Raw genomic sequence first — 144,179 nt, forward strand, 5'->3', positions numbered from 1 at the left:
ATCTACAGTTTTTATATTCGCATTCACTTGCGAATTGTTTGATTGTATCTGCTTCCTCCTGAATTTCTGCTTCGGCGAATGATGCGCCAGGCGCCTGGCCTGGAGAGGTAATCCATTGACTCTATGCACGTCGCAATCAGTTAAATCCATCATCGGGAGAAATTCCAGTTTGTTATCTTTAAGGTAACCTTTTCGATATCCTTTGCGCGACTCTTTATTCTTAGAAACTTGACGGATCATAACAAAGCGAGCCACTTTTCCGAGCATAAACCGACGCATCCACGGCGGCACTGGCGGACTGTCGGGACCTCTAAAATGAAGGTTGAGAACAGCCACTGACATTGCTAATGATAGTGACACGAGAACCATCACAGCTGCATAGTACTGACCTAATAATATAAGCAGAATATATAGAACTATAATACAATTATAAAATTATAAATGATAGAATAGAAAATAAATATATATATATGCGTGGTATTACCCCAAATATAAAGTAGTAACAAAAAAGAATTGTACAACGTGACTTAGATTGATTCTGGTAAGACATACCAATTAGAATATGCAAGTTAACTTACTAATTTGTTTTCTAACATAGAATATTTTGTTTCTAGTTCAAACGTATAACCACAGGTATGCCAATAACATTTGTATTTTCCATTTGATGTAACTGTTTACCTTTGAAATCAATATTCCGCTTATAGGGTATAACATACTTTTGTTGATTTACTTATGATATTATTCATTGTATTCCAGGTCTTATTCATATTCCATGCATTTACATTAAATATGTTTGTGTAAAAGCTGTGTTGTGCTTTTCTTTTAACACACTTTTGAGGATGTTGCGGTACCGTTTGTATCATAGCTCTTCACCATTGAATTGATTTTCGAATTGCCGAGGTTATCTAAGGGTTATCTTTTTTACACTTATTGTTGACGTGTTTTTGTTTAAAGGGACGCGATTTTCTTCAAAAATGTTGCAACAAAATTCGCGGTTGCTATATTGACATCAGAGCAATGCAGCGCGCGATCCCAAGAATTGGTTTATAGATCCTGTCTAATTACGAAAGTACATTTAATTGGTGAATTAAATCTTTTTACTCAGGGCAGATTGATGTGAGTATATATTATCTAAATAATATTTTTTAGTCTACGTGGTATAGCTGTGGAATATTCCCCTTTTAGACGCATGAAGTACAATGTGTGACAAACTAAAAACATTGCAGTATTCAATGACTTACTCAACCGTTACCCTTTACGAAAGCCTCTTAGTTCTCAAAACACAATGCCTAGGGCTCATGTTGGTATAGTAACATTTTTGCCCATGTTCATGTCACCTTCAACATATCTTGACAAAGTGTTTGCGGCGAGTGTAATGACGTACATTAACTATATGACAATATTCAACTAGACTCTCGAGGTATGATACATTGATGCAAACACACAAACTTCCACGTTAGTCCAACCTTAAAGCGCGGTGATCGTCGCGCAGCGCGTGTTCGAATTTCATGTAAATAAACAATGTATTTTACACGCGTTGTATACGTTGCTATGAGTCCCATATCGAACAGGACGCGGCACGGCGACTGTCGCCCTTTAAATACCTGGAACAGCGAAGTGTTTCCATCAACCAATAGACGATACATACTGTCATCAGCTGTATTATACTACCGCATATTTATACAGTCACCAGTGTTAGAATATAATTTAAATAAATGTTTTAAAGCTTCGAAGCAACTGTATTTATGACCGCTGAAAAGTTTTAATCTGTAGTCCTACATCAGAGTTTTTAGGAGTTTTTAATTTATTCCAGATGACGAGCGACCACATCAGCAACAGACGTCACATAAATGTTCCGTCACTAGAGAGCGCCCTTACATGAAGGGTGAATTGTGTACAATAAGTGAAGTTTCTAGCGATAAGCTATTATTCCATCATGTGAGGTTAATCGTATTTGAAAATTGGTAACCATTATCAATCTTCGAATTTCAAGAATGTATTAGATAAAGAGCGGAAATGTGAGTTTTCATAAATTTGAAGCTATTACAAATAATACGTAATGAAACAACATAATAAACCAAGCCACAATTTCTCGCAATTTTTGAAAATATTGTGTTGCCATTGCAAAACGTAGAATGTGATTCTCTGTGAATAAATTTGCATAACTGAAAATTACCACAGATATTATTTTCAGTCACCATGACTGCTTACGAAATATATATATATTAATAATATTTCACATATTTGACGTTCCACACGATATGTCAAAACAAAAAAAGGTTATACACACCTAATATTGGCACATTGTTTTTCATAGGCGGCAGGGTCTCTGACAGCAGTAACAAGTACACAGTGAGTGACAGCAACACTGTGATACCTAGTCCAATCTTCTCGCCGGATTCGACAGGTAAGAAGAAACCCAGCAGAGTTATCGCCGCGATGAGCGTGCATGGCATGATAAGATAAAATACATAGTACGTAGGCAGTCTCTTCAGATAGACGACGTAGTCAACTTTAGAGAAGTATTCAAACGGATAATCGGGATAGTATTGTATGGAGTATTTATAGTTATGAGTTGTTAAATCCCATAACTGCCATTCCGTGTCCCCTTCAAAGAAACTGGAACTACCTAAATAATAAGAATGCACATAGAACGATTTAAAACTGCCCAAGCCTTTGATATCCCATGGTACGATTACCATAGTTATCAAATGTTCGTGGTAAACTTTTAATCGTTTGAATAATGCCTACGCGCATTAGTAATTGCGGCCGCCGATGTTTTTTGAGTTTATAGTCTTTTAAGGAATACGTTAGTGAGGATTAAAAATACACTATTACACGGTTGTCTCATTCTATAACTAAATTATTGCGTGCATATCGAACCATATCAGCAGGGGTGTTTTACTATGAATGACATGCACATGGTTATGTGAAAGTATAGGGCGTTCTGTGGAATTGTTAATATCAATACGCAAAGAAAGGTGGGTCAGTTTATGCGAAGTATTGCGTGATTAGGGAGCTAGTCATAAGCCTTGTCTATCATATGTCGATTTTATTTTACGGAGCTATATTCTGTTGACAGGATAAATGCTTAAGAGTATAACCAAACTTGTTAAAGCTGAAATTGTGATTTTAGATCACTAGGATCATTCACGGCCAGACAACATTCTGAAAATGTCACTTGACTGTCGACGCCATCAAAGAATATTTCACAGTGTGGATGCGTTTCTGGTACTGTGAGTGTGCAGCGGTGGTGTTTAATAAGCATATATGGGCAATATAGACTAATGTAGTGTTGCCATGGTTATTATTATTACTATGTAACTCTTAATGTTTAAATGTCACAATATGGATAATTACGGACTATTTGAGCATGCCGAGTACAATCTAAATAATTATTAACCTAAATTAAAACACTCAAAAAATCGCACGTCATTTTTATACGCACCTGTACCATTAACAGATAACTCGGAGGAATTATGAAGCCAGGGGCCAAAAGTTACATTGCACGTTTGTCGATCAAACGGAAAGTTCCAAACATCCATTTTGCAATGCGATTTTATTATCACCGGAGCCGCCCATAATACTTCTCCGTAATGTTGGACAAGGCACTGTGAGTTGATAGTAAAGTCTTCATATTTATTGTCAGCGCTGTGAAGAGAGAAGATAATGTTAAATAACAAAAGATTTAGTTGTTAGCCACTGACATTGAAATCATAGTCAGCTGCTGGCGTACGAGTGATAATTTGCGATATATATATATATATATATATATATGGAGCCGCCATCTTGAATACGGCACAAAACTAAATAAGAGGCCATATAGTAAATATCGCATTTCATTTATTATCACTTTTACGCCAGCTCACTGTGATTGAAATAAACAAGAAGTGAAATCTGACATATTGCAAAACACCTGTCACCCACTCAGTTGTAATATCCTTTGTTTGTTGCATTCCTGTGACACACATGCTTGTTTTCGCGCGTCTTTCGTTCTATTTATTGTCAGATTATTAATGTCCACTTACTTTTGGTACAACCAGATGTCTGGCATCCACACTTTATCTTTGCTAATTTTGAAATTCGAAATACCATTAAAGTCGGCTGGATCCCACAATAGGAACTCGTCCTTCCATCGCTACAAGACAAGGCACCGAGGGGTTAAAAGTGGAATTGATTGACATCATCAGAAAGAACATAATCAATGCACGCTGTGATATCTCTCATTCGTGCGACACGGCTCCTCATATTCAAAGTCAATAAAATTATTAATATAGTGTAAGAGGTACTATAAGGTCGACAAATTGGTTGTTATCTTAGTTATTGTCTTACCATACATTATTTGTATTGTACTTACTATTGTAAGCCAAACATTCATTTTTAAGGTCTGTAGTCGTTCATCCTGCAAGCAAAAGTATTCAGTTTTAATATGATAATCATATCAGGTATGGATATTGATGACATGGTCCTTGGACAGGTATATGGAATCTCAAGTGTCAATGTCCAAAAGATAATCCAAAATGAATGTCATAAGACATCTGAACTTACCACATTTAACACTTGGGAAAGAAAAAACTGCAGCTCCAGTTCAGTTATGGTTTTGCTGTCATAGATTGGTCGCACTGTTGGATCATACGACCGATTGTTGAAAAGATAATTTCTTAATTTAATGTGATCCACTGAAGCAAGCAGATCTGTGAAAAACAAAGATTGAAATACCGCCAACCTAGTTAATTATGTACTTTAAATTAATGGTTCATGTAATTACTTCATGCGTGGAATATAGATGAAGGTAACTGCCAGTAATTAAATTGGATATATAGCACCTGGGCAAGAAAGCAATTAAGGTATACCTGACTGCTAAAGAACGTTCGAATCAGCTCAGCTGTTTTCTGTTTTAACATTGCCCAAATGATAATATGTTGAAATGTTCATTGAATGGCATCATGCGGATTAGGGAGCAGAACTTGAACAATTCATAGAAAACTGTTGTTTGGCTAGGGCAATGGTTGCCGAGGGGGGCTCATGATGAATATAAATATAAATACACATGATTATATTACTTAGAACCTTAGTATTCAATGTTCCCAAGCTATAGCAAAAGTACTTCCTCTCTGCCAATGTGTAATAATAAGCTTTGAATAGGTATGTACCCTCCATATTCATGTATATTTTAGTGACATTGTCATGTAAAGACTATTAGGCTCAGTTGCATACATATCTTTTTGCATTTGTACAAGAATACTAAGGTTTGGGACACTCGCAGCACTAATACAATGCTTGTTTTTGTTTTATCAAGACAGACCTGGCTTCACACTGCCAGACAACGAGTAGTAGCTAGTAAAAAGCGCTCAAATTACCGTGAAACAGCGAAAGTGGAATACTACTTTGTTTTCTGTGAAACTTTAACACTATATTGATGTCCGTTTTGTTGATAAGTTCTACTAATTTTGTAGCAAGATCGTTTACATGTAAAATAAATAAGCGTAATCATAGGGTTCCGAGCGCTCACAGACATCTTAAACGAAGTATGTTAAGATAATTGGTTCAAACGTAACTTAATCAATTCATTGCCAACTATTGATTTTACATGAAAACATTGTTGTTATATTTATTATTTGTGTGCATTAATTTACAAAGTAGCCAAAATTTTGAATTTCGAATGAAAATATATTGACGCTTCGTCTGCTTCATAATTAGATGTGCGCATTGAGTTTGACTGTAATAAAATAGATAATTTAATTTTACCAACATCAATTTTCCACGCCTTGGTTAATAATGTCAATGTCTCTTGTCGATTTGTTTTCTAACGTAAGGTATTTGATTATGACTCAAGTGATGAGCACAGCAATGCCCTCAATATTTTTTTAAGCAGCAACACTCTGGATTCGAAACAAACATGATCAGTCTACTAAATGAGCTAAGCATGTGATTTGTGTTTGAAACCAACATGTAGTTTACTATGATATGTACATAAATTCAGGTGCGAATTCTACAGGTTATTGTCCCATTGCTCATCTACTATATAAAATGAGTTACACAACCCGCGATGGTTGCATGTTGCATGTTCTGAAATATATGTGACATTATAAGTTTCACTGATAAGGTAATATTCGGGTCACGTATGTTGATTACGTGTTGGCATAGTAACCACTTTGATGAATTTTACCCACACCAAAGGTCAAGACAGCATTGAAGTGTCGTTGAATATTAAGTGAACACACACTGCAAGATTAATTGACTTTTACATGACCAATGACACTCATTATGTTAAATGAATGATAACAACTTTAAAATAATTAGTTTTCATGCCCACACAGTTAAGAATATTATTATTTAGGTGAATATAAATTTATTTGCTTTTTACTACTACAGTGTATTTCTGGTTTGTTGTTTGCAGCCATTGTGAGCCGTTACCATGATTCCTGTAACGTAAATATCATTTTATACACAGTCGTCATTTTATTTCCTAGACATCGAATTAAACCCAGTCAAAACTGTTGGCGATTAAGTCAAGTGTAAATATTGTCCATTGCCACGAGGAACATTCCACTGTTTCAGAAATCATATAATACAAGCGCCCCCAACGATAAGAATAGAGGGGGGTTTGCCCCGCCTATTTACTCACTAGACTTCTAAATGATGGCATGATACACATACGTTATATATTTTACACCAATAGCATAGAAACGTCTAATACCTGAATTGTACAATAATTTGAGATTGGGAGTGACTGCTTAAAAATGTGAGAAACAATGACAATTCCGTGACATTACATCGAGTGCGAACAAGTTTGTTATTCTATGTGTAAAACATAGTGTCACAGAGCATTTTGTTGCTTACTCTGCGAACTAAGCGCGTTTACTGAAGCGTTTTGCAATCGATGCATTGACATAGGCACTCGATCGATCAAAAGTTCGTAGTACACGATATAATTAATGGTGGGGGGGAGGGGATTTCTACCTCTGCGAACTGTCACGTTTTTATTTTGATTATGTTCAATCGATATAAAATGACGAAAGCGAAATATATACAGTTGTCAATATAAGGCTAAATATAGTTACGTGAACAAGTAAGCAAGTACATACAATGCCATAACGGGCATAAAGATTGTATCATCACTGATCATGTAAGAAGCGTAATTGTGAATAAATTATAAATTGAGTATTTATACTATGTGGATGTTAAGATATGTTCCGAAACATGAGATAACCTCATATGAAACTTCTATCACCTTCCATCGCATTGAAATAGAATTCAATTTAACAACTGTTCTTGTCATAATGATCTATGTCAATTCTGACAAATTGAAGTTGTGTTTATAAATTGAGATTGTTAATAAACACTAACTATTCCTAGAAGTATGTTACCCCGTAGAAGAAACATGTCAACTGTCTGGAATCGTTCAATGTCAGCAATGACTCATAGTTAATGGTTACATTATTGAAAGGTACGCGTACAAATCATATTTCCTTGTTGTAAAATACACCACAAGTATATGCAGCTTATAATTTAGTCGGTTGGACTTTAAATACAAGATTCTCATCAAGATGAATTCTATCGACAGCGGGCAGTAATATGATAGTTCTGTTTACTAGTCATCAGAAAACAAATACAGTAAAACATATCAGTAGTCTTGAAACGTGAAGATGAAGATGATGATGATGATGATGATGATGATGATGATGATGATGATGATGATGATGATGATGATGATGATGATGATGATGATGATGATAATGATAATAATGATGATGATGATGATGATGATGATGATGATGATGATGATGATGATGATGATGATGATGATGATGATGACATGGAAAGAATAAAAATAAACCAGCAAACCTTCTCTGTCAGTCGGATGGTGATCATGTTTCCTAAAGTTGTCGCGATGGCTCGAACCCTCGACGCCGTCTGGACCTTAGAAAAAACAACCATGCAACAATACTAACTACTTGTGAACAATACAGTTCTTTATATTTACCTATCAAAGACATGCACTAACTTACGAACCCTGACCCAGCTATGTTGCACATGTTTTAAAAATAGTATTTCCCATGCAAATTAAATACGTTAGTTGCAATAAGTGTGTCACATACAGGTTACTGTAGCAGCAGTATTACAATGCGAGTATGCACGAGTAACGAGCTTCTGTAAATTATAATTACTCCAGAGAATTGTTTACTACGTATATTTGATTTTAGTTTTTGTCATTGGGAAATTATTTTAGACGAAGAAGGCGATACGATAGTGTGTATGTATGCCTAGCCATTATTATAGAACACTCTGGAGATTTGACGGCAGATATCACATTTCTCACACACGTACATACATAACAGCCGTATTTGCCGTGTTGCGGGTTGATTTTCAACATTAGTTGAAAGGAGTTAATTATCTACGTGGCAGGCAGTGACGGGGGACCTGGAAATGTGGACGGAATTGAAATAGACCACACGCGATATTTCTCACTCACTGTCAATTAATGTCACGTTGTCGCCTGTGTGTTGTTGATTTCAAAGTTGTACAGACTATAAGTAATATCATGTTGTGCGTTGTCGTGTATTAAGTTACACAAGTTAAGAAATATTGTCCCTTGGGTAAAATACTAATTCAGAATGGTTGCTCTACACCATGCCATACTGTGATGGAATAGTATGTATAAAATATGTATTTTTCGTTCTTCACGAAGGCCCAATGACAAACTCATATAAAGTTCTGTAAGATGTCGATATGGTGGCAATGTGTTTTTGTCTAATAACTGTTCACTATTCATATTTCGTATAAGACCGTTATCTTCAGAATAATTACAATATTTACGGTACCATAATATAGACGCGTGTACATTACAAATAATGTTGTTAGTATTAAATAACATGGATTCAGTAACTGAGTAATCTCGTTGTTTTAATGGATTTATTTTCGTATTTAGGTTTGACTGTGAACATATTATATTGATTTCAGTAATGTTATAGTCGTGTAACCTTGAAAATAAAATCGGATTAAGAGGTTTGGCTTCAATATATCAATATACTATACAACTATTTGACAAAACTGGAATAGTTTCGAGAATACATAACATTGCACACATTTCCGTCATTGTCATTTACACAGAGTTAAAAGTTATTTTTATGAAGATTATTCACATCAACAATCATCTACTGATCAGTCACGATTACTAATTATTTGGCAATATTTCAGTAATGCACATTTGAAGTATGGATTTGTACAATATTTGTTATCACCGGATGTTACTTAAAATTCATATTTTAGATATTAATTCTTCTTTAACGATAGCAATTCGCGACCAATATAGTGTTTAAAATTATTTCAAATGATCGATGTCGATGCTATAAACTTTTCTTTTCAATATTTTGCGATAACGTATTTTACAAAACATAACACAACGTAAAACATGACTTAATATAGTATTGTCAAAATGTCTCTAATTCAAGTGGCGGAATTAGCGCCGAGACTCACGGTAGATAAATAATTGTAGAACTGTATTCAGACTCTCATTCCGGTCGACGGCAAGGGGCCACAAGCTCAAAGAAACAACAAAGTGCCTTTTCAAGCCATGTAAGGGATTATGTCTAGCTTGATCTGATTTGACAATATTTATAATTCGCTGTGTGGATCGTGACCAATAAATTGAATAAAACAATAATAATAAATTTTAATTCAATCGTCATGAATGGCTAGACCATATGTGACGCGGTGTCAGGTGTCAACGGGTGTCCAGTTTCGTAACATAAGCTTGGCAAACAATACAACTAAACGTGTTCCAAGTTCAGTTTTTTTTTCAATTTCCTTTTCTGACAGAATATATGAAAGAGACAGCAAATCCCACAACTTTCAATCACCTAATATATTGTACAAATCGTAAAGACTGCGTGCCAGGAGTGACCTTAATTTGTCGCCACCGATCTTATGATGGGTTATAATTGAGCCGGACATACCGGCACCAGGGATAATAACTGCATCAATTTAAGGGGATGAAACACTGTAATCTTTAATCATGATAAAAAAAAACACTTGCACTGACTGATTAGCGTTCTGTTAATTATCAGATTGTCTCTCCGATGACGTTTTACAAATCCCAAGGAAGATATTGGACTTGATCTGCTCAAGATAAGCCTGTCAAAGACTAATCTGCTTGATGTGTGTTAGGAACACCGAGTTCCATGTCATAATGTCACAAGGACACTGTGAGACGTCGGTGAATAATGTGCAATTTGTATATGTTTTGTGACAACAGTTTTTACCCCAGATTCACATTCTGATTAATTTTCGGTGATGTGTTTATTTGTTGTAAATTCTCTGCACATTTATTTTTTTAAATTAAAGTACGGAATATAGTTTATTATATATATTGTACGCAAAATGTTTAAATGACTACAAATTATTTCTCTAAACCCAGGTTAGAAGCGTGCCTTGACTGCGAGCGAAATACGGGTGCGGATTACATACACGTAAATTAGGCAAATCGTTAATGCATAAAAAATGTTTTCTTTCGATGGAATAATGTACTAAGCAATGCGCATGGGCTTCGATTTGTCTATACGTATCATTTAATTCAAACCGCGTGCGCGTATTACATAGTTTCGTAGGCCGAATACTCATTTAATATGCTTCAGAACAACGTCATAGAAATGTTATATTGAAAAACACAATAACAAAATAAGATAAATACTAATGAAACCAAATTTAATTTTAAATTGTTATTAGTTGAGTGTCCGAAGAAATGACCAACACAATAACTATTTCCCATTCGATAGAATGATTTACCATTCCGTTCTCGACCCTGCAATATACAATGCTATGTGGGTATATAATCAATTAATACCCTAGATCGATCAAATAGAAATCGTTTTTTATTACAGCGTCATTTCTTTAAAGGTTTAGCCGTCGTTTTATTTACAGTCTACATTATTAGTTTAATCCCTGTACCACGTTATCTACGTGAAATGCATCAGTTTCCAAGTGACAGTAAGAATTACCCGCCTGAGTGGTTGAAAAATCAAAATGCATTTGCTAGATTAGTTCGTACCTCTTAACTGAAAAAAGTTCGATTCACTTACTAATATCTGACTACTGATTGAGCGCTACAATGTATTTAATTAATTATATTTCTAGTGAACGCTAAATCTGTTATGCCTGTTTTTGATTTCAATGATAATTATATGTAATATTTAAAATATATTGTACAGAATTGTCACAAAATAATTAGGTAATGAAATATTCATGATATATTAATGCATTATAAGATTTACAGAATACGGGTTGACTGATGTAATTCCACAAATGTACGCTGTCGCAGCAACCAGTAGTAAGCAAACAATAATTAACAATGTCTTCAAATGCAACCATGGCAGTATGGTATGCTACATGCTGTGTTTATATCTGTGACGTCGAGACTAAATGTGAACATCACTTCAGTGTTAGCGTGGTCTAGTTTCGTGTGACTACTTTAGTTAACGTGTCAGTTTCGTCTACTCAGTTACCATCTATACATTATCCTCACGGCAAAATATCTGGTTAGGAAAACCAACACATGAATTGTCCTAGAGGGTATCGATGTACAAATACAATAGAGATGTATATTGCCTAATATGGCTATATGCATAATGATCAATTAGGTCAATGTCAGACGACTACGATACTACTGTGTTGATCACTGCGATGTCATTACCTTGATCTAATAACCTCTTTGCATATAAACCTATGACACAATATATACTACGATATTATTCAAATATTACCCATATCTCTCGACGGTTTACTTGATTTGGGATTTAAATCAGCGTGTTCCCGATGAACGCAATTTGGAACTACGATATGGATATCAATATATAAGTGAACTTGATCGGACCATTGTACCATCTGACATTGGGTATGTTACATTTTCCAGTACATTAATCTCCTAATGTAAGAACACTTATGATTTGAAGCGTAAGTGTAGGGATTATTATATTGAGAGAAATGCAGTTTGTTCCTTTCGAAGGAACGGAATAGAATAGAATAACGTAACATTATCCGACACATAGAACAATGGAAACAATCTCCCTTAGAGAAGACACAGGACAATGATTTCGTTTTTGGTTAATTGACTATTCAATAATAAAAAAATAACTATTCACTAATAAAAAAAAACTACATGACATGCCCTATAAAATTCTATAAGATCACTGTATAGTGAATACAGCACCATGACCCATACAGTACAGCTGGATACAATTGTTAGGAATGTTTGTAATGTTATAGTGTATGTCTGTTACGTCATTGCTATCCGATCGACTGTGGAGTGACATGTTGTTAATAGGCTCATTGACCCACGCCTTCTTTGAATACCATGTTTAAAACACTTTTATAAAGTACATTAGTCTTTGACTAGAAGTTCATTTTGAAATAACTCGAATTGTTTGATTCACAAATTGTCAAGGTGAATCAACTGTATCTAATAAAATTAACATTATCTTTCGCGTACACAAGGAGAACATTTCCGAACTTTGAATCATTTTTGAAAGATGCATAACCTGTTAATATGCTCTGTTTTGGCAGTGACAGTAATTGTATGTAAGCAATCAAAAGATAATTGTGATTACAAAATCTGACGAAATAAATAACTTATTCCCTTTAAAGTGAGTTTGGGACACCGAATTAATTCAGGTTTCAATAACTGTAGTGATCATTGGCAGGGTGTGTTTTTATTGCATTAGTACTTTTAAGACAAAAATTGCTATTTATTATAAATATTAAAAACAATTTTAAATCCATCAGTGTGACAAAATTGGTCACTTTAGAGGGTATAACTATTTTTTTAATACAATTCAGTTTAATTCAAGTGCAATAGCTGTGGGAGAATCGACTATGTCTGCTGATACTACCAAAGCCAGTCCATTCACAGCACTGCGTGGTGTCAGTAGCTCTGATATAACACGCAGCAAATACATCCGTTGATTGTCCATACGAGGTACGCAAGTCATTGGTAAAAGTGTTAATTAAGATTGTAAATGAGTAAATTAAATTAAAATAATCAGGTAGTCAATCATGAAGTATTCCTGTAGCGGATTCAAGTATGATTAAGTTTCTGAAAATAAACACGGTCATTAGACGTCAATAGATTTGCAGCAGTGACATACACAACGGCGACACTTGGTGGATGAAACAGTTTCGCAATACACAATGGCGTCACTGGAATGGGTGAAATAGTTTCATAATAAACCAATAGCTAATGACACTGACTGGATAACAGACTTTGACAATATACAATGACGTCACTGCGTGGATAACACACACTTTGGCAATACACAGTGGCGACACTGAGTGGATAAAACAGTTGCACAATACACACTTGTGACACTGCGTGGATAACACAGTTTGGCAATACAAAATGGCGACACTGAGTGGATAAACAGTTCCACAATACACACTTATGACACTGCGTTGATAACACAGTTTGACAATACAAAATGGCGACACTGAGTGGATAAAACAGTTCCACAATACACACTTGTGGCACTGTGTGGATAACACAGTTACACAATATAACCTTGTGACACTGTGTGGATAATACAGTTTGACAATACAAAATGGCGACACTGAGTGAATAAAACAGTTCCACAAGACACACTTATGACACTGCGTGGATAACAGAGTTTGACAATACAAAATGGCGACACTGAGTGGATAAAGCAGTTGCACAATACACACTTGTGACACTGCGTTGATAACACAGTTTGGCAATACAAAATTGCGACACTGAGTGGATAAAGCAGTTCCACAATACACACTTGTGACACTGCGTGGATAACACAGTTTGACAATACAAAATGGAGACACTGAGTGGATAAAGCAGTTCCACAATACACACTTGTGACACTGCATGGATAACACAGTTTGACAATACAAAATGGCGACACTGAGTGGATAAAGCAGTTGCACAATACACACTTGTGACACTGCGTGGATAACACAGTTTGGCAATACAAAATGGCGACACTGAGTGGATAAAGCAGTTCCACAATACACACTTGTGACACTGCGTGGATAACACAGTTTGACAATACAAAATGGCGACACTGAGTGGATAAAGCAGTTGCACAATACACACTTGTGACACTGCGTGGATAACACAGTTTGGCAATACAAAATGGCGACACTGAGTGGATAAAGCAGTTCCACAATACACACTTGTGACACTGCGTGGATAACACAGTTTGACAATACAAAATGACGACACTGAGTGGTTAAAACAGTTCCACAATACACACTTGTGACACTGCGTGGATAACACAGTTTGACAATACAAAATGGCGACACTGAGTGGATAAAGCAGTTGCACAATACACACTTGTGACACTGCGTGGATACCACAGTTTGGCAATACAAAACGGCGATATTGAGTGGATAAAGCAGTTCCATATTACACACTTGTGACACTGTGTGGATAACACAGTTTGGCAATACAAAATGCCGTTACCGTGTGGATAAAAGTTTTGCAATACATTATTACATCACTGTATGCATAAAACAGTTCCACAATGCACAAAGGCGTTGCCGAGTGGATAACAGTTTCGCAGTACACAAAGGCGTCACTCGGTGGCTAAAACACTTTGGCGATACAAAATGGCCCTGCTGAAAGGATAAAGCATTTTATATTACATATATTGTATATTTAATACATTGTTGGTGGTTTTAGATAAACGATATTGTTACCATACATTACAAAGTCCCAACAAAACTTCGGAATAGATTAGGAAACGTACAGTGCTCTGTACGATGGTATTACTAACCCTTGCCTTCGCAAGACCGTTGTCATATTAGCTTTGCCGCCATATTACTAATGAACAAGGCATAGTTCGTATTGAGATTTCACAACAGTTTCATTGCATGTTCGGGGGTTAAATGACAGCTAGGGCTTACAGCAAATTAGTTCATTCGATTAAAATTACGATGGAAAAAAAGAACAAAATTGTAAACAACATAAACAATAGTGTATCACGATTTTCTTGTTCAATTCTTTGTTTAAGTTGAATTTACAGACTACGTCATTTAAACGTAATGTGACGGAACACGTACGTGTAGTTTTTCTTTGTTCACTTGGGGATTTCTAGCGAATGTGTAAAAGCCACGGATTACATAGAAAGTCAGTTAACAGGTTAGCAACGAGTCTCTGAAGATTGAAACATTATTAGCTAAATGAGTACTTGGTGAGATTTTTTAAGTACACGTTATCTTTTATGGTAAATGACATGGAATGCACTGTTACAAAGAACGGTTAACCTTTACATAAATCTGTATGCAAATGACTTGGAATGTACTATTACTTATAAAGATAAGCTTTATGCAAATGATGAAATGGAATGTGCTATTACAAAAAACGGGCAACCTTTATCAAATGAGATGGAATGTGATATTTCAATAAACTTTTAACCTTTATGCCAGTGAAATAGAACGCCCTACCATAAAGAACGGTTAACCGTTATACAAATCACAGGGAACGGTCAACCCATATGCAAATGAACTGTTACAAGGAGTGGTTAACTTTCATGCAAATGACATGAAATGCACTATTACAAGTATGGTTAACCTTTATGCAAATGACATTGAATGCACTATTACATGGAATGGTTAACCTTTATGCAAATGACATGGAATGCACTATTACATAGAATGGTTAACCTTTATGCAAATGACATGGAATGCACTATTACATGGAATGGATAACCTTTATGCAAATGACATGGAATGCACTATTACAAGTATGGTTAACCATTATGCAAATGACATTGAATGCTCTATTACAGGGAGCGGTTAATCTTTATGCAAAATGACAGATACCATTACAATCACGTGCTTTGCTGGGTTCAGGCTTTGTGGAATACAAATATCGACAAGCAGATTACATGGCGAGGTCATTCACTTTTGTAGCTGAGCAAATTAAAAAGACAAGAAATGCTCCAAATACCACCCTCTATCTATTGCATATGTATAGACACCAGCGGAGCATTTTGATTGATTGAAAAGCTCTATGTAGATGTTAATTCTTTATTTTTTGATATACTGTCTAGGGTGTCGCTATAGATAATAACGATGATAATGTGAACGGGATATACATGGTGTTGTGTCAATGCATGCAACAATTAGTTTGTATACAACGGATCTCTATCAATAATGTATAAACAAACGTAGGTAACCAAAATATTGTCCGCTCTAATTGTCTTGTTTGGAAAACTGGTGCCTCAGATATTAATGGCTATTCTCATATAAAGTAATATGTTGCTATGGTAATGTGATAAAAATTGCAATCTGCGCTAGGTAAAACAGAATAAAAACCTCATAGAACCTGTTCAACAGTACTAAAGTCGCCATCTTACCATGTTGCAGCTGACCTGTCCACTTTTGAACTATAAATCATTTGTGAACGCATTCTTAAATTATGCATGAACATTTATATGCGTGAAAATGTGTGTCCCTCGCCCTACCCTAAGATAAGTTGTTATATGTAATGAAACATTATCTTTCGACCATACGTCCCTCGACACACTCCCTGGGGTATCATGTTTTATTAACAGCAATTTATTGGTTAAGAAATCATGCTACTGTGCAGCATATTATTAATTAACAATAAATAACACTATAAACTGAAAATGCTCACGCTGTTTTATTATATTGACTGAGCTTTAAGTTTTATTTTTGACTCCCACGAAGAGAACAATGGGAGTCATTGCTGTTGATATTTATGTACGTATGTACGCCTTTCTGGATTTCAATGATACTTGATAACTGATATACTGATAAACTGAGACAATCCACAGACCTCGTTCGTTCATAATTAAAATCCATCGATATGGTATACCCAATCTGCATAATAAGCCAATTTTTAGCTTTTCAATTGTTATCTCATAAACCAATAAACATATACCAATGAAAATTTGCTTCATAAATGATTTCAGATACACAGATAGGCTTGTAGCTAGCTTTCAGTCCTATAGAAATAAGTCTTCAATAGAAGTGTTCTATGTCCACAACACACGGGAGTTATGTCTACGCTTTTTTTATTAAATATAAGGCACAATATAAATGATAGTACTAATATACATGTGCAGCATCGAATTCAAATGGACCCTGCTATAATATATATATCTACAAAAGTACATCAAGTTAAAAATGGCTAATAATAGTACAGCATACTACGATAATTTGAGAAAATCAATATAAAATAAAATAGCTTATAAAAATGTATTTCAAGAAGCATTATTTTCTCCAGTACATAATTTATAAATTATTATTATTCTTTCTATTTTCTTCGATGTACATTCAATCATCTAGTATGTTATAACAAAAGCATACACCATGAAATATTATGACGTAATCAGTAGTTTCGGCATAACACAAAACACAATACAGTTAGACAATTGTTTCCATAATGTTAACAATATACTGGTAGAATAATTCTACTCTGGTTCGACCACACTCGAGAGATTATTCCTTGAAATGTGTTGACAAATGCCGCAAGCACGTGTTCGGTATGAATTTCCATCCCAAAATAAACAGAGTGTAACAAATAGAGTAAGCGTAAGCTCTCTGGTGATAGCTATCATACTGAATAAATAAACACTTAGTGGTCGATGTACATAAATATGTACAAATATGTATTCCATGTGATAACTCTCACTAACTCTCTAACACTCCTTCACCCCCATTATACACTGTCAATTTATCCAGAGCAGAAAACAGTTGTAGTGGGACGAATTTTAAGTATGGTTCTTCGAACGAGTCTAATTTAAAGACTCTCTAATGATGACATGTGGGACCAGCTCGACTCAAGGACATATGAAATATCGCATATATTAGTGTCACTTGAGGCACCTTTGTGTTTAACAACATTGCCATTATTCATTTCTAGATGAAAGAAACACGTGATAAAAAATGATCCATTATATCTATATAAGTGATATGAGTGTATGTTAACCAAAAGAGTAAAAATGTGGGTCCATAGCCGCTCTTAGTTGTCGATGTACGTATATATGTTAAGTTCTTCCATATGCTAAACAATACTTCACCATATTCACTGAAAACTCATTCAGATAGAAAACAGTTGTTCTGGGATTAATTTCAACTATGGTACATCGAACATTCTAATGATGACACGTGGGACGACCAGTTTGTCCCATTGACATATCACACGTCGTATATACAAAGGCTACATAACTGTACCATTATTTAGAGTTTCATTTCTATATAAAAGAAACCCGTGTTGAAATGACCCATTACATGGCGGGGGCATAATAAGTATTTTGAGTGTAAGTAACCAAATTAAAAAAGTATAAACATGTAGCGAGTATCTAACAGCGGATGATTTCTTCAAGTAGAGTTCGAAGGCTTTGACGATATTTGATTTGTTTGTATTTACAGATTTGGAGATTAATTGATATACACAGTCAGCCGAGTAGCTGGCTAAATAAAATATTATTAATTTGATATGAGTGAAACGTCGCACATACAATACGCTGCCAATCTAAGAACGGCAACCCCACTGAGCATATATATCTTAAATTATAAGTGTGTTAAATAGTTATCGATGATAACTTTAGTTTTATCAATTGTATCAAATGACCATCACACACAAAAACAAACAGATACGTGTTCATTCGTGCGTAAAGACCAGTATTGACTACTTTTATTCAGCAATCCTACAGACAAATCTTTTAGCAAAAATAGTTTCATCAATAAAATGGGTTGAAACACATTTTAAAAATTGGTAATGTTATACAATACACAGAAAAATTATACGAATCAAGATTGTTATTTGTATTCTATGATGTCATTGATGTTTGTTTTCAATAAGATTGTAATCTCATATCGCTAATTTAGAACCCTAATGCAAGTGTGGGTTGTTTAGTTACATCTGCATATGCTTTGCATAATATATGCAGCAATTAGTGTCACCATTCGTAGTGTTATCCATCACTGTCACTGTTATAAATTACATGCACATTAGGAACATAGAGGCAAACAACACGTGATTCAATCTGACGACCATGACAAAGCACCCTACCGAAAACGATGGCTCCAAATAACGTGTATAATATATTCACAGAACAAAGATTCACCAACGTCTTCTGTATATAATACAGATAATTGAAGCACGACAATTTGTATATATTATTCCTTATTTTAACTAATTCTTTGTTGACGATGTCGGGCTTTTCTGATTGTGCAAGAGATTGATTAGTAGCACCAGCATGCAACTACGTGTCAGTGTTATATTGTTAAGTAATAAACAAACATAACAAATATGTCAACTATTATACTGTCAATCGATAATTCCCTTGCACTTAAGTAAACAGGCTACAATAAATAACCTGACCTTCTAGAAGGTTGACACATATTTAAACTCAGACGTTCGATTAAAAACGATTTTAATGAACACCTTAAATAGCTTTATGTTTCTGAACATAGGGTCATCGCTTCGGTAATATATTGAATGAAATATACACCATCTTATGGAACAACTGGCATATGAGTTATGTAAAAAGTTCAAAAGAACGCACAAACATATCAGACAAATATTACTATTTAATTACCAGAAAATCAGGTCAAAGGCTTTCAGTCGTGTGTCCATAGATCGTACATTCTAACACAGTGTTTCAGTCCCAAGAGTTCATATAATGACTACACTGTTGTTAATCGGATATTGACATCAGCAACGTTTAGTATTCATTTGAAATGACTGCGTAAGTGAAGTCATTCAATTGAATCGCTTGAGCAAAACATTGATAACCATCTCGAGCATTTCATTACTATTTGACCTTTCGTATATTAATGTCGTCATTCCACAAACTGCCATCTTATTATAACGGAGTGTATGTTAAGTCTGTTATGTTCACTCTGGAGAAACGAGCCTTAATCTGAAACATGTTCTTCGCACCATTGGATGACTCCACGTGAGTTCGAATGGAGTTAGGTATTAAAGTGCGTTTTGTTTTGTTTTGGTATTTAGTTATCTCAAATTCACCTGCACACGGGTAAACCACGTGACATCATAACCTGGCAATTGTGTAAACGTAAAAAATGATATCAATCATATTATAGTTGTTCAGCATAATTTGTTTTCAATCAATCCAAATTATGGAAAACATGCTTTTATAAAACTAGGCGTGTAACACAATCATGTAATAACAGTAAAGATGATATGGGTTTTTCGTAGCAGTTAATCTGTCCAATGCGAAAGTATGGGAGTCGAATTTCCCAGTGCAAACTGTATATACGCAAGATTTCTGTTAACATGATACCGACAGTGAGGCGTATTCCGCATCACTGCACGTAACAGAGTAATGATTACACTTCCGAAATGCCATAATATTGACAGATTTAACTTTACAAATCCAATAGATATTCAAATTAACCCATTGAAAACGTGTCTTGAGATACACTACGTGAACTTTGTGATTATGCAGCCATTAGTGAACATGATATCTCACGATGTAGTCATTTTCACCATGAGCACAGTCACGAATCGGTCGTTCCATGAATTGACTACTGCACAAAAAGGTTGGTGGCAATACCTACAGTGGGTGGTCATGTTCCTGGTAATGTCGTATGGTGTGTAATGATATACACTTGTTTAAATGTCGTTGCGTAAGGTAGCGATTAAAATCCCCACTTGAGCACCCCCACGGTGATAAGTTGGAAATTTGAGTGGGTAAGCATGCGTTAGGGAAAACGAAATTCTTCCCAAATCACGCAACGTGCTTTAGATATGCAAGGTTCAGAAAACAAGCTCTGAAAGGATCTTTAAACTATTGGAATCTCTTAAAAACTTCCCCCAGAGCAAGACGTGTGGTGATTAATCTGGTCAAACTAGATGTGTCTCATTAGACTTGTAATAAGTGAGCTGAAATGAGAAATGTGAAAATAAATTGCAAAGCAAGTCATTGTTATCCAAAAAGTGCGCAATGCCATTTTTATTCACATTTAAAGTCATTGATATACACAAAACAATGACATAAATGTATGTCTACTGCCAACGAAATCAAAATTAACATTTTCTGTCATCGGAGAACATTTATCTCGGAAATAACTTTCTAAAAGTAGCTACAGATGACGTTGGCAGTCATTTGTTCCTTGTGTATATTAGTAAGAGAGCACCATCTTTTGAAACCGTCCAATGAAAAATATCCAAATTTACAGTTTGAAAGAAAAGATTGAATATGCAAAAATATGAAACGCGTGTATAATTTCCGCCAAAATGAAAAAGGATGTGTATCACTCTTGTTAGAGATCAAGGCTTTGTGACTTTGTAATCAGCTTATCATTGTTATCAAATCTGAGCTTGATTAACTTAGCTTAACAACTTGTGGTACGTTTGAAATGTTGAATCATTCTGTTTATCCAGTAGCACGTGGAATGATTTCCTTAATTTATGCTTTGTTGAGATTTCGAAGTTATACCTCGTTTCAATGCTAACTAGTGAAAAAACGGATGGTTTTTTTTATCTGTTTTAACACCATGAACATATTCAGAAAGGACTTTTCAATGCTTAAATATATACCTTATCTTCTAAGTTATATCTTTAGAACAAGTAAAAAAAACATGTCGTGAGGATGACACAATGAGCGATTGGTTCAAATCTTCAGACAAATTATGAATATGGCTTTATGAAATATAAGTTTGAAAAAACGATCTCAATCTGGGTCTCATTGTTAATATTGCAAGGTGTTATCCATACTTAGTAGTATGGTCAAAATGCAAGATTGTAGGCAGTCAACCATCTTTGATCCGATTGTGAAACTAATTTTAATGGACATGTATAATTTGAAGAGATAAAAACATGTCAACGATACATTTTGAAAAAACAAGATAGCTGCCAGTTAGTCATTTTGGATTCGAGCACGAAGTGAATCATTATGGACATGTATCTCAACATGTAAAATGTTTGTATCAAATTGTAACGAAAACCGACAAATGCTGTCGGATCCAAGGTGGATGCTAGTCGGCCATCTTTGATCTGATTATGAAACAAACTGACATGGCCATGTAATCTAAAATGTACAATGTATATGATAATTTTGAATGAAAATGACAAACCATGTCCATGATACAACATTTCCAAAAAAACAAGATGCCAGCCAGTCGGCCATCTTTGATCCGATCGCTAGGAACATGCAAAGAATGGAAATAAAGTACTAGGAACATGCGAAAAATAAAATATGACTCCGGACGGACGTACAGGCGGACGGGCGGTGACCGAATTATAATTCCCCGTTTCCAACTTCGTTAACAGAGGTTAACAATTTATGTCATGAAAGGGTGTGAAAATATGATTAGGTATAACGTATTTAGCCCCCTTTTTTGACGTTAACAAACTCCATGTGAATTTGCAATACTCATATAAACACTTCAAAAGTGTGATGTTTACGATCTCCATGCGAATATAACAATACAACAAAGAGGCGAATTTAAAGGACTAAGTGAATGACATTACACCGAGTTATAACAAAACTAGTGATATTGTAAAACATATTGTGTCAGATATATAGAGCATGAACATATTGATTTTATGTGTAGCTAATGTACTAATTGAAGTGATGGACATCGTGACCTGTGCAAAGTACCAATCAAGAATGATTTGATTGATTGACTGCATTTATTAATGGTTCTCATTAATTTACTACACGCTGATTAGATGCATTAGTTTAGTTTAGTTCAAAATGATGTATGTAATTTACGAACACGCCAGTAGAATTGTGTATATTATGTACAATACCAATATATCAACATTTTTATAATGTCGTGATTGATCGAATGGCAAAACGTCCTTATTCAGGCACTAACATTTCAATAACAAACATTTTATCTACAAACACAATACATTTGAGAATCGAGTTAAATGTCGTTAACTTCTACGAAAATTAAATATAATAATGGATACTATACTATTTCGACAGTACTAGGCGAAACGGAAATTCACATTTCAGAGCAATGGGGTTTGTTTGTGCGTTACAACGTCAATAACCTCGCGGTGCCTGGACAAAGAGATGGAGTGAGATCAGTGCCAAAAAATATATATATATAAACTTAAAACTTCGGCAATTGAACAAGAGTTTGCCATTGTATCGAAACGCTTTGTTTTTGTTTGGTTTGCATAGTTTTAGTACCGTTTTGATTTTATAATGTCATGGAACTATTTTGCAACTAACAATCAAACCTGCTTAAGAAATGCATTATATCTGCTGTTATCGTATGGGGCAATAATTACCTTATGAGTGTCTTGAGTTCCTGTGTTTTTCATATTTTGAATCAGGATATTAACAATGTGAAGCTGAGATTCTGTATTTTCGAATAATTAAAGTGGTAAAATTACATTCTGTCTTCCCAAATGCTCACAAACGTGCATTTATACCTTCCAATTGTGCATATGATGGCGCGTGGAGAGACATTTATCTGACTCAAAAACAAACATCATTCCATCATCGCCACTTTGTAATGGCTTGCCTGAATCAAGTTAAGATCTTTGCCATTACTTAATTGAAGTCGTGATTTTATAAACTCTAATCTGGATACTATAATTGCATTTTGTTTTTCAACCGGAGTATTTCTACAAACTGCATGATCGGTGTCATTAGTTGATATACAACGCGGAGTATTAAGTAGGAAATACTATTAGTAACCTTACACACAGACTCGGTTCAACGGTTGGAGTCTGCTTCAGGCATAAGTTGTAGGTTGTATTTAATTGTAGTGAATTTCACCACCAACTGTGGACAAAAATAATATATAGTATTTTCTGTAAAAAAAAAAACAGTTATTCAACCCTAAAATAGAGATGGTAGTTGTAGAGGGTTGCTTCATCAAGATTAAATTCAAACTATTCTTATTTTTTCATAAACTGACTATTGATCAATAAAGTATGATAAAACAATTGTAGCACTATAATATGAAACTTTTCTGCTTAAAATACAGAAAATATACATAAATTGGCGCCCAATGCATAAATCAATATATAAATATAAAAAAATTATAGCAAAAAACTAATAAGAGCAAATAAACTAAACAAAGAAATTTGTTCAGATGACTGATATTAATTTAGACTATGAATATTATTGTTTGTGCTTTATTTTCATTTAGGTAGATTTAATGTGTGCATGTTTCTTTATACATGTTGGAGATTAGTTGTGCTCTGTAAATATAACTTGCAATTATGGCGCTCATTTTTAGTATAAATTGGTTAAACTGGTGATTAGAGAGAGTTCGATCATTCTGAATACAAAAAAAACGTATACTAGTATATAGAATTTATCTAGTCGATTGATCTATGGTATAGAGAAATTTGTTACTATATATTCTTCAGGTACTTCTTTAATATGGATTGTAGTAGATTTTAAAAATTAAAGGTTCGAATTTAAGTTTTTCGATCTTTAACTGAAATTGGCCATGCCATATATAATGCGAAAGACTGTCAGCAAATTTGTTTGGACATGCACTTTTTTATATCACTGCATTATTTGAATCTTTTAACAAATAAAAGATTGAAAACAATATTTTAAGACAACTCGTCTTCCAGTGATATGGTCATTATTTATTAGCGTTGTTCATTATATGAATCAGTTGTCTTTGAAACAACCCACGTATATATTTATTGTATTGCATTGGTTCACTAATGCATTAAGAAAGTAAATTCTTTCTTAATGAGAAAAAATAATTCATTATAAACTTTCATAATAAAGAGAAATAATGTATTATTTTTGAAAACTGAAAAATAAACTATCATATTAACATTTTATGTTTTGTCTCTATCTAAGACTGCATCCACTGCGATGGTTGAGTATATACACACGCGCATGAAATAAACGTTTGCATAACTGTCGCGTAAAACGAAAACTTAGGGCAATGTGTCTCCTGAAAGTAGTTGACATTCTCGATTAGGTCAATCACATAATAAAGTGCGGATAATAAAGTGCAATGCAGTGAGTATTTTAAAGTTCCCATAAATTGTCACATGCCATGGATTAGAATGCCAGTCTTGAGTTATCGTGTCTATATGTTCGCCCACTAATAACAAAGTATATATATCCACAACAGGTGCAGGGCTAGCATTTCAATCTGGTCAAATGAAAAAAAAACACATTTAGGATTAAAACGTGCGAAAAATTATAATAGATTTGACCCAGCTATGTTTGGTTCAGCAATTGCTAGCTTGTGATATCATTTTCAATGGGGGAAGTTTCGGGTTGACAATAGGCTCGACAATGTGATCTCGCAAGCAAGTAGCGCGACACTTCCGGTTATCGGTACTATGCAGGTATAGGTAGATAATTCACTCTACTAATGTAACATGTTGATTATGTATAGTAGATTACCTTTGAAAGTTGGCGAATTTTTTTGAAAAATGCGGAAGACAAATTTGTCATTAACAAACACATAAAGAATTTTTAATGTTCGTACATTGTTAGATATTTCTGAAGAACGACAACACGGATGTGTATTCAGCTTGTGAAAAGAAACAGCCTCACAAACATCAAGTAATACAATCGATCTCCTTGTTGTCAAGAGGCTTTATTAGTAACGTAGGAAGGTGGTTCACACGTTAAGGTGAAATGTGCACTTCGGCGTAATCTTCTGATTATAACAATTTCAATTTCTAATTACCGCACATGTTGATTTTTGTGACATCACTGCAGAACCGGTCGTAACACCCCCCCCCTCCCACACTTCTAACTCGCTCCACCCTCAATGCGTAATCGACATTAGCCTAGCAGTCAACGAACTTATTTCCGATTTGACATGATATTATTCAACTCAAACGTTATTGATAAGAATGTTACACAGTCCTACGTGTTCGCGAATTTCAATTACGCACTCAGCACATTTACATTTTCAAGGAACAAAAACGAAATAGACAACACTCTCTGTCCGGTGTTTTCTGTTAACGAGTTCTGATAAAATGAACAAAGGTGAACATATAATAGTGTTTAACAGAAACGCTGTGATGATGAAGGTAATTATGAAGCAAGGGTTACTATAGAAATTGTCACGCGTTGTCATGATTACCGTCTGAAGTAATATACAAAGAAACTAAATGATTTCACGAAGTCGTATCACGCAGGTTTTGATATTTCATGTTTCCTCGTGTTTTGTTTGTTTGATTTCCAGCCTAGTTGCTAATAGAAACAATAACAAGCAAACTCGGAGATCAGTGAAACGACTGGCAATGCAACGAAACGAAGTGACGTGTAAGTCATTAACTGAAGAAACCAACCAGCTAAAATAGAGGTTATGGAAACCTTATACACTGGGGAGACATGTAACACGATATCATATCTAATTCACAAGCTCAGTAATTGAATGCGTATGCTAATTTGGTCATGTGACCTCAATATCATAAATTTTGATTATGACACTCTTGTCATCGTTCACAATTATCAATTAATATATATAATTGGATATTCGCACTCGTCATCGCCGTTAATTTTTAGTGAGCCTTTCTTAATCCTCCAAATTCTTCGTTTTAAGGCCGCTGGAAGTTCTGTTCTGAAGACACTATGTATGCACTGTGTTTCAGTTAACATTAATTTTCAAATACTCAACTACGTACGCGATTTATGAATCTCAATATAACGATGTGATATACATAATAAAGTCGATGACGTCATAATATACTGTATGCATGACCCTCAGTGTTCACTAATTTCTGAATGTCAAGAATTCGGAGAAAACATTGAAATAAAATGACTCGGGAAATAAATGTATGTCGGTGTTGATATGGGTGTCATGACATATTAATGGTACATTGTTAAATGTTTACTACTACAACTGATGTTGCCGCTGATAATGTTGTGTTCAATCTAGCGTGTATAATTACTTAATTATTTAACAATGAAGTACTGATTACATCCCGTGACAGCTATCGCTTTGTGTCAGATGGTTTGAAGTTTAGGGCATGGAAATGGGTATGCTGCATTGCCCAGTGGGAACACAAATTACGTTTGGTATAGTTGGGTTTCTATATATTAAAGTTTTAAATGAAAAATAAATAAAAGTATAGTACAACAATGCAGTACGGACTCGAACATTATTAGTTATGTATTTTGTAACATGGTATTCACTGCCAAGTCAGCCACGGAGCTCCATGCTACACACACCCCCAAAAGAACTTACTGAACCAAACAACACCGTTCTGTGCACATGCAGTAGTGGCGGATTATGTTCACAGATATTCTTACATTAAAAAATATTCGCATTATAGCGTTCATAAGAGAGAAAATGACAAAATTTAAAATGAAGCAGGACATCATGGGTTAGTTAACTGTGCACAAACTCCAAAATGACTAAAAAATGACTCCAAAACTCCAAAGTGACTAAAGCCAATTTACAATCACCTTCAATCTTCCATTCAGCATAAACTTCTACAATTTATAACACACAAAATGAAAAGTACATACCTTCATTAAAAATTCTGAATATGCATTTCAATACAAAATGTTATAGTTCGGGTGTATTTGAAGACTGAATTTTAGTTTACTGTCACTATTAAACTGAGAAGTCTGTTTATGTTTGAGCTTAACACCATAACCGATGACGGGCAAAGGAAAAAATAATTTCACATTCGCTCTGTTTTAGAAGTGACTTTAATTTTTGTGTAAGACTTTTTCGCCTGCTACATGACCATGGACATTTCACCTTACCCGTACGTGTATAAAATTGAGTGTTTTGGGGGGGGGTTTGGTGGAGAGTCAGTTGATTTTAGTGGTTTGGGCATGATCGAAGGTTTAGTAGTGAGTGACTTGTTTTGTTTCTTCTACCCATGCATTATAATGCTGGACATTGCCTTCACACGCCGAAGCAGGCATTGAAAGCAGGCAACTACAGCAATGTGTGTTAGAAAACTGAATATTCGTGTATGTATCACGGGGCGTAGGAGAGTACTTAGCTAATGGGTTGCAGTTGCCATTTTGAAGACTACCTTGACTGATCCTCGGACAACACAGCGCCGAGTCGATACAGGGAACGCAAAAAATACTCCAGATCATGATAAAGCCAGCTTGTCACTTTTTTGAAATTATTTTAATGTAGATTGTGAACAGATTTATATTTGTTAATTTTATGGATACTTTGATATTATGTATTGGAATCGATTTCCATCAGTCCTTGTGGTTATGTTAGAATGTTCAGAATTCAACGGAAATTAAAATTCTTTTTATTGTAAACATGTATGCAACTTATCGCAATGCAGTGTGGTACATCTGCAAATAAGACAACGGTAAAAAGCGAGTTAATGATTTGGATTTAGATAATTCAAATTAAGTTCTTGGCAGTTGGCGTCTTTGACTAGATCACGTGTCTATTAATGATGTCAAGCTAATTTCTTGCCACTTCAATCTGTGTCGGGTTTTTTTATTCATCGATGAACTGAACGGCGTCAATCATTAAGGAGACTATAATTCTTATTGCTGATTGAAGTTCATTTTATTGATGCAACAGAGCTTGATAAGGACGAGATTTGACACAGGGTGTGCACATGGAATACAAATTAACGCGCATATTAGTGAATATGGCGGATTGTACAGAACTAGCGTATATAAGCGTGGGTATATGTGCGTGTTGCGCGTACACGCAAGGACGTCAGTGTGCAGCGCACTCCCGGCATATTTGAATTGCTTTGTCAATTTAAATATATTAAAGACGTGTTAGCTTTCTGACTATGCAAACTGACAGCTGTCAGGTTCAGTTACTATTAACAGTCTGTATATTAGAATAAATGTGAAAACGTAGATTGACGCTTTCCAACTAAGTAGAAACAGCACGTTATGAATTTACACGGCATGACGTTGATGTCAAGTGCATTGCCGGTCACAAGTTACTAATAATCCGTCTCCATGTGACGACAAGTGGTGACAGGGGCGTTTACACAGCTGTATTTGTCACCGATGTGTGTTTATCTACACGGTACTAACGCTGCGTCGGGAATCGTCTGAATTTAAGAAAACATATTAATGTCTCTATCTCGGATTTAGTCATTTGATTTTGAAAAACTGTATTAGCTATGTATGGTTCGTATAACATAATTAATATAAGTTTAACAAGTCAACTGCAGTCAAGTTGGTTACCATAGCAGCAATCTGCGCTTGCGGAAGATGTTTCGCCGCACTGATCAATGTATTATAAATGTTAGTTGTTTTATGTTCTCGGCGGAATCGGCGACATCAATCTTTTTATTTGCTTGACTGTTTAAGGTACCGCTTAGAACGACGGGTGCTCATCCAGAATAATAATTATAATCAAATAAATTGATCATTTGATGCGATAAAACGACCGCGGCAAATGAGTAAGATACTATCGCCATTCGGTTGACATATCTGTTTACTATTCCATGCGTTCTCTCTATTAAATCAAACTGAAAAGTTCTTTTTTTTGTATTGACGTATTTTTTGTTGTTGATAAATTTACCAAGTTACAAGAACAATTTTCGAATGAATTTAAAATAAACTTGTTTCTGGCGGATTGGTTTTAGGACGCCATAATTGGCAACTGTCTGAGCTGGACAGAGAATCCATTTGGTCGTAATTGATATGGTGTGATACCCAACAACTGTTGGTGAACGTTAAGGCAATAGTTTAATGGAGAACAAACATAGTCAGTGCTATGAGTAAATAAACTGGTCATGGTAGACACGACGAATGGCGGTAACTGTGGTGCGTAAAAATGGTTGTTAAAATTCGAGATGTAAATGTTTATTTGAGTGTGAAATTACATTTTTTTAAATGACATATAATTATTCATTTTCCAACCCCTCCCTCCTTACTGATCGCAGTATGTGGTGCAATTATGAATATCAGTCAGCCTCGTTTTCGGACGTATATGTAGGTTCTAGTTTTACAAAATTATGTACATTTTCATTAGCCATCGAGTGTTGCAATTGATGAGAAATTGCGACACGTTTTGTTTGCATGCGGTTAATCAACTTGGGGTGAATTTCTTTAATTAAATCGATTGGAATGGACAGAAAATACGATCGACAGATAGGGGAATGTATTAACGTCAACAGTTGATATCTGTTGAAGAGATTGGGTATCTGCAATTAATGAATGGATCGATCCAGCGTTCAAACATATGAGTAAAAAGTGTTTCTTTCATATGTACCCCCACGCTCGGCGTTTATCAATGTATGTAATTCTGATTGTTTAGCGTAGTTGTAATTCCGTTAATTTTAACATGAATAGGTGATAATTAAGTTATTTCGGTCGTGAAAATGTTTTTCAACTGAAAATATGTTACATCCATTGTTTTGTGCGCAAATGAGATTTACTCGGCTTTGGTGACTGGGCAAATGTGGTGTATGTCACGCTGTAAACTGAATGTAAACTGGGAGGCATTTACACTAAATCAACTAATACTCGTGAACGCATGGAGGATTTAGTCCTTGCCAAATCTATACGTTGAAATGGAAATTCGATTACCCCCCCCCCCCCTTCCGACGATTACCTGAAGTTTATCACTTGCAGTATACCCCGCGACAAACCATGGCAAGTACGCACGAAATAGTTTGGTTTTTGAAACTTTGGTAACATCTTTTTCTCATTCAAATGTACCATTTGAATAGACATAAGCCCAATAAGACTGGGTCAACAATAATTCATAGATGATGTGGAACTTACAACAAGGACGGTAATGTTACTCGTAAGGTTGTTGTCTTTAGACCGGCACAATAAATCTGCAATATATCACTGGGTCTGATATCATGGAAGGGGTTTGGAAACTAATACAATGTAGGTAGCCGTGTTTCTGTATTTGAATTAGGAAATGGAATTCACGTCCGATGTTTTTTTCAGCTGTGAGTTACGCATGATGTTGTTAAGAGCAAGCAAAACTCGACAATCTCAAGCGCCTATGTGTCTTGCATGCCTGTCTAATAACATAGTCAAACCACGCACGCTAACTGATGTACAAAGCAAAGCATCACGAAAGTGTGAGTATCGGGTTAGAGTCTATATCACTACTGCGGAACACCGAGCAGTTTTAAAAGAAGAGAAAAAAAGCATGTTTACAAGCACCCACCTTGTGTTGCGATTAGCAGTACCGCTAACAATGTCCACGTAACGGTTCCCCATGTAAAGGACGCCATGCTTGTGTCAGAGAGTCCGTATAATCATTGCACATACAAAGTCCAGCTGGCTTCTCGCTAGAGGAGAGCTTGTAGGATCAGTTGAGCCATCTTTTAAGTGTCCGTCCTCGCGAATGAGATTATAACAATTACCAATCCGTGGTATGTAAATTTTCAGCGCAGCATCTGTAAGCCAAGTGGCGTGATAGTCACTCTTTGACCGGGGCTCCCATGTCACCGTAGTTATGCCGGCTATCTCAGTTATTGTGAATAGATGATGAGGTGGACCTTGGGCTTTTATACAGCATCCTTAAAATGATCTGACACAGTGGCGCGGAGTACAGTGGAACTCTTCCGGTGATGCCTGCCTTGAGACGATTATGGGAATTATTTTACACCAGTCAATCACGTGAAATTACAGTGCTACGGCTCGACTTGCAATTATTAAATTAGTCTAGTTTACGATTGTTTAACGCACTGTAGCGAAGGACACAGTGGTGATGTTTATTTTTCGCTACGGACACGATTCGAATGTTTCTATTACGGTGTCAACGTAACCGTCACATGACACCCTCTCCTAGCACTGTAAAAACCTATGTGACAAAGTCGTGGCCACTATAGCGTGTCATGCGAGATTTCTAAGCGGCATACCAATCACACATCACTGTTCTCGGCAACATCGACCACATATATACCATACACCAACGGATGAATTTCGGAAACGACATCCACACGAAGAATCTTACGCGAACTCCAGTGATATTATCCACACACGCCGTACAACACAGACAGTGGATATATTGATCGCTGTGGGCGACATATACGTCGGTAATGTGCTGACACGTGACACCCACGGCTTTTTAGCATTACATCAACAATGTCACGGACAGACGTGCAGTCAAATATGGAGTACTGTTGGGTGGCAATCATTGAATTATATTGCATGATTGTGCATGTTGTCTATTTAGTGTTTTGTGTAAATTTATTCATTACAGTGACATTATTTACAGTGATATGATGGCAAACTGTTTCCCTGAACCAATTTGCTGCACCTGATACCAAACCTTTTCAGGGTGATGGGAGGGGGTAAAACCCTCAACGACTTGATTGTCACATGGTCATTGTAATATGATAAGCAATTCTCCTGTCCCCGCTCTTCGCGTACGGCTAGATTATCGACAATGGGACATTCCACCAGCTCGCACGTTCTGTAAGCTCGCACGACGATGTGTCAACGATGAAACATTTTGTAAGCTCACAAACAGTGTCAATAATGGAACATTCCGCTAGCACGCACAACAATGTCCACGCTGTAACATTCTACCAGCATGACACCCTCTGCTAGCACATCAACAATATCAGTAAAAGAACATTCTACCAACTCGCACAACAATGTCAACAATTGGACATTCCGTTAGCTCGAGCAACAGTGACACACTGCTAGCTTGCATAATTAACTAATACGATTAAAATTATTCTACGTCATTCTAATATGAAAATCGTTTTCGCACTAATTTGTAATCTGATATTTAGTTTAATTTGGTGAGCTGATTTGTTTTTATAAAATTCCGCATTATCATATTAATTACATGTTCGTATTAATGTGTAGCTGGGTGGTGCTATTCGTTATGGCACCTTGTCGACAAATTCAGCATTGTGTGGGTGTTAGTTTCTCCGGTGAACACGAAATACACAGCTTTATTTCTAATCGTATTCCACAGATGAGTAGTACGATGTCAGTCACTTCTCCTTAATTTCCCTTGTGTGTTCACAAAGTGATTTATCGGTATTCCGGGGATATGAAAGTACTATTACTTGACATGATACTGACGCGATTTTAATTTCGTGGATCTTTTTTAGAACTTTACATGATCCATTACGTAATACATGTCCCACATGTCACAAAGTCATTAAATGACCATGATATTTCCTATATTAATTATGCAGCAAATATAATTTTAGAATTTAAATTTCAATTAATGGAAAACAAATGTCGAATGAAGAGAGTACAGTCATAAACTATCGAATCCCGCATCCTCAAGAGCCTGATATGAGAGTGTGAAATCTACTCGCATTCCGAAATGCAGTATGCTGTTTAATAAAAGAGTGCTGACTCTAGCCTATAAAATGTATGCCTAGTTGGTTGGTGGCGTACAACTGGTTCAGATCGTCAGTAAGAGTGTCAACATTGTTTGGAAGATGTCTCGTGAAAAATAAAGTTGCAACCAACGAAACTTCGTGTTTGTTAGTTTTTAATTTTCTATCTAAGCTACTTATTTCTCGCTCGTTGGCTAATTCAGTCACATGACCCCTTGTCTTACCGTCTTAACTTTTTGTTGGATACCAACGAAGTTATCGATATCTGGACTTCTCGTCCATGGTCGGCAACGTGATGAAATCCGTGACGAGTTTTACTGCTGAAACATTGCCTTATGCTCCGGACGAGACATCCATCAAAACAAACCGACGATGTGTTCCGATAGTTGCGTAGTCGCGAATAATGATAAAGATGCTGCCGTTTTTCGTGAGCCTGTCACCGGCTGCATTCACCATTTTCCGAAATGTTTTTACGCATACGGTTGTCATAACAGTGCTGTCGTCTGCTAGCAGGACCTCCTCACTTCCGGCTTATTCATTACGCATAACACAATTGAATAATATTTTACGGACGAAAGCTGATTATATTATGTTCGTAATACGACAGTACTTACATTATTCAATCAGAGGGCGCTTTATAAAACCCGTTACCATTACGCGCTTGTATGAATAGAATATGAGATCGATTTGACCCCATAGCCTGAGTCAGGCTGGTGATATCACACTCCCAGCGGCAAGGGAATACATTATGACAAGGTTGCAAGACATTACATCATACTGTACATTCACAGAAAGAACTTGAGTTGCGACGTGACATTATGTCAAACGAAAAATGTATAGTCATAGACTATATGAATTACACTACGATTTTGGTAGAATACACTACGTCAAATAAAGAGTGTATAGTTATAGACAATAGAGATTACATTATGCCGGGGTCCATGGCATTGACATTTAAACGGTAATTTAAATAAGAGCAAGTGACAATATTTTTAAGTATATATATTCCTTATTTTCTACATTGGTTGCCATCACAGATTGTTACGCTCGGGCGCCTTCGGAAATTATACCAGTTGACCCCTGACCTCTTGATGTTAATGTTTTCTAATCATCTGAAAGAACACGGTCTACTGGGTTAATACGTTCCTGCCCATACCCAAATTGACTAAAACGAACATATGATATCAACTTAAAGGTCAGGGTTAAAATGACAAGTTAACAAGCCGTGATGTTAGTTATTGCCATCTCAGGCATCATCTCTCATTAATCTCGCCTGATTATAGATAAATGCATATAATTAATATAGTTCACTGAGGTACTTATGACTAATGATCTTTGTGTTGATTGCCATAGTATGTGGAGTTACAGGTTAGCCACTCTTATGATTAGATTACAATCAATGCACTTGTTACAGGATGGCAATGTTTCAGTTGTGTCGCTTACAATACGTGAAACTAGCTAGTTAATATCAATGGGCGGGTTACAATACGTGAAACTAGCTTGTTAATATCAATGGGCGGCTTACAATACGTGAAACTAGCTAGTTAATATCAATGGGCGGGTTACAATACGTGAAACTAGCTAGTTAATATCAATGGGCGGCTTACAATACGTGAAACTAGCTAGTTAATATCAATGGTCGGCTTACAATACGTGAAACTAGCTAGTTAATATCAATGGTCGGCTTACAATACGTGAAACTAGCTAGTTAATATCAATGGGCGGCTTACAATACGTGAAACTAGCTAGTTAATATCAATGGTCGGCTTACAATACGTGAAACTAGCTAGTTAATATCAATGGGCGGCTTACAATACGTGAAACTAGCTAGTTAATATCAACGGGCGGCTTACAATACGTGAAACTAGCTAGTTAATATCAATGGGTGGCTTACAATACGTGAAACTAGCTAGTTAATATCAATGGGCGGGTTACAATACGTGAAACTAGCTAGTTAATATCAATGGGCGGGTTACAATACGTGAAACTAGCTAGTTAATATCAATGGGCGGGTTACAATACGTGAAACTAGCTAGTTAATATCAATGGGCGGGTTACAATACGTGAAACTAGCTAGTTAATATCAATGGGCGGGTTACAATACGTGAAACTAGCTAGTTAATATCAATGGGCGGCTTACAATACGTGAAACTAGCTAGTTAATATCAATGGGCGGGTTACAATACGTGAAACTAGCTAGTTAATATCAATGGGTGGCTTACAATACGTGAAACTAGCTAGTTAATATCAATGGTCGGCTTACAATACGTGAAACTAGCTAGTTAATATCAATGGGCGGCTTACAATACGTGAAACTAGCTAGTTAATATCAATGGGCGGCTTACAATACGTGAAACTAGCTAGTTAATATCAATGGGTGGCTTACAATACGTGAAACTAGCTAGTTAATATCAATGGGCGGGTTACAATACGTGAAACTAGCTAGTTAATATCAATGGGTGGCTTACAATACGTGAAACTAGCTAGTTAATATTAATGGGCGGCTTACAATACGTGAAACTAGCTAGTTAATATCAATGGGCGGGTTACAATACGTGAAACTAGCTAGTTAATATCAATGGGCGGCTTACAATACGTGAAACTAGCTAGTTAATATCAATGGGCGGGTTACAATACGTGAAACTAGCTAGTTAATATCAATGGGTGGCTTACAATACGTGAAACTAGCTAGTTAATATCAATGGGCGGCTTACAATACGTGAAACTAGCTAGTTAATATCAATGGGCGGCTTACAATACGTGAAACTAGCTAGTTAATATCAATGGGCGCCTTACAATACGTGAAACTAGCTAGTTAATATCAATGGGTGGCTTACAATACGTGAAACTAGCTAGTTAATATCAATGGGCGGCTTACAATACGTGAAACTAGCTAGTTAATATCAATGGGTGGCTTACAATACGTGAAACTAGCTAGTTAATATCAATGGGCGGCTTACAATACGTGAAACTAGCTAGTTAATATCAATGGGCGACTTACAATACGTGAAACTAGCTAGTTAATATCAATGGGCGGGTTACAATACGTGAAACTAGCTAGTTAATATCAATGGGCGGCTTACAATACGTGAAACTAGCTAGTTAATATCAATGGGCGGGTTACAATACGTGAAACTAGCTAGTTAATATCAATGGGCGGCTTACAATACGTGAAACTAGCTAGTTAATATCAATGGGCGGGTTACAATACGTGAAACTAGCTAGTTAATATCAATGGGCGGCTTACAATACGTGAAACTAGCTAGTTAATATCAATGGGCGGCTTACAATACGTGAAACTAGCTAGTTAATACCAATGGGCGGGTTACAATACGTGAAACTAGCTAGTTAATATCAATGGGCGGCTTACAATACGTGAAACTAGCTAGTTAATATCAACGGGCGGCTTACAATACGTGAAACTAGTTAATATTAATGTTGGGTTACGAATTGTAGATTAGTTACAATCTGTGGGGTGGGTATAAGAATTTCTTAAGATCCTTACACACAATTAACCTTAGTGAAGCATGGTTTCAACGCTATGCGTGCTTTAAATGTGATTTGCGTATGATTTGCATTTTGTATCAGTACGGCATGAACGCATGCCACTGTGTTTATCTCCGTACATCCTCGCTAGACGTGATGTGATCACTGAACATTTTCCAGATGCATGCAGATTTTGACGAATTCGTCCACAAAATAATCATTCTTCACAAAATCGTGAACTTCTGGTGAGGATTTCAGACACAATATTCACGACCAAAATGGCCGCCGAGATCTCGTTGAGAATGAGAGAGCCATGGGATTTGATTGCCGCCCCCTCACCTCAAATAATGCTCCATTTTAATCCGCAATCGGGTTACCATGAGAGTGAGGGTAAACAATATTCGAGGGCTCTCTTGGTTGTCATTTGCATCTATAATTTCATATAATTTTAGAGGCCTAAAAAGGAGATTTCCGTGAGTGAACGTTAGACATTTAAACGCCATACCCCCGCCTCCAATAGACACAAAGCGTCAATATTGTTTAAAACATTGGAACACGTTGTGTAGGATCATTATGTGACAGGTGACTTTGATGTTCGAAATATTGCGCAACGATTCCACGCCAATCTTTATTTTCCATCGGTTTTGTTATATTTCGGTTGAAACAATCTTCGGTGATATTTCAATTCAAGCATACTATACGTTTGTTTGATTGATTGGTAGAAACAAAAGGTGCGTATAATGTTGTGTGTGCGTCGATCAGTTCTTAGTGATTTGCATAATACTTCGTCATTGTGAAAAGTGCAATCTGTAATCTTGCATGAACGACAGATTAAGACTCCTGGCACAAAGATGTTAGGCAGGTGTTAGCTTAAAACAATTTATCAATTGCCTAACACCAGGTGATGTGGTTTTAACGGATTTACTGCAGTCAGCGTAACATATCTATGGATTAAATCACCTATGACGTCACATCATGTCTGCAAGAGATGTCGGCGTAAATTTCTAATTGATAGTCATGGAGATGAAAAGAACTTATGTTGTGTCCAGCGTAGAATTACGAGACATACGTGTATGACAGTTGGTATTGATTGGAATGCTCTGAAATCAGGAATGAATGAACAACGACACTAGGCATATGTAGACTGTCTATTCCACGCAGTAAGTGGTATGTATTATTCCACGCATTTACAGAATCGATCGATATATCGGGTAAAATACCATGTTTATCTGTGTGCCGTCTCTGTTTGTTTTAAACTGAAACCTGAAAATTATTGATATTTTTTTTTTTTTTTTTTGCATTTCATTTGTTTTGAATTATGACTGAAAGCAGCTGAATGAAATTACAAAACACGTAGCATGTTCAACAACTCGTGTATTAACTTTAATAAGTAGATTTCAATACTGCATTTTAGACAGTATTACTGTCTAAAACACAGTAACGAAAAAGTATTGTATGCGTAGTGGTATTAATATAGTGATACTGTATGATATAATATCCGTAGTGGTAATGTTGTCTGATATGCTACTTGTAGATGTAATACTGTTCGATTTCATATCCTTAATAATAATACTGTCTGACATCGTATCCATAGTAGTAATACTGCCTAATATCGTATCTATAGTAGTAATACTGTCTAATATCGTATATATAGTAGTAATACTGTCTAATATCGTATATATAGTAGTAATATTGTCTAATGTCGTATATATAGTAGTAATATTGACTAATATCGTATCTATAGTGGTAATACTATCTAATATCGTATCTATTGTAGTAATACTGTCTAATATCGTAACTATTGTAGTAATACTGTCGAATATTGTATATATAGTAGTAATACTGTCTAATATCGTATATATAGTAGTAATATTGTCTAATGTCGTATATATAGTAGTAATATTGTCTAATATCGTATCTATGGCAGTAATACTGTCTAATATCGTATCTATTGTAGTAATACTGTCTAATATCGTATATATAGCAGTAATACTGTCTAATATCGTACCTATTGTAGTAATACTGTCTAATATCGTATACATAGTAGTAATACTGTCTAATATCGTATATATTGTAGTAATACTGTCTAATATCGTACCTATTGTAGTAATACTGTCTAATATCGTATATATAGTAGTAATACTGTCTAATATCGTATATATAGTAGTAATACTGTCTAATATCGTATATATATTAGTAATACTGTCTAATATCGTATATATTAGTAACACTGTCTAATATCGTATCTATTGTAGTAATACTGTCTAATATCGTACCTATTGTAGTAATACTGTATAATATCGTATCTATTGTAGTAATACTGTCTAATATCGTATCTATTGTAGTAATACTGTCTAATATCGTATATATTGCAGTAATACTGTCTAATATCGTATATATAGTAGTAATACTGTCGAATATAGTATATATAGTAGTAATACTGTCTAATATCGTATATATAGTAGTAATACTGTCTAATATCGTACCTATTGTAGTAATACTGTCTAATATCGTATCTATTGTAGTAATATTGTCTAATATCGTATATATAGTAGTCATATTGTCTAATGTCGTATATATAGTAGTAATATTATCTAATATCGTATATATAGTAGTAATACTGTCTGATATCGTATCTATTGTAGTAATACTGTCTAATATCGTATCTATAGTGGTAATACTGTCTAATATCGTATCTATTGTAGTAATACTGTCTAATATCGTATCTATTGTAGTAATACTGTCTAATATCGTATATATAGTAGTAATACTGTCTAATATCGTACCTATTGTAGTAATACTGTCTAATATCGTATCTATTGTAGTAATATTGTCTAATATCGTATATATAGTAGTCATATTGTCTAATGTCGTATATATAGTAGTAATATTATCTAATATCGTATATATAGTAGTAATACTGTCTGATATCGTATCTATAGTAGTAATACTGTCTAATATCGTATATATAGTAGTAATACTGTCTAATATCGTACCTATTGTAGTAATACTGTCTAATATCGTATCTATTGTAGTAATATTGTCTAATATCGTATATATAGTAGTCATATTGTCTAATGTCGTATATATAGTAGTAATATTATCTAATATCGTATATATAGTAGTAATACTGTCTGATATCGTATCTATTGTAGTAATACTGTCTAATATCGTATCTATAGTGGTAATACTGTCTAATATCGTATCTATAGTAGTAATACTGTCTAATATCGTATATATAAAAGTAATACTGTCTTAATATCGGATATATATTAGTAATACTGTCTAATATCGTATATATAGTAGTAATACTGTCTAATATCGTATATATTGTAGTAATACTGTCTAATATCGTAAATATAATAGTAATACTGTATAATATCGTATATAAATTAGTAATACTGTCTAATATCGTATATATAGTAGTAATACTGTCTAATATCGTATCTATTGTAGTAATACTGTCTAATATCGTATATATATTAGTAATACTGTCTAATATCGTATATATAGTAGTAATACTGTCTAATATAGTATCTATTGTAGTAATACTGTCTAATATCGTATATATAGTAGTAATACTGTCTAATATCGTATATATAGTAGTAATACTGTCTAATATCGTATATATAGTAGTAATACTGTCTAATATCGTATCTATTGTAGTAATACTGTCTAATATCGTATATATATTGGTAATACTGTCTAATATCGTATATATAGTAGTAATACTGTCTAATATAGTATCTATTGTAGTAATACTGTCTAATATCGTATATATATTAGTAATACTGTCTAATATCGTATATATAGTAGTAATACTGTCTAATATCGTATCTATATTAGTAATACTGTCTAATATCGTATATATAGTATTAATACTGTCTAATATAGTATCTATTGTAGTAATACTGTCTAATATCGTATATATATTAGTAATACTGTCTAATATCGTATATATATTAGTAATACTGTCTAATATCATATATATATTAGTAATGCTGTCTAATATCGTATATATATTACTAATACTGTCTAATATAGTATCTATTGTAGTAATACTGTCTAATATCGTATATATAGTAGTAATACTGTCTAATATCGTATATATAGTAGTAATATTATCTAATATCGTATATATAGTAGTAATACTGTCTGATATCGTATCTATTGTAGTAATACTGTCTAATATCGTATATGTAGTAGTAATACTGTCTAATATCGTACCTATTGTAGTAATACTGCCTAATATCGTATCTATTGTAGTAATATTGTCTAATATCGTATATATAGTAGTCATATTGTCTAATGTCGTATATATAGTAGTAATATTATCTAATATCGTATATATAGTAGTAATACTGTCTGATATCGTATCTATTGTAGTTAATACTGTCTAATATCGTATCTATAGTGGTAATACTGTCTAATATCGTATCTATAGTAGTAATACTGTCTAATATCGTATATATAGAAGTAATACTGTCTAATATCGGATATATATTAGTAATACTGTCTAATATCGTATATATAGTAGTAATACTGTCTAATATCGTATATATTGTAGTAATACTGTCTAATATCGTATATATAATAGTAATACTGTATAATATCGTATATAAATTAGTAATACTGTCTAATATCGTATATATAGTAGTAATACTGTCTAATATCGTATCTATTGTAGTAATACTGTCTAATATCGTATATATATTAGTAATACTGTCTAATATCGTATATATAGTAGTAATACTGTCTAATATAGTATCTATTGTAGTAATACTGTCTAATATCGTATATATAGTAGTAATACTGTCTAATATCGTATATATAGTAGTAATACTGTTAATAATCGTATATATAGTAGTAATACTGTCTAATATCGTATATATATTGGTAATACTGTCTAATATCGTATATATATTGGTAATACTGTCTAATATCGTATATATAGTAGTAATACTGTCTAATATAGTATCTATTGTAGTAATACTGTCTAATATCGTATATATATTAGTAATACTGTCTAATATCGTATATATAGTAGTAATACTGTCTAATATCGTATCTATTGTAGTAATACTGTCTAATATCGTATATATAGTATTAATACTGTCTAATATAGTATCTATTGTAGTAATACTGTCTAATATCGTATATATAGTAGTAATACTGTCTAATATCGTATATATAGTAGTAATACTGTCTAATATCGTATATATATTAGTAATGCTGTCTAATATCGTATATATATTACTAATACTGTCTAATATAGTATCTATTGTAGTAATACTGTCTAATATCGTATATATAGTAGTAATACTGTCTAATATCGTATATATAGTAGTAATACTGTCTAATATCGTATCTATTGTAGTAATACTGTCTAATATCGTATCTATTGTAGAATACAGTCTAATATCGTATATATAGTAGTAATACTGCCTGATATCGTATATATAGTAGTAATATAGTCTAAAAACATTCTAAAATTACTATTATAATATTTGGTATCAGTCTATTACAAGTGAATCATATATATAGTATCTCATATAATGTATTTGATGGAGGTCACTAAATTCATTTCATCTTACTTCACATTTGAGTAATTGAAAACTAAATCATGAGATAGTAAACGGAAATGCACACTAGACGAAGGCAATTACGACAATACAATTTTTATTATCCAGTACTACCAGCCATTATCAAATTAACGTTGGATCAACTTCTGACCTTTACATCCAGTAACGTTATCAGTATTGCTATATTAGGTAATGCTCTGAAACGAAACTCTTCGAGTACCTTATCTATTTCATAGTTAATTGGTATGTAATTGCATAAGAACGTTATCTAGGACATATCTGATGTGAGCGCTTATCTTTTTAATCGATTTGATCCTTTTATACAGCGTATTTGATGAAATAGCATGCCGATAAAAACGTCATCGGTATACATTCGTGGAGATCCAGAGACATCCCCGTCGCTGTAATTACGAAGGGATGTCGATGTATGATTGAAAATTCTAATATCTCAATACAGTAGAATAATTCTCGTGGGATTTATCTATTAAATTACAGGATGATTGACAAACAGATCCAAGAGAATCACTATCTTTTAAATTACCAAGCTCGTATGTCTGCTTGACAGCTCATTTGCATTTAGGAAGCTTGTAAAGCTACTAATCATTATTCAAATCGTCAGGTGAGTTTAAACATTTCACTCTGTTGGGGATAGAACTAATGGGTCACTTGAAGGTGCACGGATTTATTTGCTCCGAGTGGCTCTTAACTCAAGCATTAAAACTTGTTTCGTGTACACATCGACTTGTCGAATTCACAATTCTATCACTATAATTTTCGTGTTTTTTTTTTTTTTTGGTATGATTATGACACGTTCACAGCAATCAGGTGGATTACATTACAAAAAACGTGAACAAACGTGTTTACGATAATTCCAACATTTGTGTACATAGCGCCACCAACGGTGTATTCAGATATCATAAGTCGATCTATGTTTTCACGAAGAAACCGCGTGATATTTTGATACTCGCATGTTCCATGGTTAGATAGATCAGTGAGAAAGTAGACGTGGTGACGCGAGAGAATGGCGCACTATCTTTGGGCCAAAAACAAGTCTCGGGGTGGCTCTCTCGCCCACAACGAGATTTCGTCGGTCATTTGTAAACCAATATAAACAAACAAATCACATGACAGTTTGTGGGCGTAGAACACGGACCAGAGCAGTTAAAACTACAGCAGTTATTTTTTATAAAATGGCGTGAGGGCAGCATGAACTGTCACAGTTTAATGGCTACAACTGAAAGTTATTAGGAATGTTGAAGTCGGTCTTTTCTAAATCAGAAATTGCACGGCTAGCGGTGTGACTTTGGCCATCTTCACTGAGAAGTTTCATTACGGTAACTATTTCTCGTTTAATTCAGTAAGGTGTAAAACACGAACACGTCGTTGTTCATACTTTGCTATAAAGAAATAAAAGGCCATCACCTGATTACGGATTATGTTCATTTAGTGTGGAAGGATACATTGATTACTTCCTGTGTGTGGTTTAGTCAAAATCATTGCGGTGGCATATTCGTGGTGTCAGTCAGTAAACAGGCGGATTCTGAGGCTTATCATTCATGAATCAGATTATGCAACGCTACGGCTCGTTTATTTACTTTATACACCGTCTATAATAACAACTGTACAAGGATGAAACACGATAGTATAAATGCGGGAGTACATATATTTGTAACAACTATACAGTTAACTTCATACATATTACAACTTGAAATAAACATGGTTAGAGACGTGTATGTTACTTATTTACATCATGAATTTTACTTAATATAAAACAAAACATGCATCACCCACAAACCAGATGCAATTTGGCAAAAGTATGTAAATAAATAAAAACAGAAGCATCGGATATATGTCATGATTTGAAGCAGGGGAGTCGTCACCTGCGCATGCGTCAGATGGGCATAGCGTGTCATCATAGTTTACAAACGAGCGTCTACCCATGAGCTTTTGCGTTTTTAGCGTTTGTTGTTATCATCGCTTGGACTGGGACTCAATTCCCGCGCGTGCGCAGGTGACGACCCTCTCGCTTTAATATATCTGGCACATCCGGTCTGGATTCGAATTTGTACCTGCGCGTGATCGGATTTTTTATTTCAAATGAATTATCCCCCAACGACAGATTTTCAATTCACGTTTGTTGAGGGCGCAATTCAAAAACCCAATACAGGCTCAAGCTTTCAACAATGTGAAATCCTGCTTGGAGACTATCCATTTGCTTTTACATGTTTGGAAATACATTGAAAATGTAACAGTTCGCTCGAGCACCGCTGGAAACCGTCAGAATATATAATGATTGTATTCAGTCGCGATACAAGAAATGTAAGCTATCAAATGCGATATAATTATATAATATTTAAACTGGGTCATTATCTTGACTTTAAAAATAACTAAAAATAAATACTTTTTATAGTATTTTATACTATACATGGTAGAATATTATTTTTTGTTGAACATAATATGAATAACACTACACCTAAATAACACAAATAAGCACCATTGAAACAACATTCCGCGCAGTGTGATTTATATCAAAAGATTAAGCCCATCAGCACCTGGGGGCGCTATAACTAACGTCGACACAAGGAGGGTTTGGTGAAACAAAGAAGGTCAACCTTAATTTAAGGAAGAAGTATAAAATAGACTACTTAGAAAAATATCTGTAACCCTCTGTCTATGAAAGCGTAAATACATGTAGAAACGCATTATGCAGAACCCATGCGAGGTGAACTCCTTAAATAAAAGTACATTCTGTATCGACGTCTGGCTTAGGAGACGAAGTTACAGAATGTGTACAATATCCAAATATTCTCAAAATACTGATATCAAATAACGACTTATACTAATTAGAACAGGATGGTTTATGGAATAGCATAGCATTCCATAGTTTACAACAAATTAGACAAAAATAACTAAAATATGTTGCATATATATATGAAACATATTTTAGTATTATATAATATAATATATATATATATATTGGAATAATATTTCACATTTAGATTAGCCTATTTTATTCGGTAAATCGAAATACAATATATGTATATAATACGGTATTTCGTATAATTAACTTGTTTGAAAAAAAAAATTAAATTCATGATATTTATTCAGTTTTTGTTACTTCCGTGGTTGTTGCTGTGCTCTCGTCAGGTTTAGGTTCTTCTGTGTTTTCGGTTGGCCTCGGTTCATCACTGGTATCTGTTGATACTGCCTCTTCAACCTTTTCTTTGATTTGTTCGGTTTTTTCCTCGACAGCTACGGCAATTTTTTCCTGCATGTTTTCTAGCTTCTTCTCGAGTACCTCAGCGGAAGCCACTTCTCCCACAACATTTTCCGCCGACTGTGCTGGTTCTTGCGTTGGTTCCTGCGCTGCCTCCTGTGTTGGTTCCTGCGTTGGTTTCTGCGCTGGTTTCTGCGTTGGTTGTTGCGCTGGTTCCTGTGTTGTTTCCGTAGCGTCCAACTGAGTTCCGGTAGCATTGGTAGTTGGTGCGGCTACCACGGCGTCAGCGTCATTTTGATCTTTCGCATTGGCGTCTTCGTTTGAGCTCTTGCTACTACGACCACTGCTACTCTTACTATTGCTAGTGCTAGTGCTTGTTGATTCATCATCTGTTGGATTGAAAACTGTTGGATCTGTTTTTGGTATTGCTGGGTAATCATCGATTGTTTTATTGCCCATGATGCATTTCTTCCAATCAGGCCAATATCTTTCCTTTATACGTTCACAGAAGGCCAACAGATTTTTGCACTCACCTATGTGTGAAGATATAAATGTTTTATTGTAATCAGTGATAAATACCCGGGACTTGTTGATAAGAGGACACGAACAATGGTTGGAAATGTTACTTCTACTTCTAACCAAGAACTCGTTTTTGTACAACGCAAGCAGTTTGGGTATTCGAGCACACGTAAAATCACAGATGCGTTTGCACAGTGGAAAGGAAAAGGAGCTGGCCTCGATGACAAAGGGTGGGGGGGGCTTAACATCCAATCTATAATCTTCTGTTTTTTATGTTACCCATGAAATGTGTTGACTACTCCATTGTATGCTAGTAAACGAAACCAACGTTTAACTAAATATATTACTCTAAGCTGGTTTAACCTAAACCAAACCCAAATTCTCAACTGCTTAAATGAAATTATTGTTCCAATGTCTTCTTTATTTGTCAGTGAATTCTCTGTTTTCTGTTTCAAATAGTTACCGCTTTTATAATATCTTACTACATTAGGGGACATTTTTGTACGGCAATATATATAGTATTGTCTGTCCTGGTTAAGGAGGGCGTATACTTCTTAATATTGTTTGCTCCACGTTAGTGTCATATTTATGCCTCAGTCTAGATCCCTAACAGGAACTATGCATCAGTCTAGATCGTTTACAGGGACTATGCCTCAATCTAGATCGCTAACAGGGAATATGCCTCAGTCTAGATCGCTAACAGGAACTACTAGTATGCCTCAGTCTACATCACTAACAGGGACTATGCCTCAGTCTGGATCGCTAACAGGGACTATGCCTCAGTCTAGATCGCTAACAGGGACTATGCCCCAGTCTAGATCGCTAACAGGAACTATGTATCAGTCTAGATCGCTAACAAGGACTATGTCTCAGTCTAGATCGCTAACAGGGACTATGCCTCAGTCTGGATCGCTAACAGGGAATATGCCTCAGTCTAGATCGCTAACAGGAATTATGCCTCAGTCTAGATCGCTAACAGGAACTATGTATCAGTCTAGGTCGCTAACAGGGAATATGCCTCAGTCTAGATCGCTAACAGAGACTATGCTTCAGTCTAGATCGCTAACAGGGACTATGCCTCAGTCTACATCGCTAACAGAGACTATGCGTCAGTCTAGATCGCTAACAGGGACTATGCCTCAGTCTACATCGCTAACAGGGACTATGCCTCAGTCTACATCGCTAACAGGAACTATGCCTCAGTCTAGATCGCTAACAAGGACTATGCCTCAGTCTAGATCGCTAACAGAGACTATGCCTCAGTCTAGATCGCTAACAGGGACTATGCCTCAGTCTAGATCGCTAACAGGGACTATGTCTCAGTCTAGGTCGCTAACAGGGACTATGCCTCAGTCTAGATCGCTAACAGGAACTATGCCTCAGTCTAGATCGCTAACAAGGTAAGGACTATGTCTCAGTCTAGGTCGCTAACAAGGTAAGGACTATGTCTCAAGTTAGATTGCTAACAGGGATTTCCAATTCTTTTACAAGAAGGTGTATGCAAGATAAGTGTCTGATCTCGTTTTTAAATTACATTTTTTTTCAACTTTCTTTTTCAGTGTTCCATTGAAACAATAACATAATACATACCTTTGATGAATCTTTCTTGTGGTGAACCGGGTAACTCATATGCGAATGTAGCCATGAAACCAAAGAGAGTAGCATCAAACTCACTCACCTCATCACCGAAAAAATATTGTTTAGGTCCTGTAAAATAAATTTAAACCAGTTTGAGTCTCTATGTTTACTTATTCGTTATATTTATAGTGAAGTAATTTACTTGATTGAACTCACCTAGGAACTCAGAAAGAGCCTTGATATCCGTCAGCGCAATATCGTATATTTCATCCTTTGTGTGTTTACTCGTCCCTTGGTATTGTAGTGCCTTTTCCACTTGACCCTTTTCTCGCCAAAGATATATGTCCATCATAAAACCTGACGGAAAACTATCCCTCATTGAATCACAGTAGTCTCTGTCAATCCAACGTGCGTACAGTAACGTCCTATGAGATATGAAGAACACTGTATATATCAGTCAGTTTTCATTGGGTGTTGTCAATTGCAGCGGGCGTAAACAAGATTTGTGTGGGTAACTTGCAACTTCCCTTCCAATGCTGCAATATCCCTATTAACTTTCCCGAACGGTTGAAGCGGGTGCAAATAAGATTCCTATGTCGGAACCACAATCGAACTGAGGAAACCACAAAGAGATACGTTATGTACTTAAGTTAATTATTATTGAGTTAGTAGATTGGCTACTCAGTGACAAGTTACGTAAGCCCAAACTTCCGGCCACACTGTATGTATACTTTCAACACACGCTTTATTCGGGAGTAGCTGTATAGTATTCGTGTAGTCTATATCGTATAATCATGGAGCTAAAAAAAGAAGGAGAGAGGACGCAATATAAGCCAATAAACTCCCTTTGTTTCACGCCCAGATTATCCAATTAAACCCATTGAATTTCGTTCTATGGAAATCCACGATAGTTGGTGTATGTTTGCACAGTGAGACGTGCCGTAGTCCTGTATTTCAAGTGAGATGTACGCCCCTCTCATAAAATTGAATGCGCAGTTAACAAATAAGGTCACTGCGTATGCGCAGTGGCGTGTGATTGGTGCATTAAGTCATTCTGCGTATTTGAAGACCGGAAGCACAACAGTCGGACGATTATTCAAGAATTGGCGTCAATTTACAACATTTTTGTGCTCCGTGAGTTGACGATTTTCGAGGCTTGATTACCAAATTTTCCGCAAACATTTGCAAAACAGTTCAACTTGATTTATTATCGTTGTGAAGTTGGCTTTTAGACTCTATTTTCATTTTCTGCGAGCGCCGTCCAGTGATCGGTAAAGATCGCATTTCATATGTCGATGGTTCGCCGCTAGGTTGGAAGATTACTGTACTGTTTGTTACTGTGCGCATGCGCAGTCAACTCTAATCGCGCTCTCCGTCCCAGAGGCCTTTGCACACAGTGTGCCGGCGAATACCGAATGCGTTCCGAATATACACGAATCACGTAATCCAATTAGAAGGGATTAAACAGACAACAGGGAAGAGATTGTTTATCTTTTGGCTAAGCAAACAAGAACCAACTAATGTGGTACACAGGAAAGACAATAGGGTCCTCTCTCCTTCTTTTTTTAGCTCCATGGTATAATCATGGAACTATAAACCCATGGTATAATAACGTCTCTTTCCTTGACTTAATCGATCGTCTCCTTTATCCTGTAATTTCGATTCCCACATCCTATGGGTAATTTACAACTTTTTTTGTATAGTCACAACAACGTTGCAATGCCCCTGGTAACAACCTTCCATTGCACAGACGTTTTTATACGCACATACCATGGAGGTAAAAAGAGAAGGAGTCACAGCCAAGCTTAGATCAAAGGTACCAGGATGGTCGCCGCTGTTTGTACATAGATCAGGGAGTTTATTTGCCGAACGGATCAAGGAGGGCAGTTTCCTCTTAGCGCAGTGAGGATTACCGTGAATTAGCATACTACGGACGCCTTCGGCGGCACTCGGTGATTTTCGTGACAATTCTGTCAAATTCTTATAAACAAATATGGCGACGATCGATAACGTATATATAGTAGTAATACTGTCTAATATAGTATCTATTGTAGTAATACTGTCTAATATCGTATATATATTAGTAATACTGTCTAATATCGTATATATAGTAGTAATACTGTCTAATATCGTATCTATTGTAGTAATACTGTCTAATATCGTATATATAGTATTAATACTGTCTAATATAGTATCTATTGTAGTAATACTGTCTAATATCGTATATATAGTAGTAATACTGTCTAATATCGTATATATAGTAGTAATACTGTCTAATATCGTATATATATTAGTAATGCTGTCTAATATCGTATATATATTACTAATACTGTCTAATATAGTATCTATTGTAGTAATACTGTCTAATATCGTATATATAGTAGTAATACTGTCTAATATCGTATATATAGTAGTAATACTGTCTAATATCGTATCTATTGTAGTAATACTGTCTAATATCGTATCTATTGTAGTAATACAGTCTAATATCGTATATATAGTAGTAATACTGCCTGATATCGTATATATAGTAGTAATATAGTCTAAAAACATTCTAAAATTACTATTATAATATTTGGTATCAGTCTATTACAAGTGAATCATATATATAGTATCTCATATAATGTATTTGATGGAGGTCACTAAATTCATTTCATCTTACTTCACATTTGAGTAATTGAAAACTAAATCATGAGATAGTAAACGGAAATGCACACTAGACGAAGGCAATTACGACAATACAATTTTTATTATCCAGTACTACCAGCCATTATCAAATTAACGTTGGATCAACTTCTGACCTTTACATCCAGTAACGTTATCAGTATTGCTATATTAGGTAATGCTCTGAAACGAAACTCTTCGAGTACCTTATCTATTTCATAGTTAATTGGTATGTAATTGCATAAGAACGTTATCTAGGACATATCTGATGTGAGCGCTTATCTTTTTAATCGATTTGATCCTTTTATACAGCGTATTTGATGAAATAGCATGCCGATAAAAACGTCATCGGTATACATTCGTGGAGATCCAGAGACATCCCCGTCGCTGTAATTACGAAGGGATGTCGATGTATGATTGAAAATTCTAATATCTCAATACAGTAGAATAATTCTCGTGGGATTTATCTATTAAATTACAGGATGATTGACAAACAGATCCAAGAGAATCACTATCTTTTAAATTACCAAGCTCGTATGTCTGCTTGACAGCTCATTTGCATTTAGGAAGCTTGTAAAGCTACTAATCATTATTCAAATCGTCAGGTGAGTTTAAACATTTCACTCTGTTGGGGATAGAACTAATGGGTCACTTGAAGGTGCACGGATTTATTTGCTCCGAGTGGCTCTTAACTCAAGCATTAAAACTTGTTTCGTGTACACATCGACTTGTCGAATTCACAATTCTATCACTATAATTTTCGTGTTTTTTTTTTTTTTTGGTATGATTATGACACGTTCACAGCAATCAGGTGGATTACATTACAAAAAACGTGAACAAACGTGTTTACGATAATTCCAACATTTGTGTACATAGCGCCACCAACGGTGTATTCAGATATCATAAGTCGATCTATGTTTTCACGAAGAAACCGCGTGATATTTTGATACTCGCATGTTCCATGGTTAGATAGATCAGTGAGAAAGTAGACGTGGTGACGCGAGAGAATGGCGCACTATCTTTGGGCCAAAAACAAGTCTCGGGGTGGCTCTCTCGCCCACAACGAGATTTCGTCGGTCATTTGTAAACCAATATAAACAAACAAATCACATGACAGTTTGTGGGCGTAGAACACGGACCAGAGCAGTTAAAACTACAGCAGTTATTTTTTATAAAATGGCGTGAGGGCAGCATGAACTGTCACAGTTTAATGGCTACAACTGAAAGTTATTAGGAATGTTGAAGTCGGTCTTTTCTAAATCAGAAATTGCACGGCTAGCGGTGTGACTTTGGCCATCTTCACTGAGAAGTTTCATTACGGTAACTATTTCTCGTTTAATTCAGTAAGGTGTAAAACACGAACACGTCGTTGTTCATACTTTGCTATAAAGAAATAAAAGGCCATCACCTGATTACGGATTATGTTCATTTAGTGTGGAAGGATACATTGATTACTTCCTGTGTGTGGTTTAGTCAAAATCATTGCGGTGGCATATTCGTGGTGTCAGTCAGTAAACAGGCGGATTCTGAGGCTTATCATTCATGAATCAGATTATGCAACGCTACGGCTCGTTTATTTACTTTATACACCGTCTATAATAACAACTGTACAAGGATGAAACACGATAGTATAAATGCGGGAGTACATATATTTGTAACAACTATACAGTTAACTTCATACATATTACAACTTGAAATAAACATGGTTAGAGACGTGTATGTTACTTATTTACATCATGAATTTTACTTAATATAAAACAAAACATGCATCACCCACAAACCAGATGCAATTTGGCAAAAGTATGTAAATAAATAAAAACAGAAGCATCGGATATATGTCATGATTTGAAGCAGGGGAGTCGTCACCTGCGCATGCGTCAGATGGGCATAGCGTGTCATCATAGTTTACAAACGAGCGTCTACCCATGAGCTTTTGCGTTTTTAGCGTTTGTTGTTATCATCGCTTGGACTGGGACTCAATTCCCGCGCGTGCGCAGGTGACGACCCTCTCGCTTTAATATATCTGGCACATCCGGTCTGGATTCGAATTTGTACCTGCGCGTGATCGGATTTTTTATTTCAAATGAATTATCCCCCAACGACAGATTTTCAATTCACGTTTGTTGAGGGCGCAATTCAAAAACCCAATACAGGCTCAAGCTTTCAACAATGTGAAATCCTGCTTGGAGACTATCCATTTGCTTTTACATGTTTGGAAATACATTGAAAATGTAACAGTTCGCTCGAGCACCGCTGGAAACCGTCAGAATATATAATGATTGTATTCAGTCGCGATACAAGAAATGTAAGCTATCAAATGCGATATAATTATATAATATTTAAACTGGGTCATTATCTTGACTTTAAAAATAACTAAAAATAAATACTTTTTATAGTATTTTATACTATACATGGTAGAATATTATTTTTTGTTGAACATAATATGAATAACACTACACCTAAATAACACAAATAAGCACCATTGAAACAACATTCCGCGCAGTGTGATTTATATCAAAAGATTAAGCCCATCAGCACCTGGGGGCGCTATAACTAACGTCGACACAAGGAGGGTTTGGTGAAACAAAGAAGGTCAACCTTAATTTAAGGAAGAAGTATAAAATAGACTACTTAGAAAAATATCTGTAACCCTCTGTCTATGAAAGCGTAAATACATGTAGAAACGCATTATGCAGAACCCATGCGAGGTGAACTCCTTAAATAAAAGTACATTCTGTATCGACGTCTGGCTTAGGAGACGAAGTTACAGAATGTGTACAATATCCAAATATTCTCAAAATACTGATATCAAATAACGACTTATACTAATTAGAACAGGATGGTTTATGGAATAGCATAGCATTCCATAGTTTACAACAAATTAGACAAAAATAACTAAAATATGTTGCATATATATATGAAACATATTTTAGTATTATATAATATAATATATATATATATATTGGAATAATATTTCACATTTAGATTAGCCTATTTTATTCGGTAAATCGAAATACAATATATGTATATAATACGGTATTTCGTATAATTAACTTGTTTGAAAAAAAAAATTAAATTCATGATATTTATTCAGTTTTTGTTACTTCCGTGGTTGTTGCTGTGCTCTCGTCAGGTTTAGGTTCTTCTGTGTTTTCGGTTGGCCTCGGTTCATCACTGGTATCTGTTGATACTGCCTCTTCAACCTTTTCTTTGATTTGTTCGGTTTTTTCCTCGACAGCTACGGCAATTTTTTCCTGCATGTTTTCTAGCTTCTTCTCGAGTACCTCAGCGGAAGCCACTTCTCCCACAACATTTTCCGCCGACTGTGCTGGTTCTTGCGTTGGTTCCTGCGCTGCCTCCTGTGTTGGTTCCTGCGTTGGTTTCTGCGCTGGTTTCTGCGTTGGTTGTTGCGCTGGTTCCTGTGTTGTTTCCGTAGCGTCCAACTGAGTTCCGGTAGCATTGGTAGTTGGTGCGGCTACCACGGCGTCAGCGTCATTTTGATCTTTCGCATTGGCGTCTTCGTTTGAGCTCTTGCTACTACGACCACTGCTACTCTTACTATTGCTAGTGCTAGTGCTTGTTGATTCATCATCTGTTGGATTGAAAACTGTTGGATCTGTTTTTGGTATTGCTGGGTAATCATCGATTGTTTTATTGCCCATGATGCATTTCTTCCAATCAGGCCAATATCTTTCCTTTATACGTTCACAGAAGGCCAACAGATTTTTGCACTCACCTATGTGTGAAGATATAAATGTTTTATTGTAATCAGTGATAAATACCCGGGACTTGTTGATAAGAGGACACGAACAATGGTTGGAAATGTTACTTCTACTTCTAACCAAGAACTCGTTTTTGTACAACGCAAGCAGTTTGGGTATTCGAGCACACGTAAAATCACAGATGCGTTTGCACAGTGGAAAGGAAAAGGAGCTGGCCTCGATGACAAAGGGTGGGGGGGGCTTAACATCCAATCTATAATCTTCTGTTTTTTATGTTACCCATGAAATGTGTTGACTACTCCATTGTATGCTAGTAAACGAAACCAACGTTTAACTAAATATATTACTCTAAGCTGGTTTAACCTAAACCAAACCCAAATTCTCAACTGCTTAAATGAAATTATTGTTCCAATGTCTTCTTTATTTGTCAGTGAATTCTCTGTTTTCTGTTTCAAATAGTTACCGCTTTTATAATATCTTACTACATTAGGGGACATTTTTGTACGGCAATATATATAGTATTGTCTGTCCTGGTTAAGGAGGGCGTATACTTCTTAATATTGTTTGCTCCACGTTAGTGTCATATTTATGCCTCAGTCTAGATCCCTAACAGGAACTATGCATCAGTCTAGATCGTTTACAGGGACTATGCCTCAATCTAGATCGCTAACAGGGAATATGCCTCAGTCTAGATCGCTAACAGGAACTACTAGTATGCCTCAGTCTACATCACTAACAGGGACTATGCCTCAGTCTGGATCGCTAACAGGGACTATGCCTCAGTCTAGATCGCTAACAGGGACTATGCCCCAGTCTAGATCGCTAACAGGAACTATGTATCAGTCTAGATCGCTAACAAGGACTATGTCTCAGTCTAGATCGCTAACAGGGACTATGCCTCAGTCTGGATCGCTAACAGGGAATATGCCTCAGTCTAGATCGCTAACAGGAATTATGCCTCAGTCTAGATCGCTAACAGGAACTATGTATCAGTCTAGGTCGCTAACAGGGAATATGCCTCAGTCTAGATCGCTAACAGAGACTATGCTTCAGTCTAGATCGCTAACAGGGACTATGCCTCAGTCTACATCGCTAACAGAGACTATGCGTCAGTCTAGATCGCTAACAGGGACTATGCCTCAGTCTACATCGCTAACAGGGACTATGCCTCAGTCTACATCGCTAACAGGAACTATGCCTCAGTCTAGATCGCTAACAAGGACTATGCCTCAGTCTAGATCGCTAACAGAGACTATGCCTCAGTCTAGATCGCTAACAGGGACTATGCCTCAGTCTAGATCGCTAACAGGGACTATGTCTCAGTCTAGGTCGCTAACAGGGACTATGCCTCAGTCTAGATCGCTAACAGGAACTATGCCTCAGTCTAGATCGCTAACAAGGTAAGGACTATGTCTCAGTCTAGGTCGCTAACAAGGTAAGGACTATGTCTCAAGTTAGATTGCTAACAGGGATTTCCAATTCTTTTACAAGAAGGTGTATGCAAGATAAGTGTCTGATCTCGTTTTTAAATTACATTTTTTTTCAACTTTCTTTTTCAGTGTTCCATTGAAACAATAACATAATACATACCTTTGATGAATCTTTCTTGTGGTGAACCGGGTAACTCATATGCGAATGTAGCCATGAAACCAAAGAGAGTAGCATCAAACTCACTCACCTCATCACCGAAAAAATATTGTTTAGGTCCTGTAAAATAAATTTAAACCAGTTTGAGTCTCTATGTTTACTTATTCGTTATATTTATAGTGAAGTAATTTACTTGATTGAACTCACCTAGGAACTCAGAAAGAGCCTTGATATCCGTCAGCGCAATATCGTATATTTCATCCTTTGTGTGTTTACTCGTCCCTTGGTATTGTAGTGCCTTTTCCACTTGACCCTTTTCTCGCCAAAGATATATGTCCATCATAAAACCTGACGGAAAACTATCCCTCATTGAATCACAGTAGTCTCTGTCAATCCAACGTGCGTACAGTAACGTCCTATGAGATATGAAGAACACTGTATATATCAGTCAGTTTTCATTGGGTGTTGTCAATTGCAGCGGGCGTAAACAAGATTTGTGTGGGTAACTTGCAACTTCCCTTCCAATGCTGCAATATCCCTATTAACTTTCCCGAACGGTTGAAGCGGGTGCAAATAAGATTCCTATGTCGGAACCACAATCGAACTGAGGAAACCACAAAGAGATACGTTATGTACTTAAGTTAATTATTATTGAGTTAGTAGATTGGCTACTCAGTGACAAGTTACGTAAGCCCAAACTTCCGGCCACACTGTATGTATACTTTCAACACACGCTTTATTCGGGAGTAGCTGTATAGTATTCGTGTAGTCTATATCGTATAATCATGGAGCTAAAAAAAGAAGGAGAGAGGACGCAATATAAGCCAATAAACTCCCTTTGTTTCACGCCCAGATTATCCAATTAAACCCATTGAATTTCGTTCTATGGAAATCCACGATAGTTGGTGTATGTTTGCACAGTGAGACGTGCCGTAGTCCTGTATTTCAAGTGAGATGTACGCCCCTCTCATAAAATTGAATGCGCAGTTAACAAATAAGGTCACTGCGTATGCGCAGTGGCGTGTGATTGGTGCATTAAGTCATTCTGCGTATTTGAAGACCGGAAGCACAACAGTCGGACGATTATTCAAGAATTGGCGTCAATTTACAACATTTTTGTGCTCCGTGAGTTGACGATTTTCGAGGCTTGATTACCAAATTTTCCGCAAACATTTGCAAAACAGTTCAACTTGATTTATTATCGTTGTGAAGTTGGCTTTTAGACTCTATTTTCATTTTCTGCGAGCGCCGTCCAGTGATCGGTAAAGATCGCATTTCATATGTCGATGGTTCGCCGCTAGGTTGGAAGATTACTGTACTGTTTGTTACTGTGCGCATGCGCAGTCAACTCTAATCGCGCTCTCCGTCCCAGAGGCCTTTGCACACAGTGTGCCGGCGAATACCGAATGCGTTCCGAATATACACGAATCACGTAATCCAATTAGAAGGGATTAAACAGACAACAGGGAAGAGATTGTTTATCTTTTGGCTAAGCAAACAAGAACCAACTAATGTGGTACACAGGAAAGACAATAGGGTCCTCTCTCCTTCTTTTTTTAGCTCCATGGTATAATCATGGAACTATAAACCCATGGTATAATAACGTCTCTTTCCTTGACTTAATCGATCGTCTCCTTTATCCTGTAATTTCGATTCCCACATCCTATGGGTAATTTACAACTTTTTTTGTATAGTCACAACAACGTTGCAATGCCCCTGGTAACAACCTTCCATTGCACAGACGTTTTTATACGCACATACCATGGAGGTAAAAAGAGAAGGAGTCACAGCCAAGCTTAGATCAAAGGTACCAGGATGGTCGCCGCTGTTTGTACATAGATCAGGGAGTTTATTTGCCGAACGGATCAAGGAGGGCAGTTTCCTCTTAGCGCAGTGAGGATTACCGTGAATTAGCATACTACGGACGCCTTCGGCGGCACTCGGTGATTTTCGTGACAATTCTGTCAAATTCTTATAAACAAATATGGCGACGATCGATAACGCGCACGAGTTTGACTACGATGCTGAAACTGCTATGTCCTTCATTTCAGAAGACGTAAACGAAATCAAAGAGCATATTACAGACGAAAAATTGTTTTCCATATGCTGTGAACGAAACGATTACTCGAAAACAAAAAAATGCAGCGAATTTCTTGTTGACGAACTGCCGTAGGAAGTAGGACATACAAGGGATATAAACTTCAAAAAGCGTCATTTCGAACCTCAAAATTCAGTCACTGGTACAACGCGGTACAGTACTAGCAAGGTTTCGAAACATTACAATATTGCTGATTCAAAACTACAACGGAAAATGTGCTGAAAAACGAAAAATTACATAAACTTAACAAGAAATTCTCTGATTTTCAAAATTCCAACTTTCCCGTTCTCACAAACACGTTTCCTCTACGTATAAAAGATCTGCGCATGCTTTATGTCCTTTGACATTTACTGCGACACCATAAAACAAGACCTTGGAATGTATACTGTCCGCAGCAACGCTTGAGAGTAAATGACGCGTCGGCGACGATCCTGGGGTGAAAGGACGATAAGACAAAGGGAATTATAGGATTAAACTTGTCTAAAACAAAAGAAGTTTAGAAGGATTATTTTGGCTGTGACTCCTTCTCTTTTTACCTCCATGCACATACTAAGCATTTCAAACAGGTATGAAGCATCGATGCATTATCCTTGGTACATATCCTGTTTGTCTGAGCTGCAATCGGACAGATTCAATTGGAAGATTGTGCCTAATTGGCTACCCACCCTAACATTCAGACCAATCAGTGAGCAGTTTGTATGTTGACAGGTTTGTTCAGCGATGCCTTCTTCGTTCTCATTACCATGGAAGGTACTAACCGTTAGTACCTTCCATGTCATAACTGATTAGAAAGACGTTGTCAGCAAACTGTGTATTACTTTTAATGAGTTTAGCAAGTTCGATGTAATCGTGTTTATTTTTGATACCTGCGGGTAACACGATTCCTGAAGCTATACTGACTGTGATTCGGATCCGCGTCTATTGGGAGTACACATACTAGTAATACGCTGTGTGGCCGCTCATGAAATAAAAATGGATATGACAAGCAAAATGTTCTAAAACAACGTTGATAATTATTCTGACAACAAATACTATGGTTTTTGGTGTAACCCGAAATATCTGTGTAAGGTTAATTGTTAAAAAAAAGCAATTTTGTTGCAAACCAATACTAAATGGGAAGTTGTATTCTCGTTATGTGTTTTCTCGTTATGTGTTACATAATACAGAGCGTCATCAAATGGGTCTTGGGGTTATTTGCTGCAAACGATCATAAGACTGTAAGTATTTCGATTTCTTACCAATAAAGACTTTCTTCTGTCAGTCTTTGGAATGCTTTCGCCATGCTTCTTTGCCAATCTGACAATTCTTTGTTGAGATTCTTATCACATTTCTTATTCAGAATGTCAATACATTGTGCCTGTGACGGAATGGTTTCCTCGTTGTACGTAATCCAAGGCGTTTCTCCTTTGGATGATTTCTTGCGTGTATGAACGCTCTGTTTTGAAAGAATACATGATATAGATTGCGTGTTTTTATTTAGTTGGATTGTATTTGAAATTCGGTTCCGATATTCGTACCTAAATTAGTGTGCCATACACTCACTAACTAAGTAATTGTAAACAAAATACCTTATAGGGGATTTCTGCCATGCGCAAATACGTTTCCAGTTTGATTGCAAATGGGGATAGACTTGGCGTATGTTTCGCTCTCCCCATTTGGAATAAGATGGCAGTATTCGGCGGATAACTATGAATAAAAACAGAGTAAACAATCCCATTATTTTAGTAATGATCAAGAAAAAAAGTTCCTATAAATTGTGCTTGTTATTAAAGATGGCCGATGTATTACGCTTGGAAAGATAGGACGATGATCAGGGATCGTACCAGGGATGACACTTTCTTTAGAATGGTCGGCCAGTTAATCAGTTAATAATTAACGATCAATATGATTGTTTAATACAGTTTTCTTAATTCAGTGAAATGCATTTCCTAAATTATCAAATCATTCAACGACATCAGACTGTGTTATCTGTGACTGTTATACTGTGTGTTTCTCTAGTACCACAGTTTTATTTTGATTTGGATTTGGTGATTTCTTCACTAGATATTTGATTCTCAGTTATCATTAAAATGTATAAGGATTCTCAGGTTTTCTTGAAGCTGTTAAAGAACATATGGTCACATATTGGACGAAGTTGTTGTAAAATAAGCTTAAAAAAAGAGTATATAAATATACATATCAACCTCGAGTGTGTGGTCTGCTACATACTCGTAACTATGTTCTTAGTTGTGAGTATTAAATTCCGCTGGATATTCATATACATGTATTCAAAAATAACCAGTCACCAAAACTGTAATATCAGTTGAAAGGCAAATATGATACAGACATAAGAAATATTATTATATTTTACTATCAGTAAATCTTCGGTGGTTCACATATTACATTATCCCATATCCCTTACAATATACAATATCTGAATGCTCTTAATTGTTACACACATACAAAATGTCGTATCAAATAGCGTACACGCATATATGCTAATATACCAATAATTGATTATATAAACGTGATTAGCCCACATTTGTGACGTCACACTATTGCATTGAGCGGTCATTATCAGGTGGAATAACCGCCAGACGAAAACAGGTGGAGGCAGTTCTCGAAATCGTAAAATTCACCTGCACATCGCCCATGACCATAATTAGGGTGACACTTCCACTTCGATTATAAAAGCGTTTTAAGAGCGTGAACCGAAACAACTACCTAATTCCTTATGGTGTTATCTACTTATACACTGCTAATTTTATTTAAAATCTCTCATCAACAAATAATTTCCAACAATTATTGATACTGACCGCCCAGCAACCAGGACCACACCTGATTTGCCTGATTTTATTGACAATAGCACTTTTACCGCCACAACAACAACACTAAAACCTTCGGACTAGTTGCTTTAACGTTTAAAGAGGGGAAATATGGCCAGCTGTGACGTCATCGCTGATCGGCTACTCAATCACTTTGCCAGTGTATATTTAATATAAATGCCCCTCATATATTAGCTGGTACCTGTCTTCATTTATTGAAACTGGGTAATATGGGCCAAGAGCAATGGACGAATCATCTTGTTGAAAGTCAAACCTACCTTAAAATAAATTATCATATTAATTAGAGATATACTTTGTAATTCAGATATACACATGGAAATGAAATTTCACTTTATTTGTTTAAATTATGTACATTTCACGATGTTATGTATTGTTCAACTAAGAAATCTGCGTATGTGAAAAACATACTCATACAATCATTCTGATATACTGTGCATTCAAGTTATAAAATCGAAAAAGCAGATGTCACTAAAACGATTACGAGTTTCACGCCAAATATTCCCCAATCGTACTTTCTTGCATGTAATCCATAACACGCGCATTTTCAAAAACAAAACTTATGTTCACAACACAATGATGTTCATATCAAAACAATAATGTTCATATCAACACAAAAATGTTCATATCAACACAATAATGTTCATATTAAAATAGTAATGTTCATATCAATACAATATTGTTCATATCAAAAGAATAATGTTCATATCAACACAATAATGTTCACATTAAAACATTACTGTTCATATCAACACAATACTGTTCATATTAAAAGAATAATACTCATACCAACACAATAATGTTCACATTAAAACAATACTGTTCATATCAAAAGAATAATGTTCATATCAACACAATAATGTTTATATCAAAACAATAATGTTCATATCAACACAATAATGTTTATATCAACACAATAATGTTCATATCAACACAATAATGTTCACATTAAAACATTACTGTTCATATCAACACAATACTGTTCGTATCAAAAGAATAATGTTCATACCAACACAATAATGTTCACATTAAAACAATAATCTTCATATCAAAAGAATAATGTTCATATCAACACAATAATGTTTATATCAAAAGAATAATGTTCATATCAAAAGAATAATGTTCATATCAAAAGAATAATGTTCATATCAACACAATAATGTTTATATCAAAACAATAATGTTCATATCAACACAATAATGTTCATATCAACACAATAATGTTCATATCAAAACAATAATGTTCATATCAACACAATAATGTTCATATCAAAACAATAATGTTCATATCAACACAATAATGTTCATATCAAAACAATAATGTTCATATCAAAACAATAATGTTCACATCAACACAATAATGTTCATATCAACACAATAATGTTCATATCAACACAATAATGTTCATATCAACACAATAATGTTCATTTCAACACAACAATGTTCATATCAAAACAATAATGTTCATATCAAAACAATAATGTTCATATCAACACCATAATGTTCATATCAAAACAATAATGTTCATATCAACACAATAATGTTCATATCAAAACAATAATGTTCATTTCAACACAACAATGTACATATCAAAACAATAATGTTCATATCAACACAATAATGTTCATATCAACACAATATTGTTCATATCAACACAATAATGTTCATATCAAAAGAATAATGTTCATTTCAACACAACAATGTTCATATCAACACAATAATGTTCATATCAACACAATAATGTTCATATCAACAGAATAATGTTCATACCAACACAATACTGTTCATATCAACACAATAATGTTCATATCAACACAATAATGTTCATATCAACACAATAATGGTCATATCAACACAATAATGTTCATATCAACACAATACTGTTCATATCAAAAGAATAATGTACATATCAACACAATAATGTTTACATTAAAACAATACTGTTCATATCAAAAGAATAATGTTCATATCAACACAATAATGTTCATATCAAAACAATAATGTTCATATCAAAACAATAATGTTCACATCAACACAATAATGTTCATATCAACACAATAATGTTCATATCAAAAGAATAATGTTCATATCAAAAGAATAATGTTCACATCAACACAATAATGTTAATATCAACACAATAATGTTCATATCAACACAATAATGTTCATATCAAAACAATAATGTTCATTTCAACACAACAATGTTCATATCAAAACAATAATGTTCATATCAAAACAATAATGTTCATATCAACACCATAATGTTCATATCAAAACAATAATGTTCATATCAACACAATGATGTTCATATCAAAACAATAATGTTCATTTCAACACAACAATGTTCATATCAAAACAATAATGTTCATATCAACACAATAATGTTCATATCAAAAGAATAATGTTCATTTCAACACAACAATGTTCATATCAACACAATAATGTTCATATCAACACAATAATGTTCATACCAACACAATACTGTTCATATCAACACAATAATGTTCATATCAAAACAACAATGTTCATTTCAACACAACAATGTTCATATCAAAACAATAATGTTCATATCAAAACAATAATGTTCATATCAACACCATAATGTTCATATCAACACAATACTGTTCATATCAAAAGAATAATGTTCATATCAACACAATAATGTTTACATTAAAACAATACATGTTCATATCAAAAGAATAATGTTCATATCAACACAATAATGTTCATATCAACACAATAATGTTAATATCAACACAATAATGTTCATATCAACACAATAATGTTCATATCAACACAATAATGTTCATATCAACACAATAATGTTCATATCAACACAATAATGTTCATATCAACACAATAATGTTCATATCTACATAACCGTACCACATAACCAGTTACAAATGATGTATGGACACAATGTTAGTTTGATTCAAGGGTGTACTTTGAAATTAAAATTGCTTGATGGATATACTTAGATAATGATCGTCATTAATATAAAATAAAGGAAAATATACAGATGGATTAATTATTTTGAAAGTGTGTCAGATCTGATGAATATTTCAGAAAGTCGAGACATGCAACGTAAATGTTAGTATTTAATTTGGAATGACTTTTAATCGTAATCCTACTAGTCACAATTATGTTGAAAAATTAATTATATACCAAATTATAACGGGACCCTGGATGCCATATTCCAACTGGACCCTGGGTACCAATAAATTATTCAGGTCACACACACATATATATATATATACCCGTACATTGTCCTGTTTTCTTTTTTTAAAGCTTACGACCAGTCAAAATAGCAACACAGTAAACAACAGCGCCCCCGCCAACTATCGTTTCGCACGGAAGACTTCATGCATACTCATGTTATGTTGCGGGTTGTGCGATTATATTTAAACACGTATACCAAAATAAATATATGACATTGCAGATACCCTCCTCTTCCACCGCCCTTCTTCCCTCAAACTACTTGATGAAACATAAATTAGATTATGGGTGTCAATGCTAGAACTATTAGGTTAACCCGTAGTTCTTTATTAGATATTCAAAGTTATTTCATGGAGGTGATAAATTTAGAACAGAGCGTGAAAAGATGATGGCGAAACGGTGTTGAGTACGCACGACTAAAGTTTTTAATGTGTAATGTCTGTAATCCGATATACATTTCTCGCTTGATCGTATTGGCAGGTGCGATTTGCTCAACAAGCGGTCAAGTCTAGATAAACGGCAATTAGTTAAAAAATAACAGAATTGACTGTAAATCGATCGTTGTATCTAAATATATACTCGGGGACATATTATCGAACAATGAAGCAACAACATCGTGATATTAATTATTTGAATAGAGATACGCGATGGTTAAAACCACTACCACCCCATTTACTTACATAGAACAGTGAAATTAAGTCTGATGCGCATATTACCGTACACTGTGGATGGAAAGGCAAATAAATGAGTGACTATTTCTGTAAATATTCCGTTGAACTCCGCGCTATAGACACCTGTATACCTATATACTGCATACACACCTGTAATGTACACAGGTGTTGAGAGGTATACGTGCCTCCTAGTAACCGTACATAGCGGCAGCATCGAGTGGTACCAATCACGCTTCAATGATTAACCCTCAGATAAGTCAGCTGTGCGAAAAAGAAACCCTCAAAGCGGAGTTTTTCTAGGAAATACAATTATAGCTATACTACTTAATTACGTGTCCCGATGTTTTCCAATTATGAAACATTCGCGATCGTACGACGTCTTGACAAGCTTACAGTAAATATATAAAATAGTTAGTAACACAGAGTGGATTATAGTGCAAAACAAGTGAACAACGAATTCATTGTTCACAGCTGGCCATTCTCACTATGGAGGAACATATATGTCTGCGAATCTACACGAACATTATCTCAATTAATCTAACTGAAACTTACCTGCTTCGCGGCATTGTGTTTAAATCTTCAAGTCAGATATCAGCAAACATTCAATTTCAGTGCAGCCGTTTATTGTTTATAAAAACAAAAATATTCACTACGATGGGTCACACCCCTCTGTTGTTGTGTGCTTGAATCGAGGCGCTGTGACTACGTCACATCACTGCTGCTACGTCACGGGGTAAAAGAAATCTACCTCGACACGTCTAACAACGGTCATTTACGTAAACATCTCATGAATATTAATGAGGCAACCCCAGATAGACTGAGCGCGTGAGTGGTACTCACAGATATGTGAATGCTATTCCTATTCTTAAATTTCATAGTGTGCATAGTAAGGTAGAATTACGTTTGGGCTAAAATTTAATATAGGAGTGGAAATACTGAACTATGTAGTATTATTATAGAATGGAGGTTGGGAAGCAAAATTAGGATAGGAAACGTTGGGGTAACCACATTTAATATGCATTTCAAAATTTTCATAAAAAAGTGGCAAATCACGTTATGATCATTGCACCACTATATAATGCTAAGGAGAAGTAATATACTAGATAAATACAGTGAGGAAATATGTTTGTTTGTTTGTTTGTTTGTTTGTCAATACGCGACAAGCATTGATGTCAATGAATGTATCTTCATGTTCCTGTAATAACGACGAGTTAGGGATGTTACAATGAATTAGTCTCCCTAAATGTGTAGATGTTTTTGTAGATGGTTTATGTGCCAGATTTTAAGTCTGACTACATTCCTTCGTGTACGGGAAATTTTGGGATATGGAGTCATAACATGTCGTGGTTTGACTTAATAAGCCAGCGTACCAGGCGATTAAGCATACATCTACGCCCGGTTTCAACATGGGTGGCGCTGTTGAAAGTCGGGTTCCCGCAGCTATCAGATTTGTTATACATACAAAAGATACAAAGCGAATTCAGTCTCAGTTAATGTCACTATAGCAAAATAACTAATTGCGGACTGGTGGATGCCGATATTAGCCCGTTGTCATGATGCAACTCTTCCTAAACAATGTCAGATTTATCTGGAGAGACCTTTTTATCAAATTGTCAGCACAATATACTTTGTTATGTGGGAATGCACTCGATTTATAGATCAGTGGGCTGTGCCACCGAGCCCTAAAATGTATGACCACATTTACACCTTAGCTTTATACCAAATACAAATTTTAACGTTACATATAGCAGCGTCAGGCATGGGACAGCTATAATAATACTTCCATATAATTGTAAAATGCACATAAAAGATTGGTATACAAAATTGAACATGATAGTACTCAATGTCACTGGTACAGGCCTTTCACCATGGAACATTGCCGCACAACGGAGACATGGTAGTGGGACTGTGATGCGGTTCTGGGGAACTCTTCAGGATCCAATTTATTGAAATTTAAATAAACTTTCACTAACACCGGTATCTGCACTGTATGTAATTGTATGTGTAACAAAGAAATTCAAATTGTTCACATGTGCATGTCAGTAACCTGAAACTGTTCTGGTTACGGGAGAAGAAAGCGTGGTTGGGCAAAGCGATAAATTACAAAAATAAAAGTGAAAGGCCTGAACTAAGAGAATAATAGTGACTATCACATGACTGAGAGTGGTATAATTATAAAAAGCAAATGTATATTTTTTTTTCTATAATTAAGTGAAATCAAACATGGTTATGAACTCAACTATGCGTCTTAAACGCTTGCTGCCCTGATGTCCAAATCACATATTTGTATTTCACGTGAATAATATCATAGTTTATATATCTGAGTTTAATAATAAAAAACCTTTCAAAGTTGGTGTTACTACCGGCGAGGCTCTTCGTTAGCTTTCATTTGCATACAAGTATTCTCCTGGTGACGTCACCATAGAACATTGCCGCACAACGGAGACATGGTAGTGGGACTGTGATACGGTACTGGGGAACTCTTCAGGATCCAATTTATTGAAATTTAAATAAACTTTCACTAAATGTTTTTATACACATAGTACGCTGTATTATTAGTACAGTAATAACTTGAGTCATTTGTTAATCTGTCATCGTGGTTTATAATTATTTTAAGTTTGTTCTCTGTAACAAAAAACGCGTGCAATATTTGATCTATGTTAATTCAGTGCGAATTGTCTGTTTACAATCACTCGATGATCACTGGTATTTTTATGTGCATGCATAGAGTCGTACAATAACGTTTAAATTTATCTTTGGGATAAACGCAACTACAGACGTATGGCAGTAAATGGACGTGTTCAATGACCCGATACGTGAATGCACGTTTTTCAATTGCTATCCCCTGCATTATTTTCGATGCGAGATTGGATTTCTATTTGATACAACGAAACACTAATACACGTGTCTGAATGCAAAACTTTCCGTGCAGCATTTGTTTGGGTTTCTTCAATCAATCGGCTTTGAGTCAATATTTGAACTTGCGTCGTTTATTTCAGCAATTATCTTATTACCATTGATGTTGTACTTGAGACCGACTGATTTTCTATCATTAGTATTCGATGTATTCGAGTACCGAGATCGCATCTAGAACATTTTGCGAATGATTTGATTTACAGGAGAATCACCACGCAACGTGATTGGAAACTCTGATCTTTTGACAATCCGTATTTTCTGATAGTTATACTACCCCTCCTCGTAGATTAACGGGAAATAGCGGCTCCTTTTGGAGCCTCGGTCTGGAAAAAGTCCTCGGCGCTGCGCTGCGCTTCACTGGCACGATATGTCGGATTCATTTCACGCGATAAAGACTTAATGCAAACTGCTTTGGCGCGTTTTAAAAAAGCTGAACGATTGAAAGTACTATAACAATATATTGATATTTTACATTGCTATGAGGTGGACTGTTACAAGCTATTGTACTTTCATATTGATACATTGTATTTTATTTTAATTAAACAGGTTACACCGGCAACCACGCTGTTCCGGCAAAATTTCGACGAGCAGCTAATAGCAGAAAGAACGGGTCACTCCAGTCTAGCAATTAGAAGCTACAAGCGGACGAGCGACGAGCAGACGAAAGCGGTGCCAGACGCATTGCAGCCACCCAAACCGAAAACTGCGAAAGAAGCGAAAACGCATGACATATCCACCACCCCAACAGACGAGGACAAATCTAATACCACTGTCATAACAGATTCTTCCCCAAGTGTCCATGAATTTCGTAAAAGGAAATATGAAACTTGAAATACGTTTTTAAAATGTATCGTATAATCGTCATTGCGTATTTAAATAATTAAATGAAAATTCCACCTTGTTCTTTGTTTTCATTCAGTGGCCACCTGTTATGTTAATCAGCTTTTCACTCCTGTTGTGCTCATGAATATTTACCCATTCATTATTAACAGTCCCGGCTTGTTAATCTATTGATAAAACAGTACCGTTAACAAGAATGCATAATTAATTAGGTTGAAACTGTCCGCTAACGAAAGTAAGAAACATAGAACAATGGGGACGAGACAAAAAGTAGTACAACAAGTTTTAAAAGTCTTAGAATGTATATATTCTATTTTAACCTAATTATACGACGTTGTACAAAGCGTCATGGCTGGAATCGTGTTATTTTGATTTTTACTTTGAATTTTGAGGACATAGCAGGTGATTATGGATATAGAAGAGTATGGTACTTACGGTCTACCGCAAACTATCCATCCACAATAAATAAGTGAAACACTAGAATTCCCTGATGTGTATAAACTGTCGCCACAACAAAAGAATCGATTATATCATTATACGAAGACACTTATTCGCGTATTACTGCAAAACTACAAGAAATTCTATGCTCTGAACTCAATGCTAATTGCTAATTTCAAACTGTAAAGTTAATTTAATTGTAATTGTTAGCGTTTTCACAACAATATATCAAGCTGACATTCTACAAGTTGATATTTGCGAATCAGTGTTATACTCGCCCCTGTCTGCGGTGTGATTATTTCTATTTTATTATACCAACCTCACTTTAAAGATAAATCTGAGAATTATAAATAACTATAAAGCACTGAAACCATTTTCAATAGTGATACTGCACCCAAAACGATCTACTTGCGGTGGCGCAAATTCGTAGTTCATTGTTAGCAGCAGCGTTTATATCATATGTAAATCGTCTCAATCGACATAATTAAAAAAAAACAGATGCCGATTAGCGTTTTGGGAATCGACAACACTTCCGGACTTACGACGGCAATAGTTTAATAGTATTATTATTATTATTATTTTGAGTCGATGCGTGATTGTGAAAAATTATTTTTCACACACTTCTCTTTCAAACCAAAATACCCAATTTGTTTATGTCCGTGACACAAAATATTACTATCGCTGATTTCATTTGACAAAAAGATTTAACCCTACTGTGTGTTATTCACGTTTGAGGCCTACGTTTAAACACGAAATCCCGTGGTATGTCGTATTTTTATTTAACCATGTCTTACATAATCAAAAACACGCTCTCGACCAATCAAGACGACGTGTTCAAGCAAATAAATATAAAATAATTTTGGATAAATATGCGTATCACTATCTTTTAGTACTATATTAATTTATTAACACGAAACACGTCCCCACTAAATAACTGTGATCAGATTAAATTCAAAAATAGATCTTCCACAAACTTGGACACTGAAGGCAGTTCTGACAAAACCCAGAATTGACCTTGACCTTGTGTTGTTCTGTTCGATTATTTGATGGCATTCGTGAGGGCACTGAATGTTCCTATACTGACTTGTCTAACGAACCTAATGGATGTATAGGATGTTGACTGCTTCAACATCTTTTTGACTCACAATTGGTTTAAATTATTTATCGCGGAAGAGTACATCGCGTGGTTATGCAGTTAGTCGTCTAGTTTAATAATGAGTAGGCGCACCATTTATTATCATAAAGAAAAAACACAGCTGTCTAGACAGAGTCGCCGTGGACCTAGCGATCACGTTTCCAAGCCTTAGACGTGAGCCAATGCACAAAACAATGCACGACTGTGTGTAGCTCTCATTACTACATGCAAACTGTCAACATTTCGGTATGAATCATTCGTCTTGGTTCAGCAGCGTACGCATGGAGTGCAGTAGAAAGAATGTGATGTGTACTTCTGTGCTTGTCATCTTCTCTCTGATCGTAATCAAAAGTGCGGTGTTCATGCAGTCTTCATATGGTGACGTGTCTTATTTTCGGTAAGTTCAACATCATATTTAAGTCATACATTTGAGTATAGCACCGTATCTAACTTATGGCGAGCCCTCATGTCAGTGTTTTTAAACCAGCCTAATGCTTCGTAATACGTAATTGAGTTGTTCATTCATTTTTCATCTTGGTCGTAACTACAGTCAACTGGCGTACTAGTGATAATGAAATGAATGTAAATTCCAATGTTTACTATATGGGGGCAGCCATCTTGAATATGACATGAAAGTGTCCCTTTCTTTAGTTTCAAGTCGTATTAAGTATCTGTGGATTAATCGCATTTATTTTATTATCACGAGTGCGCTAGCTGACTGTGGTCGTAACATGGGCGTATTCCAAACCGTTAGTGTTGAATAACACATTGATATTTAGGTGCATTTTACGTAAATTTGGGATTTTACCTTATGCGTAGATATAATGAAAAGTAGCCCATACTAACAACCGATGATCAATGACATTGTTATATGTTTATTATTTAAAGTCTTAAAGCATGTGTGGGTCATGAGCATAATTATCCGGTCACTTATCATTGACAGATAAGAATTCAGTAAAACCCGGTTCAGGATCGGTTTATCGATCAATTACGTGAAAATGTACGAGATGGAATGTATCAGCTCGAGACAACAGTGATAAATTAATCACACAATCAATTGAAATACACACACTGTCAAGGATATTAATACTAAAACAATGTTTGCCAGTGTGAGTAGGCTACCATTCAAGAACCAGAGTTGTACGACGGTGCTTAACGTTAACTTTAAAGATCAGGCAGTTACATCGCGCGCAGTGTTACCTCATAGCAACGTGGCTCAAATGATTTCCCTTTTTCCAACTATACTACATTCTCCCATGATATTTGATTTCAATTACATAAAAAACAAGAAATAAACAAGAGATTATATGCAAGTCTACTGTTGCCCCTCTATCAGTCACAATGACTGAGGTTTATAACAATTCATTCTCGGCCTCGATTTTCGGCAGTTAAATATCTCATTCACTAGATGCATTAAAAAACGGGACACCACCGAACACCACCCACTATATAAATCCTTTGAATGAGCTTTATATGTAATATAATGTTGGCCTGAACAATATTTATCGATGAGGTAAAATATTATTATTTTTTTTAGAATTTGAGGGTTGGTAACTAGGGATGATGAAAAACCATCCGAAATGTTTTGTGTTCCCCTTTTCAAAGGCCTTAGGTCTATATGACATGTACTTTGAAGCTCCGAGTTATCACAGTTATGAACTATTACGACATAATATCACGTATTTGTAAAATGTCGCATTTTTGGAGGTCAAGCGATTTTTTTGAAAGAAGCTAATAAAAATGTATGCTGATCCTATATCTCAATTTTTCAAATAATTTTCAAGCGCAGATATGATATTCAGCACGAATTAGTATATGTTAGACTAGCATACCGTCACTTGTACCTTAGTGCATGCGTGTTTTCGGGCCACCTTTGTGTAGATGCGTTTATCCTCATCGACTTTGCTCGCATACACACACTGTTCCAACCCCTCATGCTACCCCTCTCCACCTCGAATGGATTGTGCCATCATGGTCGTACGTGGTAATTTTATCCTGACCGTGAGGTTAAAATTGACAGAATCGACGACGACAACGAATCTTCACACGATTTACTACACGGGTCGGGTCGGCCATTTAAACTGGGTCGTATTCTGGCTACTCATTCTATTTAATAAGTATTTCTATACGTGAATGCACACTTTTGGAATGTACACAGCATTTACAAATTGTTTGAGAGCATTTACAATTTCAGCTGCGAAATTCGATATTGTGAAATGGTTTCAATCGTGGCTTGTTTTAATGAGGGTCACCGTGTCAAGCTGGATAATATCAGGGGTGGACCAATTAAAACTCTGAAGGGTAGGTAGCTCGTAAAATAGTGAAAACGTTGGTTAATGAACCGCTAGAAACAAACCCATGCTGGCTGCTGTCCACGGAGCTGGCCACAATACTTTGTATACCTTACGTATTGTATTCTGGCCGATATTTGTTACACAAATGTCACTAAGTTCGTTTTTACAGTTTCCTTATTATAGTCTTTCTGTGGATAACGTAAGATTAACAAGTAACACCCTAAGCCATGAGTGAAATCTGCCGTGTATTTATATTAGTCTTAATGGAATACTTGAGCACCCTGAACGAGTAATGTCAACATGATTCCATATACATGCCAAACACTTAGCGATGGGCGCCTTTCACGTTTAGTGACTTTCACGAAACATATTTTTACAATTTTTAATTGGCTTTTTAATTCCCTACCGTCAAACTTTTTACTATGCTAGGCATAGTAGATGGCAGTGTTGGTTATTGGAATTAATACGTTCGAATTGATTTACCGTGTCTCCACATGATCCGCACTGATCTTCACGACGCTATCTATCAGCAATCTGCAATTCATAACCCCCTCCCGAGAGTTATAATATGCCCCATCTGTATATACTCACTTGTCGGTGTCTGACGGGCATAATATACAAAACACAACAAGGAAAACGTCAGATAATCAAAAGAAAGGTGAAGGTGTGTGGGCTTCTGACATTATATTTGCTGAGTAAGTCACTGTTCTTTCATGTTATAAAACGGGAGAATTCAAACATGTGAGCAATACGGAAGCCTCTGTGTTCATTTATTTTTAAAATTTTGAGATGATGACTGTTCACAGAGTTGAATGCAGTCAATTCTTTCACTGGCTCCAAGGGAATGTGCATCCGTCTGAATGTCACTGGCATTAAATCTCACAAAATTCTTGAGAATACTTAGAATGGCTTTGAATATTAACAAATTGGTGTGACTGGAAACAATACAATTGGCTAACAGTATTAATAAAATACATTTATGAACAAACAAGTTTAACAGATCACTGACACTCTTTTCAAAATAAGTCATTTTCTGTTACCGTTCACAAAATAATACACATATTTGTTTTTTTTCTAACATTTTGATCAAGATCTTAATATATTTAGTAAAAAATGATATTATTATTTTTTTTAAACAATAAATATGTAAAATATTGACTGGTTTATTCTAGATATGCCAATTTATTCAACATTTGCCGGTTGTGGGTGTAAACTGGCTTCCAAATGGTGAATAATAGTTTTGTAAAACCGAACTTAAGTATAATCCGACCCAAGTCAGTTTCATCATGGCGGGTTGCTCCGGGAAGAATCACGAAGTTTATACATCTTGAATGCACAATGAATATGTGCGCTACCTTAATACTATTGTGGTCGCCAATTCGGTAATCAATTACTTGCACCATGTTGTTGAACTTAAAATTCTCTGCCTGAAATCAAAATTCTTCGAGTGTTTCCGTACAGAACCTGATATGCTGTGAAAGTAGGAAGCTTTATGCCGCATTAGTAATCTAGGTATGTGCAACAAACCGGCAATAAATTACGCGTATTTCAGATGAGAGGAAATTGCATGTACCGTACTGCGCAAGAGTAATTATTCCAACATTTGTAGATATCAACGTTATTAAGTTCAATGTTCACCAGAATCTGAACATCCTTCTCTATTCTGGTATGATAATTAGTACAACGGATGAGTCACGGATTCTTCAGCGCTGGCATTTCTGACTGCTTACACGACTCCGCGTAGTAATATACTTCGCATAACAGTGTGAAACGGATAGTATGGGTATGTGTACTGAAAATCAGGTCATGAGAAATAGATCCAGCTACTTGAACTTGGCGTCAGGTGACGGGATTGATTTGTGACTGTACTTGAATCTTTAAATGTAATGACGTTACATTTATTTAAATGCTGATCATTTCGTTGGAACAAAAAAAAAACACGGGATAGGATTCCCTTCACGTCGGCGCCGATGTTGATCAGTGATGTGCAAAGCGTGAGTGACTTGACTGTACGTTGTATTCAAAGATACATACATTAATACGATGCAATGCGATTGTCAGTTCTTTCTGTCCTCGGGGAGTAGGAAGTCTCTTGTTTTTATTTTACTGATTAATAGATGATATAGGGTGATTTCGACTTAGAAGTCGAATATTTAGAACATTCGGAACACTAAGCTCCGCCAATCCCATGGGAGATAAATGTCAGTCTTTCAAAGTGAGTTATCAGCTCAATATGTTTTGTTAATAAGTATGTAGGTACCATAGTAGTTGTCATGGCAACAGCCATATAAACTACCATGGGTCGTGATATGGCAAGAACATTGTGGGAACACCAAGAACCATGGCAAATGAATAATATATAATCATACATAATAATATCAACTTCGTTTTGTGGATTCTACAAAACATCGGATCTATTTCGACCGTGGGGTCGTTTGTTGGTATTTTGAATGGGGTATTGGAAGGTTTTCAAAAGTGTTACAAATTACTTAGTACAACCATAGAGGTAAAAGACAGAAGGAGTTAATTCTGGTTTAAGATCAAAGCACGGTTACTAGTAACCGTGATCAAACGTTGCATGATCATTTCCGCCGTTTTATAAGTAAATTATAATGTGTTCTTGTTAATCTAGCAGCAAACAACAAGATATCTACAGATAAGGCGAATTAACATACTGTAGAACAGGAAATTTTCACGCAATGAGATTTTTGCGTGAAAGCAAATTTCGTCTAATTCGCGCATTTCCTTGTTTGCGTTTTCTTTGCAGATGATTTATTTCAACTTTGACCTTTCATTTATACGTGATTATCAATAAATTTAAAACATAATCTTAACAAATAAGAACAAGGAGCTTTTATTATTCAATGTCTGTTACTATCTCACACATTAAAACGAACGTTACACTTCCACTAGCCAACACATGTCCGAGGTGTCATTAAATAAATGTCGATAAACAGATTGGGTGGTATGAACTGGTGACGTCGAGAAGACGAAGCATAGAGTACAATGGTTGTCCCTGGGCGTTGACCAAACGGCCAAGCCCAGAGAGCAAAAACAGTGAAGTCAGGAATATATGTGTGTGAGTCTGTATGTCCGAGTCTGTGTCTAGTATAAAGTAACACGTTTTTATAAAGGTAAAGCACGTGATCCAAATTGATACATCATATGACTCAAAACACCTTTGATGACAGGATAGTGATTCAATACACCCGCGTAAGTTTCCCGAAAATACATTGAGTAAAAATACATTGAATAAAAATATATTGAAAAAAAAATAAAAAAGTGATTTCAGCAAATCTACATTGTGGTAAAATGCTCTATAGGCAGGTGATAATGTTTTACGAATTATATTAATACACGTGGTGTCATGCACTGTCAGCTGTCCATATACCACATACTTGCTAAAAGCACATGGATATTGCTATAGAAACCACGCTTGTTGATAGCAACGTGAAGATACGCTTGATATTGTTTCAATACAAGCGTCACCCGTGGGAATGTTGACAACGCCTATGATCGATGTCCGTACGAGCGATATGACAGAGGATTAAATGGGCTCGTGCTGAAAATGATTAAATTATGACATGTCTCTCGATTTACACAAATTCGGGCGTGTCAAATATTTCATATAATACACCCAGCACCTCAATAAAGTTATATGAATGATATAAAGTGTGATAGTATTGATGTATTTATAATGATCGATTAAACACTGGTTGTTGATATAAACTACTCACATGTGATAAATTAGAAAAACATTTACTCGTTCTAAATGTATCAGTCCGCCATTTCCAAACCAAAGCTAGCTTATTCTGTTAAATAATCATATTATCATATTTGATGTTATCATGTTTTTTTTCCAAAACAGATTTACATTCGCGCATTTATACAAATCCTATCTGAGATGTGAAACTTCAATCATTCACATAACTGAATTGTCTGTTTTTTAAATATTTCATTAAAAAGGGGTAATGTGCGTTAGGGTTTATAACCTCATTATCAATTTTTTAATGAAATATGTTCAGATAAAAATTAGTAATTAGCGCATACTATTGTGACAGGTGCGTGCAATTCATTATGTACGACTATAAACATAAGTACCATGTAGTTTTTATCACCTTGCCCGTATCATCAAACATGAAAGGGAAAGATATATTACAGTGGCTGCGGCACGGGGGGGCGCCGCCTCTGTATTATGGGGAAAATGACTGTCGTCGTTGCTAAAACTTCCCTTAGTGCCAACGACAGATGTCCTGTGTGAAAATATCGTGCAAAGATTGAGAAAGCAGTAAAAAAAATTGACTGTTTCTACTTGACTGATCACTGGTGATATACATTCAAAGGTCACTGATCTCAGTGGAAATATGCATTTTTTTTTTAAATGAAGTAAACCATTTATCTTGTAATCAATATCTTTGGTAATGTATTTCCCAAATCCCACGGGAATACTAGACTGGGTTCAAATCAACTCATGGAGCTGGATTGTTGCACAGTCTAATACACATTTGTAAACTTGCCAATAAAATACATAAATAAACTATCTTAACAGAAAACATAATGTCAGATAATCGATATAAGCACTCCTATGAATAACTCTTTGGGATCAAACTTTTGATCAAGTTCTGAAACCGATAAAAAATTTATAAATTTATAAAAGTTATAAAAACAAAAATAATGCACTCCCTATCTGTTCAAACTTACATTCTATTAACACGTGATGTTTTTTTTGACATACATTTGTGATTAAAGACTGAATTCATGACAACCATACCTCTTCAAAAAGTAAAATGTCATTCACACTGTTGTCCAGACCTGTTGATTTCTTTTAGTAGAGAGAACTAAAAAAATATAGTCTGCTCTCGATTTTTGCCCTGAATTAACCCTCCTTCCCTCAAAGTTATTCAGCCCTCAATATTAACCATAAATTATACGCTCTTGCATGCAGATATGCTGCCCCAATATGTGTCAGAATAATACGCCCTCACACAGAGATACGCTTATTTTATGTCCCAAATATGTGTAGTTATACTACACATATGAATTATCACCGCCCGGACAGATTTTCTGCTCCCATTATGTGATGTGAATTATACCCCCTCACAGACTATTTTTAATTTAACTAAATCTTCTAAATAACTCATTCAAACTATACACCAAAATATATAATACCTTCCGTCGAAGACCATCATGAAATGTGGATCAAACACTAAACAGAGATCTAAAGCTGTTTTAGCTTTCTGGTGGTATCACTGTGATAGCGTGACCTTTCTAGCTCTAGCACATCAATGACACGTGTCAAGTAATGGGTTCATAACATTAGCTGCCTTAACTCGCTAGAATGCGATCTGTTCACGTAGGTTAGGTGAGGAATCTCGTTGTTTATTCAGTTGAAGTTAAACAAACCCAATGTATATTTTATGTTCGGTTCACTGAATTATATAAACTAAACTAAACACAATGTCAATTAGACAATTTATGACCCAGCTGCAGTTAGCAATATATCCATATTTATATTACTGTATTCGACTGAGAATATTTGTATAAACGTCGCCAGACGTGAAATGAATAAATAAATACCGTTAGAGGCCACTTAACTTTTCTTTAAATGCACATCTAGTATAAACGATGTCTAATAAAATGCAAGTGGAATGTGTTGTCTCAAACTGTAGCGGACCTAGTAGCGGACTATAATATAGAGCGCAGTGAAGCGAGCTCTATGGATAACATAATACTTTAAGAGTTTGTTTGTTGTTTCACGTCATTTTTATCAGCGGCTAAACACACAATTTGCGTGCCGCCATTTTGAATCCCGCTCAATTCGCGCGTGAAGGCGCCTCAACGTTGGTTACGTCAGTTCTATTTTAGTTAATCAATAAACTTACTCGGCTGCGCTCGCTCTCTGGTACATACGTTAGGTTGTAACTGTGACACAATGGGCAAACAGGTCAACAATATTTTTTATTTTGTGTGTAAGACATTCAATGATGAAACATACTTCCAATGATTTAATTTCGTTGGTTTGGTTCTAATAATCTAATTTTTGATTACATGTTACTTATAATGTAATTTAAAATAAATTCGGTTGTAATATTTCAATTTGTAATATACATGGTAAGCTGGCAGACAATGGCGGGACCAACTAATATCTTGGCAGGATAAGGCTAAATGAAGAATCAGGAATCAACAAATCAAGATTCAAGAATCAATGAATCAGCGATTCACGAATTGTGCAATGACTATTTTTAATTGCTATTTTATTTGAAAGAAATAGCGTTTTTTGTTTTTCAAAAATTAAGAATTAGAATATCCAAGAAATGTCATTCATGCATGCTAGCCTCAGCTCTCACATTTAATGATTTACGTTGTTTAATTCGAATCTAAAACTGTCAATCACAAAATGCTTTCCTTCACGGAATGCAAGACGTGACGCGCACAGTCAGCTGTAGCCCTGAGTACAGTCCTGTAGGTTGGCCTTCTTCCGCTGATCATTCGGCCCCCATAGTCGCATAGACTGAGGATTCAACACCCGTCTACAAATTTATGGCGGAGAAACTTTTAGCAGTTTTCATGATTGTAACCAGCTAAAACATATATCGACTAATCTAGCGATCACAAATACCATTTTTGTGGCCAAAAAATGAACCTACAGTACTGGAAAGTTGGCGAAAGCTAGTTTTACGCAACGAAACAACGTTTTGTTAATAAATAAACAAGATGGCGGCGTATACTTTCGGTTGACGTTGGAAACTGTCGATTTGATCGATCCTAGTGGGAAATGTTATGTAATTTCGCTTCCAGTTAGTGTATTTAGAATAGTTAGACGTATCCACCTGCTTATTTCTTAACTGCAAAACTGAATGCCTCTTAAATCGCCCGATACATTTCTTCACAATAGTGTCGAATTCCCGGTCTATGTGACTTCTCCGGGACTGTGGGGGCCGAATGGTCAGCGGAAGAAGACCAACCTACAGGACTGTACTCAGGGCTAAGTCAGCTGGAATCTGTGTCGCTGGGTGTATGTGATAGAGGGAAGTTGTGCAACCAAATTTGCCGAGTTCGCAGTTTCTCGCCGAAAAAAAAAATAACTAAGGCTAATAAACATTATTCTCTATCAATAATCCGTCCAAAACAGGAATATTTCTACTAATTCTTGTGTATTTTCGACGTTTTTGAAAAACCTGCGATTTTCCGGAGGGGTGAAACGGAAGAGCAAAATACAACGCGCATTTTGACCTTTTTGTGGCCAACCAATGGCTGGACACGATACGTTCTCTCTTTTCCACCTTCAAGGCATTGACCGGGGGGGGGAGTTGCATGACACGATTGGTTGAAATAATCGTCTTATTTGCATAAATTAATATTCATGAGCAATGAAAAACTCGTCTTTTCAGTAAAATTGTGCCAAAATGCTTTTCGATAGCATACATGTTAGTTCTAAATTGACTGATTCTATCGTTACGAGCTGAAAAAATAATCGGAAAAATGATGTGAAGGTATTTTTGAGACACGTTTTCGATCGGACTCCAGCTAACTGTTGAAAGTAAGCACAGGTTTTCTTTTTACCATGATCATACCAAGTTACGAAATTAATGGAGAATGCAGAGGCACGTTTATATTTCACTCTAGTACTATTGCTCAAAATTGCTCAAAATGTTTTTGGTGACTTTTATCAGTGACAAGTTACCTAATTAGTATGCATTTCGAGAAACCACAGTGTGTGTGCATGCGCAGTTTGAAATGGAACAGTTTTGAACGCAATAAAATCACGCGTAGAACTCGGGCTTCAGCAAGAAATGGTGGCGTCATATACAAGCTGCCATCTTGTTAGGATGTTCATACTTAAGTAGTCGCATAGACTGAGGATTCAACACCCGTCTACAAATTTATGGCGGAGAAACTTTTAGCAGTTTTCATGATTGTAACCAGCTAAAACATCTATCGACTAATCTAGCGATCACAAATACCATTTTTGTGGCCAAAAAATGAACCTACAGTACTGGAAAGTTGGCGAAAGCTAGTTTTACGCAACGAAACAACGTTTTGTTAATAAATAAACAAGATGGCGGCGTATACTTTCGGTTGACGTTGGAAACTGTCGATTTGATCGATCCTAGTGGGAAATGTTATGTAATTTCGCTTCCAGTTAGTGTATTTAGAATAGTTAGACGTATCCACCTGCTTATTTCTTAACTGCAAAACTGAATGCCTCTTAAATCGCCCGATACATTTCTTCACAATAGTGTCGAATTCCCGGTCTATGTGACTTCTCCCGGACTGTGGGGGCCGAATGGTCAGCGGAAGAAGACCAACCTACAGGACTGTACTCAGGGCTAAGTCAGCTGGAATCTGTGTCGCTGGGTGTATGTGATAGAGGGAAGTTGTGCAACCAAATTTGCCGAGTTCGCAGTTTCTCGCCGAAAAAAAAAATAACTAAGGCTAATAAACATTATTCTCTATCAATAATCCGTCCAAAACAGGAATATTTCTACTAATTCTTGTGTATTTTCGACGTTTTTGAAAAACCTGCGATTTTCCGGAGGGGTGAAACGGAAGAGCAAAATACAACGCGCATTTTGACCTTTTTGTGGCCAACCAATGGCTGGACACGATACGTTCTCTCTTTTCCACCTTCAAGGCATTGACCGGGGGGGGGAGTTGCATGACACGATTGGTTGAAATAATCGTCTTATTTGCATAAATTAATATTCATGAGCAATGAAAAACTCGTCTTTTCAGTAAAATTGTGCCAAAATGCTTTTCGATAGCATACATGTTAGTTCTAAATTGACTGATTCTATCGTTACGAGCTGAAAAAATAATCGGAAAAATGATGTGAAGGTATTTTTGAGACACGTTTTCGATCGGACTCCAGCTAACTGTTGAAAGTAAGCACAGGTTTTCTTTTTACCATGATCATACCAAGTTACGAAATTAATGGAGAATGCAGAGGCACGTTTATATTTCACTCTAGTACTATTGCTCAAAATTGCTCAAAATGTTTTTGGTGACTTTTATCAGTGACAAGTTACCTAATTAGTATGCATTTCGAGAAACCACAGTGTGTGTGCATGCGCAGTTTGAAATGGAACAGTTTTGAACGCAATAAAATCACGCGTAGGCTCGGGCTTCAGCAAGAAATGGTGGCGTCATATACAAGCTGCCATCTTGTTAGGATGTTCATACTTAAGCTCTCCAGTTTTTCCTGAATTTTCTGACCTAGCATTGTCGTTCCATCATTCAAGACATACCAGTTTACTTGTAAATATACCAGGATATATGTGAGAACTTTTCAACACTGAACTCCTTTTGTATGTTCACAAAAGAAGCAATGAAGTGGAACTGGTACTAACAAAGCCATTCACAGCTCAAGGTCAACATCCACTGACAACAACAACAAAGTTACATAACATACTGTAGTACATGACATCCAGAAATGAAGACACAATAACTCCATGCCAGTAAGTGTGAATAACAGTATACTTTAAAAAAACTCTGGAAACATTCTATATGCTCAGATAGTTGATAGAAAACTTAAACTTGTGATATCACACACCAACTTTGTTTTAAACAAAGGACATATGCTGTTCAGCCATTAACAAACAAAGAAAGCATTTACTAACAAAGCAACAAGACAAAGGAGCCATTATGTCAACTAAACCTGACCTACAATGTAACAGTGGAAACAAATCACAAGGAGAGGAAGATCTACAATCATTCTTAAATAAGTTCAACATTACAGAGGAGAATGAAATCAAAGTCAAATTTAACAAATCCTCAGTGACCCTACACTCTGACAGTAAGCTGAAAGGAATATGGTTACAGTGCCTGAAGCTGGCATATTCAGAACTAAGACATGTGTATAATGACAATAAAGAAGAGAAGACAACACAATTACGTCTAGTCAGCAAAAATGGAAATACAGTAACAATAAAAGTCTACCACAATGGTACCTTATTAATCCAGGGTAATTCATATATCTCATGGATAATGAATGAAGGGACCATGCTACTCAAATACATTCAGGGTAAGCTGCAACTAAAGATAACATCTAACAAACAGATAGATTCTGAGAGAAGATATCCACAAAGAAATGTACAAACAGCCTCTGAAATACAGGGATGACATCTCTGATGATGATGAGGTTACATGTATGACAGACCAAACAAACACAAATGACATGCAATCTCCAAGTAAGGGTTCTAAGAAAACAAAGACGTTTACAACCACACAGTCCAAAGTGAAAAAAAATCATACAGTCACAATTACTGATAAAAAAACAAAAGTCATCAATTAGTTATGCTGCCACACCACAAAGATCAGACTCTAAACTCAAGCATCTAAACACACTGTCCAAAATTCCATGCTTGACATCAAGTTCACCTGCATTAAATAACAGAGGATCATTAGACAACAGTGAATTGGCAGCTACCCTGAGCCAGATGTTTAAAACTATCCAATAAATTGATGATAATTACTGCACTATTATGAAAACAGAAACATTAACCCAAGAACTAACAGACCAGCTGAAAAATATTGAAGACAGTCTATCTCAACAGTCAAAAGAAATTCAGAAAATAAACAAAATATTGGAGAAAAAAAATGAAGTCTGTAAAAGAGATTAAAGCACATCTTTAGTGAATGAAGATATTATGAAACATAATAAAGAGACCACTGCAAACATGACCAGAATGGAGAAGAGTATAAACTCTATGGAGAAATCAATAACCATCATCACAGCATCTCAAGAACAAACCCGCTCATGTATACAAAAACAACAAGAAGCAATATCAAAGATGCAACAAGAAAGCACATTTGTTCATCACCAGCTGAAAAACAAAGAAGAAGACATAGATATGCTACAATGTGAAAACCATAAATTACATCAAAAGATAACACAGCTGAAACCAAATCCGGTACAAGACATCCAGTCGTACAACCCTTTTGATATTCTTACAACAGCGAAGAGTAACACCATTGCCAACCCATTCAAACAAGATGATGCTGAAACGGAATACAAAACAGTAACTCATAAGAAAGCCACAAGACCAAGAAAAAACATGCAAACACTCATCATTGGTGACTCCATGCTTAAGAACATTGATGTAAAGGGAGTGTACAGAAATACATTTGTGAAAACTTTACGAGGACGGAAAATAAAAGACATTGATGCATACATCCAGGAAACAACTGAAGATGAGCTACAAAATGTTGTCATACGTGCAGGCACAAACAATATAGCAGATAATGATACAGTGGACTCCTGTGTTGAAGACTTCACCACCATGATCAACAACATAAAGAAGAAACACCCATCAGCAAAGATATGTATCTCTTCAATAATCCATAGAAGAGGTGACAATGCAGATACATTGAACAAGAAGATAGACATCCTGAATGACAAGATGAAGATGATAACACAAGAAGATATAATCTACATAGATAACAATAATATCCAACCTCAGCTTCACTTAAGTGATGATGTACATCTTAACAATCCTGGAACTGCAATCTTGGTAAGAAACATGAAAAGCACCATTGCACCTCTGATTGGTGTGAATCGACATGCCAGGAGATATGACAGACTAAATTCTAGATACAACAATGAACTCAACACAAGATACCACAATGACCAGAGAACAAATCAGATCTATCAAAGACCACCATCAACATTCAATCAAACAGTGTTCACTCGAGGCCCATCCTTCCATGCCAATAATCATTATACCTACACCAAAGATCACATTTCCGAACTTAAGATGTCTTACACAAGAAAACCAAAACACCATAAACAGATTGGAAAACGAGGACTCCCCATATCATATTGGAATGTACAGGGTATAAGACAAAAAAATAGAAGATAATGACTTCATAAAATGCATAGAAAACCATGATATAATAGGTCTAGGGGAAACCTGGCTGAACAAGGACTCTCTGAATACACTCAACATACCAGGATACTACAGTCACTCAATACTAAGAAGTAAACAGCCAGGTAGAGGACTATCAATACTAATAAACGAACAAATCAAGAAAGGTATCAAAATTGAAGATGTAGACCCTGAAGACATGCTTTGGTGCAAGTTGAAGAAATACTTTTTCAACTTAGAAGAGGATATCTATTTGTGCTATGTGTATCATCCACCTATGAATTCAAAACACTGCATGCCAGATTTCTTCACTAGACTAGAAAATAATATTGCAAACTATTCTCAACTTGGAAACACTATTATACTAGGAGATTTTAATGGTAGGACAGGGAGACTTGTTGACTTTATAGACAATAGTGATGAATTTACATCCTTGCCACGTTATTTTCAAAATGATATCACTGATACATTCCGAAATAACAGAGATGTTATAACCAATACGCAGGGTAAAACTTTGATAGACCTATGTAAAACTTGTGATGTTAGAATTCTGAATGGCAGAATACCAGGTGATTGTAGTGGGAACTTCACATGTTATCAGACCACTGCCAGATTTCCTGCCTTCTTAGACTTGATAAAAACATTAAACTAGATAGAATTAGTACAAATACAAATACTCTAAATAATCTGCCAAATAGTAATATATGGGATAAACTATCAGTGTTTAATTATCAAGATACCCTAGCCTCTAAAGCTATTCAAGATAAAACCAAAACTTTCCTAAATAATAATTACAATGAAGATAAAGACATACATTAAGCAGTGGATGATTTTAACTCAATAGTCACCAGTTCAGCTAATCAGGTATTTCGTAGGAAAAATAATAAAAATAACAATAAAAAATTTAAACCAAAGAATAACAAAAAATGGTTTGATAAGGAGTGTAAAATTCTCAAAAAAGATGTATCTGAAACAGCCAAACTACTTAATAAATTCCCTTATGACACTAAACTAAGAGAAGCATTTTTTGGCAAGAAAAAGAAATTCAAAAAAATGATTAAATACAAAAGAAAAAAAGAGGAAAATATAATCGTTAACAAATTAAAACAACTTAACAATAACAACCCTATAGAATTCTGGAAAATCATTAACAATTTAAGAGACTCAAATAAGGATCAGGATAATCCGATCTCACCAGAGAAATGGGTTGATTATTATAAAAAGTTAAACAGCAATGACAATATGAATGACTTTCAAAATCAATCTAATCCAATTCCACCAAGAAAATGGAAAGAATTCTATGGACAATTAAATAATAATAATACTGATAATAATACGTTTTTTCCACTTTTTGTAGTTCGGTTCAAATGAAACAACCGCGGAAAAATGGCCGTGCGTAGTGAGGTGATTGACCACAAAATTGAAGGCTGCCTGTGGCAGAGACACTATAGCGTAAAGCGCAATGGCCTCTGGGAAGGAGATTGATGACTCAGGTCTGTGCTGGAACAGCGCTTCCTGTGACGACACAACGGTCTGTGCTGGGACAGTGCTTCCTGTGACGACACAACATTGTCATAGACCACTTTCCCGGAAGTAGCAAAACTGGGGTGCAAAAATACTCCTGCTTTGTCATGGCGGAAAATACAAACATGTCAGTTTACTGATAGTCGATAGAAACCCCAAAACGGCATGCGCGCGTATGCGAAAAGCCGTATCTCCGATTTCAGGGAGAGTCGTCTATTTGGCTGGTTCCCGCCTCAAGTGTCATGGCGTACCCAGCGAAATCTGCTATGAGCATTCCGTGAAGGAAAACATTTTGTACTTGACAGTTTTAGATTCGAATTAAACCAACGTAAATCATTAAGTGTGAGAGCTGAGGCTAGCATGCATGAATGACATTTCTTGGATATTCTAATTCTTAATTTTTGAAAAACAAAAAACGCTAGTTCTTGCAAATAAAATAGCAATTAAAAATAGTCATTGCACAATTCGTGATTCGCTGATTCGTTATATATATATATCTTTCTTTTGATCTTGTACGTATAAAGCACTAGTTGCTCATCACTTTAATGGTAGTGTCCAATGAGCGTAAATCTATAGCAAACATCTCCTGTTTTGTTGGTTTGTTGGTTTGTTATTATTCATTGGTTATAATATCACTCGCGTTGCAGCCATTGTTGCTGCCAACAGCTAGAAGAATATCCCAGCCTGTTTCTTGGCAGATATATATGGATAATAGGACAGCAGTCTATTTGTCAGGCTTCTAGTGTTTACTGTTACACTGGAATCCACTCTCAAATCAATGAGTCGTCATTTGTATGATGATGCCAAGTCGGCAAAGATGAATACAGGTGCTATATCATCAGTAAAATTATGTTCTTCTATATGTGATATTAGTTTTGCAAGAGCAGTGCAGCTATGAAACACAGATATCTCACTGTCAGCTTTACTAGTACAAGATTGCATCCTGCAATAGCTATTTTGCGGATTAGCTTGGTTTCCCAAAGTTCTGTCAATCCCAAAAGTAGATGCAGCATGCAGTTCACCATCATTACCATCACAGAAAATAACACATGTTCAATTCCCTCGGCTTATCAAGTTTGTGTTATCGAAATTGATGAGATAAACATGCAGTGGGTTGTGCCCAATGTCAACAGCTCATCAGCGAATGTAACCTTTACCTTTTTCAAATCGTTTGCCTCTACCTGGATGAACATCTTTGGTTACTTTCTGACATATCATACAGGGATTGTAGGGGCAGTTTTCACTTTCAATTCTTTCCGCATAGTTGCACGTTACCATATGTTGCCTCTGGAAAGGAGGAAAGTCAAAGGTTATTACTTTATTAATCCCCGTTCGTACACATCCGAAAACATGGACTTATGGATGTGCGTGCGTCCGTGTGTCCGTGCATGTATCTTAGACACGCCCTGGCGATTACATTCATACATCATAAATAATATTATACATATGCACATAAATTTGTTTTACGATCTGATTCAAGATGGCCGAATGGCGGCCATATTTGTGACGATTAATCATCAAAATCAAACATTTCTCGGCTGTTTACAATTGGATTTTGTTCAAAATAGGTACATACATTGGACATTATGGGACCTTGATGTACGTCATTTTGTTTTTAGATAAGGTTCAAAATGGCCGACTGGCTGCCATTTCAAATTTCAAATATTCATTATACATCAACTCATAGAAATAAAGATGTATTGTTTGACGATCCAATTCAAAATGGCTGAATGGTGGCCATTTTTGTGCTAAAAATCAAGCATTTCTTGCGTTCCAGAATCGGATCTCTGTCGTTTATGGATGGATTGTTTTTCACACTTAGTACATGCATTAGACATATTAAAGGTCCCTATGCACATCATTTTGTTTTGATTTTAAGACCGGATTCAAAATGATTGACTGGTGGCCATTTTTACCTTGCCCGTATTATCAAAGATGGAAGGGAAAGGTATATTAAAGGAAAAATTTCTGTCCGGCATTGTCGTTGTTGTTGTCGTCGTTAATAATTGTTATTGTGTGCAATTCTATTCCAAACTTTATCAAACTTGGTCACCTTATTCATCAATATAAAGTCTTCCCTTAATATGAACGACAGAAGTCCTGTAGGAAAGTATCAGGCACAAATTGCGAAAATCTAATAAAATATTTTGACTGTTTCTACTTGACTGATCACTGGTGATACACATTCAAAGGTCGCTGATCTCAGTGGGAATATGCATTGCTGTATGTGTTCAATGAAGTGAATCATTTATCTTGTAATCAATATCTTTGGTAATGTATCTCCCAAATCCAATGTGAATACTAGACTGGGGTTCAAAACTAACTCATGGAGAGAGTTGTTGCAAAGTCTGACACACATTTGCAAACTACCAATAAAACAAGAAAACAAGATGTCAGAAAATCAATATAAGTACTCCTATGAATTGGCTGCCAAACTATTGATCAAGATCTGAAGCCAATAGAAAATTTGTTTAGTCCAAAGTAATCCGATCAAAAACAATACATAAAAAATACATAAAGCAAAACGTTCCTACTAAAAACTACATTTTGAGAAAAAAAATTGTACTCAAAAATATGTATTCTGCATTTGACAAACAGTTCATTGACAAATGAAAATCAAAATTCACAGGAATTTGTTTCATCTATTAGAACAGAATGATAGAGCTTTTATAATACTAATTTGCGGTGTTCGAAGATATAGATTCTCAGGCAATAGTATTGTTGACTTCTCTCTCCATTGGACACCAACTAACTACAAGTTGTTGAGTTGTTTTGCATACAAAGCAGAGCTTGCAACATGATAGTTATTCATAGAAGGGCGTTTTTTTTTACTTTTCAAATAATACAGTAGTCACACAATGAATATAATAAGGAAGTTCATATTTGTCTCAGTGAATCATAAATTTTTGACAGACACCTGTACAGATACTTGGGCAAAAGCCAACTAAGTATTTTCTGTTATCTTGCATGTTTTATGAATCTATTCACGTCTAAATGCAGCATCACTTTTTTCTGAGATGAATCATTTGTTTGTATTCAAAATTAATTATGACAATGCATATTCACATTGAAACTAACTATGATAAAGGGAATAATATTATATATCAAATGGAAAGATCACCAGAGTTCAACTATGTTTTAACTGCCCAGCAAAAGCATATCAAGTGCATTCTCGAATATTCCGACATAAACTCTGCCTAAAGCTCCACTAGCCACACACATGGCAATGATTCATCGTTTTCTAAACATCAAACCAATCACAGACACTTCCATTGACATAATTAATAGCAAATGATGTCACCTCTGTGATTGTCATTCTAAATGATCTATGGATATAACGTTACCACTTTTGGTTTAATCACATTCTGTGATATCTATGGGTTTCAAATAACTCTACGCATGTAGCATTATTATCTCTTAGTACGGGGTCGACCAATATAATAAGTTCACTGAGGTCAACAGTGACTCTAGTATATCCTGATGAAAGCATATATGCCAAACCGTGCTGTCAACTCATGCTAGCACAGATATTATCTACGTCAATCAAAATAATCATCACATATCTCCTGATTGATAGCACTGCGAAAGGTGTTAGAACATGTTGAAAATAAGGATATGACCAGCCATATGATATGATATGTGACTATATGATAAACCAGTCCCAAATAACAATAAATTTTGTTTTTGTGGATTTCAACTGTAAGATAGGGTCAAAAAATGCCTAAATAAGCCATTTCATTTAAAAGTAAAAAAATCTAACATTCTAACACTATAGCAGAATAATTGACTGTTTTATAATGCACTCGCTTCAACTGAGCTGACTTTGGTAACTACTAGTAACGAGTCATCGTCCAATCACACGGTGTCTTATCTTTTCATCCCTCTCTTCCCGAATAATGTGAAGAGGGCCACTTGCAGGCTTGTCTAGTTTCTCAAAACGCAAACACGATTGGGATGGTGTGGGAATGTGGTGGATGCCTCATATTTCCGCTTTTAGGTTCAAACTTTTCCTCATAATAACAATGGGTCGTAGGTCCACGCCCACCGTTCTTAATTAACAATTATTAATTAACAATTATTACATTGATAGTAGCATACTGCCATGCTGTGTACCAGCTCCTGGATTGTAATCGCTTATACGGCCTCTCAAGTATGTATATACCTCATATAGCCTGGAGTGCAATCGGCATTATTGTTATAAGTTATACCTCAATCAGTACAGAATATATATATAAATTACGACAGTCTCTGACAATTTAGTAATTTGTTTAATTAATGTGTGACCTCATTCTGCGTATGTCACGTGACGGTGTTCAGGTCATTTTAAATACATAATAGCATCTTTAAATAGAATGCGACTTGTATAATGCTCCAAGTTCAATGTTTTATGGATGAGAATCGACAGAATAAGTATTATACTAAGTATCAGTAATGCACAAGATATAATTATCAGAGTGGTGTGACCTAAATTAATTGCAGCGAGTTATTTATAAATTTAGTATTTCTACGTGTACCTGTACTTGCACTGGGTGAGCAGTTGTATTCTCAAATACAGCAATATATTCACACGATAATACTCTACGGATCAGAGTATACACGTATAGCCGAAACAATGTCAAGATATACCCATAACACTAACACGTATACCCGAAATAAACATTATATTTGGGGCAGTACAGCCTAATTACTTGTGTCACTGTATGGAAAGCCACGACTGCCTTATTATCATGTAGTATATTTAGTGGACCACTAATTCATTATACGCTGTGCATATAATATGTTTTTATCTTTATATGATGTGAACCTAGCTTTATACGATGCGAACATAGCTTTATACGATGTGAATATGACATTATATGATGTGAACATAACTTTATAAAATGTGAATCTACCTTTATACGATGTGAACATACCTTTATACGATGTGAACATACCTTTATACGACGTGAATATGTCATTATATGATGTGAACATAACTTTATACGATGTGAACACACCTTTATACGATGTGAACGTACCTTTATACGACGTGAATATAACTTTATACGATGTGAACATAGGTTTATACGATGTGAACATAGGTTTATACTATGTGAACATAGCTTTATACGATGTGAACATAGGTTTATACGATGTGAACACACCTTTATACGATGTGAACGTACCTTTATATGACGTGAATATGTCATTATATGATGTGAACATAACTTTATACGATGTGAACATAGCTTTATACGATGTGAACACACCTTTATACGATGTGAATATGACATTATACGATGTGAACATAGCTTTACAAGATGTGAACATAGCTTTATACGATGTGAACATAGGTTTATACGATGTGAACACACCTTTATACGATGTGAACGTACCTTTATACGACGTGAATATGTCATTATATGATGTGAACATACCTTTATACGATGTGAACGTACCTTTATACGATGGGAATATGTCATTATATGATGTGAACACACCTTTATACGATGTAAATATAACTTTATACGATGTGAACATAGGTTTATACGATGTAAATATAACTTTATACGATGTGAACATAGGTTTATACGATGTGAACACACCTTTATACGATGTGAACGTACCTTTATACGACGTGAATATGTCATATGATGTGAACATAACTTTATACGATGTGAACACACCTTTATACGATGTGAACATACCTTTATACGATGTGAACATACCTTTATACAATGTAAATATAACTTTATACGACGCGAATATGTCATTATATGATGTGAACATAACTTTATACGATGTGAACACGCCTTTATACGATGTGAACATACCTTTATACGATGTGAACATACCTTTATACGATGTGAATATAACTTTATACAATGTGAATACGTCATTATAAGATGTGATAGTACCTTTATACGATGTGATTGTACATTTATACGATGTGACGGTACATAGGCCTAACAAGCATACGATGTCAATTCGCTTTTACGTTGTTTTCTAACCGCTGATTCACCGCAAGAGCTATACATATTATGCCTGGCATTGTAATGAGTAATAAAATCTTATTATGTCTGGTATTGTAATGAGTAATCAAATCATATTATGTCTGGTATCATATTGTATTGAGTAATAAAATCATATTATGTATGGTATTGTAACGAGTACTCAAATCATATTATGTCTAGTATTGTAATGAGTAATCAAATCATATTATGTATGGCATTGTAATGAGTAATCAAATCATATTATGTCTGGTATTGTAATGCGTAATCAAATCATATTATGTCTGGTATTGTAACGAGTACTCAAATCATATGATGTCTGGTATTGTAATGAGTAATCAAATCATATTATGTCTGGTATTGTAACGAGTACTCAAATCATATTATGTCTGGTATTGTAATAAGTAATCAAATCATATTATGTATGGTATTGTAACGAGTACTCAAATCATATTATGTCTAGTATTGTAATGAGTAATCAAATCATATTATGTATGGCATTGTAATGAGTAATCAAATCATATTATGTCTGGTATTGTAATGCGTAATCAAATCATATTACGTATGGTATTGTAACGAGTAATCAAATCATATTATGTATGGTATTGTAACGAGTACTCAAATCATATTATGTCTAGTATTGTAATGAGTAATCAAATCATATTATGTATGGCATTGTAATGAGTAATCAAATCATATTATGTCTGGTATTGTAATGAGTAATCAAATCATATTATGTATGGTATTGTAACGAGTACTCAAATCATATTATGTCTAGTATTGTAATGAGTAATCAAATCGTATTATGTATGGCATTGTAATGAGTAATCAAACCATATTATGTCTGATATTGTAATGCGTAATCAAATCATATTATGTCTGGTATTGTAACGAGTACTCAAATCATATTATGTCTGGTATTGTAATGAGTAATCAAATCATATTATGTCTGGTATTGTAATGCGTAATCAAATCATATTATGTCTGGTATTGTAACGAGTACTCAAATCATATTATGTCTGGTATTGTAATGAGTAATCAAATCATATTATATCTGGCATTGTAATGAGTAATCAAATCATATTATGTCTGGTATTGTAATGAGTAATCAAATCATATTATGTATGGTATTGTAACGAGTACTCAAATCATATTATGTCTAGTATTGTAATGAGTAATCAAATTATATTATGTATGGCATTGTAATGAGTAATCAAATCATATTATGTCTGGTATTGTAATGCGTAATCAAATCATATTATGTCTGATATTGTAACGAGTACTCAAATCATATTATGTCTGGTATTGTAATGAGTAATCAAATCATATTATGTCTGGTAATGTAACGAGTACTCAAATCCTATTATGTCTGGTATTGTAATGAGTAATAAAATCATATTATATCTGGCATTGCAATGAGTAATCAAATCATATTATGTCTGGTATTGTAATGAGTAATCAAATCATATTATGTCTAGTATTGTAATGAGTAATCAAATTATATTATGCCTGGCATTGTATTGAATAATCAAATCTTATTATGCCTGGTATTGTAATGCGTAATCAAATCATATTATGTCTGGTATTGTAACGAGTACTCAAATCATATTATGTCTGGTATTGTAATGAGTAATCAAATCATAACATGTCTGGTATTGTAACGGGTACTCAAATCATATTATGTCTGGTATTGTAATGAGTAATCAAATCATATTATGTCTGGTATTGTAATGAGTAATCAAATCATATTATGTCTGGTATTGTAACGAGTACTCAAATCATATTATGTCTGGTATTGTAATGAGTAATGAAATCATATTATGTCTGGCATTGTAATGAGTAATCAAATCATATTATGTCTGGTATTGTAATGCGTAATCAAATCATATTATGTCTGGTATTGTAACGAGTACTCAAATCATATTATGTCTGGTATTGTAATGAGTAATCAAATCATATTATGTCTGGTAATGTAACGAGTACTCAAATCATATTATGTCTGGTATTGTAATGAGTAATCAAATCATATTATATCTGGCATTGTAATGAGTAATCAAATCGCCTTATGTCCGGTATTGTAATGAGTAATCAAATCATATTATGTCTGCTATTGTAATGAGTAATCAAATCATATTATGTCTGGTAATGTAACGAGTACTCAAATCATATTATGTCTGGTATTGTAATGAGTAATCAAATCATATTATATCTGGCATTGTAATGAGTAATCAAATCATATTATCTCTGGTATTGTAATGAGTAATCAAATCATATTATATCTGGTATTGTAATGAGTAATCAAATCATATTATGCCTGGCATTGTATTGAATAATCAAATGTTATTATACCTGGCATTGTAATGAGTAATCAAATCATAACATGTCTGGTATTGTAACGGGTACTCAAATCATATTATGTCTGGTATTGTACTGAGTAATCAAATCATATTATGTCTGGTATTGTAATGAGTAATCAAATCATATTATGTCTGGTATTGTAATAAGTAATCAAATCATATTATGTCTGGTATCATATTGTATTGAGTAATCAAATCGTATTATGCCTGGCATTGTAATGAGTAATCAAATCATATCATATCTGGTATTGTAATGAGTAATAAAATCTTATCATGCCTGGCATTGTAATGAGTAATCTAATCATATCATGTCTGGTATTGTAACGAGTACTCAAATGATATTATGCCTGGCATTATAATGAGTAATCAAATCATATTATGTCTGGTATTGTAATGAGTAATCAAATCATATTATGCCTGGCATTGTATTGAATAATCAAATCTTATTATGCCTGGCATTGTAATGAGTAATCAAATCATAACATGTCTGGTATTGTAACGGGTACTCAAATCATATTATGTCTGGTATTGTAATGAGTATTCAAATCATATTATGTCTGGTATTTTAATGAGTAATGAAATCATATTATGTCTGGTATTGTAATGAGTAATCAAATCATATTATGTATGGTATTGTAACGGGTACTCAAATCATATTATGTCTGGTATTGTATTGAGTAATCAAATCATATTATGTCTGGTATTGTAATAAGTAATCAAATCATATTATGTCTGGTATCATATTGTATTGAGTAATCAAATCGTATTATGCCTGGCATTGTAATGAGTAATCAAATCATATCTATCTGGTATTGTAATGAGTAATAAAATCTTATCATGCCTGGCATTGTAATGAGTAATCTAATCATATCATGTCTGGTATTGTAACGAGTACTCAAATGATATTATGCCAGGCATTGTATTGCATAATCAAATCGTATTATGCCTGGCATTGTATGAGTAATCAAATCATAACATGTCTGGTATTGTAACGGGTACTCAAACCATACCGTGTATGGTATTGTAATGAGTAATCAAATCATATTATGTCTGGTATTGTAATGAGTAATCAAATCATATTATGTATGGTATTGTAACGGGTACTCAAATCATATTATGTCTGGTATTGTATTGAGTAATCAAATCATATTATGTCTGGTATTGTAATAAATAATCAAATCATATTATGTCTGGTATCATATTGTATTGAGTAATCAAATCGTATTATGCCTGGCATTGTAATGAGTAATCAAATCATATCATATCTGGTATTGTAATGAGTAATAAAATCTTATCATGCCTGGCATTGTAATGAGTAATCTAATCATATCATGTCTGGTATTGTAACGAGTACTCAAATGATATTATGCCAGGCATTGTATTGCATAATCAAATCTTATTATGCCTGGCATTGTATGAGTAATCAAATCATAACATGTCTGGTATTGTAACGGGTACTCAAACCATACCGTGTATGGTATTGTAATGATTAATCAAATCTTATTATGTCTGATTTGTGATGATTAATCAAATCTTATTATGTCTAGTATTATAATTAGTAATCAAAGTATATGTCAGGTATTGTAATGAGTAATCAAATCATATTATGTCTGGTATTGTATTGAGTAATCAAATCGAAGTGTAATACTATTTGATATAGTCAATGCGAAGATTTTCTCAAAATTGGGTTCTTAGTTTCATAAATTTAGTGTCAGCCGTAACAGGAACAAATGTTACCCAGTCAAAAGTACGACTGCAATGGTGCTGTCATAATATATAATAACAAATTTCGTACATTTGTAATAAATAATTCATCCATATTTAAATTGTATATATCTAAAATTTGAATACCGATTTATTTTGCGATATTTGGCGACTGTTTCCTATCAAAAAGAAAATTACAGCGATAATGATGATAGCTTTAAACATTTTTTTCTGTTTATTAAACGAAGTATTCGGACACAAAGTGTTTTAAGGCGTAGTCATCAATTCAGGTTACAGTGAGTCTAAAGTAACAAGACATGAAATGTCACAGTCCCCGTTATTTGATTATAAAGTACAGGTAGTACAAGGAACATCTGCAAACAGGTGAATAAATATGTACTCTTTGTGGGTACAACTCATCATAAAGTGATTTCCCATAATCTAGTTTTGTACTGACAACTAAAAACTTCCACTGACCCATGTTCAGAATCTCAGAGTACACAAGTGCAACAAAACTATTTGTCATACATGTATACTTGCTCAAGAAACTGCATTCATAAATCTGAGTGAACCTTGATGTACATGACTTCTTTGTTAATCAAGTTATAGTATATTACCAGGACCTGAGTTTGTTTCAACATCACCACTGGGCATCAATCATTCTCATGTTGTCAAATACAATTTGTTAACACAGTAAGGTTTATTATTTAAAATGTATTCATTGTACATAGAACAACATCTGTTAATTTAAACAATTGTAAAAGCTATGTTTTCAGAGCAAGTACATGTAATAATTAAGGAAGCCAGTAAAGGTTGGTCTGCTCATAACCTTCAATGGAGAAGTAACAATAATTGTTCGAAGTCTTTTTAGTGCAGTGATATTATTGCATTTCAATCATTATTAATGGGTATAAAATACTGTAAACCATTTAATTTTCACTTCTAGATATATTCAGGATTTTATGAAATTTGTGTACAACATTTCAATAAAGTCCCTGACACTCCATGTTGTAGGAACCCAGAAAAGATTGCCTTGCGAAATTAAAGCAGCTCACAGCACCACTGTAAAAAAAAAGTTTAAAATGAGTAATGTCCAAGATTGTACCAATCTGAGTGGTTCTAGAGATTAGTATCACAAGATTTTACTCTCCGTGATTCAATATCAGCCCTATGTATAACGCTGTGTTGATCAGGCGAACTAATTGACAATGGCCCTACATGTATCGCTATGCAATCACAGTAATTTTGTATTCTTCTTGCATTTCGACCATGGAAAAATATTTGTTTTTGAGAATGGCCGAGTTATTAGAAGAAAAACAGAAACTATTTTTTTTAGTATAAATTCTAGTAACTGAAATGCAGGATTGAAAAAGAACAAGACAATACGCAAGATTGATAAACCTTCAGCGAGCACTCCTGAAATTTCAGATCATTGGTACCATGTTTTTTATTGCTCAATCACTTGACCCTGTATGGCACAAGATCGCAAGCTTCTATCATAAAATTGGGTTATTTATTTGATGCAACGAAACATGCATTCACAGCAGACGGAAATTCGTTTGAGATGTTACTGGATTTTTGTATTCAGTTTTCCATTTCAAACACCGTCATCACTTAGTAAGCTGAGATCGCGCATTGGGATACTGACTGTGCATAAATGCGCAGTGTAGTGCCACCAGAAGACCGATTGTTTGAGAATAGTTTGCACCATTACGCCATTTCAAATATTATATTAATTCAGAGACAACAAAATAAAGATTTTCAATAACATACAAGTTTTCCCACAATTGATAATTGTATGGCAATTACATGCCTTCGCCAGTTTTACTTTGGAAGAAGTTGGAAACATAACAGAAAAGGGGCTACATGGCTATATCTTGGGTTTTTTTTCAATTTTAATCAAGCATGATTTTTTATTTTTTTTTACAAATGTCTATTTCAGAAACAAAAACAATAAATGTGTAGATAGGCATTTTAACAATTGCACAATTAATATTGGATGAAAACGTCATTACCGATATAAATCATTCTGTTCAAACAATTAAAAATAAGATCACATTTAATTTAGTCAGTTTTCATAATGAAATACATAATAACATGTACTTATAAATTTGAATAAGGTTCAACGGCCTTTTCATTTAGTGCCAGTTTATACACCATAAAACCTCTGGTTTAGGTGTCACACTCAGAGAAGAGTGAAAGGCCTTTGGTTCATAGGCACCGCGAAATGTTGGAATTGAATCCCCCCCCCCCAAAAAAAATCACAAAATGTAATATGCATTATTTTTTTATAATTTTGTTGATAACGAAAAGTAAAGTATGTTCTAAAAGAAGTTTCGAATAAATACAAACACGAATACATTGCTTAGAGGTTAGTACCGGTAGCAAATGATCACGGTAGTATCAGGGGGAAATCTTCTTTCTCTCGGGTTCTCCACTCTTGTCAGGGGGGAACTCGTCTCGTCTCTCTATCTCGTCCCCTTGAGGTACGGGATCGGGAAAGTCACTTTAACTTTACAGTCAAATAAGACACACACAACGAAATACGTTTCAACTCTCGTCTTAGTCGATCTTTTGGAGCGCTCTATAAGACACAGCGCCCTGGGGAAAAGTCCCCAAGACTCTCGCAAGGCTGACCCAAGACTAGCCCAAGACTGGACTGCCTCAAGGCTCGCCCCTGGACTCTCTCGGACTGCCCTCTCTCTCTACTGCGTCTATCGTGGAGTATTCGCCAAGACCAACTCAAACTCTCTTTATTCATGTTCAAAACTCTAACCAATTACAAAACAGTAAAAAGACTCTAAGGCGTAAACTTCAATCATAAAGCCAATCAAACTAAGTACTGAATACGTCATATCTTTTGATTAATCGTTCACTACATTAATAACTACGGATGTCAGAATAGCGACGGTATCTTGTAATTAGTTCCAAACCACTGAGCCAAGTTCCGTCCAAAACTTCAAATAGGCCTAGACGATGACAGACATAACACAGCAATTCGCTAATAATCAACTAATTAAGTCGGTCAACAGATACGCAAAAACAAATTCATGACAGTAGCACAATCTGGTCATTCTGTGTTTCGCAAGTGAATAACTTACTTGTTTTCGAAGTATTGCAATTGTTGATTATTATTCAGTAATGATTATAATAAAGCACAAAAAATTAATTCGTTGAATTTTTATGAATTGGAAGTAATATTCAACTTAGTTTCATCGTAAACGAATGATTTCGGTCGAATGTAAATGCCCGATACCATACAATATCCGCCATGTTCCCATTTACACGTGGCTCATTTAAATATTTTAATGACGGTTCAGTGACCTCGTGGTGAACGCAACGCGGTACTGTAGAGATTCACCGATGTTGTAGCAAGATCTTTATGCTTTGATTTTGACAGGGAAAACGGCATGATTTTTTTTAATCCAAAAATTAGTTGTTTTCAAAAAATAAACTGGGCTTTCAAAGAATAATTTAACATTGTTCACAGAAATAACAGCTCATTGTCGAAACGAAGCTTACCCATTCAGGCTATTCACAATAAACATCCTACTCTTGAATAGGTGTCAATGACTACGATAAAATATAAATTAGACTCTTTTAGGCGTCAGGAGTGAATGAAATATCCAAAATATTAAAAAAAAAACTGCCGAAAAAACGCCGGGCGATTTCATGGTCCGTCGATACACGTGTTGTCACTGTACATTCGCCATGTTGAATGCAGGAGATCGGCAAAATCTTCATTACAACTAACAGTTTAATGCTCACAACATAAAAAATACGAATATAATCATAGGCAACCTACTATTATATAATGAATAAATTGATCGACACAGGGACATCCCCCCCCCCCGAGTTGTGGATATTTCGGAAATCGCGACACAAGCAAAGGACCGGGTAACGATTTAGTTGATAACTATATCCCCATGTACAATAATTTCACAGTTAACGAACTAGTTTCGTAGATTGGAGACAATTGTTTGCTTTTTTGGCTTTTCACAAGAATATAAAGCTGGCAATCATCATAATATTCACGTCCGTACGTACGTCACGGAATGTACACCAATCGCACCCCAAAATACATTCAATTTTGTAGAAACTGGAGAACTTACCTTTGCAAACACGTCTCTTATGCCGCCTTCTTGAAGTTCTTGAAATCAAATAAGCTTACTAGTTCTTCTAGTAACTAGTGAATGAGCCGAACAGAACACATATATAAACAGTACTATTATAATAATACATTGCACGCAATGGAGAAATCACGCGCCGCGCCGTAATAACAGCAGCGTTACTCACAGATCTAATCTACTGTAAAATATTTTATTTCAGCTGGAATTATCATTCGCTGAAAAGACTTTTTCTGGGTGTTTTGTATTGAATTTATTTTCATTGATTTTTGACAAGTTGACTGTAAAATATACGAAATGGGTATATTCGCTGGATTTTATTTTAACTGAAACATTCCTTCAGCGAAAATAGCAAAAAAATGTTGCAAGCAAAAATAAAGTATTTTACAGTAATTAATTTATTCTGAGCATGCGCAGACGTTCTGTCAATGTTGCCGGGAGAGGTAATTTTTGATGAAAATCGTGAAAAAGACCCACTTGGGATTTTCTGATCTGGAAAAAAAATTACGTGCATACTCAGCAGAGACTTGTTCATCAACCTGCCAAGTTTCACTGATATCTGCTGTAGAATTTCTGAGAAAATGTTGGAGACGGAAAAATGGACATAACCTGAATTATAAAGTCCCCTTTTCAGGCTGCGCTTGAACGGAAACAATTAATATTATGATGGTTTAGTCATTAAGCACTGCGATGTTTTTTGTTATTGGTTATTGGCGCCCACATTAACTGCGGTTAGTAGGGTAATTTCAAACCAAAACACATTCGTAGAAATGCAGGTGAATCAGCGCGGGGTAAAATACAGTTCTGACAAATATGTCAATAGACACTTACATTAATTATATACGCGTTTGCGAGGCACCAACTTTCAGTTGACCAAATTTCGCAAAAAATATTTAAGATAAACCCACCCATTTAAACAAATTTACAATAACGACCAATTTCTTAGTACATACATGTTGTATAGTATGTTTTCATTTGATACGAAATTACACAGTGAATACATAATTTGTGGTAAATTGAATATAACACAAGTTCGAAATTAAGGTGAAATGAGCAAATCATTCCCACATATCAAAACAGCAAACAATTTTGATTCCTGAAAATGTCCTAAAGACCCCCCCCCCCGACCACTGAAAATGTTAAAAAAAAACTTCAACCATTGGTAAGAGACCCTTCCCGAAGGGGGGATAAGTCAAGTGGATTTATTCTTCGAGGTGTGGTTAAGATTTCTATTTCTAGATCACAATAAATACCCTGTATTATTGCTTCACCGCAGCTACTATAAGGTCACTATACACTGTTCTTATTCTGTTATTATTCTAATACAGGGTTAATTAACATTATGATAAATACTTTCCGTTTTTCGGCATTGTGAAATTATGTCGTTTTGGGTGGGAAACCTATAAATACTGATTTTGACAAGGTAATTCAGAAATTTATATAGAATAATTCATAACGAAATGTATTTCTTATGCACCCTTATAATTATCATAATTACCGATTAGACAATAATACTACAGAAAAAAGATAATTTGCTATATTCTCTATATTTTTGCTTTTTATTTGTCTTGACTTATGACTGAAAGAAGCTGAATAAAATATAAGTACAAAATACAAAATGAAATGAAATATAAGTAATAAATACAAAATAAGTTAACAATGTCAAAAACGGAAAGTCTTTATCGTTGGACATTTGGACATTGCATATTATTCAATTCATGACGTATGTGTGATTATTTGATTGGTTATCAGATATATTTGTTTATTTCCCAATAAGGAATGCTCAGATACAGTTGAAGTGTGATGATAAATATGAAATAACTAGTTTATCTTTCTTTGTTTTCAGCTGGAGTCCCAATGTGTATGCAAATAATGATGTTCATCGTCTAAAAACCACCTTACCATCCGAACAGTGTATAAAACGTTTTTACCGCCCCGTGGACTGTAACCCAGTTAAGAAATTAATCTATATTAAAACACACAAGACCGGAAGCACTACCATAGCTTCTATTATCGAAAGATACGGTTACACACGAAATCTAACTATGGCAATCCCGAAGGGAAATCACATATTTTCAAAGACTTCCCAGCCGTTTCAGAGAAGTATGGTAGCAGAGATAGGTGAAGGGACACACTTTGACATGCTGACAAACCACGCCCGGTACAACCGACCAGAACTAGACAGTGTGATACCAAATGCAACATACATAACTATATTACGTCATCCAGTGAAACAGTTTGAGTCGTCGTTTAGTTATTTCAGATGGAATAAGTACATTCGAAGTAATGATCCAATTATGGAGCTATTTCGTAACTCGACAAAGTACATTGATAAACTTCCAATGAAAGGTCTTGTTCAGAATGGGCAACTCTTTGATTTGGGTTTGACCGCCGAACAAACGCTGAATGAAAGCATAGTTGAAGAAAAGATATTGTCGTTGGACAGGGAGATGGATCTCATCCTTATCACAGAGTATTTTGATGAATCTTTATTAATATTACGCGATTTACTATGTTGGTCTGTTGATGATATATTGTATATTTCAAACGGAATACGAAAGGAAACACAAAAAAGAAATTTGACTTCAACAGAGAAAGATAGCATCTTCCAATGGAACAAGTCAGACTTGAAATTGTACCAATATTTTGAAAAAATATTAGCGTCGAAGATAAAGCAATATGGTCCCTGTTTTGAACATGACCTTCAACTATTCCGTAAACGCCGTGACAAAATCATGGAGCAGTGCCTCGAAAAAAATATTTTTGATGTTGTACAAGGACGAGAGAGCAGATATGTTCTTAAACGTAATGCAACTGAGTTTTGTTTGAACCTCTGGCGAGGCGATGTCACATTCACAGGACTGAGAAGAAAAGCAAATGCAAGAACAATTCCGGAGATGAAACTAATAAATAAAACAAACAAAGGAAGAATACAAATAATTTAATGTATGATGTCATCAACAACATTATAAAAAATGCGATGGTTTTTTTTCTGGCAATACATTCACTTTTGGTGACAATCACTAAACGAATACAAACAACAGAATTATTGTTGTTGCTAATGTTTGTTATGTTACCCCATACTACTACAGAGCTGAGAACAGATTCAGCCAGTGGACTGTAAATGACGGAGAAAGTGGACACCCTTCACAGGTCTATATTACACACAGAGACCTTGTTAAATTGTCAAGTTCCTAAGGTAGCAAGACAGCTGTTAACAGCTGTAACCGAACGATCTACCAATCAGCTGTCTCGATTACGAGTTGTAGTTTATCCAATCAGTGGCTCCCACCAATCTATACACACGTGTCCATCATTTAATCGGGTCTGCGTGGCAAGCACGTCGTCCCTCCAATGGCGACAACTTTCAAAGAGTTAAAGACAGTACCCAAGTGGGTGTTCACCCATACACCTTCCATATATATTCTTCATATCATTACATTGTTCGGGTCATCGTACAATAGGTCTGACAATGAATGGAATATATGTTTTGTACGTCTGTCTACCCAGGCATTCCCGGAATATAGCACTCCAAGTCTGCACATCATCTTTTAAACCGAGTTGCATTGTCTCTGGTGGAACAACCCTTTTCGTACCCACAAACGTGAACTCTTTCGCTCAACATGGCTGATATTATTGAATTTATTCATGATTATATGACTTGTTAATAATACGACTTGAATATTTAATGTTTTTAACATGCTGTGGTGGTTTTAATGTTTCTTTCAATTACTTACTGTGGACGGGCTTCTCGACAGTCAGTCAGACATACGAGACTTGCGTTGTATAATTGTGGGTACATGAAAATACAATAACACCCCAGAGATTGGTGAACCGATTCTACGTCACAGAGGCTTATTTCTCCTTCAAACCCCTCAACACAAAGATGGGAGATGGGGTTTTAAAATATATGTCATTCATATCAAAACAAAACAAAATATTTGTCAACACGGCAGTCCGTACATAGTAATGGGATGATCGTCAACATTTTTATCGATCTCGAAAGGTACAAAAGAATGATCAAAAACTTCCACAAATGTCATGTCATCAAAGATCAACTCGTACAGGTAGTTCAACTATGAAACCAACATGTTGTTAAATGCGCCATCACAGGTGAACTCGACGCAATGATCCCGGGACCCGCCGTAGGCGGCAGTATTTTCATTCGAGGTCAATTTTGGATCACCAGGTCATTCCTAAACGCGTAATTAGGACTGAGTCGAGAATCAATTTTGGGTGCCAGAAATCATCCAAAGACGTTTATTTGGGTATAATTTGCGCTGTCAAGACAAAGTTCAGGCTAATAAAATAAGATTGACGACGTTTTCCCATGAGAAAAAAGTGAATTATTTGTTGAAAAAGGCGGAGAAAAATTGATACGCAGAAATCGTGACGTTGACTCTACGCATGCAATGCAGCGTCATGGAAATTGTCTACAGTACACGTACACGCATCTTTCGATGACGTGATTATTTTGCCAGCCAGCCCAGGACGCCGTACAGACATTGTAATAAGGTGAGAGCCTTTGCCCTTTTCCACAAATTTTAATATATTCTTAACAATTGCTTTACCTCTAAAACTCTGCACACCATGCTATGATCATTCAGTGTTTTGTACTGAACGACTCATCGCTTAGCAAAGCCAATTTTCAGGATGTATTGGCACATGATGTCATGAATCAGAGAAACTAATGACCAAAAATAAATATTGCATCGTATATAAATGATGACAGCGATTTACTAGGCCTATGGCCTGTGAACTCAGATGATGTGTGTGCGCGGTGCGACTAGTAACAATTACCTACCGGTCCTCCACGGCCACAGTTGTCGCGATGCATCTCAATAAAATAGCATCTAAAACCAATTAAGGCCGATATGTGTAAATACTTGTACATTAATAGTCTAGTCTATGCAACCAGCAATAGTGACATGCAAGAATGGCATTGGCAAAATGATGGCCTCGGATGTAGCCATGTCTAGGGGCATGGATATGATTTATAGTCTTTGCCCATTAATGTAATGTTATAATGTATATGAAGTATGTGATCATGATTAATCTTCATGATCATTTGTGACCACACCATTGATTATTCGGCATAGGCTACCACACACTATAATATTGAGCAGAAAGTCATGCAAGAAATTGCATTTGATTCACCACATTGGCATGGCTGGCTGTATTCATTCTTACTTTTTCATGATCATTGTTTGGTTCACTACAAGTTTCTTGTGATTTAGGCAGATTTTTGTCACATGCAAGAAACAGCAAGAGCTGCAATGTGTACATCAGGGGGCTTTTATCATGCTTGTGATGTTGCTACTGTAGGTAAATGGCCACAGCAGGAATGTACATAACTGTCATTTATTAGGCAGAAACTGATAGGGGCCAATTCCTTGTGCTCACTACATACACATGTACATCAGTGAAGGTTTTTCCGTTGCCAGCTGCCATTTTTGAAATGGTGCCACCGATCAACAGTTCATGCCACTCACCTCAACCTTAAACAATGACATGTGTTGTCATTTGTTATTAATTTTATTATTATGGAAATGAGTTACCTTTTTCTAAAATAAACAAAATTTGATAGTAATATCATCATGTAAAAAAAAAAATTAAAATGATTGTATTTGATATAGACTGAACATGTTGGGGAAAAAATAAATCTAAAATAATAAAATCCCTGCCTAACTACCCAATAGTTTTTACTCTAATACTGGAAACACCAAATTTGTTTTTCATTGGCCTCATAATGGTTTGAGATCTTTTTAACATGATCCACATAAATAATGAGGGATGAACTGGGATTCTGTACAAACAGGTCCATGCATTTACATTCTATGTTTCTGGTTTGATGTTGACTCATTTACAGCCCTGTCATTGGTGATACAAGAAGTTTACTCCTTATAGCATGTGTGTGGGCTGTCTTATGCAAACCAACAATGCTGTTTTTGCACATGGTCAATTCACTCCGTTATATGTCAGATGACACATTACCATTGCCATGCGATAAATTCATTACTTTTACCGGTTCTATCAGTCTGATGGAATTGATATCATCATTGATAACTCTATGAAGTACAATTACTTTCCATATAGTCTCTTTGCACCTACTTTATTTCTTATTCATTCTGAATGGACAGTTGGATGAACATACAATAGCCTAAAAGTAAGGGGGTATATTTGTACAACACCCTGTAACTTTGCATGATATGGGTCTATAATACTGTCTTGTAAACAGTTAACTACTGGTTTTGTACAGTTTATTGTTGCTGCACATATACTTATTGAAAACAACAAGATATAGTATTTTCGGCAATATGACTACTACCAAATTGGTCGGTGGTGATACCTATCATTTGGGTCTTCCGTCGACACTTATCTGCTTTTGCACCATGAGTCGTTCCATGCACATCATACCAGATTTAATCATGACACTTCGTTTACAACAATAATTTACCTCATTATAATGTGCATAACCTGTGTTTTCATTGAGAGGATGCTTGAATGCACGGTAGTGCTTTCAGCATCCTCTCACTAGTTATTTACAATGTGCCTCAAGATTTAATTTATGGAAAGTCCAATCATATCCAAAGCATTTCAACAATGTTCTTCCTATTGAACATTCCTCTACTCAACACCTTACTCAAATCATTCATTACAATATATAATCCTTACCGCTTGTTTTTTTATTTTCTTCCAGGCGAGATAATTCAACCATCACCTGTATCTCCTATTGGTTCAACTTTTTACTTTATTCTTACTCAAATTTTTTTGTAAACTTGTTGTATATTGATGGTTAAGATAAAAAATAAAAACTTTATTTTTTCCTTGTTCATTACAGACGTTTATTCTATTCACACTATTTTTACATGGTTGTCTTCCAACTAGTCATGCTGAGTGATGTCTAATAGCAGCTGGCCAAATTACAATCGAGTGGTGGGTGGGTCACAGTCAAGTACAAATAAGCCATTCACTGCCAAAGAACAAATATAATCATTCTTTCTGATCAAGTACTTTAACCCTCTTGATTCCAATGACATAACCAAAAGACGTAAGACATCACCTACTTCCTATAACACACAACACCATATTCACATAATTGTTCATACTTGTATACATTGTCACAGCAAAATCAATTACATAAATTTACAGCTCCAGCAAATCATCTGCCCATATTAACTATAGCCTCTTTTGTAATCCCTCTAATACTTATATTTTGTGTTTCAATTACATAATGTTAGTCCAAAAATGTCAGCTTCTATTATTTGAACACAATCCTATTATCAAGGTCACTTTTGTATTGCGCTGGTCCCGCTAACTCTGGGTAAAATATTTGTTTTTGTTCAGTACAATAATTTCAAATAGATGACAAGGTTCTGTGAATCCTTTTCACATCAGAGATAATTTATAACCTTAAAATAATGACTAATGTGTTCCATGAACTCTGGTCACATTACCACGAATCGTAATGAGATGCGGCTTTGTATTTAAATAAACATGAACCCGTGTCGGTTAAACCGGCAGAAGGGTGTTAGATGCATTGACAGTGATCAAGGGTGTTGGGTGCCCTGGTGATGACCACGGGTGTTGGGTGCCCTGGTGATGACCACGGGTGTTGGGTTCCTTGGTGATGACCACGAGTGTTGAGCGATGACCACGGGAGTTGGATACCCTGGTGATGACTACGGATGTTGGATGCCATGGTGATGACCACGGGTGTTGGGTGCCCTGGTAATGACTACGGGTTTTGGGTGATGACCACGGGTGTTGGGTCCACGGGTGTTGGGTGATGACCACGGGTGTTGGTTGCCCTGGTGATGACCACGGGTTGTGGGTGCCCTGGTGATGACTACGGATGTTGGATGCCATGGTGATGACCACGGGTGTTGGGTGCCCTGGTAATGACTACGGGTTTTGGGTGATGACCACGGGTGTTGGGTCCACGGGTGTTGGGTGATGACCACGGGTGTTGGTTGCCCTGGTGATGACCACGGGTTGTGGGTGCCCTGGTGATGACCACGGGTTGTGGGTCCCCTGGTGATGACCACGGGTTGTGGTTGCCCTGGTGATGACCACGGGTGCTGGGTGCCCTGGTGATGACCACGGGTGTTGGGTGCCCTGGTGATGACCACGGGTTGTGGTTGCCCTGGTGATGACCACGGGTTGTGGGTGCCCTGGTGATGACCACGGGTTGTGGGTGCCCTGGTGATGACCACGGGTGTTGGTTGCCCTGGTGATGACCACGGGTTGTGGTTGCCCTGGTGATGACCACGGGTTGTGGGTGCCCTGGTGATGACCACGGGTTGTGGTTGCCCTGGTGATGACCACGGGTTGTGGGTGCCCTGGTGATGACCACGGGTTGTGGTTGCCCTGGTGATGACCACGGGTGTTGGTTGCCCTGGTGATGACCGCGGGTGTTGGTTGCCCTGGTGATGACCACGGGTGTTGGTTGCCCTGGTGATGACCACGGGTTGTGGTTGCCCTGGTGATGACCACGGGTGCTGGGTGCCCTGGTGATGACCACGGGTGTTGGTTGCCCTGGTGATGACCACGGGTGTTGGTTGCCCTGGTGATGACCACGGGTGCTGGGTGCCCTGGTGATGACCACGGGTGCTGGGTGCCCTGGTGATGACCACGGGTGTTGGTTGCCCTGGTGATGACCACGGGTTGTGGTTGCCCTGGTGATGACCACGGGTGTTGGTTGCCCTGGTGATGACCACGGGTGTTGGTTGCCCTGGTGATGACCACGGGTGTTGGTTGCCCTGGTGATGACCACGGGTTGTGGGTGCCCTGGTGATGACCACGGGTTGTGGTTGCCCTGGTGATGACCACGGGTTGTGGTTGCCCTGGTGATGACCACGGGTGTTGGTTGCCATGGTGATGACCACGGGTGCTGGGTGCCCTGGTGATGACCACGGGTGTTGGGTCCCCTGGTGATGACCACGGGTTTTGGGTGATGACCACGGGTGTTGGTTGCCCTGGTGATGACCACGGGTTGTGGTTGCCCTGGTGATGACCACGGGTGTTGGTTGCCCTGGTGATGACCACGGGTGTTGGTTGCCCTGGTGATGACCACGGGTGTTGGTTGCCCTGGTGATGACCACGGGTTGTGGGTGCCCTGGTGATGACCACGGGTTGTGGTTGCCCTGGTGATGACCACGGGTTGTGGGTGCCCTGGTGATGACCACGGGTTGTGGTTGCCCTGGTGATGACCACGGGTGTTGGTTGCCCTGGTGATGACCGCGGGTGTTGGTTGCCCTGGTGATGACCACGGGTGTTGGTTGCCCTGGTGATGACCACGGGTTGTGGTTGCCCTGGTGATGACCACGGGTGCTGGGTGCCCTGGTGATGACCACGGGTGTTGGTTGCCCTGGTGATGACCACGGGTGTTGGTTGCCCTGGTGATGACCACGGGTGCTGGGTGCCCTGGTGATGACCACGGGTGCTGGGTGCCCTGGTGATGACCACGGGTGTTGGTTGCCCTGGTGATGACCACGGGTTGTGGTTGCCCTGGTGATGACCACGGGTGTTGGTTGCCCTGGTGATGACCACGGGTGTTGGTTGCCCTGGTGATGACCACGGGTGTTGGTTGCCCTGGTGATGACCACGGGTTGTGGGTGCCCTGGTGATGACCACGGGTTGTGGTTGCCCTGGTGATGACCACGGGTTGTGGTTGCCCTGGTGATGACCACGGGTGTTGGTTGCCATGGTGATGACCACGGGTGCTGGGTGCCCTGGTGATGACCACGGGTGTTGGGTCCCCTGGTGATGACCACGGGTTTTGGGTGATGACCACGGGTGCTGGGTGCCCTGGTGATGACCACGGGTGTTGGTTGCCCTGGTGATGACCACGGGTGTTGGTTGCCCTGGTGATGACCACGGGTGTTGGTTGCCCTGGTGATGACCACGGGTGCTGGGTGCTCTGAAGGTGATCCCAGGTGATGGGTTCATTTGTAATGACTGGATGCATGGAGCCGGGAACAGCCACTGGTGGCGCTGTATACAATCAAAACCTATCGAGACTTGCCGACGCTCTGATTCAGACTTCAGACATTCAGAGTGTAAAGACCAGAAACTATGGGGTGAGAATACCGCTAAAATTAGCTTGGTGTCATTATTTGAACATTGTTTAGTTGTTTGGTCTTTATTTGGAAACTTGTTTGGTTATTATTTGGTCATTATTCAGTTATTTGTTCTTTATTTAAACATTATTTTGCGCTTATTCCATTATTGTGTTATTACTGCAGCATCGTATTGTTATTGTTTCATTATTTCAACTTTATTTCTTAAAAATTTTATTATTGTGTAATTGCTACAATATTTATTTTGTCATTGTTTCATTCGATTACCTGACCTACATTAGCTGACCCCGCTATACATGTAGTATTCAATCCATATTTCCGGGCCGCCTCCGATAAAGCATTGCTCATGATAGCGATGTAGCCTTTGTAAAAGTTAGCGAGAATTTTTAAATGATGGCCGTTTCCATCAACATCCGGGGAACTGACTGAGGTCGTCAGAGCCTGTCGTGACACAATATCAGAAGCCGCAAAACTTGACACGACGCGCTCCTAGCAAAATTTGCGAGAGATGATCCGACTTGATCATTAGATGATGATTAGAACGTGCCAAGAACTAATCACAAGACCTGTTACCGTGTCATGAAAGAGCAACTAATATTCATCAAGCTGGTATTTTTTTTTTTAGATTTTATTTTTCATTCTTTTTGCCTGTTTTTCCAGTTTAAAATGTGAGCTGACTGGAGCCTTTATCCCTTGTCTATTACACTAGCCGATACCAGCCGATCACGCCCCCTCGCTCATAGGTACCGCGTACAGTTTATTTTAGTTCCTGGGCTTCCTGTGGTCTGAGCTGTGAAAAGTGAAATCAACAACTCGTTTCTGGTGACGAGGCAGCTCGTTGGAACTGGCGTCGGCACTACTAATGTATCACAATCATGCAGGACTGTGTTACAATGGAGCTGTTCATCGGAAAAGCTGTTCCAAAGGTTTTTTTGAGATCAGGGGATTTTTTTCTATTTTTTGTAGGGGGCGGGAAATATCAGTACCCCCCCCCCCCTGTAGCCAGGGCAGATTTCTTAAAAAATGGAAGGACAGGGAAACTTTTTTTTAGTGGGTAGGGTGCTTACATAAAAAATATCGTAGGGTATAATAAAAAACGCATTGGGGGAAATGACAGCGAAAATTAATTCCAGCTATAATAAAGTATTTTACTCTATATCAATTAGTCTTTTCGAGCCTGAAATAAGATACTAGTAGTTAACTCTAAAGTATTCCTAACCCTAAGTCATAACATCTCAGACTACTACAGTAACATTGACATGCGTGCATCGGTGTTTTTTTTATTTCATTCAAAAGATTTAGGGACACGGAAAAAACACGCAGAAATATTTTTTCTTGTTTATACTCCACACAAAGAGTAATTTGTCAGTCGTGGCGAGTATGTGTGACAGTTTATTATTTATAATAAAATTATGTAATTTTTGGTACGGTATCACTCTTTTGGGAAGATATGTTGGCCCTGAAAAGGACCGTTTAGTTTAGTTTCGTTAGAAAACGATATGAATTTACTCCAATCTATGACCCGCGTATGGGGGTGTAGGGGTGTCGATCTTCTTAGCAGTGAAACTGAAACGGACACGTCGTGAAAATTACAACTCAACCTCGATTTATTCTTCAATAGCATACATACACTGTCACGGTGGCAGCGGCAGCGGTCGCCCCACGAAGAAAATGTTGGGGGCGTCGCCCCTCCAGAATCAAGCGGAAACCCTTTGTGTCAGCAAAATTTGCCCCTCAAAATGCAGAAAATAGCGTTTTAGAGGGTCTAGATTTCAAATTTGTGCATGCCCCCGGATCCCCTAGAGGTTGTGAGCAGATCTCGCCCCCGACGGATGTAAAGTTTCGTGCCGCCCCATCTGAATCACAGATGTGAACTAAAACGAGTGCCAAAAACGCACAACGTTGCCATAGATCCCTTCGAGTAACAATTTTTAGGGCGGAGGCGTTCTCATGAACCCAATAGAAATACGGTGTTTACTCCGATGTTCGAAAAAATATTGGCCAAATAAATGCACGGTGTGCTTACTAGTAGTTTCCCATATTGTTATGAAATGATGATTCTAAGAAGTATACTGTCAATAAATGTGATATGAATAAACATACATTATTCTATAAACCGTCAAAAGTTTTATATAAAGATCGATAAAACGAATGAATACCGCCAACACATACTGATATTTCTGGAAATTACGTACTAAATACATTGTGCGGTGATTGTCATGATTTATATTTTCATGTGCTTGGATGAGGCCGTTTTTTGTAGTCATGGCGACATTCACTGATGACCCCTGGATAATCCAGACCTGCTGTAACTTGTCATGATCAGGTTCATTCGTATGTTAGGAAATTAGTGAATGGAACAACTGGCTGATATAATTGCGACTATAGAAGTTGGTTAAGTCAACGAGGCGCCTATAAATACGGGAGTTATGTCCCGGCATCGGGGGCAATTAATCTGACATTATGGCGTGTTAATGCCATAATGTCTTTGTGTGATTGGCTATATGCGAATTGAATGTATCTAGGCAACGCCTCAAGCTCTTAAACTCCTCTGTAATTGGCTAACAGTTAAGAAATGAATACAGCTGATCTCAGTTAGTTGTGGCAAGCTCACCCCGAGGCAAGCAGTCCTGGGGCAGCCTTGACGCAGTCTTAACGCGCTCTTGAGAGAGTTCCGACGTGGCGCTGAGATGAGAGGTTGAAACGATTCGATTCTCTGTATGCCTTTGTTCGATAGAAAGGTGGAGAATTGGTACCTCTGACGTGAAGGTTTAATAACACTCAAATTAATCGATCACATGATACTGAGCAGCAAATGTTTATTACCACAGTTTCATCTATCGACAACCTTGTGCAGCAAGCGAAATTCCACAGTTACAACTGCAACCCAGTTTATTTAGTCCATGGAGCAACTTATGAAAACCCGTTGCAACCGGGGGTATGCATTTCGATGGAATTCAGCTCCCCATCTACTAAATAGCAAATTTCTAGTCAACTACAGAATTGAGTTTTGTCAACCGTCGGAATAGGCTACTTTGGCCAGTAATATATGGGGAATTTGACGGAGGAGAAATTCACAGCAATCGAATCAAAACAAAATTGAAACTGCTTTGCGAGAGGAAGTCGACATTTACCAAAAACCTCGAAGACAGCATAATTATGATTACTGCAGATGCGAGGCATGGCTGGCGAAAAACTCTTGTGACACTGACGTGATTGCTATTGGCAATGAAACCCACAAATTCATTGCCAATGCAGTTGTTACCAACGAAGACATCCGATTTCGTAGCGCCATGAAATGAATGGCGCGCTACAAATCAGCCGTACAAATATATCGGCATCTTGACAATAATGAAGTGAACGTAAAAAATCACGCCCATAACAGGAATATGTCTGTCAATAAGTACCTGAGATAGGAGAGGCCGGGGAATGAGAATCAGAATGATACATGGTTCAACTTTCACTTAAAAAAAAAGAACCGTGATGGCACTACCAAGTCCACTGAAAGGCCGGTTATTGATCGTGTCAGCCGTGTCACGATCATCTGTTTAATAATTCCTCCTCACTTCAGTCATCGCATTTGGAGAAATAATATTCTCTAACCAAGTTTGCGGCATTTGATATTATGTCACGACAGGCTCTGACGACCTCAGTCATTCCCTGGATGTTGGTGAAACGACCATTATTTAGAAATTCCCGCTAACTTTTACAAAGGCCGCATTGCCATCTTGAGCAATGCTTTATTGGAGGCGGCCCGGGACTATGGATCGAATACTACATGTATAGCGGGGTCAGCTAATGTAGGTCAGGTAATCGAATGTTGAGGTAATCGCAAGTCAAGCGAACCGAATGTTGAGGTAATCGCAAGTCAAGTGAACCGAATGTCGAGACATTTAGACGTGAAAATAACCGAATCTTATGACAATTGAATGTCAAGATAATTTCTAAATAACGACACAATTGTAACACAATGAAACAATGACAAAATAATATTGTAGCAATAACACAATAATGGAATAAGCGCAAAATAATGACCAAATGATAACCAAACAAGTTTCCAAATAATGACCAAACAACTAAACAATGTTCAAATAATGACACCAAGCTAATTTTGGCGGTATTCTCACCCCCATTAGAAACAGTTGTTAAATTTGGTGACCAGTTTAGTATGATAGAACGCGTGTACAGTCTTCAAATTACCGCAATAGACAGAGTGAGGGTCAAGACTTAATATACGTGATTCCCGCTTTCTATTCCAGCGACTGCATGCTAAGCAAAATATTTCTACACACTCCAACCATGTCATACTCTGTAATATTCAATTACAATTCTGGTTCCCCAATAACTCTGTGTGCTTTGGATATAGTGGTGATGACGGGTGCACTGATGGTGATGACGGGTGCACTGACGGTGATGACGGGTGCACTGATGGTGATGACGGGTGCACTGATGGTGATGACGGGTGCACTGATGGTGATGACGGGTGCACTGATGGTGATGGCGGGTGCACTCAGGCTGATGGTGATGATGTGGGAAACTGTTTTTGTTTATTTTTCCCGTCGGGCGGACAGCGTCACTCTGTATGTTTATGTTTACGTTCATACTTACTTTATACTCTATTTATGTTTGATCTTAATTATTGTAATTATATTAATTGATTTAATTAATCCCTGACACCTGGTCAGCGCAATGTAATGTTTTGGCGGCACCTCTCATGTGATATAATGTACTGATGGTGATGACGGGTGCACTGGTGGGGATGACGGGTGCACTGATGGTGATGACGGGTGCACTGGTGGTGATGACGGTGTAATGGCGGTGATGGCGGGTGCCCTGGTGATGATTGCGGTTGTTGGGTGGTCTGGTGTTGATCACGAGTCTTAATCCATCAGAATTTTAAACATGCTCCTCGAGTTGTTTTACGAGTAGTTGAGTTGAAATCAAAAAAATAAATTTTCCACCTTTTCCATACTCTTGTCATTGTACCACTTATTTTTATCTCCAGCACGCACTGGCAGTTCTATTATGGCTAGAACTACAACGTTTAAATAACATTGTAGCACTGTTGTCATGGCATCCAAATAATATTTTGTCAAAGTATCTCCAAGTGCTTATCTCCATCAGAATTCCATTTTTGTGAAAAAAATGGCAAATGGAATTGTTTGGTTACTATACTCACTAAAGGCGAAAAGTGAAAAAAATAAATCACAACTTAATATCGCACAAACTTACACTGTTTCATTTTTTAACCATATATGTATATCGCATTTTATTGTATTTTAGAAAAAAAACTTGAGGTGAAATCCATAGTAAGAATGTGAAATTATGTCATACATTTTCTAATCTTGGTTGAACGCCATACTGAGAGCGCCCCCATGTGGCAAATCTAGACAATTTTGACATTTACTACTCAAGTCAACGTGCTCATAACATTCACATGTACAAGTATGAATGCAGATTTTAAGGTAAATGCCTCGTTTTCATAATTAACTCATTGGAAATATTTAAACGTATTTCTACTCATCCCGCAAATGAAAAAAATGAGGAAATGCATATTAGACGATAGACCAGTGACAAGAGTTCGGCAAAGTGCGCCACCTATGGTGAAACCTGTTTTGGTCGTTTCATTCGTTACATCAGATGGTCATACAACAATAATACAATGTTTGTTGAACAGTTAAAGCTATTTGGCATGGTTCCCCACTTTCTCTAAAATATCAACTTTTTTAAAACTTGTTATTGAATACTGAATGCTCTGTATGGTACATGCAGTAATAGTTTACTGACCAAATCAAAGAAATGTTTTTACTGCACGTGATTCAAAGTGATTAGAGAAACATTAACTTATTGACATATGTTTGTATATCTGTCTAGCAACGAGAGAAACTTGGCGATGCATTGCGATTGTGTTGCGATTATTAGATGGTCGCATGCAAGGTTTCAACATAAATTTCCTCCGAGATAGATTCAATTTCGTCAGTGCGCAGTTCTAATCTGAAAATTTGCAATTGCTTATTGTTCTGTGTGGATCGGAAATAGCGTTTATTTATTTTTTTATTTCCCTCGTCTGCGTAAATTATTGTTAAAGCGTCACAGATGCTTCATGTGAGTCCCATGCGACGCATACAACGCGAGTAATATACGTTGCATGTTTACATGAAACTCGATCGCCCTGTGCGTCTAATGTTTTGCTTTCAACCACAAAATGTTGACTGTGTTTCAAATCGAGTCTACGTTCAGTGACATTCCCCTTTACGCAAAACGGGGTACATTTTGCTGACATCAAGGGAAACTTACATTTAAAGTCAGGTCATTGAACTCGCTTTTACGTGCTTACACGAGCAGCAACATTCCAGTGTCACTGGGTAATGTCGCAGAGCTGGGTCATAGATCACAATTGCCTCGCAATTGTGTTGAATAATGAATACAATTTGTATTAAAGTAATAAAGATAATTTATTGTTGAAACATGTAAATGTTTATTTGGTAAACTCATATAGCTTTTGAAATGTTGCCAGTGTCGGAGAGACGGTTTGTTTAAGGTGGTGGGGGTCATGTTGTCTGTGTAATTTTACCAATTGTTGAATCGATCAATACATTAATTAGTATTACACATTCATTTCGAATCTTCCAGTAGTTATTTTTTTCAAGAAGGGGGAGTTCTCGCTCAGAATTGTGCAAAGGAAATCACCTGCCACTTGGGCATATTATATTTGCAAACTATTTCCGGTTTGCTTAATAGGTTGATGTATAGTATATGGTTGTCATGGTTGCTGCACGCCTTCCCACTGTATTTGGTTGAAGCTATACCCATAGGTCATACATAGACCCTAATCATGTTATTTTATCAACGACAAACACTGTATACAAGTTTTAAACCATAGTTAAAATATACCTTGAGGATGTATGGAAATGAAAATGAAATGTCTATAGACATTTAACCAAGGCATCCTCTTCTCGTGTTAAAACTTTGTAAATGTCTATAGACATTTCATTTAACTAAGGAGAAGTGCTTAAATCTCTAAATATGATATTGTCATGACGTAATCGCTTTTACTGTATAATTTTAGTATGTCTGGTCAGCGTCCATTCCCATCAACGTGTAGTGAAATGTATAACACCTGGATTCAGTTGCAGAGAGTTTTCACCGAGCATTTAGATTAGTATAGAATTTAGTATATTTCGCCTCATGGGAACTAAACCGAACACGGCACGACAGCCACCGTCCTTTACATTAATTATAGCAGTCTGTGTCATAGATTTGTTTGACATAGATTGAGCATGCATATAATATGAGTTGGACTACGACCATGCTATGTAGTCGGGTCCAGAAAGTCGGCGTAACCATAGAAACCACCTGTTGCTCATCTTCATATACAACTTATATTTACATGCGTATAGTTCATAAACGTTAATGCTAATGATTGGCATATTAGATACGTATCACGATAGCTCGTTACCCTGCGTGGAATAATGGTACGGTCTAAGCCAGTGGTAAGTTGTATTTTGGTATATTTGTTTTATATTGTTTTTTTCATGCATCTCAGTATCGTTTCCGAGTTTGCGCTAGGTCCCTTGTTCAGACGATGCGTATTGTAAATAAGGACATTTCCCTACTTGCAATCTGCCATTTCAAGCTAGGAAAATTTCTTCGTCTGGGCTTTTTTGCATTTCCTTTTCTTTTATTTATTTTTTTCGTTATTGTTTTACTTATGTGTAGTCAACTGTCATGTAAGTTTTTGTCTGATGCCCTAATATATGTCACGGTGATGCGCACATTCTACTACTCTACAACTGGAACTTGCGTCAGATGTTTTAATATAAACTAGAAATAATATAAACTTAAAGCGCGGTGGTCGTATTTCATGAAAATAAACAATCAATTTTACACGCGTTGTATACGTCGCTATGAGTCCCATATCGAACAGAACGCGGCACGACGACTGCCGCCCTTTAATATAAACTAGCATTCGGAAAGCGCTGACCTCCGTCAAACAATTTTTTACCCATATATTGTGACTTACATCTAACATTAATGCCACTACATTCATTGTATACACATTATACACTCCGCATTTGAAATTATACTTATATGATTATTACTGCAGTTCCTGTTTCCATGGCAAATCGATCCACATCGATTGTTTGTTAAAATGAAAATATTTCCAGAAATTGTTTTTTTTCATGACAACTATATCTGAATATGAATCGAATTGGGTCGTATCAATGCCGACACTCTCATGAAAATTTTATGTGAATCAATGTACACGTTTTTGAATTATAATTCATTCCCGAAATTCCATGGCAACCAGATACACACTTTTATCAACATCAAGGGCAATCCCATGAAAATCTGTACATAATTTGTTGCGTTATGAATGAAAAAACTGTTGTTGCTATGGAAACCATATTTGAATCTTAGCCCAAATCTAATCTGTTTGTTCATTCTAAGAGCAACGGCTCCTGAATATGTTATGAGAATTCATCAATTTTTTATTTCCGAAATTGCTGTATTCATGGTAACCCTATCCATATCTGGCAATCCCTGCTATACATTTTATGAGTTATCTTGCGTCTGCACAAACATGTTCGGACAGCATATTTCGCCCGAACAAACATGTTATCGACAGACGCAAGCCCTGCTATCATGATATTTGATAAATCCAGCGAAATAAACATAGTAATAACAGCATGTACTTCACCACTACAACTGAAGCATAATAAAGCGGCGTAACGAGTACGTTTCTATAAATAGCGAGGTTGTAAAGAAATTCGTCTTCCCACACGCATTCATGATTTCCGTAACAATACATTGAACAAACAACAACAGCACTTGGTTTCATTTTGTGTTTTCCACATGATCTTGTTGTACCACTGTATCCAAATGACATTTTGGAATGAATTAATATTTGAGTTGTTTGTAGTTGAACCACGAAATTTCCCAAATCCTATCTTTCATTTGCTTGTGTCAAAACAATACACCGTATACCAAGATTGCTGTCAATTTAAATAACAGACTAGGGCAGACTGGGTGCATTTCCTGATACACTGAAGGCGAGCAAATATGCTTGTATACTGAGCAATAAATCGTTACTGTGTAGACTGTATCGTACGTGGTATAATGGGTGAATAATCAGAGTCGAGCCGGGGGCCAATGCAGCCGCTGTATACACGTAGTTCAACGGTATACACCGTGTAGTTCATCCATAGTCCGATACTATATATTTAAATATAAACCTTTGACCTTCGATGAGTGTACACTTAACGGGGGAAGTCCTAACGTACGTGGGGTACGAGCGTGTCATATCGACCAATACATAAAATGAGACACAAATTCTCGGAATAGAATTGACCCAGACACTTTGAATGGGAGTTCCCACCGTCTCATGCTACCATGTGTATATATACAGCTAAACCATGACTGCCCACATGCAACTTCATTCGTTCTGGTCAGCACTGAACACAGACGGACCCCTACAAATATCGTCTGTATATATACATATATTATTGTATACCACGATAATGGCTACACTTTTCAAAATAGGTTGGTATCTTACCTTTGAGTCATCGAACATGTCGGTTTTCTCGTTCCTATCTCCGTCGTTCCTCAGTATTTATTGTGAATCGCGTTCTCCTCTCACGGCATATTGTCCATTTCACAGGTATCCTGACACTACTCTTAGTAGTTATAATGCATGGTTGTATTGGAAAGCCGGTCAAAGATGGGAAAAAGGGGAAACACGGCAAAGACGAGAACGGAGGACGCAGCACAAGGGGATCAACGGATATAAACGACGAATATAGCCGATTGGTGTTACTTGTCAAAATTTTACAAAAAAAGACTAAAGAAATGTATACAAAATATGTAAGTATATAAAGCTGTTTTTATTCAATAGAGGGATCCTGATAAAATTAATTGTATAATAGTCATGAGTTGGTATTTGTTTGTAGAAACTCAACGAAAATAAATTGTCATTCATTAACTAAAGATTTCTTTACTCGAAGGCGGTAATGACCATCACGTAATTTTGTTTCGTTCTGTATATAAAATTTGATGACTGGTTCTGTTAATTTGTACATTCAATCTGATGTAATCTTTAAGGAATCAACCATTTTAAATCATGGGGGTGGCTGTCATTTTTGTTTAGAAAAAATTGAAATCTGGACACAGAGAATAGAATTTGCATGCAAAGTGTTACAGGCCAAAGTTGCACAGATAAGAACGAGAAAACAAAAATTGCACCGGACACACTTTTCCGGTCACCCCTACTATTTCAACCTCATAACCACATCCGGGTAGCAAACTCCCAACAAGTCTTTACATTGGAGACGTAAAGCAGCAGCATAACATGTACGTCACCAAGACAAGGACGGCCCTGCATTATTATGCAAATTCCAGAAGGAGTTGTATTGAAGTTTAGTAGGAAACCCCATGACCAAAATAGGTCGGCATGCGTAGGTGACAACAAACAAAGTATATACTAGTATACATATAGAAACTCCCACATGACTTAGTCTCCGGGTCTTTACGTGTCTTTACGTCGTCTTTGGTACGGCTGCCGGAAACGTCTATGCTTGTACCACTCTATGATAGAGGGACTGTGATTGTACTGGCCATTAACTCATCGCACAAAAACATAATGGTGTGCTGTTCTTTATCTGTTTATAGGAGGATAGCAACCCGAAACTAATGAATGAACTATCGACTCATCATGTGAATGGCCTGCCGAACGCTATTGACAGACAAAGTGAAAAAAAATTTGAAGTAAGTGTTACTCGAGAGTAGTTATGGGATATATATAAATTGCATGAGTTGAACACTTCCACCCTCGCATTCGTATGTGTTTGAAGTCATATCGATTTATTTGAAATAGGAAAAAAAATGCATTTAAATATATCAGTCAGTAACTTTTTATTCGTTTTAAATAACATTAAAGCCTACATGTTTCGACTTCTTGTAATGCCAACATCGATTAAAGACAGTGCTGATTTTTGTTTTTCTGATTTTTTTTATATTTAGGAACAAGAGCTGCTGATGGCACATCGACGAAATCTGGAGATGTATTCACTATTTATGAAGAAAGCAATGAAATCACTTGACAAGAAAGAGAAACGTATTTTCAAGAACATATATCGTTTTGTTGGAAATACAAAAAACAAAATAGCTGACATAGTAAGTATAAAATGTGTCCTTGTTACCCAGAATACACCATTCACGGATACATTAAAATTACAGATTGTTTGTTCCTTGTGTAAACCTCTTCGCCACTAACTTATAATAATCCTTTTTTTTCCTAAATTTCTTTTTGTTCAGTTGTCTTTGTTGGGATGCACAGACGAAGTCAGAGAAAACCTTTCCAAGGAAGAGAAGAAAAAGGCGAGGTCCATTAGCAAATTCCAGCCATCAGAATACCGAGGGGTTAAAGTGGTGTATGAATTATTCATGTACATTGGACGTGCTAAGCAAGGCGTGGAATCGCTCAGCACGAAACACGAGATGGACTGATAGTCCATTGCGCGTGCGCAGTGGTATCACGTGATTTACATACCCGGATTACGACTCTCCTATGGTAGACGTTTGTAATCTCCAAAGTACGAGTGCTAAGCACTCATTTCAGTTTATTTGTTATACAAATACTTATACTTTTTAAAAACTTTTTTGAATTTTTTTTTTTTGTACTGTCAGTTTCTTGACTGACACAAATGACCAAAAATCTGCAATAATATTAATACAGTGGAATGGCTACAGAGTACTAGAAACACTCTCTGTCTTTCATTCTGCGTTGCCGTATGGTGCTATTTTCTGTTGTTGTTTTTTTGTTTGTTTTTTGTTTCTCACTTGTGAGTTAAGCATAATTAAGTGTAATGATAGCACCCAATGGAACTAACACCATTGGGTTCTTAGTTTAAAGTATTTTCGGATTTCGGATTCAGCATAAAAACTGTATTATGTACAATATTCATATATTTGAATTTTATAATGTTATTTTTTTTTAGAGTAAAAGGTGTATTATATACAGTATCTTATATATTTCAACGGTTTACTAGGTCACGTAGAATTATTATACCTAATTTTTGTATTTTATTAATATATATATATATATATATGATTCACTTACTTGAACGAAGTCTGACATATAAAAGTTTCGAAGAGTACGGTTTGCAATATATATTTTCTAAATTGTTTTGTATTTATTTGTAGGATTATATCGCTAATGATATTAATATTTATCAATTTTTAGGATGTGTGGGGTGTGTTTTTTTTTTCGTTGACCGAAGCAGGTGTTAAAACATAGAAACAAATATAAAATATTTGAATTTTAATAGCTTTTTTCATTTATATTATTTTGGTTTCAAAAACTTTAAAAACTTAATTACTATATTTTAATTGTTGTTTTGATATTTATTATTAGTTTCATGATATTTATAAGTTATTAATTTTTATTTATCTATTTATTGTATTTAATCTTTTTATATATTCCAATTTTAAATTTAACATGTATTTGAAATTCTCATTCGTTGGGGGGGAATTACCATTTTCACATGCTATGCAGACAATTTTGCCGTCAGTTTGAAGTTAGTAAATATTAATTTTCCAGGAAAGGCGTTCTTGGTGAAATATTCGAAAAATACAAGAATTAAATATATGTGCAAACTTTCGTAGGATATTTTAATTCGAAGCCATGTGTGAGCTTATACGCCCACGTCATAATAAACTTACAGGTGTCACTTTTTGAATGTTTGATAAAGAATTTTTAATGGTTATTTTTGTATAAAATTGAAAACTATGTGCAATAAAACTGTTCAATCAACTTTCATATTCATTTCTGTTTTAGTGGGTGAATCACGTTTTTGCCCCCACATACATTACCGAACATCTGTGAATAGTTATTAGAGCGAATCACCCTCATAATTGGGATTATACATTTTTACGTGACGGGTACATCATTGGCATTGTGCCAGAATGTATTTATCTTAACATTTCTCGAGGGGCCTCGAGTATAAACTAAGAACCGGATATAATGATGATAATAAAACTCAGCATACATCTTGGGGATTTAGTGTATGTTACTCATATGCGTTCTACACCTTACCTAAAATGCGTACCAGTGCAAATACAAACCGCGTTTATCAAGAGATTTCAAACATTATTTTAATATGATACCTGAATGTCCAGATTTGCGAATGGAATGTTAGTGAAAACAAACCAGGTTTGAAATGGCTTGGTCAACTTTTGCAATATTTTAGTTACCACTGTGATTGAATAGGCTTCATTTCTGTGACTTTCGAATCATGTAATGATACTATTTTATTTTTGTTTAAATAATTGGTTCTATGTGTAAATAAGTCCGGCTTGACAATTTTTTTAATTGTGGCCAGTGGATAGTTGTAACAATAAATTCATAATAATTAATGTAATAACGCGAAATAAAGTCGTCGAAGTAAAGTACGAAACGGGTGGGTCAAATATTTCATTGTGAGAAAATGTATTCAAATTAATAAATCCTGTAAAGGCTGAATAAATACCATCACATATTTTTTGTTAGAGAAAGTAAATCATTCCATGAGAGCCCCGGAATATACCGACCTACTTAAGTTACCGTGGTAATAGACAATTGAGCACATGATGTTCTGATCTATTACGTCATCGCAAGGTTGCCTGTCATTGGTTAGAAAATAATTTAGGAAAATGACGGAATTCATGACATACTCAGACAAATACACCGCGTGACACTGAAATTCGCCAACAGTTTATTCGCCTTTTATTTTTGACATGTAATGCCGGTTGGTAAGCGTATGGTAAAGTGTGCGAGTGTTCCTGGCAGAGAATTTCTAGTTGGCGACTGAGTCATAAAGATTCACCATCTTGAGCCATTACGACTAATCGTCGACCGGTCGCTGACTGAGATCGTGTTGTATATGGTGCCCACTCGTAGACGAGCCTATTGTATTTGTTATTATGTGATATGCAATTTGTTTACTATAAAACATGACGTTGTCGGAGAAAGATGAAAGATTATATACTAATGTAGGAATACTTTGGAAATACTTTTCTGATACCATTACTGTACCAGGTCAAATTCTGGTCATTTGGAAAACTACTTGAAATATTTGAAAAGGTTTTGTATAATAATTAATGTGCAATAAACCAATAGCTTGGAAAAAATGTGTAACCTGTATTTTATCTCGAGATAGAACGCAAAAAAGACGGACAGCACGCATGCGTCAGTGGCGAACGCGTCGTTTGCAATCGTGGCGTGCGCGTGTGTATGCGTTCCGTCTGAAACATCGAGTCGTAGAACAATCGCATCAAAATCGACAGGTGTGCACTGGGTTGAACAGTTGTATATGTAAAGCATGAGTGGACGCATTCACAATCTAAACAAGTTGGATAAGTACTCAGGTAACAAAAAATTACAAAATGCGACGAGCCACTAAATAAATAAACCGACAGTTTACCTTGACCTTGAGGTCCGTCAATGTGACGTCCTAGATTAAGGGATCTCATAGCACAGATACCAGCAGTACATAAATGTTGAACTTTGGCCCTAAAAACTATAATTGATTGTATTTATTGGTTTCCATGCTGTTCCGGCCAGGAACTACATACCTGAGTTGTGAAGACCTGAACCTGTCAGTTATCGTACAGGGTGACCTTTGACCCAAATAACGTGAGTCATAAAACTAAGATGAGAGAATTAAATATGATAGTCACCGTGAAATCCACTTGTAATTGTATTTTCGCTTGGACCAGGTACTCACTATTCAACCATAATTGCTCTTCCGTATTTGGAGTATGTTTGTCGGCCACGTTCTATGAAACAATGTCGTGCATTTTGTCCCATTTCTATGGGTTGAGATTCGTCGACTTCACTCCACTTTAGAGAAGAATATTCATTGACTTTGTAATTATTTGAAGGAAAAAATGTAATTTAAAATCTGCGGCTTTTTCCCAAAAGTAGGATTACACAACTAGAAAATAAACTTGACAGTTACATTGTTGTCGGAATCCTTCGCCGATTGTGTAAATACTCTTATTTGTTGGACAAACTGCTAAAACAAAAATGAATTATTCTGGTGACCTGATATGTCCTGAGATGACATTCATAGAGACAGACGACAAACAGACACATGACGTAAATATTTACAGGTGTGGTCCGTCAACGCCACCATGAGGTGATCTATAGAAATGTTCAATACCGCACGTATGGGAGACTCGCTTCCCCAGATTCAACTAATTCTCTAATTGGTGCGAATCCAATTTAATCTGATTTATGTTTTTATGAATCTTCAAACGTTACTGCCGTGCATCGAAGGAACGTTGATTAACGCTGACACTTTGGACTCTCGCCAGGTAAAAGTACGTCACGTGACACGGGGTTACCGAATGACTAATATTTTTACCCTGCTGACCCAACAACCTACAATTCGAATGCCCATTGAAAAAAACATATACGGAATTTAACTTTGTGCTAAATTTAATTTGTTGTACCATGGATATTCCTAATGTTATATCATTAAAAGTAAGAATGTTCAATCAAACTTTATTTACCTGTGCATAGCCGAACTGTAGGGTTGAAGTTAAGTATATACAGCACAATTTATCAACGCGTCCACATATGGCTTCTTGTAAGTAATCTTAATTTCAATCCCTTTTGCGACAGAAAGAATATGTAAACCCAACATTGACAAATTAATACGTTCGATGACATTTGGATTTGGAGTTAAACTTAACGTTAACATTCTGGTTATATGCTTATACAAATGTAAATCCGTTGAAAATTGTATAATTTTTACGTGGACCGGATACTCGTTTTACTATTTCGAGTATGCATGTTAGACTTTGCCATAAATGCTTTGCGTTTTGTCTCAATTTCGTGCTTTAAAATTCGTTTACTTCATTCCATTTTAAAGAAAAATATTCAATGATTTTGCTCGCGTTTTAGGGGAATACGATTAAAATTCTAACATATCAAGGTTTATTGAATGACTACTATTTTTACCGTGCGAACCCAGCAATCTACAGTGTGTATTGCGACGCGTAAATCTGGTATTAACAAACTAACGGAGAAAACGTTCGATGATATTTAGCGTTTTTTTTTTGTATATCTACTTATGTAAATCTGTCAAGAATATTCGTACCTTGATGATGTAATAAAACACGGTGAAATAAAACTTTTGTATGACGACTTTTAAATTGCTTTTTGCTCTCTTTTATTTAAGATTAGTCATCACATCTTAGATACACGTACCATTTCCTGGTATCTAACCTGTTCTTTTTATGCACTGAGTAGCTTTAGAAGGCATTTATTATGTGTCGCTTTGGACCAATGAACCAAATTGGATAATCATAATATTTCGATTTCACGCTCAGAAAATCCAGAAATATATTTCAAGTTGATCCCCCTGACTAAGGCGCCTATGCATTTCAACACAAAGTCAATATGCCGCCAACAACTAAGTGTACACGTAACGTTATTCACCGTGTGCCGACCCACTTAAAGCGCGGTGGTCGTCGCGCAGCGAGTGTTCGAATTTCATGTTAATAAACAATGTATTTTACACGCGTTGTATACGTCACTATGAGTCCCATATCGAACAGGACGTGGCACGACGATCGTGACTGCCGCCCTTTAAATCTACAATTGTTGGTGGTTGGTGGTAACAATATTTACATTACACTATTATTGTAAATATGCGAATCGTAATGTCAATATTCTTTTTCTTTCACTACATTTCAGGTACTGCGTTGCTGTCATTGGTAGTTATTTTAGTCTTTGTCTCCTTATTTGTATCAAGCCAATCAAAACCGACAGCCGGGATTCATATTTCGGCCAAGAAGGCACGCCAGCTTTACAGTGCCACGAAAAAAAGCATTAGGAAATTGACAAGTGATATGAAGGTGCGTATAATTGTGGGTAACGTGATTTTGATGGGGTACGCACTGAAAATTGCCACGCGCATTTTATACTCTAGCACAAATATTCTTTATGAACTAGATACGGCTTTTGCGGCCCGGGGTCGTTCGGCAGAAGCGCCCGGGCTTGCAATCATATACCTTATTGGTGTAATAACAATTTTACCACAGCGTGACCTCAAACACACGACGTAATTTAGAATGCCGCGTTTTGTTTTGAACGATGAAAGCCGGGCACGCTGGATCGGGCGTGATACGGGAAATTATTCCTTTGATGTGAGGGCGCACTTCTCTTCTCTTTATTGAGCACATAATGTCCATACAGGAGTCGGGTTCATTGCATGTTAAACGCCAAACAGGGTTTCGATGCCCACATTATGACTTTATCTACTGGTTACTATGTAGTTCTTGTCCATGAGTATAATTTGTAATCTCCTCTGAGGTCCAAGGTTCATGCCAGGGCAGGGTACCTTCTCTGAGGTCCAGGATTCACGTCAGGGCAGGGTACCTGTTTATCATGTTAAAGTCATGGTATACACTCTAGCGTATAATTGTCTGTTGCCACGTATATAATCAGACAGATAAATAGTGTTTCATTGCGTTACAGATCTCAAAAGACGACGAAGAAATACAACTTGAAGTATTCTGTGAAAATATACTCATGCTACAAGACAGTTCGGATCTTAAGCAAACTAAGGTAAGTCACGTGGTACACGACTACATTTATAACGACGAGAATATAAAATAAAGTGTCGTCATTTCACAATAGACTTCAAACTACGAAATTTTCAGGCCCTGGGCGGTGTACGTGGATGTCAGAGGGCGCCACAAAATTTACCTCATCATAGACGATGGTTCTTTTTTTTTACATCAGCTATAAACCATATTTTTCGCCACATTCAATAACGAGTTTTGGGCTTGGACAAAACCTTTTCGGCGATTCCTCAGGACGGAACGCACTATTTGGATATTTGTATTTTGCTCAAAACGAAACCACATTTGTATTCTAATTTATTCTGCTGAGTAAGCAAAAATCCATACTTAAACCTCTCCGATGCACTGATCAGCTATTCAAATACTCTTGTGTTTTAGTCTGTTGGTTCGTTCGTTGTTATATTTGCTGGAGGGGGGTATCTAACATTAACGACACCATATAATGACTAATTAAATATTTTATTTTTTTATATAGGTTGACCATTTTAAAGAAACACTACATAGAGCAAACGATGACCTTTCGTGCTTTTTATCGGCTTTGAAACCATATTATAATGAACATAAAATTATTGCTAAGAAAATAAAATTGCGTGGTACGATTAAGAAATTGAAACAATTAAATACCGAAATAAGTAACTTGGTGAGTATGTTTTACTTTTAATAGTCCAACAATATAAAAACGACGTTGGTGTTTTTTAAATACTGTATTAAATAAAACAAAATAATAATGCTTATTAGTAATTCGAATTCTGCGCTTAACCCTAACAATTTTTTTTTAAATGGTACAAAAATTCAAAAGAAAGATTTTACTGTAATCTGTACCCGTGTGTAATTGAGAAAGTTGTGTTGCGGTGTGCCACAGAGTAATGCACTGGTCCGGGCAAGGACACTGGTTAGAATTACATAAACACAGATTCTCGGGCTGGTATCATCAACACACATTTATGACACTGTTTTGATATTCTTTTTCTTCAGCTTTACGAGAATGGTCACATGGTTTCGGAGAATGGTAACAAGAATGATAAAAATGTCGATTTGACCGTGACATCACTCATGGACGTGCTTGATTGGTTGCTGTCGTACGCGATAAACATCAAGTACTACTTCGATGAAATCAAAACCGAGTTTTAAAAACTCGTTCTAACACAGACCAAGTTTGGTTCTCTTAGTAACTGGTATCCAGTCTCAAAGTTTTACAGAAATGTTGTAACTCGTAAAACTGTATAAAACAATTATCGCAATTTGACTGTGTTTTTTTTACACAGTCAGCTTATGTTTGATCTGTATCATGATCATCATCTATTTGTCATGGCGATTTGAATTTTGCCATTCTTGTATAATTTATATTCAGTGTGACATTAACCGTAATTTGATTACCGGTACTTCTAGTCAGTATGTGTTTATTCATATCATTATTTGTTATTAATATTGATATGTTATTTTTGTCGAGTTGACTTAGTGATTGTAGTTGAGGTTATATTTGCATACGTATTTGTTTTATTTATTTGTGGTTGTATTCTGTAACTGATTCCAATAATCAGGTGTTTTAGTTAAGGTCAGTTGCCATGGTGATTGGAGTTTTGTATAATATTCATATTTTGAAATGTGTTTTGTAAAACAATATAACATTATCCGTATTTATTCGATCTGTTTTTGTCAGTTTAATTGTTTCAATCTTCACCCAAGCATTCATGTGTTTTAATTAGGTCAAGATATCACAGAGATTAATGTTACGTCACCGTTTAGTATAATATTTATATTGTAATATACTTTTATTATCGTATACTTTTTAGCCAGGGTAAGATTACCTTTCAATTGTTTCAAGTCAGTTTATTGCAAATCTTCATTATTATCATTATCAGAAATCTTTTTATTCGAGTTATAACATTGACAATGTTTTGATTTAATGTTGGTGCCCCTTATACAGTGGCCCCTCGCTAAGTCGCGCCTTAGTAAGTCGTCGATTACTCCAAACAAATGTATTGTGTCGCGGTTTTCGCTTGGATCCCGACACCCGCGACTTAGGGGTCACTGTAATTCATTTATGCGTTTACAAGTAATTAGAAAAAGTTGTTGTCGTTTAATTTTTAATTAATTTTTGTATAATATTTATACTTTTTGTGAATTTACTATTTATATATTCAGTGTACATCATTAACCGTGATTTGATTTTTTATATATTTCATTTTATTTTAGTCATATTATTTTTATCTGCATTATATTTTTTTTATTTATGTGGTTTTCTTCATAAGAAAATCGTCATTAAATTGTAAAAGTATTAATATGTTACTATTATATTTGTCAAATTTCATCTTGTTTAACTCGATATTCGATTTATCTGCAACCGATATTCAGATTAATATGCGATCTGTGTCATGATCATTTTATGTTGTTTTATTCAAAATAAAATCATCATTAAATTGTACCCATATTGTAAAATATTTGTTTGAGTTACTGTGTTGGAATGCTGTTTGTGTTTACGTATATTATCGTCGTAAAATCCAGACGTTTTACGGCACCTGATGGTTACAACATGGTCTGTATATCGCTGGTTCCCAGCGTCCTTTGCTTGGTACGCCATGACACTTGAGGCGGGAACCAGCCAAGGTCTGTATAGCACAGCTGGGGCAAAAACTCAAGCTGGTGCACAAGTGGTGGCGCACTACATACACGTATAGTGCCACCGTCTTTGCCTGTCTTTCATCGAAGACAAATGGAACTTTGAATGTTATCTACAGCTGTAAAGAGTTGATAATTATAAACTGTAGGTGCATTAGCAAAAAAAAAAAATTTGCACAGGTTAAAATCGTGAAAAAAAAAATCTGCAGGGATCAATAACAGTAAACAATATCCGTACGCCTATTTCTTAGGATATATTACACAGAGTTGAAATAAAAAACATTGCATCGAATTTATTATGAAAAAATAGCTTAGTTTTTTTGACCATCGCCCACCCAAAGTTTTTTCATGGTCCACCCATAATTGCTTAGATCCCGTCATACAATGAGTAGCTCGGAGTCAATCTTCTTCGTTGATTGATTGATTGATTGATTGATTGATTGATTAGTATTGTCATGAATTAATAATAGTTTTCTTTTCTCGTCGCGTTCGTCACAATATGTTTTCAAGATTATCTATTCACAGGTGCAAAATCTGTTTCATATTTAAATAAATCTTAACTTAATCGATTATTGATGGGGGTGGTGGATTGACGAACATTTAACCGACTGAGGGCAGTGTTGCATTAGCTAACTAAATACGTAACAGATGTAGCATTTCGTGTTAAAATATTTTTCAGGTGTGATCCTGATAGAAGTAAACACGGAAACAATAATGGAATTCAAAACTGAGTACGAAGAAAGCCTATGTCTTAATCGATTTCACCTGGAAATGTCTTGACTGTTTGGAAGGTCACGGTGTCATACAACAGACTAGTAGCAAGCCATGCGAATAAGGGAAACCACACAACGTCTCCGTTATGTATCTAATTCATAATCCTGTAATATTATTACAAAATAAAACGTTTGCAACTTGACCAACCTCTTGATTTTTTTTCCTGTTTAGAGTATCATGTATTATTATTATTGTTCGCAATGAGTGTAGAATTTGCTCGCAACTTTTTGTCACGCCCTCAACGCTCATATTTGTCACAGTTGCGTTGTGGCATTTTGCTTCTACTAATAGAGGCGGATCGATTCAGGAACGAAATAATTGAAAATATATTATTTTGTCTTTGTAACACGGGTAAAAATGAAGACGAAACTCGTTTTCTGTTAAACTGCACATTTCATGATGAATCTAGATCTAATTTGGTAGATCACGTGGTTGTTAATGGAACACACTATGTAACTATGACCAACAGCGTCGTCCAGACGGCGAAATTTATTAATAAAGTGTTTAACAAAATAAGGTATTTATATGTTTAAGCAGATCCAATCAATTGTGCTAATTTCGCATATGTACTTAAACGGGGTTGTACGTACTCATCATATAAGCCCTATATACCCGTGGAGGTGGGTGGTTACCAAAAACCACTGTAATGAAATGTACGTTACATGGTGATAATCATTTGGCTTCGAATTTAGAAATTCAGAATGATACCCGTGCGTGATTCTGCCTCAGACAACTGTCTGCAGATCCTACCGAGAGGTCGTGTATATGACATCGGATATAGATAAATGGAAGCGTCTGAAAAACATGCGCCCAATCAGTGCCGGCGTAGCTTACGTGAGAGAAATAAAACAAAAGGGCGGAGTTTCGAATTGCCGAAGAGGGCGCACTTTAATACACATTTTAGTAGTAGTTGGCTGAACCATAGTCCCTCCATAGTCTATAGAGGGACTGTGGCTGAACAGAATCTGCCAAAGTACGGCGGTGAGGTGATGGCCAGACAAACGTGCATTGGTTAGCAAAGATGCATGTTCTCCAGGAAAGCAGGGTAAACGTACAACCATGTATAGTGCCGTCCATCTTTACAATGTTTAAAGGCAGTGGTCGACGCACCGCGTCGTGTTTGATATGAGACTCCTAGCGACGTATACAACGTGTGTAAAGTACATTGTTTGTTTACATGAAATTGGAACACGCGTTGCGCGACGAACACCGCCCTTTATAAACAAAGTGCTCCATTTTCCAAAATGCTCTCCAGCCAATTAAAAAAAGAAAAGGAAAAGTTTGACAATTGCCAATTTGATTAAAATGTGGTATAGACAGATGCTCCATTCGCTTTTAACTGCATTTGCCATCGCCTCTAAGCCTCAAATCCCCATCTTGGCTACCCAAATAGGGGTCATTTTTCGTTAGGTCAGCAACCAATCAGAACACACGTTATAAATTTCGTTAGAGAAGAGTTGCCTGAACGTAATTTGGTTGGTTTGGTCAGAAGTGCGTTCGCGTCGCCAACTCTGAGTGCTCTGAGTGACACGTTCGTAGTGACCCGTGGTAACGAAAGTCTCCCCTAGAAAGTCGTATACGCGAACGTAATCCGTGTCACGTGATTGTATTTGTCGGTTGCTATGTAAGCAAAACTCATGTAAAATGTTCGAAATTTATTTTAATAACACTCTCTTGCGTTTTATGTTAAGAAATTCGTCGTTAACTTTCTTTTCACCAAGTTGCTCCGGTATTGCGTGCAGGGGTGGTTTAAAACTGCCTGACAACCTCTGTTCGACGTCGCATTGCAGTCGAATGAAAAGTGGGCAGACTTCGAGTCGAAGCGACCCGGGAATGTCAAAGAGAGACGCGAACGAACATCAGATCACAGTCACTCTACTCGGAGTAGAGTGACTGTGATCTGATGGAATTGAGTCCATGTACATTAATTGTCAGTGTCACTGAGTGGAATAGAAAGCAAACGGGGTATCATGAAATAACATAAGCTATGCGTAAGACTATATGTATACACAATTTTAGCTAAAACAATCTTTTGGGGGTGAATATACTTTCGATACTTAATATGCGCGTCTTTGATTAGACAATGTGTGACCACCGCACAATATCGGATTAGCAACGGTATTCTAACGGTTGTGAAAAGGTGAAATGTCTTTGATCGAATAAACTTTAAATAAATAAACTTTCGAAATATTCGTTTAATGATAAATTCCAGTGTGCGACAGGTCCGTGTGTAAAGATTAAGATATGATAAATTGGAAACGATATCACATACTGATATACTATTTTTACAGCGACTTATTTGAACTTATTGTAATAAATGTACGTTGATTACGAAAACAGTGCCATGGTTTATATTGAACATCATCATATATTGTGAATTACTTTGGTATCAACATGTAAGTTCTATAAGGTATAGAGACCAAAGTCTACCAGGAGAGCGAGGCCACGCCAACAACACATATGACTACTATAGTGAATGTGTGAGAAAAATACGAACAAATAAACCACAAATAAATTCTTGATCCACTTTTAGTGACATTGAGGTACACGCCACCTAAAAATAAAACTTGTGTCGTTTTCTATATTTTCACATTATTTATGTGACACGCAATGTTAGAAGAACGGAGAAATACATTGAGTCAGCGTCAAAAGATCTGACAAAATTGATGTCCAGCAGTAAAAAAGGTCACTTTTGCAGATTTTACTACATTTTGCAATTGTCTGCCACGAAACAAAATTATCTCAACATTTTTCTTGATGACACCGAGTGAAAATACTATATGATGTCCTACAAAACATATATATAAAAATCGTATTATTTCAGTGGTTTCTGAATGACCACAAATGTATATAAAAACTATAATTGAAATGTAATTCTAAAATCGCTGTATTATTTGACAGTTTTCTAGGGAAAAAGTTTTTAGCAAACACAAACAAGGGTACACATTGTTGTCGAATACTGTAAGTAACAAATAATTATAGACAAATCGTGACAGTAAATAACATTGGAGAACTTAGAGGTGCCCCTGCCCCTTTATTGTAGCATACGTGTAGTTACTCATGTTACTACAATTCCCTCCAGTGACGTCATCACAAATTCCCTGTCGTCAAATTATGGGTCAGTGATCTGGGCACATGAAACACGCGAAACTAGTTAAATGGACCTCCAACCGAGGTTTCGATGGTACAATTCTATATAATTTGAACTCGATATTAGAATTTTTAAAAATATAAGAGTTCAGTTATTGGCGTCTGACACCGCATTGTCATTATGCAACAAGTTATAATTCAGATTTACACGTCACGATGTACAGCAGCGGGCAAAAGTAACTCATCGTGACACGTGACACCTGAAATCTTTATTCTTGTTTAGAACCTCATAAACCGTAAACTTTTCAAGGCAATTCAGTCAAAGGGAGTGGTTAAAGTGATTTAATGTAAACAAAAACGCAAACACGGTTATACCCGACTTTATGATTGACACAAATCGCCATACATCTGGATTTTGACACTCCGGTTGTCAGGCATAATAATTGTTTCTAAAATTTAGAGGACATAATAAACAATTTTGCGTAGTTTGTGTTATTTTTTCGGTAGTGTAAGTCACTATACCACACACACGGGACTATGCTTCATCGCGAACTATCATACGTCGCAGTGATCGAGCGTACACGGATGTTTATTTGTTAAAATAATGAACTACTACTCTCTTTAGCTAGCGTGTTATTTTAGCTAATTTAGCTAATCTAGCTAATCTACAATTTCGCTAATTCAAGATGAAGCTTTTTAAACAGAAAGTGTATTCTCAAAATGGGATAGTTGATACTTAAGCTAAATTAAGATTTTGCATTGAATCAAATTCTCTAAAATTGCATGCAGCTATTTCCACGTGTTTTACAATGCTCAAATGAACAAACTTTTGAAATAACTGGTACGTACCATTAATTCAAACCACGTGTGCATTTGTGCAACACCACATTTTTTTTTAAAAAATAACATTGATATTCAGACTGCCCGAAATAGAAAAAAAATATATGTGTCACGAAATAAAAAATTAATAAAATAAAATTTACCTCAGTAAGTCGTAAATAGTTCCATCTATGTTCATAACAGGAATAACGGTTGTACTAATATTTGTGGAATACGCATTTTGTTGGTATCCCCACACAATGATTTTGAAAAAAAAATAAGGTCGGAGAAAAATTATCACTTTAGTGTAACCCAACTTCAAGCAAATTGCTCACTCCGATTTTTCATGTACGGATATTCGTCATCGTATGAAACAGTTAGAGAATCTACACAGCGTTCTACTCTGTAACAGTAACCTAGAATCTATGTTGAGTATTATTCGCTGTACATCAACAATAGCGCGGGAATGAATGCGAAGTGCTGCTCGGTGCCACTCCATAAGCCAAGTTAGAACTCTAGGCTCATGTAACAATAGCCTAGAATCTATGTGGTGTTCTACTCGCTACATGCCACTCCATAAGCCAAGTTAGAACTCTAGGCTCATGTAACAATAGCCTAGAATCTATGCGGTGTTCTACTCGCTACACGCCACTCCATAAGCCAAGTTAGAACTCTAGGCTCATGTAACAATAGCCTAGAATCTATGCGGTGTTCTACTCGCTATACGCCACTCCATAAGCCAAGTCAGCACGCTAGGCTCATGTAACAATAGCCTAGAATCTATGCGGTGTTCTCTTCGCTATACGCCATTCCATAAGCCAAGTCAGCACGCTAGGCTCATGTAACAATAGCCTAGAATCTATGCGGTGTTCTACTCGCTATACGCCACTCCATAAGCCAAGTTAGAACTCTAGGCTCATGTAACAATAGCCTAGAATCTATGCGGTGTTCTACTCGCTATACGCCACTCCATAAGCCAAGTTAGAACTCTAGGCTCATGTAACAATAGCCTAGAATCTATGCGGTGTTCTACTCGCTATACGCCACTCCATAAGCCAAGTTAGAACTCTAGGCTCATGTAACAATAGCCTAGAATCTATGCGGTGTTCTACTCGCTACACGCCATTCCATAAGCCAAGTTAGAACTCTAGGCTCATGTAACAATAGCCTAGAATCTATGCGGTGTTCTACTCGCTATACGCCACTCCATAAGCCAAGTTAGAACTCTAGGCTCATGTAACAATAGCCTGGAATCTATGCGGTGTTCTACTCGCTACACGCCATTCCATAAGCCAAGTTAGAACTCTAGGCTCATGTAACAATAGCCTAGAATCTATGCGGTGTTCTACTCGCTACACGCCATTCCATAAGCCAAGTTAGAACTCTAGGCTCATGTAACAATAGCCTAGAATCTATGCGGTGTTCTACTCGCTATACGCCACTCCATAAGCCAAGTTAGAACTCTAGGCTCATGTAACAATAGCCTAGAATCTATGCGGTGTTCTACTCGCTATACGCCATTCCATAAGCCAAGTCAGGAGGCTAGGCTCATGTAACAATAGCCTAGAATCTATGCGGTGTTCTACTCGCTACACGCCATTCCATAAGCCAAGTTAGAACTCTAGGCTCATGTAACAATAGCCTAGAATCTATGCGGTGTTCTACTCGCTATACGCCATTCCATAAGCCAAGTCAGGAGGCTAGGCTCATGTAACAATAGCCTAGAATCTATGCGGTGTTCTACTCGCTATACGCCACTCCATAAGCCAAGTTAGAACTCTAGGCTCATGTAACAATAGCCTAGAATCTATGCGGTGTTCTACTCGCTATACGCCATTCCATAAGCCAAGTCAGGAGGCTAGGCTCATGTAACAATAGCCTAGAATCTATGCGGTGTTCTACTCGCTACACGCCATTCCATAAGCCAAGTTAGAACTCTAGGCTCATGTAACAATAGCCTAGAATCTATGCGGTGTTCTACTCGCTACACGCCACTCCATAAGCCAAGTTAGAACTCTAGACTCATGTAACAATAGCATAGAATCTATGCGGTGTTCTACTCGCTATACGCCATTCCATAAGCCAAGTCAGCACGCTAGGCTCATGTAACAATAGCCTAGAATCTATGCGGTGTTCTCTTCGCTATACGCCATTCCATAAGCCAAGTCAGCACGCTAGGCTCATGTAACAATAGCCTAGAATCTATGCGGTGTTCTACTCGCTATACGCCACTCCATAAGCCAAGTTAGAACTCTAGGCTCATGTAACAATAGCCTAGAATCTATGCGGTGTTCTACTCGCTATACGCCACTCCATAAGCCAAGTTAGAACTCTAGGCTCATGTAACAATAGCCTAGAATCTATGCGGTGTTCTACTCGCTATACGCCACTCCATAAGCCAAGTTAGAACTCTAGGCTCATGTAACAATAGCCTAGAATCTATGCGGTGTTCTACTCGCTACACGCCATTCCATAAGCCAAGTTAGAACTCTAGGCTCATGTAACAATAGCCTAGAATCTATGCGGTGTTCTACTCGCTATACGCCACTCCATAAGCCAAGTTAGAACTCTAGGCTCATGTAACAATAGCCTGGAATCTATGCGGTGTTCTACTCGCTACACGCCATTCCATAAGCCAAGTTAGAACTCTAGGCTCATGTAACAATAGCCTAGAATCTATGCGGTGTTCTACTCGCTACACGCCATTCCATAAGCCAAGTTAGAACTCTAGGCTCATGTAACAATAGCCTAGAATCTATGCGGTGTTCTACTCGCTATACGCCACTCCATAAGCCAAGTTAGAACTCTAGGCTCATGTAACAATAGCCTAGAATCTATGCGGTGTTCTACTCGCTATACGCCATTCCATAAGCCAAGTCAGGAGGCTAGGCTCATGTAACAATAGCCTAGAATCTATGCGGTGTTCTACTCGCTACACGCCATTCCATAAGCCAAGTTAGAACTCTAGGCTCATGTAACAATAGCCTAGAATCTATGCGGTGTTCTACTCGCTATACGCCATTCCATAAGCCAAGTCAGGAGGCTAGGCTCATGTAACAATAGCCTAGAATCTATGCGGTGTTCTACTCGCTATACGCCACTCCATAAGCCAAGTTAGAACTCTAGGCTCATGTAACAATAGCCTAGAATCTATGCGGTGTTCTACTCGCTATACGCCATTCCATAAGCCAAGTCAGGAGGCTAGGCTCATGTAACAATAGCCTAGAATCTATGCGGTGTTCTACTCGCTACACGCCATTCCATAAGCCAAGTTAGAACTCTAGGCTCATGTAACAATAGCCTAGAATCTATGCGGTGTTCTACTCGCTACACGCCATTCCATAAGCCAAGTTAAAACTCTAGGCTCATGTAACAATAGCCTAGAATCTATGCGGTGTTCTATACTCGCTATACGCCACTTCATAAGCCAAGTTAGAACTCTAGGCTCATGTAACAATAGCCTAGAATATATGCGGTGTTCTACTCGCTACATGCCACTCCATAAGCCAAGTTAGAACTCTAGGCTCATGTAACAATAGCCTAGAATCTATGCGGTGTTCTACTCGCTATACGCCACTCCATAAGCCAAGTTAGAACTCTAGGCTCATGTAACAATAGCCTAGAATCTATGCGGTGTTCTACTCGCTATACGCCACTCCATAAGCCAAGTCAGCACGCTAGGCTCATGTAACAATAGCCTAGAATCTATGCGGTGTTCTCTTCGCTATACGCCATTCCATAAGCCAAATCAGCACGCTAGGCTCATGTAACAATAGCCTAGAATCTATGCGGTGTTCTACTCGCTATACGCCACTCCATAAGCCAAGTTAGAACTCTAGGCTCATGTAACAATAGCCTAGAATCTATGCGGTATTCTACTCGCTATACGCCACTCCATAAGCCAAGTTAGAACTCTAGGCTCATGTAACAATAGCCTAGAATCTATGCGGTGTTCTACTCGCTACACGCCACTCCATAAGCCAAGTTAGAACTCTAGACTCATGTAACAATAGCATAGAATCTATGCGGTGTTCTACTCGCTATACGCCATTCCATAAGCCAAGTCAGCACGCTAGGCTCATGTAACAATAGCCTAGAATCTATGCGGTGTTCTCTTCGCTATACGCCACTCCATAAGCCAAGTCAGCACGCTAGGCTCATGTAACAATAGCCTAGAATCTATGCGGTGTTCTACACGCTACACGCCATTCCATAAGCCAAGTCAGCACGCTAGGCTCATGTAACAATAGCCTAGAATCTATGCGGTGCTCTATTTGCTGTACGCCACTCCACTGAAGCCCAGACAGGACGATCGGCTTATGTAATGCTGTTGTAACATAATTATTATTAACCAGTATTATTATACATCTGTCACCGTAACGCCATAAAGTTACAGCGTGCCGTAATTTTGCAGTATTTTACGGGGTATTTTCACTCCTACCATATAAGGAAATGCGAATTCCAAATATGGAATGATTATGCGCGTAAACGTCCTCTAATAATAAAAAAAAACATGGTTGCCACCAGGGCTTGGTCGGATTCCACACAAAGAATTTCGCTGATTTTGTTCTAGACATTTTGGATTTCGGCATTCCCATGATGTATCCCATCCTTGGAAGGAAAAGATGTATAATAATAAGGTTATTACGAGGATGCCTCAAGGTATGCCCTCAGACAGTGCGCCGTAGCATCGACCTCCGCGTAAAGCGTACAATACAGCAAAATAGTGCAAAAGGCTGCGTTTATTGTGGTAACTCTCGAGTGACAAGTGCCTCCTCGCAGAGCACCAATTGACTGCCTCCTTCTGGAGGGTTTCACATATTCAACACCATTCAAGCCACGTGTGATTTCTGGTGTATCTCCATTCTTGAGGTCTAATGTGACCACATACACTGGAGTTGGAGCATTTGACATGTTTTGTTGTTCTACGTAGTAATGTGGATACGTGTAGACGCGGGACTAAAGTTTATATATTCTTTTCAGTGAGATGCGATTCCGTTGTGTGTTTTTATAACGGGTGCTTTTAACAGCTTATTTAGCTCTTGAGAGTCATCTCAAATGTCGCCCCTGATGCCTCTGATCGGTTTTCGCGTTCTCGGCTGCGTCCGTCAGTGGTTAATATGACAAAACTCCGCCCATTGTTGAACGTCTCCATGACAACAGTCACATCAAACGCCACAAACCGGTGTATGTTTCATTTCATGATAAAAAGCTTGGTCACAAGTCTGAATTTCAGATATTTTCCCATGCGTATACCAGCGCACGACTCCAATTGCAGTATGCCTATTCAGTGGCCGACGGCAACAAGTGGACAATCATGAGCAGCCAAAATGGCGGAAGGTGAGGAAGATATACTGGGAGACGCCGAGTTAAATCTTTGGGAAGAAGAGCTTGCCAGGTGCGAGGGTGTACGGGGTCCGGCAAACGCATCGGGCGTTAGAAAAGCTGCGAAAAAGTTGAAAACTGTATTCAAGGGAAGTAATAGTGTAGAGCCTGCGAATTCTAATCACGATGTTCCTCTTGGAGAAGTCGTCGTGCCTCAAAGGAAAGAAAGTCGGGACAGTACAGTCAGTGGAACGTTTAGCGATAGCCGATCCAGTTCGGCGTTACCAAGGCCACACAGCCAGGCAATAAGCGAATTTACGAGCGAAGTTAGTATTTTGGATCACGATGGGGGCGCTACGGACGAAACCGAAATACATATTGATACGGATAAACCAGAAAGAAAAAGTAAAAGGAACTGCTTGACATTTTTATGCCCGAGTAGGAAAAATAAATCTTGGATTTTGAATCCCGATGACAGTAGCTTTCTTTTCTTCTGGTTAACTACACTGACACTGGCAGTGGTTTATAACTTGTGGACTATAATTGTCAGGGGAACATTTACTGAACTTCAAACAAAATATTCGTCATTTTGGTTCGCTTTGGATTACTTGTCAGACGTAGCTTACTTGATTGACACCGTTATTTGTTTTCATACAGGCTACAATGAATGTGGTGTGTTCGTGCAAGATGTCCGACAACTTGCCAGGCGTTACTCGCGCACGTGGCGATTTGTTCTAGACATCGTATCCATCTTACCGTTGGACTTTTTTTATTTATCAATCGGCGTTTGTCCGTTTTTAAGAATTAACCGTCTCTGTAAGTTATACCGAGTCGTGGAGTTCCATCGTATGGTCGAACTTCGAGCAGCTATGCCTAACTTCTGGAGGATGGCCAATATTGTTCACGCGATCCTTGTAGTTGTACATTACAACGGTTGTTTTTACTACCTTGTCTCAGAACATGAAGGATTCGGCGAACTCACATCCAGTTGGGCGTATCCCGATCCCAGCATTCACGCAGACTTCCAGTCACTTTCCAGAAAATATCTATATTCTGTTTATTGGTCGGCGTTGAGTCTTACGACAGTGTCGGGTCTTCCCTCGCCAGAAACGGACCAACAGTAAGTATAGATTATTTCTTCGTGATAATAAAAAAAAGTAATTACTTCTTGAGGCCGTTTTACGTGAGGCGAATCGTGCGGTAAAGCACCGAGCAACGTACGAGTCGCCTCGTTTGTATGATACAATCACGGGCCAGCAGACAACGTCAACTGAAAAAAAACACTTCATATCGGTTTTTAAGTCAACTAGTCACCCGTCACCACAGTCAATTGCCTCTTGTACACGTTTTTTGTCGTTGCGTTGCCTCATGCGTTTTCAAGGCTTTAAGATATATTGGTGGTAGTCGGTAATCTTAGAATATCCAGACGTATCGGGCAATGTCCTTTCTTCGGTGCAATCAAAATAGGCAGAGATCTTACTGATAAAGAGACTTTGTCCGTAACAATTACTGATTTATGCCATTACAAACTTATCACTTTCATTTCTAATGTGTTTCATATATTTATAACACATATCTATTGACTGGGAGTATAAGATCATATCCGGATGTGAATATGAGTATCATTACGATATTTTCTACCTGTCACGCGTATTGTCTGGATATTTCAGATAACATCAAAACCAATCAGGTCATGTTAGATTCGTATTCACTAGCCATGTAGCCGACGTTTACCCGACGCTTGCAAACACTGTGAGTCATGAATAGACTCTTTCATGGATTAAATTAATATGAATGTGGAATTACGGATCATGTTGGCAAGCTAATTTCTGCTTCGTTTCGTATGTTTGTGAGTTTAGTGACTGGCGCAGTTTGGGACAATGGTGCTCACATTGTTGACGACAACAGTAACTACGCACGGAATGTCACCTATTTGGAAAAAAATGTCGCGACTAACATTGGATTATATTATATTAATTGAGATTAGTTGATTAAATAGAACAAAGACAGCATTCCAAGTTTATAATCTCAGATTATATATATCACTTTTCCGTTTTCGTCCATAGCGACGTTAGCCACGATAATGGCGGAGTCATCCACTCAGGGCCCGACTGACTCCGGGAGAGTCGATCAGACTATGGTCGCGGTTTTGTTGCTGAAATACTTACTAATTCATGCGTCATATTTCAGAACAAAAACGTTTTTCAATACAATTCAAATACAAAACTAATGTATGTCAGTGACACAGATTGTTACTTGCAGTCATAGATTCAAAATTGGTCATTCAGTTGGGAAAAAGTTTTAGATAATTCTTTGGGTGGTCAGATCATCGTTGTCGTCCTGTATATTGTAAATCAACTTGTTGAAGAATATGAAAAATGCAATGTCGTATGCAAGTACGCTTATCAAAGATCCAATAACATTGATTCAGAAAAAGAATTTAACAAATTTGTTTGTGTGACGTCATAATATAACGTGAACCTGAAATTTATATTAGATATATATACATATTTTCAATACTGAGTTTACTGACAGAAAAAAATCAATTAAATAAATGCATAACATCTACTTATAATATGAGATATATTTCGACTTGAGACAAAATACATTCCGGTAGTGAAACTGAGATTCTAGAAATCTCTTGGTGATATGAATACCGACTTACAATCCACCAGATTCACTCTACGCGGAATGTAGACCGCTCATATGACATACAATTGGAAACTCGCAATCGAACGTAGCAACACTTATTACTCAAATACAGTGTCAATACTTTTCAGTGTACGTAAATTACTCATTTTAAATCTCAGTACATTTCTTTGTATGTAACGTTACATATTACTCGTATGCCGTACATACAAAAACTCGCAATAGAACGTAGCAACACTTACAGTGTCAGTACTTTGCAGTGTACGTAAATTACTCAAATACAGTTTCAGTACATTTCTCTGCATGTAACGTTACATATTACACAATAGTATCAGTATATTGCAATGTATGTGCCGTGTCAGTAGACTGCAGTGTATGTAACATTACATATTACTCGCGTAATATCAATAAATTATAGTGTATGTAACGTTACATATTATTACTCGTATAATATCAATAAATTATAGTGTATGTAACGTTACATATTATTACTCGCGTATTATCAACAAATTGTAGTGTATGTAACGTTACATATTATTACTCGCGTAATATCAATAAATTATAGTGTATGTAATGTTACATATTATTACTCGCGTAATATCAATAAATTATAGTTTATGTAACGTTACATATTACTCGTATACAGTGGTACATTGCAGTACAGTACATTGCAATGTATATAATGTTACTCAACCATAGTGTCAGTGCATTTTAATGGGATGTTACATATTACTAGAATACCGCGTCAATAAATTACTGTTTGTGTAACGTTACATTTATATTAGTGACTGATCTTTTACACCAGTAAAAACAGTCAATGTTTAACCCTTTAACAAATTCACCCGCACTAAAAAAAAGTACGTCATGCGCACAATCAGCCGATCTGATTGGCTTAGCTGGTCAAACGCCATTTTGATTATATGGGTATTTATCATTTTCATAAATGCTTTATTTTCTAATGTTTACTGTATATTTTTTTTTTAATCAATATATTTTGAATAATGTGGACTTTGTCAAAATTGTGCAATGCCAAGAATGATTCAATGTGTTACAATGCATCACACGAGAATGAGTCTCACGTGGCTTCATTGTTGATCAAACATACTACCTTATACCGCGAAAAAACGCAGCTCGTACTACATAAACGACACACTCCAGCAGTACGTTGATATCAAACCAAAATTTGGGGAGTATAAACACCGCCGTTCTAGCGTATCGCCGAATCTTTTGTTGTTCAGTACTTTACACCAGACTATATTGTATTGCGTCTCGCTTGCCTGCCTCACTGGAGCCTTGCATACTTTGGTCGACAAAAAACTATTCCAACTTACCGGAAAGGGAAACAACAAGCAACGCGGGAGTCTTTTGTTTAAAGATCACCATCTAGTCGATGGAAATTTAGGAAAAATATATAAACATTTTGTGGCAGGAAAACGAAAGCGATACGCATAACTCTAGCTACTGTGAGTGTTTGGTTTAATGGCGTCTAAAGAGTGATTGCTCGTATCTGATTACGATACAGTTGCCATAATACGACTTTGGAGAGATTTAGTAATGGTGGGATTTTTTGTGGGTCGTTCGATAAAGGGGGCATTGGCTTCAACTTTCGAACAATATATGGTATATTTTTGTT

At 36.4% G+C, this 144,179-nt stretch overlaps 6 protein-coding genes and 1 long non-coding RNA gene across 7 annotated transcripts in view; 4 read left to right on the plus strand and 3 right to left on the minus strand.

Moving 5' to 3' along the window:
* LOC100374297 (neuronal acetylcholine receptor subunit alpha-10-like) overlaps positions 1-5,160 on the minus strand; it is a 7,621-nt gene extending 2,461 nt beyond the window's left edge. The window contains exons 1-7 of the mRNA XM_078006483.2: positions 5,154-5,160; positions 4,549-4,694; positions 4,358-4,402; positions 4,029-4,138; positions 3,449-3,651; positions 2,291-2,629; positions 1-389 (exon numbers count right to left, since the gene is read on the minus strand). The exon at positions 1-389 is cut by the window's left edge and continues 2,461 nt beyond it. Of these exons, the coding sequence (XP_077862609.1) occupies positions 1-389; positions 2,291-2,629; positions 3,449-3,651; positions 4,029-4,138; positions 4,358-4,402; positions 4,549-4,694; positions 5,154-5,160 (1,239 nt within the window). The remainder of the gene's footprint in view (positions 390-2,290; positions 2,630-3,448; positions 3,652-4,028; positions 4,139-4,357; positions 4,403-4,548; positions 4,695-5,153) is intronic.
* Positions 5,161-45,326: 40,166 nt separating this feature from the next.
* LOC146738001 (uncharacterized) lies at positions 45,327-48,016 on the minus strand. Its single transcript, XM_085504464.1, has 3 exons — positions 47,804-48,016; positions 47,600-47,716; positions 45,327-46,023 (listed from the first exon to the last, which is right to left on the minus strand). The coding sequence occupies exons 1-3, from the start codon at positions 47,964-47,966 to the stop codon at positions 45,374-45,376; spliced, it is 930 nt and encodes a 309-aa protein (XP_085360590.1). The 5' UTR covers positions 47,967-48,016; the 3' UTR covers positions 45,327-45,373.
* Positions 48,017-51,803: 3,787 nt separating this feature from the next.
* On the minus strand, positions 51,804-65,058 carry LOC100374149 (failed axon connections homolog). The gene is made up of 6 exons (XM_002742341.4): positions 64,918-65,058; positions 59,227-59,344; positions 58,897-59,093; positions 55,768-55,976; positions 55,564-55,680; positions 51,804-53,987 (listed from the first exon to the last, which is right to left on the minus strand). Exons 1-6 carry the CDS (start codon positions 64,929-64,931, stop codon positions 53,338-53,340), a joined length of 1,305 nt encoding a protein of 434 aa, XP_002742387.2. The 5' UTR covers positions 64,932-65,058; the 3' UTR covers positions 51,804-53,337.
* Positions 65,059-69,812: 4,754 nt separating this feature from the next.
* Positions 69,813-102,603, plus strand: LOC144344613 (galactosylceramide sulfotransferase-like). Its single transcript, XM_078006479.2, has 2 exons — positions 69,813-70,091; positions 101,404-102,603. Exons 1-2 carry the CDS (start codon positions 69,943-69,945, stop codon positions 102,500-102,502), a joined length of 1,248 nt encoding a protein of 415 aa, XP_077862605.2. The 5' UTR covers positions 69,813-69,942; the 3' UTR covers positions 102,503-102,603.
* An 843-nt stretch (positions 102,604-103,446) lies between these two features.
* Positions 103,447-106,392, plus strand: LOC146738002 (uncharacterized). The gene is made up of 2 exons (XR_014930806.1): positions 103,447-104,072; positions 106,258-106,392. It is a non-coding gene; the product is annotated as an uncharacterized LOC146738002 (long non-coding RNA).
* Positions 106,393-119,073: 12,681 nt separating this feature from the next.
* Positions 119,074-121,326, plus strand: LOC100373995 (uncharacterized). The gene is made up of 5 exons (XM_078006482.2): positions 119,074-119,182; positions 119,301-119,503; positions 120,308-120,403; positions 120,659-120,811; positions 120,953-121,326. Exons 1-5 carry the CDS (start codon positions 119,161-119,163, stop codon positions 121,142-121,144), a joined length of 666 nt encoding a protein of 221 aa, XP_077862608.1. The 5' UTR covers positions 119,074-119,160; the 3' UTR covers positions 121,145-121,326.
* An 18,486-nt stretch (positions 121,327-139,812) lies between these two features.
* The window catches only part of LOC100373841 (cyclic nucleotide-gated channel alpha-3-like), a 17,081-nt gene continuing 12,714 nt past the window's right edge, over positions 139,813-144,179 (plus strand). The window contains exon 1 of the mRNA XM_078006480.1: positions 139,813-141,017. Coding sequence (XP_077862606.1) covers positions 139,903-141,017 — 1,115 coding nt within the window. The 5' untranslated portion in view covers positions 139,813-139,902. The remainder of the gene's footprint in view (positions 141,018-144,179) is intronic.

Source organism: Saccoglossus kowalevskii, chromosome 10 (genome assembly GCF_978046115.1).
Source record: "Saccoglossus kowalevskii chromosome 10, keSacKowa6.1, whole genome shotgun sequence".
Taxonomy (NCBI): domain Eukaryota; kingdom Metazoa; phylum Hemichordata; class Enteropneusta; family Harrimaniidae; genus Saccoglossus; species Saccoglossus kowalevskii.

Excerpts from the sequence above, each read along its gene's own strand:
- LOC100374149 (XM_002742341.4), bottom strand. Across the intron at positions 59,094-59,226 it reads TGGCAGAAATCCCCTATAAG|AGCGTTCATACACGCAAGAA; the intron begins GTATTTTGTTTA and ends CTTTCAAAACAG. Across the intron at positions 55,977-58,896 it reads ACAGAAGAAAGTCTTTATTG|GACGTTACTGTACGCACGTT; the intron begins GTAAGAAATCGA and ends CATATCTCATAG.
- LOC146738001 (XM_085504464.1), bottom strand. The coding sequence starts at position 47,966 with ATGAGGGATAGTTTTCCGTCAGGTTTTATGATGGACATATATCTTTGG. Across the intron at positions 47,717-47,803 it reads GGCTCTTTCTGAGTTCCTAG|GACCTAAACAATATTTTTTC; the intron begins GTGAGTTCAATC and ends TTTATTTTACAG. Across the intron at positions 46,024-47,599 it reads ACAAGAAAGATTCATCAAAG|GTGAGTGCAAAAATCTGTTG; the intron begins GTATGTATTATG and ends CTTCACACATAG.
- LOC144344613 (XM_078006479.2), top strand. The coding sequence starts at position 69,943 with ATGAATCATTCGTCTTGGTTCAGCAGCGTACGCATGGAGTGCAGTAGA. Across the intron at positions 70,092-101,403 it reads GGTGACGTGTCTTATTTTCG|CTGGAGTCCCAATGTGTATG; the intron begins GTAAGTTCAACA and ends CTTTGTTTTCAG.
- LOC100373995 (XM_078006482.2), top strand. The coding sequence starts at position 119,161 with ATGGCTACACTTTTCAAAATAG. Across the intron at positions 119,504-120,307 it reads AAGAAATGTATACAAAATAT|GAGGATAGCAACCCGAAACT; the intron begins GTAAGTATATAA and ends ATCTGTTTATAG. Across the intron at positions 120,404-120,658 it reads AAAGTGAAAAAAAATTTGAA|GAACAAGAGCTGCTGATGGC; the intron begins GTAAGTGTTACT and ends TTTTATATTTAG.